This window comes from Haliotis rubra, unplaced genomic scaffold, assembly GCF_003918875.1.
Source record: "Haliotis rubra isolate DU_JTF1 unplaced genomic scaffold, ASM391887v1 Scf55, whole genome shotgun sequence".
NCBI lineage: Eukaryota > Metazoa > Mollusca > Gastropoda > Lepetellida > Haliotidae > Haliotis > Haliotis rubra.
Window position 1 is genome coordinate 468,432 of NW_025767246.1, and position 144,179 is coordinate 612,610.

The 144,179-nt window shown below is 41.0% G+C and overlaps 2 protein-coding genes and 2 long non-coding RNA genes across 4 annotated transcripts; 1 reads left to right on the forward strand and 3 right to left on the reverse strand.

Moving 5' to 3' along the window:
- Positions 1–28,501: 28,501 nt before the first annotated feature.
- LOC124253737 (PDZ domain-containing protein GIPC1-like) lies at positions 28,502–75,428 on the reverse strand. The gene is made up of 5 exons (XM_046687560.1): positions 74,655–75,428; positions 47,171–47,540; positions 33,539–33,639; positions 32,920–33,001; positions 28,502–31,038 (listed from the first exon to the last, which is right to left on the reverse strand). Exons 1-5 carry the CDS (start codon positions 74,931–74,933, stop codon positions 30,851–30,853), a joined length of 1,020 nt encoding a protein of 339 aa, XP_046543516.1. The 5' UTR covers positions 74,934–75,428; the 3' UTR covers positions 28,502–30,850.
- A 3,625-nt stretch (positions 75,429–79,053) lies between these two features.
- LOC124253673 lies at positions 79,054–99,062 on the reverse strand. The gene is made up of 14 exons (XM_046687489.1): positions 98,943–99,062; positions 97,135–97,324; positions 96,625–96,698; positions 95,359–95,448; positions 94,400–94,609; positions 93,201–93,316; positions 92,826–92,946; positions 91,522–91,747; positions 86,137–86,201; positions 84,362–84,496; positions 83,717–83,962; positions 83,243–83,349; positions 82,382–82,520; positions 79,054–81,386 (listed from the first exon to the last, which is right to left on the reverse strand). The coding sequence occupies exons 1-14, from the start codon at positions 99,013–99,015 to the stop codon at positions 81,238–81,240; spliced, it is 1,941 nt and encodes a 646-aa protein (XP_046543445.1). The 5' UTR covers positions 99,016–99,062; the 3' UTR covers positions 79,054–81,237.
- Positions 99,063–122,731: 23,669 nt separating this feature from the next.
- On the forward strand, positions 122,732–130,895 carry LOC124253692. The gene is made up of 3 exons (XR_006892261.1): positions 122,732–122,842; positions 129,200–129,258; positions 130,836–130,895. It is a non-coding gene; the product is annotated as an uncharacterized LOC124253692 (long non-coding RNA).
- Positions 130,896–131,140: 245 nt separating this feature from the next.
- Positions 131,141–131,280, reverse strand: LOC124253731. Its single transcript, XR_006892270.1, has 2 exons — positions 131,222–131,280; positions 131,141–131,179 (listed from the first exon to the last, which is right to left on the reverse strand). It is a non-coding gene; the product is annotated as an uncharacterized LOC124253731 (long non-coding RNA).
- Positions 131,281–144,179: the final 12,899 nt, after the last annotated feature.

Here is a 144,179-nt window from a genome sequence, read left to right on the forward strand (position 1 = left end):
TACAGTTCATGAGGAAACTCGGATTTATGCATTTAATCGAAAAAGCATCTTGTGTACATTATTATATCAGTGGTGTATGTTTGAAATCAGCGCGCTCAGGATACAAACAAAATGGCGGTATACATTTTACAAAACGTTGTATAAACTAGTATTGGCAGTTGTAAGGAACATATTTTCCTGTGCATACGCGTTGCTGTTGGTTGCGATCGTTGATACTGGCGCTGCAAGGAGTCTTGGCGCCGTCACTGTTCAGTAATATATATGCACGGCGCTTCCTACTGACTCTTTTTCGATGTGGGAAGTTTGCGTCTAGCGCTATAAGACTTTGGTCAGCCATTACTGTGATAGAACACTTGCAATTTGACGTTTTTTCATTTGACGTTTCTATCATACTTTACCATTTACAATGCACTGGTATTATTTTTTTCATGAATCATTTTGTTTCATTTGAATTAAGCTGAATTGGTGTATGCGCACGTTAATAAACTAGGGTCTTTGCTGATCATTAAGACTCTCGAATCACGGTATACCCCTCCATATTGTGTGTACAAGAGGGATCCACTTTCAAGGCTTCATACTAATATATGCCTTCTAAAACCACAGGCATCGCAAAGTATAGATTTCCGTATGTAACAGAGCCATATAAAATCGAATCCGTGATCTTCAGCAACGCATGCTTGTCGTAAGAGGCGACTGACGGGATCGGGTGGTCCGGCTGGCTGACTTCGCTGACACATGACTTATCGTATCCCAATTGCGTAGACTAATGCTCATGCTGTTAATCACTGGATTGTCTGGTCCAGACTCGATTATTTACAGACCGCCGCCATATAGCTGGAATATTGCTGAATGCAGCATTAAACAACAAACCAACGGACCAACAATATAAAATCGTATCATATATTTATTTCCTTATGAAAATTTTTGGTTCTTTACAGCGTAGTGTATATACACGTACACACACACACGCATGCACGCACGAACGCAAACTATACTGCTCAAGGGAAATTAAGGAACACTCGATGTCATCGCAGATTAATAACAGTTATGTGAAAGATTTGGGTGTCCTTTAACTTCTGTTGAGTAATGTATCAAAATGACATTTTCGGTAAGTATTTCGTGGCAAATTAATGTTTCCTCTTCTAACTTCTCGACCATCTGAAAGAACATGCAGGTTTTCTGTGAAAACATTTTCAGCGGGTCTCTTGGTGTTATTGAACCTCAACGAACGTACAAAAAAATATTATGGAAATATATAGGGATGCTTGTGTTTTCTGTTCAAGTTGTATGTACGTATCTTACCCTATCACATATGCAAGTCCAGAAGAAGCGGTTTGGTTGTTGAAGCCGACGAACAGATCAAAGGAATGGTCATTCAGAGCTCCAGATAAGATTTAGCTCATGTGGGTACTGTACCCACTGTATTTTTGGGGAGTGGGTATTATGAATGTTGAGTGGGTATTTCATTTTCCGTTACCCCTGCTTTCAAATATGTGCGTATTTCAGTCATTTTACTCACCTAAGTATTACGTCATTGAGTAAGTTTACTAAGCAGGTATGTTCTGCCTTATGTCATACCTAATCAAAACCAACTTAAATATAATGGAAATGATTTCATAAAAAATCACTCATCCTATACTGACAGTACAACACTTGTCCTATACTAACAGCACAACTTTTAACACTTGTCCTATACTAACAGTACAACTTGATAGCAATCGATGTCTTTTTCATTACGCAAGCGATTTTTATAAATATATTCCGTACGCATTTGTTTTAAACTTTTTGCGTATCTAACATTTTAAATGCGTAATTACTACGCAACAATTATTTTTCAATGCGTAATTGGAAATTTTCTATGCTTATTTTACCCGGATACGCAGCTTATCTGGGCCTCTGCCGGTCATGGTTAGTTTTAATACAATCATAACATAATCCGGACCTTTTAGTCTTATACGAAAGGGCGGTGGTGATGCCTTGTCGTTTAAGCGTTCGCTTGTCACGTGGAAGATTTGGGTTCGATTCCCCAACATGGGTGCAATGTGTGAAGTCTGTTTCAGGTGTTCCCCGCCGTGATGTTGCTGGAATATTACTAAAAGTGGCGTAAAACGCAACTCATTCACTCACTCGTATACTGACTGACTGACTGAGTTTAGTTTTACGCCGCTTTTAGCAATATTCCAGCAATATCACGGCGGGGGACACCAGAAATGGGCTTAACACATTGTGCCCATGTGGGGAATCGAACACGGGTCTTCGGCGTGACGAGCCAACGCTTTAACCACTAGGCTACCCCACCGCCCCCTCACTCATATACGATCCCTCTCTGAGTCAATATGTGCTGGCCCATCCATACCAGGTCGTATCACGTGATCGTTTTAACCAGCCAATCAGTGTCAAGTACAGCAGAATTGTCGGTACTTATGTGTAAAGCACTCAGACTTGCATATCTGATTTCCGACTGCAAAAGGTTACAATGAGCTACTATGAACTGATATATTTATTCTTAGTATCTCAACTCAAAACGAAATTCTATAGGAGAAGAATTTGTGTTATATTTTGTGAACGTTAAAAATCCTAATCGCAGTAGTAAAGAACTGAAACCGAAAAGTTTACATTTGATTGGCTGAACACTCGCGCCTGTTTCATATACATTCAATCGGTTCGCCTGGCTTCCCATGGGATATTGGACCGCCTCCGTGGTGCAGTGGTTAGAGCGTCCGCACGGAGAGCGGAAGGTCGCGGTTTCGATCCCCGACCGCGTATACCAAAAGACGTTAAAATATGGCACTTGTTGGTCCCTGCCTGCCGCTCGGCATTAATGGGTACAACAAGGACTGGTCGGCTCGGAGTCAGTATAATGTGTCTGAGTGGGGTATTCATGCTTCACTGCGGCATGGTATCTCAGTGGGCTAGCACTATAAAACCAGCTTAAGTCTGGGCTAGTACAAGCAGCCGCACATACACATACACGCGCATGCACGTCGTCATATGAGCGAAATATTCTCAAGCACGACGTTAAACCCAATTTCACCTCACCTCACCTCCCATGGGATATTGCTGAGTGCGGCGTAAAACTAAACTTGCTCACTCACTCATCCATGCCATCAGTTATCTTTATTTAGATTAAACGATGTGAGTTTAATTAGATTCGTCAAGTTGCTGAACACCATTTCAAGCTAAGATCTTCACGGAGCATTAGTGAGAGAGTGTTTAACTACAGAATCACCAATATTCAATCAATCAATCTTTATTCGGTACATAAAAGGTCACAGGCCTATAGTCCATTTATATACACAATATTTACAACTGAGCAGCAGAAATGCATATGCCAAATATTTACAGATTCTGTAATTCAATAGTATTTTCATTTGTTAATCATATAGTGACCAGCATTCAAGCGATATCAAGGCAGTCTCAAAACAACGGAATCTGAGCCAGGACCGGTGACCGAAAGCATGACAAACAAAACTTCCTGCAGATATAAGAACCCGATCACCGGATTTCATTTTTTACCGATTCTTGCGACAAGCATATATATTACTTGGCCAATTTCAACCAAGAATTATCGCAGGGACATTGGTTCCTGGCTTCGGAATGATTCTATAGGATTAGTGGTTCTTTAAACTTGCTGACTGGCATACAGAGTCTGAGGATATTGGTAGATGTTCTCAGTGCCGGGGACGGCTAATCCACGCATACAATTTAGGTGGCGAGATCGTGGTGTTCTGCAAGGTTTGAGACTGGGAGGTCGGTGCACGGAACATATATATCTGGATGATATCAGTAGATCAGAGGGAAGGATTATTTGTCTGTGGGTAGACGGTGCGTGCTTCTCACTGGGGTCGAGAAGAGGGGTAATTTTGTGTAGGTGATACATCAGCTGTCCGGGCAGTGACAGGCCCACGACTGTTTAGTGTCGACCTTTTATTTAAACATAATATGCAGGAATAATGTGTTTGTCGCACTCAGCTGATTATAGAAATAATATGTTAATTAAATGAGATAAAAATATTTTTGTTAAAGTAAATTTTAGTAACAGTAGCAGTAGTGGTGGTGGTGGTGGTAGTAGTAGTAGTAGTAGTGAAGTAGTAGTAGTAGCAGTAGTAGTAGTAGTAGTAGTAGTAGTAGTAGTAGTAGTAGTAGTAGCAGTAGTGAAGTAGTAGTAGTAGCAGTAGCAGTAGCAGTAGGTGGTGGTGGTGGTGTTTGCGGTAGTAGTAGTAGTGATAGTAGTAGTGGTGGTGGTGGTAGTAGTAGTAGTGATAGTAGTGGTGGTGGTGGTAGTAGTAGTAGTGATAGTAGTGGTGGTGGTGGTGGTAGAGGTAGTAGTAGGTAGTAGTAGCAGTAGTAGTGATAGAAGTAGTGGTGGTGGTGGTAGTAGAGGGAGTAGTAGTTTTATTGATGCTGGTAGTAGTAGTAGTAGTAGTAGTAGTAGCAGTAGTAGTAGTAGTAGTAGTAGTACAGTAGTAGTAGCAGTAGTAGTAGTAGTAGTAGTAGCACATTATATTCACTGTGACCACTGAAGTACCTGCTGCCACACAATGACCTGGGTTAGAGTCGGTCGTCACCACTCCATGCTTGTTACCGATGACCCGGGATCCCGCTGTCAGACACGGTGACTAGGTAGCGAGGGTCTGGCTTCAAATAGAAAGTTGTGACTGAGTGAGTGTGAATCGAAAACGGGTCTTCACCGTGACGAGCAAACGCATTAAGCACTAGGCTACCCAACAGACCCTACAAACAAAATAATGGGACTTACATCAGATTTTCTGTGACTGTCAATTGATCTGTACTATTTGTATGGCATCTGTTAACATCGGTGATAAGCCAGGCACTGCATTTTATTAAATTGTTTACTTGATGATTGTGTCATACTGACCCAACCTTCCATTTAATGTAAACTGTTTTTATCACACGCCCCAAATATATATAACAGTTTTTTCATCACCCTCCCCAAATACGTGTAACTTGAGGACTGTGTTATACTGACCCCAACCTTCCATTTTATATAACATGTTTTCAACACTCTCCCCAAATCCACGTAACATTTTTTCATCATCCCTTCCATACAAATGTACCAGTGTTTCTTCAGACGCCCCAAATACGTGAAACATGCTTTCAGCACTTGCTCCAAATACATGTAACATTGTACACTGTAGAAAGTGACCAGTTCCTTCGGTAACCTTCGTGTTTGCAGTAAACTGACGTCATTCACTTTCCAATAATGTAAAAAAACCTGCGACTTTAGTCGAGATCTCGTTCAGGCCCTTGCTCATTCTGAGAGCACAAATACTAAGGTTGCTAAGGTTCTGAAGGATTTTTAGTAATCTGTTTATCAAGGTCACCTAACCATCGAGCCTTTAACATCAATCTGAGTTAGTTTCAGCTTCGTGTTATCGATTTCTCAACAATATTTCTAAAATCCAATTTCTTACTCTCAGCGGTAGTCTGATTTATGTTCTATATGCCAAACAAGCTGTCCTCGAATATGTACGTGAAATAGCAGTCTATGTAAACACAGAAGAAGCTTCAAGGTTCTACAGTTGCTGATTCCAAGACCCGGCGTTCTGAAGGAGCGGACAGAAAACAGGAAAGTCCTCCACTGGTACCGTCCGGCCAGCACCGTCTGTAAGGGGCTGGGTCTACTTGTCACACACAGATAAGTGAACGTCGGACGCTAAATACCGTATATCTTAATCAATGTCTCATTAACTGGAAATGTTTGTATCAATAGATCCCGAAGCGCATAAAATATGGCGTAACTAGATCTTCGATTAGCTGTCTCCGTGTGAGCGAGGCGGTGTCGAATCGATATAGGGTAATGGATGAATTTCTACTTTTGCGCTTTTTTTGGTGTTAAGTGAAACAACAAGCAACCTTATTTCCTGTAACATAGTTTTCCCCTCCCAGTGACGTATGCACCGCCAGGGGTCGCTCAGTATCAACAATGGATAACACCTGTATCGCGATGCCACTTTCCTTTACTATGGTGAGGGTGTTAATATCCGGTAAGCCGATGGAGTGTCCATTATTGACCACAGTAGTGGGCAGTGATGGAGGGGCAGCTTCCCCAGGGTGACTGAGGGTACACAGGAATCTTCCTCTGATGGTTAGTCAATGGTGGGAGAAGTGGTACTTGTGTAGAACTGTGGCTGCTATATATTTCATAGGCTTTTTAGTCACTTGGTGAATAAGGGGCGGTGGGGTAGCCTAGTGGTTTAAGCGTTCGCTCGTCACGCCGAAGATCCGGGTTTGATTCCCCCAGAGGGTACAATTTGTGAAGCCCATTTCTTGTGACCCCGCCGTGATGTTGCTGGAATATTGCTAAAAGCGGCGTAAAACTAAACTCACTCACTCTTGGTGAATTAATTCGCCCACAGATGGATTGGACCTGTTGAGGACATTGGACCAAAGACGGATGGATTACGTTTACTCTAGTCTGTCTAGAACCGCATTATTTTACCTTCTACCCTTTCTCGGGTGGCGGGGTAGATTAGTGATTAATGCGTTTGCTCGTCAAAGACCCGGGTTCGATTCCCCACATTTCACAATGTCTGAAGCCCATTTCCGGTGTCGCCCGCTGTGATATTGCTAGACTATTGCCAAAAGCGGCGTAAAACCATACTCAATAAAGACAGTCTAGATTTCCCCAGGTTCTCACCATATATACCAAGCATCTTCAGACTATATATATGTCAAGAGACTAAGCGTCGATCAATGTTTATTCCAGTTGCCCAACTGCGAGGTTTTGTTGAAGACAGTCTAGCAAATACATACAAGTCTTATAGTGTACACTGTACACTCAGTTAAAGACGGTTGTAACCAGTAACTTATAGTCGTACAAGGACAGCTAGTTTCGGTCGAATACCGTCAAAGATGGATGGGACCTTTGTTACAGACAACCCAAGATGCTTAGGTCCCATTAACCGAAAACGCCTTGGTAATGCTACTTACGGTCGAGCAATTAACATGGCTACGTGTAAAATACCGTCCACAGACGCCTGTGTCAGGTTGACTGAAGTCGACCAAAGTAGCAAAGGTCATGTTGAATCCAGAAAAAATGATGGCTATGTAAGTTTTAGTGAACAAGTTTTAGTAAGTGTGTGCAATCCTGAACACAACCGGCCCTGAAGAGAACAACCCTGGACCTAAAACATCGCCCGCCTTCAGGGCACGCCCTGACGACCTGTCTTCCACCCAGGGCAAGCAATGGAGACTGGTCATTATACACGGACAACTAATTACATAAAGGTTACAGAGACATTGTGAACTGTCAAACAGGCAGACTTTAAATTATAGAGTCGCCCAAGACGAGCCCCACTTCCACCATTGATCACTCTTGCATTGCTGTAGATCACGCTGATGTCGCTTCTACTCGCCCTGGAACATTAATCACGCAATCATGATTAGATTAAGTCTGGATAGATTACACTCGTGGCTCTGGAGATGGGCGGAGTGATACTGTCTATCGGAGGCTGACTTTATGACTGATTGGGTATTTACTGAAGTAATGTCAGGAAAACACGTAAACTACCATTTCCATATTGCCTCCCGGTGACAGCAGTGGACATGCGCAATGCACATGCGTGATCTGTAACCGGAAGTCATCACAGCAGCCATACCTCTTCATATCTAAGGAACGCTTCCGTGGTGTAGTGGATAATGCGCTTGCAAGAACAGCGGAGGGTCGGGATTCTAGTCCTGTGTGCGTAATATCGGATGACGTTAAAAGGTGGTATTTGTAATTGCTCTGTCTTACGCTCGGCATTAATAGGCTAAACCAAGGCTTAACGGCGAGTCGGCTCGGACTATTGTGTGTAATTGGGGGTAGCGAAGGTTCGAAGGTTTTTATTTTCTCAACTTCCAACAACGGTGGTACATGAGTGAACTGGAAAAATATTCTATACACATATACACCAAGATGGCATCGGAGAGATATAATTGAGGCAGGATAATGTACAATACAATATACATGTACATACATATTCATATATACAAGGGTGTCATTAGAGAATGATACAAACATTTAATTACATGTATTTATATCTAAACTTCTATTGATACATTTAATAAATTTTGACAAGTCTTTAATGTATTTAGCTTACAAAGTAATCTTTTGAGTGTATAAAGGTTGGGCCAGTTATTGACGTACTGAGGTATGTACAGCTGCCGCTGTTGGTGAAGAGTTTGGCACCTGAAAAGATAGTGAAACTCATCACCAACAGCGGGTGAGTTACATAATTTACATAAACGATCATTTCTTGGAGTATTTGTCCACCGGCCAGTTTCAACGGGTAGATAATGGTTACGAGTTCTAAATTTAAGAATAGGCATGTAAATTGATTTTGGCATATAAAGGTACGGTTCAAAAGATAAATCCTGTTCATAATATTTGTTATAAAACCCCTTGGAACTTTGTTCGACGGACCTTCTCCAATTTTGTAAATTTTGGTCCTTGAGTATCTGTTCTACTGTTGAGGCTAGCCACGTGGTGGTGCAAGTGGAAGGGTTATCATATATTTCGTTTAACCAGCAATCATTAAGAATTTTTTTTACAAATGAAAACCATCTCAGTCGATGTAACATATCTGGGACATTAACTTGAATATAATTGTACAGTTTACTGGAGATTTTCAAAGTACTAGTACAAGTAGCCATGATAACCTTGGACATGATGTCTCAATGGGTTAGCACTGGTAACCGTCCGCATACTGTGTCTAAGTGGGGTAGCCATGATAACCTTGGACATGATGTCTCAATGGGCTAGCACCGGTAAAAGTCGGTATACTGTGTCTAAGTGGGGTAGCCATGTTACACTTGGACACGATGTCTCAATGGGCTAGCACCGGTAAAAGTCGGTATACTGTGTCTAAGTGGGGTAGCCATGTTACACTTGGACACGAAGTCTCAGCCGGCTAGTACCGGTAAAAGTCGGTATACTGTGTCTAAGTGGGGTAGCCATGTTACACTTGGACATGAAGTCTCAGCCGGCTAGTACCGGTAAAAGTCGGTATACTGTGTCTAAGTGGGGTAGCCATGTTACACTTGGACATGAAGTCTCAGCCGGCTAGTACCGGTAACCGTCCGCATACTGTGTCTAAGTTGGGTAGCCATGTTAACCTTGGACATGATGTCTCAATGGGTAAGCACCGGTAACCGTCCGTATACTGTTTCTAAGTGGGGTAGCCATGTTACACTTGGACATGAAGTCTCAGCCGGCTAGTACCGGTAAAAGTCGGTATACTGTGTCTAAGTGGGGTAGCCGTGTTACACTTGGACATGAAGTCTCAGCCGGCTAGTACCGGTGGGCCACCAACGGGTATCAATGGGCTACCAACTGTAAAAGTCGGAAAACTGCGTCCAAGTGTGGTACCTATGTTACACTTGGACATGCTGTCTCAATGGGCTAGCAAATAGTCCGGGGCAGTAGCTACACACACATGCGCGCGTAGGTGCACGTCGGTATTATAACGGACATGATTTCCGAGTCCCCTTATTGGATTCGAACCACGGGCCTTCTGTTCCAAGGTCGGACGCCGTGTCCACATTACCAAAGAGGTGAATCCCATCAGCAAATAAGTATGTCAACGTTTGAATTTCCTCACTCTATACTATACCATATAACTGAAGTAATATTCAACGGGTCATGGAACACTATTTCATCCAACCAAACCTCGTCTTAATGCTGGGCCGGACAATCCATTGATCAACAGCTACTGATCAAAGTTCAAGCCATTGTTCAAGATAAACTTGAAACTTCTGCCAAGTGACTTTGCAACATCGCTTGATTCTAAACCCACTGAGTTTGATCAAATAAGGTGGCACTTGATAAATGACATTTATCTAACCGAGACATTTCCTGTCAACGTTACGCCATATTTATTTCATTCTCTATTGACAGCGTACACTAGAGGACTTTTAGCGGATGATCAATGGTTTTAATGTAGACTGTCCAGATTCCAGGACAAATATTCTTGCGGGGAAAATGTCAAGTGTCAAATACCATTTAAGCACATTAGGAATTCGGTTGGCTATATTCTGTGGGAATTATATGATATATAGAAAAGATAACGGTAGTTGTAGAGTTTGCCTCACCTGGTACCGTGTTTAGAATTGACATATTTATTCAAGTAAGTGGGTGGGTGGGTGGGTGAGTGAGTGAGTGAGTGGGTGAGTTTTGGGCGAGTAGGTGGTTGCAGGCGTAAGTAAGTGAGTGAGTGAGTGGGTGGGTGGGTGCAGGCATACGTGAGTGAGTGGCTGGGTGGGTGAGTAGGAGGGTGGCTGGGTGGTTGCCGCATGCCTGAGTGAGTGAGTGAGTTTGGTTTATGCCTCGTCACTTTCATGTTTGAAAGAAAGATGAAGTTAAGTCTCCCTGATACGGCTACCGCTTTAATGAAACCCACCACGGATGGTGGCAAACCTAGAATTACTCAAGGTGAAAGTAGGATTTGAACCATGATAACAGGTATCAGGCTCCACATGACCCAGCCTCGCTGCCCAGGTTCCGCCATGGACAGTGTTTTGTCGTCCAGAACATCGAAGCCTGCCAAGGTAGCAAATTGAAAATCTCGGTTTTTAAGATAATGAGACTTTGAGTACCATCTGACGTCATCACAGAGAGACATGAAAAGGTTTAGTGACAGACGATGACGTGCTTTTTTCAATTCACGCGAAATGGTCTTTTTAAACCGATAAAATCAAGTAAAATCAGGAGTTTCAAAATGTTTTTTTCGTTAAGTTCGCATGTCGTTATATTTCAATTTAGTAACAATGTGAAATGCTACCACAAAAACTATGGATAAAGGATAATTATATTTCCCCCAGCACTTTGGCTACATTCTGGAACTGTAATTACATGTTACATAATCGGTTGCTTGGTTACCTACGGCGTGTGTGAAATTAACGGTTTTGAGTTTTCCGCTTTGTGGTTAATGCCTGTATTGGGAGGTGACGACGGGCATTGATGCAGCCAAAGTGTACATTCGCACGTACAACGATGCCGTTGTGCAGTGGTGTTGAAGATGAAGGCGAAAGAATACACCGACTCTGCATTGATCGGGATTCACCTGGGACACGTTGTACATCCCACAAGGGACGTGTAAAAACCTTTTTAAACACATTTAAAGCCCCGGGCTGCAATCCAGCCTAGGAGCTTGTGCGGGAGATTTTGTAACGGGTCTGATCAAAGGTGAAAGTCCTTTCAACAAGGTAATGTGGTAGGGATGTAAACTGAGATACAATAATGCAGTAATACAGTGAAACCACTCTTTTGATGGAGATGTTTACAGTATGTAACAACACCGACTACAGCAATGTTACAGCTATATAACAACATACATCACGTCATCATAATCAGTATCTGCCGCGATGATGATGATGGTGATGATGATGATGATGATGATGATGATGATGATGATGATGATGATGGTGATCATTATCATCATCATCATGAGGAGGAGGAGCGGCGGCGGCGATGATGGTGATGAGCATGGTGATGATGATGAGGAGGATCGGCGATGATGATGATGATGGTGGTGGTGATGCTGCTGCTGCTGATGATGGTGATGATGATGATGATGATGATGATGATGATGGTGATGATGATGATGATGATGCAGGATGATGATGATGATGATGCATCACCTGACACATTCGCATCACCTGACTAATGCATGTGTAGCTACCATAACCTAACAGTACACACTAATGTGGACAAACATCTCATATTTCCTGCATTGTCAAGTTGTGTGGCTGACCACTGGCTGTTCGCCTCCCGTCAAACAACCCCCGCCTCCTCCCCGAGTATGTGGGGGCATCAGTCTACATACGTACATGAATCCACTCCTAATGGAATCCATTTTAATTCCTTCACCTCCGACGGGATAGAGTGTCTCACCTTCACACAAGCAGCGCCACGAGGGATCATGGTTGGAATATCGGTTTGTAAACAAAATTTCTATATTCGGAATACGTTAAAGGTAAAAATGGTAATTGTTTGTAGTAGTGGCATCACAGCGGTGGAGGCAGTGGGTTAGGTGAGTGAGTGAGTGAGTTTAGTTTTACAGCATTTTTAGCAATATCCAGCAATACCACGGAGGGTGACACCAGAAATAGGCTTCACACATTAATTGTGCCCATGTGGGGAATCCAACCCGGGTCTGCAGCGTGACGAGCGAACGCTTTAACCACTAGGCTATCCCACCGCCCCCAGTGGTTGGCCTTGTAGCTGCAGCGTTCGCTTGTAAAACTATATATCTGAGTTCGAATTCTAACTTTGGTACTCTGTGTTACTCTTTAAATTAATAATACACCGAACTCAGACCAGTTACTGATGGACAAGTCATATTAGTCAAATTTGTGACAAGTAACACGCATTTAATTATGAAAGCGAACCCGGGCATACGGCGTGACGAGCAAAAGCCTTTGTCACTTGGCCTCCTCGCAGCCTTAGTCAAAATAGGAGAGCGCTGTAAACTATTGTATGCTAACAGCATTAAGCTACTACTCGTATACAAAACCGATTGTCTTGGGTATTACGCCAAAAGCTCTCAGCTGCAACCGTTATGTGTTTCTTTGCAAGCATTGGTAAAATTCGATAGAGTAACGCTTCCTGCAACGGGTGTGTACAATTAACTGAATCACAAGAGTTCTTGCGGGATCGTCGTGCTCAACAGAGCGTTACGGAATCTGTATTGACAGTGATTCTTCCTGTTCCACATACGATGTGACAGAATTCATCCCAGCTTGGTGTTCCAAGAGAAAACCATCGCCATCGATATTACATTCATTGAATCTGAATATATGCCCATAGACCAAAGTCAGCCTTTTGCAAAATGTTTCTGTTGAAATGCATTCAACTACCAAGGCTTCCGATGGCCATGTTGGTGTCTGGGGGGTGAAGGCAAACACAACTACAATGTGGATCCCCGCACCCCCGGGGATGTGATGAAGGTCGGTCGATAGCGCGTGCTGTATTCCCAAAGGAAAAGCGTCTGGAGATTTGAGGTCTCGGGAGACAATCCCCCCATAATGCTGGAAATCCCAAGGGAGAAGGTCATTTCTAGGTCTGTTTAATGTTAGCCAAGGGATTCATTCATCGACAGCTAATGCACACGGCATTAAATGGAGTTTAAATATGATGCATTGTATTTAACATTTGCTTGAAATGTTGCATCTAAACGAACGCCACTGGATGATCTAAAGACTAAAAAGACCCATCCCGTTACACATGCGAGACTATGGCTTGCCGTTTTCACATTTATTAAGAAATTAAAGATATCTTCAATAATTATAAAGATATCTGTATTCTATTTAAAGATTCCAAAAATGATTTAAAGATATCGGTAAGTAATTGAAAATATCTTAATTAATTTCTGTTTTTCAACCAGAATTACTGATATCTCAAAATGTTATAGAGATATCAAGGGCATGTTTCGTGATATCTCTAAATGAATTTAAGATATCAATAAAACAATTACGATAGTGCACATTATTGTATTAGAAATTAATTCAAAATATCTTGAATCCAATTCATGATTTCCGCAATTCTTTTCAATTCTTTTTATTTTTTTAATACGTTTCATCATATCGTTAATTTCTATTTTTCCTTAATATTATGACTTTTATTGCAGAGATCAATGATTATCAATTCAGTTCAAGATATCTTCAATTCAAGATGTCTCTATTTTCATTCAAGATATCTTTAAAACAATATAAGATACCAGTATTTCGTAATACATGTAAATACGACTTGCCATAGGAGAGAGCGCGAGAAATGAGGAGAGGGGGGCGGGTTGAGAGAGAGTCCCTTTATTGTACACATAATTATGATGTGATAAACTCCATCTGGAGTAAGAGATCTTGCGGTAAGTTGATGGATGAGTCTGTACACATAGCACCGCGTGTTAAGGAAACCAGTTGAGAGCCAACATCTGCTGCTGACAGATCGCCAGAGTGACGACATGGGTCTTCCCAGCCGCCTGTGGCTCGGTAGCTTTCTCCACATTCACGTGTTGAATGAAATGGCATGGTGACCATGCCTACTGTAACCGCCTGTGGTCTGCGTTCGTGATATGACATGATCCTCCTACCTACATCCACCTGTAGGATGTGTTCGTGACAACCACCTGTAGGATGTGCTCGTGACAACCACCTGTAGGATGTGCTCGTGACATTCGCCTGTAGGATGATCGTGACATCCACCTGTAGGGTGTGTTCGTGACATCCACATGTAGGATGTGTTCCTGACGTCCACCTGTAGGATGTGTTCGTGACATCCACCTGTAGGATGTGTGCGTGACATCCGTCTGTAGGGTGTGTTCATGACATCCACCTGTAGGCTGTGTTCGTGACATCCACCTGTAGGATGTGTTCGTGACATCCACCTGTAGGATGTGTGCGTGACATCCACCTGTAGGATGTGTTCGTGACATCCACCTGTAGAATGTGTTCGTGACATCCACCTGTAGGGTGTGTTCGTGACATCCACCTGTAGGATGTGTTCGTGACATCCACCTGTAGAATGATGTGTTCGTGACATCCACCTGTAGGGTGTGTTCGTCACATCCACCTGTAGGGTGTGTTCGTGACATCCACCTGTAGGATGTGTTCGTGACATCCACCTGTAGGATGTGTTCGTGACATCCACCTGTAGGATGTGTTCGTGACATCCGCCTGTAGGATGTGTTCGTGACATCCGCCTGTAGGATGTGTTCGTGACATCCACCTGTAGAATGTGTTCGTGACATCCACCTGTAGAATGTGTTCGTGAAAACCACATGTAGGATGTGTTCGTGACAACCACATGTAGGATGTGTTCGTGACATCCACCTGTAGAATGTGTTTGTGACAACCACCTGTAGAATGTGTTCGTGACAACCACATGTAGGATGTGTTCCTGACATCCACCTGTAAGATGTGTCCCTGACGTCCACCTGTAAGATGTGTTAGTGGCATCCACCTGTAGAATGTGTTCGTGACATCCACCTGTGGGATGTGTTCGTGACATCCACCTGTAGGATGTGTTCGTGACATCCACCTGTAGGGTGTGTTCGTGACATCCACCTGTAGGATGTGTTCGTGACATCCACCTGTAGGATGTGTTCGTGACATCCACCTGTAGGATGTGTTCGTGACATCCACCTGTAGGGTGTGATCGTGACATCCACCTGTAGGGTGTGTTCGTGACATCCACCTGTAGGATGTGTTCGTGACATCCACCTGTAGGATGTGTTCGTGACATCCAACTGTAGGGTGTGTTCGTGACATCCACCTGTAGAATGTGTTCGTGACATCCACCTGGAGGATGTGTTCTGTGTTCGTGACATCCACCTGTAGGATGTGTTCGTGACATCCACCTGTAGGGTGTGATCGTGACATCCACCTGTAGGGTGTGTTCGTGACATCCACCTGTAGGATGTGTTCGTGACATCCACCTGTAGGATGTGTTCGTGACATCCACCTGTAGGATGTGTTCGTGACATCCAACCTGTAGGGTGTGTTCGTGACATCCACCTGTAGAATGTGTTCGTGACATCCACCTGTAGGATGTGTTCGTGACTGTAGGATTCACCTGTAGGATGTGTTCGTGACATCCACCTGTAGGGTGTGATCGTGACATCCACCTGTAGGGTGTGTTCGTGACATCCACCTGTAGGATGTGTTCGTGACATCCACCTGTAGGATGTGTTCGTGACATCCACCTGTAGGGTGTGTTCGTGACATCCACCTGTAGGATGTGTTCGTGACATCCACCTGTAGGATGTGTTCGTGACATCCACCTGTAGGATGTGTTCGTGACATCCACCTGTAGGATGTGTTCTGTGTTCGTGACATCCACCTGTAGGATGTGTTCGTGACATCCACCTGTAGGATGTGTTCGTGACATCCACCTGTAGGATGTGTTCGTGACATCCACCTGTAGGATGTGTTCGTGACATCCACCTGTAGGATGTGTTCGTGACATCCACCTGGAGGATGTGCTGTGTTCGTGACATCCACCTGTAGGATGTGTTCGTGACATCCACCTGTAGGGTGTGTTCGTGACATCCACCTGTAGGATGTGTTCGTGACATCCACCTGTAGGATGTGTTCGTGACATCCACCTGTAGGATGTGTTCGTGACATCCACCTGTAGGATGTGTTCGTGACATCCACCTGTAGGATGTGTTCGGCACATGCCAAGGTCGTCATAACTACATCCACCTGTACGCAGCGCACATGACGTGGCATGGTTGCCCTTCCAACAGCCCATGTATCTCTGTGTCAAGGTGGGCGACATGTACATAACACTGCTTCATTATGCCAACGACATTGTCTTTTCTTGACTGTGCGCGTGTGCTGCATGCGGGGACAAGCTGTTTCAAGTGGCGTCTCATAATTAACACGAAGAAAACTCAAGCATATGCAGTTGGGGAATAACTCTTTACCTTGTAAATACATTACTGGTGAGGACACACTGGACTATTAAAGTCCTCGGTTTGTGATTTGATGTTCATCTCGACACGAAATAAGAGACATTACTAAGGAGACACGTCTACTTAGAGACACGTGGGGTACTTGTGGTACCTGGATGGATACTGGCGTAATAGTGAGGGTGGGGTACTTGACGTACCTGGACGGAGGATAGTGAGGGAAGGGGTACTTGATGTACCTGGACGGAGGATAGTGAGGGAAGGGGTACTTGACGTACCTGGATGGAGGATAGTGAGTGGTGGGGTACTTGAAGTATCTGTAGGGATAGTGAGGGTGGGGTAACGTATCCGTAGGGATTGACGTACCTGGATGGAGGATAGTGAGGGTGGTGACGTACCTGGACGGAGGTTATGAGGGTAGGGGGGACATACCTGGAGTGAGGGTGGGGCACTTGACGTACCTGGACGGAGAATAGTGAGGGCAGGGGTACTTGACGTATCTGGATAGAGGATAGTGAGGGAATCTGTAGGGGTGGGGTACTTGATGTACCTGGACGGAGGATAGTGAGTGGTGGGGTAATTGACGTACCTGGATGGAGGATAGTGAGTGGTGGGGTACTTGAAGTATCTGTAGGGATAGTGAGTGGTGGGGCACTTGACGTACCTGGACGGAGGATAGTGAGGGCTGGGGTACTTGACGTATCTGTAGGGATATTGAGGGAAGGGGTACTTGATGTACCTGGACGGAGGATAGTGAGGGATGGGGTACTTGACGTACCTGGACGGAGGATAGTGAGGGCAGGGGTACTTGACGTATCTGTAGGGATAGTGAGGGTGGGGTACTTGACGTATCTGTAGGGATATTGAGGGAAGGGGTACTTGATGTACCTGGACGGAGGATAGTGAGGGAAGGGGTACTTGACGTACCTGGACGGAGGATAGTGAGGGTGGGGTACTTGACGTATCTGTAGGGATAGTGAGGGTGGGGTACTTGACGTATCTGGTAAGGATATTGAGGGAAGGGGTACTTGATGTACCTGGACGGAGGATAGTGAGGGAAGGGGTACTTGACGTACCTGGACGGAGGATAGTGAGGGAGGGGTACCTGGAGTACCAGACCGAGCCAAGTGTTGATCTAATCTGTTGGGTTTCATTTATTTTTTCATAACACAAAATAAGTAGAAACATCCATGGACATGCATTTTCTTCGACAGACTGAATATCGTTTGTGACATGGCCTTCAATAAAATGACGCCATAAGATGCCCAAAGCATTCTTCAACACCTTTCAAATAGGTCAGAACAAATGCCAACATTAATTCTTGCCTTGGCAAACAGAAGACAAGATCACGTAGTATAAAACCTATTAACAAAGGCTCAAGGATCACTGGAGATAATGAGTGCAGACAACGGCCCTCAATACCGACATTCTATTACATTCAGGTGCTTCTTGTCCGGAAACAAGATGGAGATGGCTCCAGGAGGCCACCGCTCGAGGCATCTAGACAGGACATTATGCCCCTCCCCGGAAAACCTGACAGGGGGCGCCAGTGGAGAGCTTTTGAATCTTTACTCACCCAGGGGAATATATTTTTCTCAAGCAGCGAGTGGTAAGATTACTTTCCATGACGCATCGTCGGCTCGTACGTGGATTGGAATCATGGGTGGTTGGTTTGTAGTTTAACGCCACACCCAGTAATAGTCCAGTTATATGGCGGCGGTCTGTAAGTAATCGAGTCTGGACCAGACAATCCAGTGATCAGAATCATGAGCATCAGGAATGGCGTTAATGGTTTTATTAACTGTTACCTTGTCAGAGATAATCATTTCTGAACATCGGTGAAGTCTCACGTCATCACCGTATGGATGCTGAATAAGGCCTCGACTTCATCCTGGTCCGTATTCTATATGATCCTTCCTGTGATTTGACTAAGGTACAGAAGCTCACCTTTATACGGCGATAAAGAGTTTAAATGGTTATCGTGGACTGGACGTGCCGAATCAAAACAACTACATTTTGTAAGCGTGGTGTTTCTGCGAAAGGCATTTACAAAGTGCACAAACGTTGTTGTTGTTGTTGTTGTTGTTGTTGTTGTTGTTTAAACGTAACGTCGCCCTCCCCTTTATTCCAGCTATATGTACTGGCAATATGTACATAGTCGAGTCTGGTCCAGACAATGCTGTGATTTACATCATGAATATCGATCTAAGCAGTTGGGAAACGATGACATGTGTCAACAAAGTCGCCGAGCCTGAACCCCCGATCCCCTTAGCCGCCTCTTATAACAAGCATGAGTGGCTGAAGATCAATTCTTACCTGGTTCTTCAAAACGCATTTTATAGACAAAGAACTTAGTTAAGCACCTCCTGACATATCTCACGATTAGAATGAGCCCCGATCTTAACCCTTTGGATCATATCTGGGTCATGATTGGTCGGCGTGTGCAATAAATGGATCCTCCTGTACAGAACCTGGCCCAATTGGAAGCTGCTTTACACGAGGAATGGCGTAGAATGCCCCTTCATAGGATCAGGAGGCTGACGGGGGGTATGAGGAGGAGAGTGCTGGCTGTCATACAGTCACATGGAGGTTACACTCGACATTGACCTTGAATCGTGTAAGACACGCAAAATGATTTTTTGAATGTTCACATTCACCAATAAATTCAACATTAAACATTCCACGGCCATATGGTTTTGTATTAAAATCAGTGGGTGTTTTTTTTAATGAGCAATTATCATCATAAAATCAACATGGATTCCAATCATTTTGTCATTTTGTATGAGTCAAAGGATCATACGGGTCAGAGAAACTCACGTTTTTCTATCGTGGTCACCACGAAAGGTTTTATGTACGTGTTGAAAAGGTATCATTGTAAAAATACAGGGGTTGCATAATTAAGTTCTTTGTTTAACAAAGTAGTCCATTTCTGCCGCCCCCGCCGTGATATTGCTGGAATATTGCTAAAAGCGGCGTAAAACCAAACTCAGTCAGTTCTTTGTGTAACTATAGTTCTTGAAGTAAATTGTATTCATTACAATCGGTACAGTCTTTATTTTACAGGCTTTAATACAGTCTATGGTACAATCTTGACGTGGCACCAGGGATGCACAATGTCGGTGCTATCATGATAACAGAGCTTCTCTAAACGTACACAGGTGTAAACCACATATGCTATTGTGGCCGGGTTGATTTTATTTTTCTGGTTTGTAAATATTTTAGCAACATCTTTTCATTTGTCTGGTTTCTGTATTAGCCAGTGCCTGTTTCAAGCTCTATCACTGGAGCAGTAACAATAGATTTACCCAATTACTTACATAACCACCACCTTCACAATAGCCACGTTCACTCCAATGGCAAGCGCAATGCTTTGTCTGCCCTTTTTGTATTTCCTTATTATGTAAGTCGACTTACCTACAGTTTAATTTGGTGTCATCAAGCAGTTGTTCACATACTGCCTTTCTTAAAGGTCGGCTGTCCCATATAATTTGCTCATCAAATAGTTTTGCAATTCCTGGGGACCAAGCTGCTGAAGATTTCTATGTATATCAGGTTAGTTTGTTTTGGCTCATACATGTATATATGTATTTGTAGATATGTCTGTAGATATATAGTTGTATATGAATTAGATGCATTGAGGTAACGCATTGATAAGATGTATTTCTCGGTTAACTCACAAATGAACTTTGAAAGGGGCATAAGTTATAAACCAGTCGCCTAGTGGTTAAAGCGTTCGCTCGTCACGCCGAAGATCCGGGTTCGATTCCCCACATGGGCATAATGTGTGAAGCTAATTTCTGGTGTCCCTCGTCGTGATATTGCTGGAATATTGCTAAAGCGGCGTAAAACCATATTCACTCACAAAACTAGTCGTTCATAATGTGTATACAAATATAATTATATGTGTATATAGTTTATAATTTGTCTTTATTCATGAAGTAATGTCATTAATTGTAAACTAAAATCAACAAATTATAATATGTGACTGCAGTATGATGAAGACTGAAGGATTACATATGGGAAAATTATTGTATACGATCATTTATTAATGCCCATTTCCAGTTGTTTACGCTAGGTCATTGTTTACCATTTGTAGGATAAGACAGTTACATCTGTGGCTAAGTACTGACCTATATGTAGCTACAGGCTGGAAAGTTAGGTGGCCCGTGAAGATCAGGGTAGGAAATAATCTTCAGTAACCCATGCTTGTAGTATAGGCGACTACCAAGATCGAGTGGTCAGGCTCGCTGACTTGGTTTACACATGTCATTGTATCCCAATTGCAAAGATCGATGCTCATGCTGTTGATCATTGGATTGTCTGCTTCAGACTCTAGTATTTACAGACCGCCGCCAAATGCACAAACGCCCTTTATAGGGGAGACACATCTATCATTAATGTTTCGACATGAAACACGATGTCTTTTTGTGAGGACGTGTCGGGGATACTTCGTATCCATTCAAAGCCTAGTGGTTAAAGCGTTCCTTCGACACTCCGAAGACCCGGGTTCGATTCCCATATGGGTACAATGTGAGAGGCCCATAGTGTTGGAATATTGGAAAAGTGGCGCAAAACTATACTCGCTCACAGTTCTTGCTTCGTCACACAGTATGGAATTTATGGAATCGAACGTGGACATTCGTTAAAGTCTGTCAGCTATTTCATATCGCGGTATCAGCGCTAAATAGGCTCGTAGAAGTTACCTCCCCTGTTTAGTTCCCGTCTTGTAGTAGACTGGTACCCTGACCTTCGCTCCTAAACGGGTGCCCACGGCGATGGGCGCAAGCCCTCTGGGGCAGGCAAACCAGTCTAGACAGCACCGCCTGCGGTGCATTAATTGATATGGGCATATATAGTATGACCAGAAATTATTGAGAATTTTAGGAATATGTTTAATTGGATTTCTAGTATAAACAACCTTGACCAGCTAGCAAGTGCTTGGTTTCAATCAAGAGAGACAACACCGTTAATCCTTTTTCATTAATTTGTGAAGAGTTATCCCCCTTTGTTTACTTGCTAGCAGACGACATTTTCAGTGATCCTCAGTATGGATGATTTAGAGAAGAGGAAGTTGATTTTAGAGTATTATAGCAAGGACATCAGATCAGCTAACGTGATTTCAAGTAGAACAGGCATCCCTTTGTCCACTGTTTATCGTGTTTTGAAAAATATTGCAAATGGATATGGCATTGAGCACCAGGGAGGCGCAGGTAGGCCCAGAAAATTGATTGTCGGTGACAGGAGGCGGCTTGGTATTCTTGTTTCTAAAAACAAACGAAGGAGTTTAGAAAACTTAAGGCTGGATATGATTGATAGAGGAACTGTGGCTGTCTGTAAGGAGACAATTAGAACTCAGCTGCATGCAATGGGTTGGCAGAAAAGTCGAGGAATTCCATCACCGATCATAAAACCTGAACAAAAGGAGCGAAGGTTGAACTGGTGCTTACAGCATAGAAGTTTGAACTGGGACAATGTGATTTTCACAGATGAAAGTTCTGTGTGGCTGTTTCCTAATACACTGGAATTCTGGACCAAACAAACTGAAAAACCTTTGTATCAGCGCCCAAAGTACAGTCCGAAATTTAACGTGTGGGGTGGCATATCTGTGTTAGGGGCAACGCCCCTCTGTGTATTTGAAGGGAATATGAACAGTGAGCGGTACACAGATATTCTCGAGGGGCATTTACTTCCATCTGCTCACGTGTTCTATGGAAATTGTTGGATTTTCCAGCAGGACAACGGCCCAAAACATCGATCAAAGCATTCACGGGCCTGGAACCGGACCCAAAATATGACATTATTAGATTGGCCAAGTTATAGCCCTGACCTAAATCCAATGGAAAATGTTTGGGGACTTATGAAGGAAAGTGTCAATAAGAAAAATCTGACAAATATTGCTGAAATGAAAGAAGAGGTGGTCCGATATTGGGACAACATGGACCACGACTTTCTAACTTCTTTGATCAGTAGTATGCCCCGCCGCATTGAAGCCTGCATTGCTGCCCATGGTGACTTGACAAAATACTAACTGTTCACCTGTCTTTGAATCTGGAGTTATGTTCTGCTAATATTCACATTTAATACGTGAGTAATGAGTGAAAAAAAAAAATTACAGTCTTAAATTCTCAATAATTTCTGTTTGCACTGTACATTGCTCGTCTTTTCATGAAAATCACAACCGGAATCGCAAAATAGAACATTGGAAGACCACATATAACTTTAGCTGTGCTTAATTCGTTTGCTCTATATAAGTTTAAACAAATTTTGAAAAGATTATCTTCGAGAGATAATTGATAAAACCTTATTAGTCATGGCGGCATTTAAGGAAAACAGTTGTCACGGCACAAAGGTGTGCATTGTATGCATTAATATGAAATAATTGTTACTTAAAGTACCGGTAGATGAGATTAAATATTTTATGAACCGTCTTCATAGATCCTGAATACGGCTCTTCGCGGCGTTAAACTGTTACACACAAATTATTTTCAAATGGATTTTCTATTGATCATAAAGTTCCGTGAAGATCCGGGATAGTTTCCAGCAGCAAATGCCTGTCGACGGAGCAACTAATGGCATCGAGCTGTCAGACTCACGAACTTGGTTCATGCGTGTGATCCTAGATCAGATGCGTTGATCGATGCTCATGGCGCCAGTCACTGGATCGGCTGGTCCAGAGTATTTACAGTCATATATTTACAGGAATGTTCCTGTGTGCTGTGTGCAAACAAATAAAAACATATATAACACTATTATTATAAATATTATATATAGTTTAATACTACTGCATGTACATACATATCGTCTTTACACGAAGTCCTCATGATCTCTTTCAACGTGTCCTCCCTCGACATGAAACAGGTGAGGTGAAATTGGATTTAACGTCGTGCTTGAGAATATTTCGCTCATATGACGACGTGCATGCGCGTGTGTGTGTATGTGCGGCTGCTTGTACTACCCCAGACTTAAGCTGGTTTTATAGTGCTAGCCCACTGAGATACCATGCCGCAGTGAAGCATGGATACCCCACTCAGACACATTATACTGACTCCGAGCCGACCAGTCCTTGTTGTACCCATTAATGCCGAGCGCCAGGCAGGGACCAACAAGTACCATATTTGAACGTCTTTTGGTATGACGCAGTCGGGAATCGAACCCGCGACCTTCCGCTCTCCGGGCGGACGCTCTAACCACTACACCACATCGTGATCGCGAGGTGGTTGAAACGTTCGCATGTTGTGCTCAAGAACAGGTTCCTACAAGCGTGTATCTGAATTAAAACTTAAGTCTCTAAATATATATAATTTTGATGGAAACAAACAATACCAGTCAAATTGCCCCAGGTTTGGTCAAATTGCCCCAGCTAAAAAATGACCAGCAAATCAAATCGCTCCGGATTGATAAAAACTACGCATTTATGACATATTTAAGCATTTTGAATAAATTGGGGCATTTTGGCTACCCCCTGGATGATGCAGGTCAGGGACTGTGAGACAGACTGACGTGTATTGCGTGAACCCTTGATTGTGCAGGATTAATGCTAAAGCTTTGGGAGAGGGGGTTAAAATTTGGATAACTCGTGCCCAATCCATTTTATTTTTGAATAAAATATGTTAAAAACAGCGGCATAACACCCATCTCGCTTATTTGATGCACACCTTAATAAATTCGCATCAGCTGTAGACAAATTGTTGTGCAATCCAGTTGTGCGAGTGGATTTGTGGTATACCCCTTTACTTTACCTTCACTCGTCACACTATTTATAAGCCTAAGAAATACTTCCGAGTGGACCCCATGGCACAATTACAACTATGTACTTCTCTCCCTGTGACTCAAAGCAGGTTACTAATTGTGCTCAAATTGAATATGGACGTACTTGAGAGCCAGGGTGGAGGCCATGTAATTTCTCATTCGAAATTGGAATGGGATTCAAACCATGGAACTGTTCCGAGGTGCATGCTTTGGCTATGACCGGTTATCAAACTGACAATGCAAGGATTTCATGGGCCGTACCTTCCTCTCATCAGTTGGGATCAGTGGGCCAGTAGTTCAGTTTCAGTTCCACCAGAGAGATCCAGTTTTAACAGTTTCAGCTTCTCCATGCCAACAATTTCAACTTCAGCATGCCGACAAATTCAGCAGGTCGGCTGTTTCAGCTTCAGCATGCAGACAGTTTCAACCTCAAAGTTCCAGTTTCACATGGCCGAGTGTTCCAGCTTCACTAACCCGATAGTTCCAGCTTCACCAGGCCAACAGTTCCAGTTTCACCAGGCTGACAGTTCTAGCTTCACCATGCCGACAGTTCCAGTTTCACCATGACAGTTCCAGCTTCACCATGCCGACAGTTCTAGCTTCACCATGATGACAGTTCCAGTTACACCATGCCAACATTTCCAGTTTCATCTTCACACTTCCAGCTTCACCAGGCCAACCAACAGCTTCACCATCCAGTTCAGCTTCACCATGACACAGTTCCAGCTTCACCATGCCAACAGTTCTAGCTTCACCATGATGACAGTTCCAGTTTCACCATGCCGACATTTCCAGTTTCATCATGACAGTTCCAGCTTCACCATGCCGACAGTTCCAGCTTCACCATGCTGACAGTTCCAGCTTCACCATGCCAACAGTTCCAGTTTCACCATGACAGTTCCAGCTTCACCATGACACTTCCAGCTTTCCAGGCCAACAGTACCAGCTTCACCATGCCGACAGTTCCAGTTTCCGACACTTCCAGCTTCACCACCACTTCCAGCTTCACCAGGACAGTACTAGCTTCACCATGCCGACAGTGTCAGCTTCACCATGCCGACAGTTCCAGCTTCACCATGCCAACAGTGTCAGCTTCACCATGCCGACACTTCCAGCTTCACCATGCCAACAGTACTAGCTTCACCATGCCGACAGTGTCAGTTTCACCAGGCCGACACTTCCAGCTTCACCATGCCTACACTTCCAGCTTCACCATGCCAACAGTACTAGCTTCACCATGCCGACAGTGTCAGCTTCACCATGCCGACACTTCCAGCTTCACCAGGGTAGTACTAGCTTCACCATGCCGACACTCCAGCTTCACCAGGCCAACAAGTACTAGCTTCACCCAGGCAGTTTAAGCATCCACATGCTGAGTAATTTACCAAGCCAGCAGTTTCACCAGGGTATTAGACCCTCATGACCTGCACAAACAGACCCCAACAAAAAGCTCACCTCAACTTTCAGTCTAAGTGAGGGACACAAAAACTAAGAATAGCAAAATTGTGAATGTGTGATGAAAACTTTATTGTCCAACATGGAGAACAGACCAAGCATATTGTCAAATCACACAATATACATATACAATCTACTTTGGTTTTCCTAACAGACATATCAAATATTCAATAAGGCATGCTTTTCTGGACTACAGTCAGTGACTTTCCCAGTTAACGAGACAAACTTCAACAGATGCTTAACATTACAGTATTTACCAACAACTGAAAACAAAATAAATCACTCTCTAACATCTACCAGATAATAAAAATATATCTGTGACCAAACATCCCCACTTGTCACCTAACAGTCAATTTGACACATAACTATTTCCTCAACAGCTCTGGATCCTCTATCATCATAGAAATTACTAACTTCTTGTTAAAAATAATGAAAAATATTTACCAATACTCAACAAAGGGATCATGTATATTTTAGGGTACATTTTTATTGTGAATATCACAAATATATACCTAAAAATATTCCTGATCCCTATTTTGGTTCATAATAAATGGCCACAGCAGACCAGTCACATAAAAGTAACTCATCTATTGACTAACAGCAAACCTACTTTTAAAATAAGATTCCTTTGACCTGAAAATAAATAATGCTTTAAGAAACTAACACAGAGCATTAGTTTTAAGAAACTTAAGCACCTGTACATAAAATGGCAAACCGCAACAAAAACAAAATTCTTTAGATCATATCATATCCCCTATTTGTTTTGTATTTCAAAATTGTATAACACATGACATTTGGTCAAGGCAAGGTCCAGCATTTGTATCAAAGTACAAAACACTGAGGAAAATACTCAAGCATCCAAATAGGAAGATAATCACCATTTTCAAAGCACCAGAACGTAATCTGATGGGGATTGTATGACTGCTTCATCAGACAAATATACCAAAATAGTTACCAGATATGAACAAACACATCTTTTGTTACTTTAGGTCGAGGAATGTTATGCATGGTTTTTTTTTTTTTTTTTTTTAAAGAATCAAAATTCTCTTGTAACAAATCTTGAGCCAGACCAATGAAACTATATTCAGAGTTACCTGTCCAAGTCATGGAGGACAAGTTATCTGCCCTTGTCACAGAAGCAATTCCATTGAAAATTTGGAGTAACCGCTGACAGGAGATAAGATGTTTCTCTGTCCTTTAAATGTATTTTTGTTTTTATTTAAAATGAACTCTCCTACATATTCACTTTTCTTACATAATACAAGTGTATGCATGAGTTTCTGGCAGGTCATTGAGACAAAATAAAATATTTCACTGAGTATTTGTATAATATTTATTATCCTCAGTTCTGATTAGAATGTGTACTTCTCATGCCTGGCTTTCCATATTTGGGATTGTATGCTTTCCCTATTTTTAATGAAGTCCTGTGGATATATGTCTCTTTTCATTAGATAAACATTACACACACAATATATTGGGAAATTTCTTCCACAGTTAACATTTGTGAATTATACCATCAGTAAAATATACACACAATTTATAAACATAAATAAAACAATGCGTAAGATTTCTAATTTGTTATAACATTGGATGTGAAACATATAAAAAGACATATATTTTGAAAAATTTCATGATAAACTCTTCTCTCAATTATGAGGTGAACAACTGGTATTATTCACTCTTGGAGTACTGTCAAATGTTTTGAATTCATACCCACAAGCAAAAGGCAAATACCAATTCCATAGAAAGCGAAAATCAAAAGAATAAAAATTGTGAGACAACTGATTTTGTAGAATGTGACAATCTCAGAACTTGTGACAGAATTACTATGTATGTAACCTTTATATTTACTGGAAACATCAACTAAAACACATTCCAGTTTCCTAGATGCAATACACAAGAATTATATACAGAACCTAGAGGAATAGACAGATTTAGAAATTATGCTGTTATCAACATGTGGCTTTGTGCAGAGACAGACACAGTGGAAACTCAGGAAAAACCATCACGAGAATACATTGGCCGATACAGTTACCTCATCGTGGTTTATGAAACATTGGCGGGCAAAATTTGAGTTTAATGTGGTCAAACGCGATGAGTTTCTCAATGGGATGTTTCATTTCGATCAGGTGTCCATTCCACAAAGCAATCATAGTGCCATGGTTATTGAACCTGTTTACTTTGACTGTTTACTTTGATAATTAACTGTTACTGCATTATGATCGCTTTGTGGAGGACGCCCAATATGTTTCTTTTCTAGAGTACAACTTGGAAAAGTGATCAACTATCCATTCAGTGATGCGTTGAACTAGTCATTTTATATTATTGGTGTAGATAGGGTTACTTAACATTTGGGAAGTGTGTGTGATGTGGAGGATGACTTTGAATGATGTAGATGCAGACATAATTTTCAGGGCTTGGACTCAAAGATAGAAGTAACAGGATCGCTGTTAACAAGCTTTGTTAACAAGCCTTGTTAACAGAGGAAGATTACATCATAAATAGTGGACAGTATGTTCCTCCATCTGTGAATTCAAGTTACGTTCACAACAGACGACTGGTCCCTCATCACACTGAAGGTCAAGGATGGATTCCCAAACAAGCAAACTGTAAAAATCATTTACCATGTCCTGCGTTGTGGCATGGAATGTCAACTGCTTATAAACTCGGAGCAGAGATTACCACTGCCTGATACTGACTGACTGACTTTGGTTTTATTCTGCTTTTAGCAATATTCCAGCAACATCATGGCGGGGGACACCAGAAATGGGCTTCACACATTGTGCCCATGTGGGGATTCGAACCCGGGTCTTCGGCGTGACGAGACAACGCTTTAACCATTAGGCTACCCCACCGCCCGCCTGATACTGAAGCAATGTGAAAAGAAGACATGACAAGATCCCTGCCAAGCAGAACGACCGGGATGCCTCTCACGGATTTGTTGGCTAAATACAGCAACTTCTCCACGGTACTGTTCAGTGTTCAAGGTCGATGGAGGAACATAGTGTATACGAACCCGTATCAGCAATGTGAATCAGGGTATTATTTTAGATAGACTATTTGTTACCATGGACAAACTGACGAAAGTGAAACCTGCTCCCTTCACCAGTTCCATGGCAACCGTTACCACAAAAAGTGCAAAAATGGTTAAACATACATAAAATATATATTACATGGATTACATATTTGTGTAATAACATATTTCGATGACTCGACATTTATTGTGTACATTGGTTCCTAACTTTGGCAGAACAGTATTCAAGATAAAATGTTCGGAATGATGTCGATGGTGCCTGGAACTCGGACCAAATTGAGTGACCATTATTCATCAACTGGCACTTTTATATGGAATCCACTGATTGATGCTGGAAACAGAACAACTGAACGTGGTAATGGAAACAACTCATACTGGCTGGAATTACACGATTTTAACGAATGATTTGAAATGACATTTCTCAAAAATGCCATTTTAAGGCAGGCACAAAATTGTAATTGCATCACTATTATTGCCTGAAAAGAAGTAAAAGAATTTGAAAAGGTACTATATGAATATAACACTGTATGAAAATACACATTAGGATTTTTAAAATCAAATAAATAGTCAACAAGTGTAGTTTATTTGTTCAATGAGCATGACTCAAAGTGCACTTGGGGTTGTGATCTGTATAGATGCAGCTAGCGTAGAGACCATATATACACAAACAATGCTAGGCATGGTAGCGTGCGTCGTCGTCGTCAGGGGCGATCGGATGTCTATATACAATACTCTCCAGCTAGTCTGAAACATTGTCTCATGGACGTCTTGATAGAACTAACATTACATACTCACTACAGTCTGACGGAATATTGTCAAATGCCATATCAGCAACTTTGGTTTTCTGGTTGTCATGGTAACATGGTTAACACGGATAAAACTGGGAGATGAAAACACACCACAGCATCCTGCATGGCAAAGGGATAGAACTCTAGAAAGAGTGCTAGCTGCCATCTTGTCAAGCTGAATGACCCAATATTTCAGGACAAAACTGAATAAATCTGCCCATGTTAGGTCCACAACAGACCAACACCACCCATGAAACAATGCGATACTTTCCGCTATTTTGAAAGACAATCATAATGAACCATTTATTCCTGCAAGCATGATCTTATTTGCCGCTTGTGGTACTCCATTGTACTAAAATGATTCTTGAATTAGAATACACGAGAAGACCTCCCCATTATGTCTAACATTAGCCAACCAGGGACAGACGTCGTAAAGAATACTTCAACTTAACAAGCATTGGATCATACAGATTATATACACTTTGTAATAAATAGCCAGGAAGGGTTATCCTCCTTGGCAGGTCAATGGCTGCATTGTGTCAAGGTCAGTTTGCCTCGGGTCTCGGGGTGCAGTTATTATGTTAGAGATGAAGCTGGTAGGGAATATCATACAGGCACCTTGCAGGTCACATAAATATATGCACATTTAACATATGCAGTTGTTACCTATGGGGCTTCCATAGAAAATATATACTTGATGTTTATCAAAAAGGGTGGGGCAGTATGACTGTTTAACCAGTAAATCTCTTTTTGGATACGTATCACGATATGTTTCAATGTCGGCAATTGGTGGCATGTGTCAGATTTACTAATTTATCATTAAATGAACTTTGCAAATACCTCTGAAATGTTGATGTGATTCCAAAGTAATTTGCTTCTTGAGGAGATCGTAGTTTGTTTAGAGTGACCTCCCTTGGATTCATTCTCATAATTCTGTACATTTCTACCAACCATGTTCAGCAATCCCACTGGGTTCTTTCCACGTTGAAAACTGTTAACATGTGGAAGCACTTACACCTTAAACTGAAGGAAAAATTTGTTTCCTCTTATTTCCTGATAAACATAATTTTCTGACATATAAATTGGAATTTATCAAAGATATCATGATACGTATCACAATACAGCCTTGTGTTTAGCAACATTTTGTGACACGATTCAGATGTGACACATTTCAGATTTTCAATACCCAGGGTTAATCATTGTGTTTGGGACTGTAAGTGAGACAAATGATGGAAAACCCTAATATGCTAACAAATCCTCGATATATTGTACATTCGTGTGAATGTGACTGACAACGCCTTTGTGGACGCAAAGAATATATTGTTGCCCGACGGCTGCATCACCACAGGTATAGCAAATGCTAGATATAAAAGAGCATTATAATCCTAATGCGCTCTGTGGTGGGTGGTGATTTAAAACTGTTCATTAAATTCTTTCGCCGCTGACTTCAGACGTCCTTGCTTAGCATCTGATATAGCTCCCCACAGGTCGAAGATGAAATCATCAGTAAATCCAAACTCTTTAAACTCCGATTCGTCTACGTTCATGGCGAAGGTGCTGGGGTTGTCGCAGGCTTTACCCATATCCCATACGCTCTGAGCTGAAACAGAGAAAGGCATTATTTAGCATCTCTATTTAATAAACTGTTTCATGCATGAGACGTATTTCCACTAAAGGTGCATCAAAACAACTTTTACTAAGAACAGTCTATGTGAAAGTTATGTTCTATTCAGCTTTTCAATATTCCAGCAATATCACAGCAGGGGACACCAGAAATGGGCATCGCACATTGTACCCATGTGGGGAATCAAACTCGGGTCTTTGACATGACAAACGCTTTAAGCACTAGGCTTAGAATAAAGAGAGCATGTTGGGTTGAACATTATTCAAGTAACATCGCATCATGTCAGCATATTACGGAAGGGTACCTGGGACTGATTATTGTTGATACACCACATGTGAAAAGTCTGTGATGTTGGCATTGACGTGATGTTGTCGTACATATGACGATGGAAGTGCTTCGTCAGAAGTACAGGGGTGGAAATAACTTTAAAATTGCTAGTGTACTCCGGCACATGTAAAATCACTTGCCCTGATAATTTTTCTACTATACCGGCCATTTTCTTGTTGATGTTTTAAATAAACAACATAATTAACATTGGAATATCAACTGGAAACCGGTACAGTGTGATATACAAATTTGCTTGCCAGACAGAAAAAAACACTGGACTCGGGCGTCGGGCAATGGGTTATTTCCACCCCTGAAGTATGCAAGATAGAGCTCTGTATCGTGGCTTAAGTGGCGAGACAATATATCCCAATACCAGTTTAAAAAGGCGAGTCGACATATCATGAAAGTATTGGCAAGGAACTTGCGAGACAATTATCATCACGATACAATGGTGGTGATACGATTTGTATTCTGATAGTTTACAATTTCTAATGACAGAACACATATGATAGATAAAGTGACTGACCTATATACAACAGAACTTGTGTTACATTCACATACACTTAAAGCTGTTCATCTAATAAAGTTTCAGCATTTAATGCTTAAGAAAGTACAGTCAAACATTTTCAGTATACCTTGATCTAACATTTAAGTTTGAAACTGAAGTTTCCCTTCGGAGGTTGTGTTTCTGCAACAATGCTTTCACAAACAATTCAATGTAATTTATATCAGAATCACTGAAAAAAACTCTTAAGTATGCTTTCTAAATTTTATCTTCTCTTTGTTCTCTTTCTTAACAAAGCTAAGACATCGTTCACAGTTGGTAATAAATGGTGTTACTTTTCAGACAACTAAAACATATTTCAGCTACTTGAAGACAAGTATTCTACAGTTCACAGAGTTTGAAAAATGTTCACACTCTTTCCCTTACACACCAACTCTTTCGTTCAAGTAACCAAGACTGACTGACTGAGTTTTAGTTTTACGCCGCTTTTAGCAATATCACAGCGGGGGACACCAGAACATGTAACAAAGATAGCAGACACAAACAAATTAGCTTGGTTCAATTAGTTTTTAAAATTCAAAGGATTTCAAAGAGACTCCCTTCCTATTTCTAATGCAACACTCCTTACCTCTTTACCTATATCGTCTCTTGTGGTGATACATCGATGTATCATGGACCCTCGCGATATAAATATCCTGATATATTGCCTAAATGTGTTTTGTATCGATGCACTCATATCACGTAGTTGACGATGCAAACATCGATACTATCGATGAATCGTTACACCACTAATGCAAGGTGACTTTTTATATTTGACAACTGGATGTCACCATCTTGTTCACAACGACCTTGAATCTCTGTGGAGTGCTTCTTGGGGCATCTTGCAAGTGTCTTAACATGTTGGATTGACTTGAGGCCCTGTTACAATCGTGAATGTCTGTACATCTCGATGTGAGTAGGTAGAAAATACCCTGTTTATTTAATGTTAGGTCTCACATGGGCCCTGCAGATGACGAAGTACTTACAAAGATCAGTGTCGTTGATGCCCATGTACGACTCTAGAAGATTGTTGATCTTGTCCACGGCAACGCTGCCCACATCATCATCCTGAAACAGCATCGTCATCAAGTGTTACGAACATCACAATTTATCCTGCCACCAATGCCTATCTTTGTGTTTTGCATTTCAAGCTCAGTTTCAGAGAAAGCTGTTAATAAAACGTGTTGAACAGTCTGCAATTTCAATACAGCAGTTTTCAATGGTTCCGGAATATTTTGTTGGGTCTTGAGAGCTTAAAAATGCAAAGGGCTTAAAGCAGGGAGAGATTCTTCCTAACATCCTCATGATAAAATAATGCAAACATATTCCAAATGAAAACAGCAATTCATTACTTTTTCCAGTTTGGAATGATATATATTCAAGCAGTCAAATATATTATTTTTTCAAAAACTTTCAGGACCATTGAGAGATGGGAAAAAGAAGAAATACAACTCAAAGCTTTGTCATATGACAGGTACATGCTGGTTCTTGAAAGAAATTTGAAAAAAAACGTAATACCTAAAACATAATTTGCCTAACATATGGTCATCTACAATGCATCTGGACTTCATTTTTGTTGGTCTTGGAGTCTAATGCTTGACTTACCTCCTCCACAGTTGCAGGCCCATTGGCACGGAGTCTCAGAGTTTGCTTCCCTGAGCCAAAATCGGCCTTCTTCTTGCCTCCTGATGAAGCTCCTATATGGGCTGGAAAGAGGAAAATACAACATTTATACAACACTGTATACATTCAGCAACATTTCATATACGAGTACAACCAGGACATCCACTTGCTGTATATAGAGCCTTGTATGTTTTCCTGGAGGGTTTCCAAATTTTATGCCATAAATTTCAGTGTACAGTAAACGACAGTAAAGGGACCACTGATTTTAGCTTGTTATAACTGTAGCTCATTCTACGCATTTCTACACAAATACACAGCAAGAAGCCTGGACAACACAACCCCAGTTTATTACATCCATCAGTTGTTTTGATTGACTGTTGTTAAAAGCCTCACTCAGCACTATTCTGTCTACATGGCTTCAGTCAGTAATTAATTGAGTCTGGACCAGACAATCCAGTGATCAACAGCATGATCATTGATCTACGCAATTGGGATACAGTGACATGTGTCAACCAAGTCAGCGAGCCTGACCACCCGACCCCGATAGGCGCCTCTTACGACAAGCACTGAAGACCAATTCTCGGAACCACTGACATACCGGTATAACATAGTTATACATAGTTTACTGTAGCTGAAAAAAAAAAAAAATTGACTACACTTCTAACAACTTATAACCATAGTCTGTTATACATATTTCAACACAAAAGATACAGCAAGTGGCTCGGATAAAAAATACAGTTTGTTAAATCCATCAGTTTGTTAGAAGCATGTTTGTCATTGACTGTATTTCTAGAAATGAATAAAACACAAAAAATGTAGGTCACCGGATCAATGAAATAGATCTGAAAAACGATTGTTGAAGTAAATATTTTACTACGTATTATACACAATTTCTTTTGTGATAAACATCTCATGTTGGTTGGTCTCTTAAACCAGCTAAACCAACAAAAAAAACCTCACACTGAAAATAACATTAAACATCCAGAATGCTCTTTCAGACTGTCTGACCAGTAAACATGACCTGGAAATGTGCCAACCACGCTGGCGGAGCCTTTTAATGTTTTAAAGAGTAGCACCGATTACAGGCTACACATTAATGAGTGCAAGAATGAGAGGGGTTTGATACTCTTTTGAACAGTAGTTGATTTCTGTCATTTGTTCAGCTTAATCATGGAAGAAAGCAGAAAGAAAACAAACAACATCAGGAACTCTGACTATTAAATCACAAATTATCATTCACAATAGGTATTGATAATATTATTCAGGCATTCTGTTCTCTTGGGGCGAGCCTATTGGGGACTTTTACATGAGAAAGTACATTTTTCAAACTAAATTTGCTTGATCTGCTGTTTCAGGTGAATTCTGTTTTATACCTGTCAGTGCACTGCCAAAAGACTAACACTTAGTCTCTGAATATATTTTATTTTGATAGTAACAAACAAACCCATTTAAATTGAAAAGGAGCCCCAGGGAGACCAGAGATTCAGAGACTAATAACATCTGCATTGAGGCTACACGTGCTGGGGTCATTATCAATTAGAAGTCACATCATACAACCATCAGATAACAGTATAAATGACAGGCATATTTATTGGCCCTCCTGTTAAGCCTTGTCCTATCTCCATGGAGTCTGACCAGAGTGCTGCTGTCACCACCTCATGTGGTCCAGACAAGTCCCTCTGCTGCTTCACAGTTAGTCTGTCTGTATCTTTTCACAAATGTTAATTTTCATTTAATTATTGTTTTTTAAAAGAAATTGATTTATTTGATAAATTCTGATTAATGTGTTTTGTAAATAGATATATTTTAAATATTGGTAATTCAGATTAGTAACTTAGATTGTTAGTGGCTGTACCTTCAGAGGGGGTTATGTACTGTAAAATTGTCCTCCTGAGAGGGTACGTAAGTCCCAAAACTTTCAAAGTAAAATGTAAATTTACCATATTTTTGTTCTTTTAACTGCCGGCTAAAGTTTCCTACATTCGCCAGCGGCTGAAGGGATGGTGCAAATCCAGCTAGGGTCCATGCAAGTAGCAAAAGTAATGTAAGTCCCCATGGTTCCTAGTATGGTGATCTACCTTCAGTAGTTGGCGATCTATAGCCAGTATTTTATACTGTATTGTCTTCTTTAATTGGAATGTTTTAGTTTTGTTGCTAGTTTTATATTCATATCTGTGATTCTCTAGTATTTTTACTGTCCATCGTTGACAGATATTAATCTTCAAAATGTTTGCACTTTTTATTGTATAAATTGTTTTCGTCAAGGCTGAGGTATTGCCGATGTGACGTTTAATATTAACTCACTCACTCACTCACTGTCTCACAGTCCCTGAACCACATTATTTTCCCTACTGCCTAGCCCTCTCTGCAGTGCTAAAGTCCTAAATAAAGCAAGTCTAGATTTCCTCAGGTTCAGGTTCTGAATCTCTGGTCTCCCTGGGGCTCCTTTTCAATTTAAATGGGCTTGTTTGTTACTATTGAACTTATTTATATTCAGAGACTAAGCATTACCCTACCTAACAGTTTACAGTTTGGAAACTTGCAGCCCACAATGTCACTTGGAGACTATTCTGAACCTGAGGAAATCTAGACTTGCTTTATTTACGGCTTTAGCACTGCAGAGAGAGCTAGGCAGTAGGGAAACTAATAAAGTTAAGGGACTGCGAGACAAACTATGCCGAAAGTGTGTAACCATTGTAACATAAAAAAACAGAAACTCATAAAAATGATGCAAACTTCTAATTAATAAGCAAGATGTAGCGTCATTTACCAGCATCAATCATAAGAGCTAGGTTCATGTATGTGAGTGAGTGAGTGAATATGGTTTTACGCCGCTTTTAGCAATACTCCAGCAACATCACGGCGGGGGACACCAGAAATAGGCTTCACACTTTGTACCCATGTGGGGAATCGAACCCGGGCCTTGTCGTGACGAGCGAACGCTTTAACCACTAGGCTACCCCACCACCCAGGTTCATGTATGTGTTATGTGTAAGGTGATATAGATGTAGAAAACTATAGCGAGTGAGTTGGGTTTTACCCAGTTTTTAGCAATATTCCAGCAAATTTCACGGCTGGGGACACCACAAATGGGCTTCATATATTGTACCCATCAAACCCGGGTCTTCAGCCTCGTTAACGCCTTAACCACTAGGCAACCCCACCTACTCCGTAGAAAACAATACATTAGGAAATAATTCAAAGATATCTTTACTATTGGGTATTTGAATTTATGCAAATAATGAAATTATTTCAGCATATTTTAAATATGCATTTAACTGGAGCTCTGGATAACCTAGCTGCAGATTTCTACTTATTTCATAAATGCTTGAATAACTGTGTATGGGTTTAATTTTCACATTCCCAAGATCATGGCATTTATTTGGAAAACACCTTTATTTGCAGCAGCGTTTATGCTTGGCAGTGACGTGTTAACATCTATTTCAATACTGTTTCTTCTTGATCTTATCCTGGAATGATCTTAAAAGGAAGATTATGTAATCTTTTTTTTGAAAGAACATTTGACCAGGCAGTTATTCAAGACAGGTGCTCATTTCTTTCAGTGAATCAGAATTTGTTCAAGCTGTTCATACAAATGTGACATTTATTCAAGCATTTAAGATAATTGGGTTGAATGTTGGTTTTGAAAGTAGAGAAAGACTTCACCAGGGGAAGTAACTCTGTGTTGACTAAGCATTGAAGAAAAGATGTAAAGGATTAAATACTGTCATGACTTGCAGTGTTACTAAAATTATTGTCTATATATGATACACATACATTCTCCCAAACTTATTTATTATGTTTAAATATACGCAATTTCGTTGATTAAAAGTATTTTTGGTGCAATTAACGCAATGCAGCAAAAACTTTCATGTGCAATTCTCATAAACTGGATCCCCCCAAAATATATTTCAATCTTATATCCCAAATTTTTAATTTGTGACTGACGACAATATTACCAGGAGACATTAAACATACGATTGGAATGTATAATACAACATCCATTGAATAAATAACTCCATTCACTGACAAAAACATCTCCGGCATTCTCCAATTAACAATCTTGTTTTCTTTACCCTCGTTCAACAGAAAACAGCTCCTCTCCACATGACAAACATGTCAGCGAGAATAGCCCAGCCTCAGTAGCCCCGAAATAGTAGAATAGCTTGCCCTGCTTCAGTGACTGTGTACATTAATTCCCGTGTAGACTCAACAGAGATGTAAACACTGTGCTTAAACACACCTTTACTTCTCTGTCAATAAAAGCTGGGACAATCTCTACCCTCGTACTGCTGCTGTGGGAATTATTTGCCAGCCGACTATAGCTTTTATTACATACTGATGAATATCCCTGAGCTTCAACAATCCAGAAAGATTATATTACAATATAATTGGCAATACCTTGTGCTTTAGTTGTAATTTGAACATATATGGTTAAAAAATGTGACAGCACAATAATAGGAAATTTTAAATTGAACATAAAATGTATAACGTTTGATTATTCATGCTGGACATAATTTTAATCTTTTAATGCAGTTATATGAAACTGAAACTGTCATGTCAATGAATATGTCCTGAAAAGCGTTAGTTTCATTGTCCCTATTGCATGGAAAGTCATGTTTACTATTCATTTCTTAGTCAACCAGAACACAACAAAATAATCATACATATCACAAAATAGACAAACAGCCAATTTTTAAGAAGGCCGCTTAATTATAGCCTTAAAAAAATCAGGTGTTTGTCATCTAGGTTTTAGTCATTAATTAAACTTTTGGAGTAGTTGAGAACAGAGGTGAGGTGAAATTGGGTTTAACATCGTGCTTGAGAATATTTCACTCATATGACGACGTGCATGCGTGTGTATGTGCGGCTGCTTGTACTAGCCCAGACTGAAGCTGGTTTTATAGTGCTAGCCCACTGAGATACCAAGCTGCAGTGAAGCATGAATACCCCACTCAGACACATTATACTGACTCCGAGCCGACCAGTCCTTGTTGTACCCATTAATGCCGAGTGCCAGGCAGGGACCAACAAGTACCATATTTTAACGTCTTTTGGTATGTCGCGATCAGGGATTGACCCCGCAACCTTCCACTCTCCGGGCGGACGCTCTAACCACTACACCACGGAGGCAGTCAGTTGAGAACAGAGCAGAACCAACAACATATGAAGGTGAGGGTCATTATTTACAAATCTCCATTATATATATGAACTGCAGTCTCAACCAACCAAAAAAACACAAAGAGCCCTTCCCACATCTCATTAAGATGATTCAACCCTATCACAGTGGCCTTAAATCAGGGGGTAACAGGTTGTTTATACATTTCTGAGCCCCAAGGTTTGGGTGTCTTATTCACCATGCAATAACATCTGGGTGTCCTAGGAACACTGTAATAGTTCTTGGTGTTGGAGCAACTCTCTGTAATAACATCTGGGTGTCTTAGCAACTCACTGTAATAACATTTCTGGGTGCAACTCAACTGACTTAGTAAACGGGTTTTCCTAAAGAATTTCTATTGAACATTTTAGTGTTCCAACTCTTTTCTTTCACTGATTATGTTTTCTGTCATACAACTTGTAATAACATACAGGGTGTCAATTTTCTTTGAATTAATGCACTGTCATTCACTGATCATGATCAGACCAGAAAATATCAGATCAGACCAGAAATATCAGATATATCTACACGCCTTCATTAGTTTCATTCATTCGTGTTTACTATTTTGCATCCAGTAGGACTAATATTAATTGTCTACTCTTAAGTTTCCTGATAATGAGATGTCATATTTGGTGTCTAGTTACACTATGAAGCATCAAGGTTTGACAAGTTACACAAACTGGTGGTTGATAGCATGAGACACAATTGATACAACCAATTTATACAACCTTTGTACAATCCCACACAATCGGGCAGCTACCAACCCAGGGATAGAATACAACCTTTGTACAATCCCAAATCCAGCACCAACCCAAGAATACAACCTTTGTACAATCCACACAATCGGGCAGCTACCAACCCAGGGATAGAATACAACCTTTGTAAAATCCCACACAATTGGGCAGCTACCAACCCAGGGATAGAATACAACCTTTGTACAATCCCACACAATCGGGCAGCTACCAACCCAGGGATAGAATACAACCTCAAAAGTGTACATGCCCAAACTGTGACACCATATTGAAAACCTCACCTAATGAATATCAAAAACCTTTCAAGTCGTTAGGATACCTTTAACATGAATAAAACTCACATGGGCTAACAGGCGAATGGGTTAACTTCCTAGCAACCACTCCAACGTCAACTCCTATCACACACAGGTACTCAGGTTATCCATTCTGGAAGAATGTGAGGGAGGGTTATCTCCGAGTACCCCGATCACAATGCCCCCCACCTTAACCCAGATAAAGGAAGAACAGGTAAGGACAAACACACCAGACGGAGATGGACGACGTAATTTGGGACAATCATGAGGATCAGACACAGTGACGTATGTTGACTCGGCGAGTTCCATGGAGGTGTATTTTGGGCGGCGGGCCAGTCACACACTCACGTCTTACACCACACGTTATGCCACCATACCAAAACAGTAACACGCATACAATGCAACAATGTGTGAGTCACAGTCGACCTCACAAGACCTTGCTACCCATTTGTACACCTGCCTTGTCCTGTGTGTTGCTTCAGGTTCACAATAGGTAAAAAGTTTCCATGGCATGTTTCAGTCAATGTTTAAGTCAGCAAGGGGAATGTTCTCTTGGGCCATCTAGGTCATGAACAATTTATCATTCATTGTCCTTCAGTTGCTTGGTAGGCAGACACTGACTTTCTTTACACCTGACCTTCGAAAACGTATTCCATTGACGTGAAGAGGACAGAACATTCACGTGTGGCTCATACACTTGTCACGACGACTGGAGACAGTAATTGGTTATAAGAAGATTGGGAGCTTTTACGCCTTAGGAGTTGGTCTGCTCTCAGCAATATTCCAGCTATATTGACTGCTGTTTGTTGATAATCAAGTCTGGACCAGACAATACAGTGATTATGAACATCAATCTATACAACAGGTACACAGTGAATCAACCACGTGAGTGATCACAAACACCCGATTCTGTTAGCAACACTTGACACAAGCATCAACTTCAAAAGACAAGTTCCAATCCACTTCTACACAGGTGTGACCCCTCTTTATATCTTTTATATTCATATAATGGGCAAGCTCAATGTTTCATATGATTAATATTTTGTCATAGTGCTGACCATTCAAGAATAATGGTCGCAACTGACAGGTCCTGGTGCATTCATAACTACTCGTCCCTTTCCGTAACCTGAAAGAAGACTCGTACCCCTCTCGTAGCCATGTCCGGGGGAAATATTCCCAATCAGAAAGCGCGTATGTAGAGAAGAAATTGGGTCAAAATAGTCGAAATAATTTTCATTTTGGCTTTCATAATTTTTTTCCCCAGACACTTTAAGTATATTTGAATTATTGCAAACGTAGTCATCCTGGGTTTCCTGAATTTCTATAACTACGATATATTAACATTATGGCTTAGGAAAGTATTTAAGTATGTTAAACATACCTTTTGAGGTCATTTCCTTGGCGTGAATGCCATGTTTGTTTTCCAACTAAACTAGAGTTACATGCCCTTGAAAATAGTTCGGCAACTAGACTTTCTTTCTCTCTGCGCTTTTGCGCTCAGACAGAGTCAAGTTCAGTGACAGGGGTACGAGTCTTCTTTCAGGATACAGAAAGGGACGAGTAGTTACTAATGGTCCTGGTGCAGCTAAGGGACATAAGAGCATGCATGACCAAAATACATTTCAGTACATTCTGCATTTTATCCTCTAATGTCTCAACATCCATGTTACAAAGAATCACATTTTTATGGCTAAAGAAGCGACACATGGTGTGTTTCCAAAACATTTGTAAGAGACTCTACACAGTCATCACAAGAGAAAAAAATCATTGTAACGTCCATTTGAGAGCCAAGTTAATAGCGTTAATAAATTCGGGACAAGAGTCACATGGTCTTTCCCAGGCCAGACTCCCAAAGTCACATGACATTTCCCAGGTTAGATTTTGAAATTCAAGTTAGGTCTCCCAAAATAAAAGCAAGATTTCCCAATTAAAATCCTTCGAAATGAAAGACTTCTGAATTCAAGTCAGACTCCCAAACTCAAAGCTTCCAGTTACAAAATAATGCCAAGAATATCATGCCAGACCACATCATAGCAGAAACAAGTACGTGTCAAACACTGTCCAGGACATTGATTTCTGCAGACAAATGAGATCCAGTCATGCTATGTATAGATCTGTATAGCATCTGTACATTTAGCATTATGTACCTAATAATAATCACTAACTATTGTCAACTACAAGGAGATGCTAATCTACTGATGAGCTTGCTGTGATTATTCTCCAGGTATTGTAGCATACAGTTATGTCGGTTGACAAGTCTGTCATTCTCCGTTGTTAGAGTGGGTGACACCAACGTCATTTGACATCAGATCTGGAAGCCCTGCTTCCGACAACAGCGGTATGTCACACAATGAGCCTTCACAGGTTAATCCAAGAGCTCCAGAAAAATACTGGAATTATATTTTTACCTCATGTTGTACAAAAAAAAATAAAACATCACTGGATACACAATAGATAAAAATCACACCATGCACTCCCCATGATAACTCTCCATGTTAATATCTCAGGACAAATCCACAGGAGGTTTGCTCCCAATTCTGGGCCACCTCCTTCCACACCGAATAAAAAGAATGATAATCAGACGCCAGCTTTCTCGAACGATTCGTCTTCATTTTTTTACCAATTTAATTTGAAAATTCTATTTTTAACAAATTGAGACCCACACAGGACACAAAAATGCCTCGGATGCTACTCCCTCTCGGTGAAGATTCCACACACCTCACAGACAACAGGATGTATAAAACATCCACAAAAAAGATAACATTGCAGTCCTTATTACACCGGGGATGGTCAGTTAAGATTGTTTCTGAGGAAAACAAAACGACACATTGGAATCCTTTGCTCGGTCATATCGAGAATTTAGAAGCCTATAAGTATGACTTGGCACAACCTCTGTCCTCAAATCTTCATCCAGAGTTATCATACATGGAGTAATCTCATGTAATCTGAGATCTGATTTACAAAAGAATGCCCCATCAACACTATTACCACTTTCTTCAAACCTTGATAAATCATGCAATAGAAGCTTACATAATGAGATTTTCTTCAATAAACAATACTCTCCTTGTCTCAACAAATTCCTTTTCTTTTGTTGAGATGAAAGCAGTTGACAGTATGCTACTATTGACGGGGTAACACCTCCTTAAAACCCTTCACTGATCCCTATTTATTTGAAATCCAGGACGACAAAGGGCACGGTGCATGCGTGATGCAAGGGAACCAACAGAAATCAATTAAGTCTCCTACCTAGCTGTTAATATTGATGTGCAATTATCTTTCCTTCTCATTTCCATATCTGTAATATCCTTCTTAGTATACTCCGCGATCATATGGCATTGATCCCGATCTGCTGTCGTGAGTCGCAATGCATCAAGCATTGTCACATCCATATTGTCAACATCGCTGGCTCATGATACAGTTTATAAAGTCATCCATAATCCTTCATGACAATACGTGCAGCTATACGACAGCCGCCTGAGGAGTCATTCAATACTTGGATCCACCATCCATCACTTCATGTCTAAACCTGTTCACCTTGCACAGAATTGATAGTATATTTTTTCAACACATTCACCTGAGTTACAAATGATTAACCTTGGTATCTACAAAAACACAGAGTTTATCAGATAAGTTTGTTATCTTGGCATATCAGTACAGGGAACCTCTACATCACCTGAGTTGCTATGGCAACATATTGGCAGGTGTGTCATCTCAGGATGTACCTTGCCGGCATGCAGCCATGTTGTAGCTTCAGATGCTATTCTCCTGACAATCCCACACCACCGAGATGCCGAGTCTTACAATGTAGCATGGCTATGACGAGATGAGTAGGGTGACTTTGATGACCTGCATTAAGACTGGCTAGGCCTGAACAAAATAATTACTTTGTTCTTTGGATTGTTTTGGAACTGGTGGTATTTGTCAATGTAAATAAAAGAGATCATTAAATATCATATTGATGTTTCTCTCAACACTCAACAACATATTAACACTACATTAACCCATAGGAAAAATGTTCTTGCTTATTTTCAATGGACACTTGAGGCTGACGCAGGATTCTAATTTCCCAGGAATTTTGTAGCTGAGCATTGAAAGGTGTCATTATCAAATTGCTTACAACATCCCTGACAATTTATTTCTATTTTAAATGATTCAATGCACTGTGTCAATTGTGGGCTTATTTTGTATTAGTAGGGTAGGGTCATTAAATAATCTAGTCAGAGTGGCTGTTTTAATCTGCGAAAATGATATTCATTTTCTTCAACAATCAATTACGGATTCTCTGAAAGATGATGATGATGATGATGATGATGATGATGCTCCTAATGCTTAATGGTGAAGGAAATGTAACAAACAACAGACACATTCTGTATAACCCACACAACCATGACGAGCAGCTCATGCAGGATTAACTGTCTGATTGTGTTCAAGAACTTCTCACAACACTTGGAGATTAATTTCCCAGTTGGAATGTTTTCAAATAATGAACACATTCGACCATTTCAAATCACATATGTCAACACATGTTCGTCACAGATCTACCATCTTCCTGTGTATCAACAAAACCTATTTTTATCTTTATTAAGCAAAATGGATAAGATATATGTTTATCATTTTGAACCTGTTTATATGAGCCGAGGATCAATAAAAGATCATGATTAGTTCATTACATGGTTGGTTATACCATCACACTGGTTCACTGAAGTCAACACAATCTCTCTCGGGCATTTTAAACCTTCATTGTGTCATCTCCATTACAATGCAGAAATTGGTTTCAGAACAACACCAGCAAGAAGGCAAAGTCATCGATATCCCTCGTAAAGGTTAATAGTTGTCATGAATAAATAAATGAAACTTAACACTAAACTTCACACATGATCGAAAAGCCATAGTTCCCATCTAGAACTATTCATGTACCAAGTTTGATGAAGAAGAATTGCATAGTTTTGCAATGCCTGTTCCAGACACAACATTTTGATAGTGAAGAGATGGTGTCATGCATGGATGGTGCCAATTTTAAAGCCTCAGCAAAACTGGATTACAATTCCCTAACAAATCCTCAACACACTTTTGTTTCAATTTTTAATATCCCACACCACATGAATAATCATTAACTGTAAATCTTGAAATTAAACAAGACAATTTGAATTAATTTTAATCTCACCCAAAACTAAAAATGCAACTCATATTAATGCCAAATTACCCCCACAGCAGATGAATTCCTTAGAGAAAATGACATCACTATTTTCAATTTTTTCATACACAAAGTTTGTTCATCACCTGCGGTAAGCCAGTGGCGGCCATCTTGCCATCAGTCAATTTTGATCCATAAATGCAACATTCAACCGAGGCAAACAAAGACCACACGTTCGTATTAATTTCAAGTTTTACAGTACATAAATCACAGAAAGGACACAGTGTCTTTGCTTTGGAATTTTTTGACTAGAAGTGCATTGAACTCTACAACCAGACACAGATACAGCGAGATACAGTACAACAAGAAGCTGAGAGGCACGAGCTACTCGACAGACACCACTCAAACTGTATTTACCCAGATTGGCTGAACCAAAGAGCACGATGGAAAAGAAAGCAAACAAATTTGACAGTTAGCAATGGGATGCTCAATAATAAGGCCACAGCAACTAAATTAGGAACATTGTCAAACTTAAAAAAACATTATAAATCATAAATGACAAGAGCAGATACTTCACCAAAACTTTGCAATTAGTGATTAGAAAATACAAATAATGTTAAACTGAGTGAAGAACTGAAAATGGCATTTTGAGAAATGACACAATCAGAAAGTTGTCTCCTTCAAAAAACAAAATATCTTATTTCTTGTTACTGATTTAAATTGAAGATAATGGTAAATGTGTTGTGTAACAGATGCTGTTTTCTATGAAACAGTTGGGAATTATTGTAAAGTAACTCTCTACATAAACAAGGTGAAGGTCATTGTTCAATGAGACAAGCCATAGGAAGGTTTTATTTGAGGCAGGAGGGCAAAGTTTTGATGCAGTTTTCTGATCCAACATGTCAAATAAAACAGATGTGTCAGCTGTGATGCAAGACAATTCCAGCTGATTACTAATGTAAAAGAAAAATAGCTCTGGCAGAAAATAAAACTGACCTGCTGATACAACAGAATATTGTCTTCGAAGAAAATTGACAATTTACTCTTATAGTTTTGAGAACACAGTAAGTTGGTTCAGAAATATTTCCTAGATTCCAGATACATCCCAGACAATCTACAGAGACAAGTCTTCTTAACAAATGAAGTTATTTTGCTTCAACACCTCTGAAAATAGCTGTATACTACATGCATGGACCGATACCCCTCTAAAAGTGTCACGTGCAATATGCAGAATCAAAGTTATGTGTCTGAGTGAGTGTGTTGGGTTTTATGTGGCTTTGAAGAGTATACCAGCTTTTGTTGGTGAAAAACGGCTAGCAGTGATACGGCTACCAGTTTGGTTCAACCAAAAATAATGTGTACGATGCTAAGGCCAGACCAGTTTTATTTCTTGTTATATGGAGTTTTGTCCTCAGAAAACCTAAAGGCAGGAGGAAAAAAATAAAATAAATAAAATCACCAGTCAAAGTAATATTCCTTCTAAATATTAAAAGTATTCTGTGGCAATTTATGAAGTGTATATGGGCAAAAAACAATAAGAAAAACCTTTTCTTGTAAGTTTACATTTTTGGGTGATAAAACATTAGGGTTTATTTTTTGAGCGGGGAAAAGTAATTCTTATTTGTTTTCTTATTCTTGACAAAAATACAACAGGGGCATCAGTAAAACAAGAAATAAAATTGGTCTGGCCTAACCTAGAAACACAACTGGGACCGACCGGGATTCAAAAACTGATCTCTAACGGCAAGTCTGCAGCACCTGAGATGAGAGTGTGTGAGTGAGTTTATTTTTGCTTTGAGCAATATTCCAGCAATATCACTTTGAGCAATATTCAGAAATGACCTTTACACATTGCACCCATGTGGGGAATGAAACCAGGGTCTTTGGCGTAATGAGCGAATGCTTTAACCCACTTGGCTACCCTACTGCCCCCTCTAATTCACAATTCCATATATCACAATAAGATAAGTCAAATACCTTTGATATTGCCACCAATTCAATAGTGAAGAATAGTGCAGTTTTTCAACATTCTATTATTTTAACAGCACTGAAAACAAAGGTATGGTGGCAGGGGATTACAGGTAATTATTCAATCAAATGAAGAATTTACCGTGGGCCCCGCTGCACAAAGCTCTCATAGCACTACGACTATCGTAAGTCAATGTTACAGTGTAGGAGGTACGAATGCTACGAGAAACGTTATGAGATCTTAGGCTTACGAGAGCTTTGTGAAACGGGGCCCAGGATAATAAAGGATGTGCTGTAACATCTACTTACAGAAGCCTGACATCTCTGGCTGCACCACCCTCAGCGTGAACGTCGTTCCTTTTGGGATCTCCTTGAGCATCTTCGCGACTTCGTAATGTCGGCATCCCACAAGACTTTTGCCATCAAGCTTCTCGATATGATCTCCTACAGCGATCAGCGGTACACTATCCATGATGCTCCCTTCCTTGATCCTCTTAATGAAGGCATAGCCAGCACCGTTATCTGTTATAGTCAGTCCAAGGGCATCCTCAGATTTCGTGACATCCACTTCCTTTGGCCGACCTTTTATGTGGGCAAATATGAAGTCGTCTAGGCCTATTTGCCCTCCTAATAACTTAGTCATATCTATCTTGTGTGTATTTAATGTGCAGAATAAAATCTGAAAAATAAAAATAGAGAATTAGGTTTAAATGGAAATCAACATCTACAGAACAGAATGGCTCAGTGAAGAGTCAATGCAGTGCTATAAATTTCTGAGGAATTGAGAATTAAACACGTTATCATGCATACAATAGGTACTTATAGTTCTGTTGGGTATTCGAAATATTTCACTCCTTTCAGTAGTTGTAACCAAACAGTGCCATTTCTTAAATAAATTTGCTTTTATATACTGCTTCAGGTGATAATTTTTCCCTTTTTCCCGACCAGAGAATTCTAGTATTCTACTAATCAGTAGGTGGACATAGAGATAGCAGCTTTCTGTACTATTGGTTACGGTAACAGCATACATGTGTAAAGTAATTGTCTACACAATGAGGCAATGATATGTACAGGTGAAATAGCTGTAGGTTAAACTGATCAATATTAGAGCAATCTAATGATGCTGACTGATGATAAATACAACATATGATCTAACCATCTGATAAAGATTCATCCCCAGGGGAGATAACTAGTATGTAAAGGGAGATAACTGGAAATGCAACAGCATGATGTAACACTTGGCTAGTCTTCAGATATGCCACATTGTGACCTCTCTGGGTCTTGTTTCAAGCTGCTTAATGTTAATAGTCTTGTCTGGTTATTCAGAAGGTGAGGTGAGGTGAAAGTGGGGTTAACGTTGTGCTTGAGAATATTTCGCTCATATGACGACGTGCATGCGTGTGTATGGGTATGTGCGGCTGCTTGTACTAGCCCAGACTGAAGCTGGTTTTATAGTGCTAGCCCACTGAGATACCATGTCGCAGTGAAGCATGAATACCCCACTCAGACGCATTATACTGACTCCGAGCCGACCAGTCCTTGTACCCATTAATGCCAAGCGCCAGGCAGGGACCAACAAGTACCATATTTTAACGTCTTTTGGTATGACGCGGTCGGAGATCGAACCCGCGATCTTCCGCTCTCCGGGCGGTTATTCAGAATGCTTGAAGCAATTACTTAATGCACAGTAATAAAGCATACGACTTTAAGGGAAACTTGTTTATTGCATAGAGTGACGTTTCAGTGCAGATTCTCACAATTGTTATCCATACAGTTGTATGTTTCATGAAACAGTTAATGCACAATGTCAAGTGAATGGCAATATCAATGTCCACTCTACATATCACATGAGAGAGTGAGGGAGTGAGTAAGGTTTTATGCCGCTTTTAGCAATAATCCAGCAATATCACGGCAGGGGACACCAGAAATGGACTTCACTCATTGTACCCATGTGGGGTATTGAACCCGGGCCTTTGGCGTGACGAGCCAACGCTTTAACCACTAGGCTACTCCACCACCCCACATTTCACCCGAGACCCGTGAAGGTCCGGGTTAGAATTGATCTTCAGTAACCCATGCTTGTCGTAAGAGGCGACTGACGGGATCGAGTGGCCAGGCTCGCTGACTGGGTTACCACATGTCATCGTATCCCAATTGCGTACATCGATGTTCATGCTGTTGATTCCTGGATTGTCTGGTCCAGACTCGATTATTTACAGACCGCCGCCATATAGCTGGACCATCGCTCAGTGCGGAATAAAACTAAACTCACTCACATATCACCTGAACATACCCATTAAAAAAAAAAAATGTATATATATTGCTGCCTATACTTAGAAGAAGCCATATCCTTGTTGTTAAAGCAACCCTGTACAGTTTGAGCGGCAAACAAACAACCTGTGTGTGCTCAACCACCCAGCTAGCCGTATAACAAGGGCCAATCCCTGCCTACTCAATGTCAAAACTTGATCTACATCTACAGAACTGCAAATAAGGAAGCAAATAAGTGTAACACGTCCTCACAGATAGTTCCCAGCTACCTGTCACTCCAAGTGACGTTTTTCTGCATGTACTAATGGACTTTGACAACTGGCATTCAAGAACTACACACTGCCTCAACTGCTTGGGGTGTCCAAGTCATAAAAGGCGTCATGATTCATCAAACTGCATTTCTCGGCTCACTAAAAACCCATTCTTTGGGTTTGATTCCTGGTTACCCTGAAAATGTTTGTTTCTCTGTCAGCACCACATCCATTCTCATGGGTTTCCCCAAATTCTAAATTTCTAAGTCAACACTTCAGAGCCTACACTCCCTGTAATGCTGTTCAAAGAGGCATCAAACCCAAGTCACCAATCAGTGAGTAATATTTAAAAGTTGTGCAGTTTATTAGTGACAGGGCAGTTTATCTGTGATGTCGGAGGTCCGCCCAAAATGATGGAGGCCTCGACCCTTACAACTTTGGAGAGAACCCTGAGATCGTGCAGGGTGCCATCAAACCGTAATCCAAGCAAACTTGGATTCTGGCACAGCAAAGGGAAGCAACTCTTAACAGTAAATTAGCGCACCTTTGTAACAAGCAAATACTAATAAATCCTAGCATACAGGAGAGGAAGTGAGGTGAGGTGAGGTGAGGTGAGGTGGGGTGAAATTGGGTTTAACGTCGTGCTTGAGAATATTTCGCTCATATGACGACATGCATGCGTGTGTATGTGTATGTGCGGCTGCTTGTACTAGCCCAGACTGAAGCTGGTTTTATAGTGCTAGCCCACTGAGATACCATGCCACAGTGAAGCATGAATACCCCACTCAGACACATTATACTGACTCCGAGCTGACCAGTACTTGTTGTACCCATTAATGCCAGACAGGGACCAACAAGTACCATATTTTAACGTCTTTTGGTATGACGCGGTCGGGGATCGAACCCGCGACCTTCCGCTCTCCAGGCGGACGCTCTAACCACTACACCACGGAGGCGGTCCAGGAGAGGAAGTAAAATTCCTAGATAGAATGTGAAAAGCAGTCAAGGCAGTTGCTCTTTTGTCGCAAGGCCAAGGACAAGTCTTCATATTGTTCATACTCAAGTTCAACTAAATTCACTGTTCATAAACACCAAGAACAAATCCCTAGTTTTCCTCAACGTCCCATCAACATCTGGGTATAGAGATACCCGCTGACACGACATACAGGAATCAAGGAAGGGGCGTCTATCAGAACACGATACTAATGTAACTGATCTCAGAGCTTGTGTGGCAAGACAACCACCAGAGAGAGGAGTATGTATTTCCTGTGTTTATTGAGGTGAGGTGAGGTGAAATTGGGTTTAACGTCGTGCTTGAGAATATTTCGCTCATATGACGACATGCATGCATGTGTATGTGTATGTGCGGCTGCTTGTACTAGCCCAGACTGAAGCTGGTTTTATAGTGCTAGCCCACTGAGATACCATGCCGCAGTGAAGCATGAATATCCCACTCAGACACATTATACTGACTCCGAGCCGACCAGTCCTTGTTGTACCCATTAATGCCGAGTGCCAGGCAGGGACCAACAAGTACCATATTTTAACGTCTTTTGGTATGACGCTGTCGGGGATCGAACCCGCGACCTTCCGCTCTCCGGGCGGACGCTCTAACCACTACACCACGGAGGCGGTCCAGGAAAGGAAGTAAAATTCCTAGATAGAATGTGAAAAGCAGTCAAGGCAGTTGCTTTTGTCGCAAGGCCAAGGACAAGCCTTCATATTGTTCATACTCAAGTACAACTAAATTCACTGTTCATAAACACCAAGAAAAAATTCCTAGTTTTCCTCAACGTCCCATCAACATCTGGGTATAGAGATACCCGCAGACACGACATACAGGAATCAAGGAAGGGACGTCTATCAGAACACGATACTAATGTAACTGAGCTCACAGCTTGTGAGGCAAGACAACCACCAGAGAGAGGAGTATATATTTCCTGTGTTTATTGAATGGTGAAGGCAACATATAAATTAATTAAACAATTTCCCAGGACAGGATGATTGTCAACAAAAAAAAGTTGCAGCCATCATCACATTTCATCGACCCAAACTAATGGCAACAGCCTGCATATTTTGTGTCAAACTAAATGTATTTTGTATGTTTTGGGACCATTATGCTAAACAAAGGTAAAGCTGATTGGATGTCTGGTGGTCCTTGGACATTTGTGGAGGTCCTTGGACATTTGTGGTGGTCCATGGACATTTTTGGTGGTCCATGGACATTTGTGGTGGTCCTTGGACATTTGTGGTGGTCCATGGACATTTGTGGTCCTTGGACATTTGTGGTGGTCCATGGACATTTGTGGTGGTCCTTGGACATTTGTGGCGGTCCATGGACATTTGTGGTGGTCCTTGGACATTTGTGGTGGTCCTTGGACATTTGTGGTGGTCCTTGGACATTTGTGGTGGTTCTTAACTTGCTATCAAACACTTCATCACCATCACCATCATCATCATCATCTACTAATATTTGTATAACGCCAAAATCCAGCTCATCATCATCATCATCATCATCATCATCATCATCATCATCTACTAATATTTGTATAACGCCAAAATCCAGCTCATCATCATCATCATCATCATCATCATCATCATCATCATCATCATCATCATCTACTAATATTTGTATAACGCCAAAATCCAGCTCATCATCATCATCATCATCATCATCATCATCATCATCATCATCATCATCATCTACTAATATTTGTTTTACGCCAATATCCAGCTCAGCTGCTCAAAGGCGTTTTGTTTTTCCCTTGATCATTGGATGTCAATCTCAACAACATATCATATTTTCAATCTCAACTCCCTGGGCATCATACAACTCGTGCAGCCTCTAGGCGCACCAAGTTAGTGTGGCTTTCCCATCCTTACGAGGTACCCATTCACAGCTGGGTGGACTTGCATATATATTATGATCAGTTTGCAGCAAAAACCCAGTTCACTACTTAACATGGAATTCCAATGAACTACGAAATGAATATAATACAGTAACCAACTTAGACATTAATGGACGACATAACTGACTTAGAAATAAATATGCATCAGCAAGGATTTTCAACCAGACATTCGGGCAGCTTTCTGCAATTGTCACTAGCCCAATTTAAAAGTCACTTGCAATTGTCTAGCAGGCAGGATGAGCTAATTTGAACATTGGGAAGAAGGTAGATAAGAGCGTTACCATTTATTCCAGATGTGTAACTTGGGTGGTGGGGTAGCCTAGAGTTCGTTCGTCACTAGTGCTGGTATTGGCATACAACCTGATACATATTGATACTAAAATTATAGTCACGACGATATATTGCCAAGGTATTGTGCACTGAAACTGCGATACGATACGAATCCCGATATAAGGGTGGCGATACGATACATATCATGATAATAAATCTTTAATTTAACACAACTGTAAAACACCTTAAGATCAAAACAAAACCATTTTAAAGTATTTCGACAAATTCTGCCAGCATTTGTCGATGTTCATTCGGAAACGAGATAATTAAGTTTACACGGACTTTGTGAATGTTAATAACATTCGAGCGCTATGTCTGACACAATTCTTGACACAAGAATTTCCCAGAAAACGTGTACTTATGAAGGGAAAATAAGTTAGCAAATATTTTAATCATCAAACAAAAGTAAGTCTTTTTTCTTGACAGATATATCGCGATTCGGCAATATTCAAAGTTAAACATCGATGTATTGTGGCCCATTTGAAGTATCGTATCGGGATATACGACAATGTAAAACTTTGTATCCATTCAATGTATGGGCGGCCCATGAATTGATGCATCGATGCATACCGATGAATTGTCACACCACTATTCGTCACGCCAAAGGCCCAAGTTCGATTCCCCACATGGGTACAATGTGTGGAGCCCATTTCTGATGCCCTCGCAGTGATATTGCTGGAATATTGCTAAAAGCGACGTAAAACTAAACTCAGTCAGATGTGTAACTCGTCTCAAGCTCCATACAGTAATCCTGCAATTATATCATGGCAGACTGCACATAGTCTTGACGAGGCAAACCAGGGACTGAAAACATGAGCACCGATCCACCCAACTTGGGAATAAGCTCGGTTTAAGGTACGTGATTCAACACCATGCCCATGTTGACATAAAGCCAAGTTGCACTAAACATAATCAGGTTCCACCCTGGTCCCATAAATTTATCAAAATTTATCAGTTAATGACGTAGTACTGTGAAGCTCAACTGGAACATGAGCTCATTATCTTGCAGTACCAACTGTCTCATGACATCATGACGTAACTAAGACAGCATGACAAATTACACCTAACCCTGGGATCAGTGATATAGTACAGTAAATATAATGTAGTGGTGCCCAGTGTATTGACAGATCATGATGTGTGGATAAGTAATGGTGGTCAAAATTTGAATTTTGCATGCAGTTGCACCTTTCAATAATAGCTGGGGCATTCATGTTTTATACAGGTAAATAGAAACCAAACAATGACAAGTAATTTTACAGTGCTAGCACACTGAGATACAGTATAACATAGATACGCCTGGGGTGGTGGGGTAGCCTAGTGGTTTGCATTTGCTTGTCATGCCGAAGGCCTGGGTTCGATTCCCTACATGGGCACAATTTGTGAAGCCCATATCTGGTGTCCCCTGACGTCTTATTGCTGGAATATTGCTAAAACCAGGGTAAAACCCAACTAACTCACTCATAAATACCCCACTTAGACACAGAAAACTGTCTCTGAGCTAAATACTTCTATTTTGTTCCTTTATGTGAAACAAGTTCCATCTTTTAACATCTGATGCAATAGGTGAAGGAACACAGACCCAACATACTTTTGGCAAATGCTGTATCCACTAACTGACAGAAGCTGAATACACAGAGCAGAACGAGAAATATATTTCCAAAATACCATATTGTGGAAAGGCAAACAGTGGACGCTGACTGGAGCTGGTCGTCAGCTGTCACTGTCAGTCAGGTCACTCTAAACATCAACAGTCACACAATCAACACACACACCACACACTCAACAAAGACTCCTGTATTGTGGGCTCCAACTTCCTCATTCCACGAGACAAAGCCACCCACACAGTCATGTTGCAACCATGTTAAACCTGAACGTAGCCATTGTGGCCAGGATTACACCTTCAGGTTATGAATATGTAAAGTAATAAAAATTAGTCAAATGTAAATAATTCATTGCAAACATTTACACGAGTCAAACAATGTAAATTCCTCACTACTACAGCTGCCGTGAGTGAGTGAGTTTAGTTGTACGGCGTACTCAGCAATATTCCAGCTATATTATGGCGGTCTGTAAATAATTGAGTCTGGACCAGACGATCCAGTGATCAACAGCATGAACATTGATCTGTGCAATTGGGAACCGATGACATATGTGAACCAAGTCAGCGAGCCTGACCACCTGATCCCCGTTAGTCGCCTCTTACGACAAGCAAGCGGTACTGAAGGCCAATATTCTAACCCAGACCTTCATGGGTCACTACAGCTGGGGAAGTAGTAACAGTAAAGTAGCAATCGAAAATCAACAGTCTCCATCATGTCCATGGGGCACATAGGTTCACCAGCAGGTCCAATAGCAGTAACTAGTTCATCCAAAAAACCTACATGTCTTCCATCTGCAGCTGATCCAGCTAGAGTGATAGAGTGAGTATGGTTTTACGCCGCTTTTAGCTATATTCCATCAATATCACGGCAGGGTGCTTCACACATTGTACCCTTTGGGAATAAAACCTGGGTCTTCAGCATGACGAGCTACCGTTAAATGCGCTAGGCTACCCCACAGCCCCCAATCCTGCAAGATGAGTCCAGGATTGTTGGCAGCTATCTGGTTCTTAACATGACCCTAGGGAGATATGATTAGATATTCTACAGGTTTGGGTATTTTGTCTGTCTGTTTTAAGGGTCTAGGGGAGATATGATTAGATATTCTACAGGGTTGGGTATTTTGTCTGTCTGTTTCAGGGTCTACTTCAATGCTGGGATGATGAAGGGGCTGAGAGGTGGATGTGATGGTTTGTAACTTAAAGTTCTTGGGAAAAACACCTCAAGTTTTATATGACCCACCCACATATAATCCTAATGAAACAAAAGGGACCATAGTACTGATGAATCATGTTCATTGCTGTGTCATGTAGAAAGGATTCATAGATATTTAATCACAGAAAGTGAAATGTGACCATCAATATTTATACTGCCCTAAATCTCTTTCAGTATGTATATATCTGGTACATTAATGACAATTTCCTTTTGGCAATATTGATTGTCTACCTTTGGGTACAGAGGAAATCCTGAACACATTCTTCCCTTATTGTCAAGAAGACTGTTTCTCACCTGCATCAGCAGGCATCTTATTGTAAAGTACTTGAGAGAGATTGATCTGTGTCATAATTTCTAACCATGCAATGTGAATGACAGATTGCTTGTTTTTAATTTGGTGCTATATTATTTTCTGTTTGTAAATAATAATGAAATGAATAAATATGTTTTTTAAAAACTCAATTAAACTTTGTACTTAAAATGTGTATGAATACAGATTTGGTCTTGTAGCTATATGGCTGACATAATGCCCATGCGACGTAAAACCCAACTCATTCAACACAATCAATCTATTCTTCCTATCAGTAAATATATCATTCATCGTCAATCAGTTTTTGTTTCAGTCACAAAATGGACTGATCCATTTACCACTGAAGAGTAATCAGACAGCCCAGAGACATGAGACAGTCTAGTATCTGTGAAGGTCACCCAGGTATTTGTGAAGGTCACCAGGGCAGTTCCTCATCCTACACCCATATGAGAACTGGGGCTGGGAGCATCTCTCATCAGGACCTGGCTGCTTGCCCACACCTGAAGTTACATGCCTTGTTGATCGGGCCAAATTGAAGGAAGTGGTTGACCCTCATTGGGCACAACCTGCAACAGTTGACTCTGACACGACGAACACACAAACACCCTGTCTTCCCTCACGACCATGTTGACAGTCACCAACAAAGTCCACAGGCACCCACAGGTCAAACTGCAGTTTCCAACCTGTCAGTTCAATATGCAGCATAATACTACTTATCTTTGATTGTAATGATGGCACATTTCACTGACAACCCAAAGGTTTCAGCTTAGTTCATTTTTCAGGATACTGACTTGACTGCAAGCCAATATATCTTGACGATTTTATTCAAAGACAATAGTGTGAAAAGAATATCCAATCAAATGATCACAAAATCATCCCAATGTCTTCTGCAAATTATAGCCAGCAAAACTGCTTATGTTTAGAGATTGTACTTGTAAAAAAAGCTGCTAATGTGTCAGGCGCTGAGCAATATCGAATACTATTCAATTGACAACATCTTCAGCAATCTGTCACAAAAGTCCTCACCTGGATGCTTCATAAATTACAATGACAGTGTTATTTACCTTACCATTAAAAGGATTTACATTCATCTGAATATCAGATTCATCTCAAGTATGACCCTGCCTTGATTTAAACCAACTTTAAACCATGTCTTGAACCCAACTCACTCCTTGACACAGGAAAACATTTAATCACTTTGGAATATAGTACAAATGGTTTTTGCCTGCATATGGAGTTGACAGTACACCAATTAGTTTTGCTGAATTAAATCCACTGAAACAAACACCTGTGTCTGAAAGAATTGTCCTGCAACTTTCATTCTTTTCAAATTGTTTAAAATGCATAACCACTGTCATACCACTAACATTAGGTGGTGGTGGTGGTGGAATTGGGTTTAACGTCGTGCTTGAGAATATTTCACTCATATGACGACGTGCATGCGTGTGTATGTGTATGTGCGGCTGCTTGTACTAGCCTAGACTTAGGCTGGTTTTATAGTGCTAGCCCACTGAGATACCATGCCGCAGTGATGCATGAATACCCTACTCAGACACATTATACTGATTCCGAGCCGACCAGTCCTTGTTGTACCCATTAATGCCGAGCGCCAGGCAGGGACCAACAAGTACCATATTTTAACATCTTTTGGTATGGCGGGGTCGGGGATCAAACCCGCAACCTTCCACACACCGGGCGGACGCTCTAACCACTACACCACGGAGGTGGTCACTAACATTAGGTAGCATTAGTACAGGGGGCGAGCTAAAGCAACATGAGCTCCACATGATATTGTAAATGGAGGTAAATATCCTACTAAAAATTGATTAGAGAAGCAATGGCATCCCTTTACCAACATCTGTCTCCTCCCGTTAACCAGAACAGACAAGAGGCCAGATCCATGGTAACGAGTATTATCATTTATCCAGGCCATTAAATGATTACAGATAGACAGATGACAATCTGGGGACACACATCTATCTACCTATCTTCTGGGGCACACACCTATCTGTCTGTCTGTCATTATACATATCTATCTACACATCTATCTATGTATCTTCTGGCGCACACATCTATGTATCTTCTGGGGCACACATCTATCTATCTTCTGGGGCACACATCTATCTATCTATCTATCATTATACATATATATAAATCAATTCAGCAAGAGAATATTACAAACACATGATCCAACTGGAAAGGAATAATACCAAGTTATGCTCCAACTGGCACACAGGTCAATCATACCATGATATGCTCTAACTGGCACACAGATATGCTCTACTAACGTACTGTGAAAATAGAAAAACACAGGTCAATCCATACCATGATATGCTCCAACTGCACACAGGTAGACACAATTGGCTCAACTGGCACACAGGTGAAATGCAACGTGCTGCCCACAGGCACAAGGGGTCATCTCAAAGATATTTTATGTTTTGTCAAGTGTATTGAATATGTCTCCACTTGATTATCTTATCTTAGCTAATATTTCAGTTCCCAAGCCCGACCCCAACCACCGTCTGCGACACCCGTCTTGGTTTTGCTTTTAGAGACGACCCCTCCTACCTGTTTCTTTTTATAGTGATAGTGAGACGCCATGGTAGCTACATCCTCAATAGCTTCAGTATTGAAGTTATTATTTTTATGTCTGCGATTGTTTATAATGAAGCTAAGTCTCATTTCAAAATGATCATTTAAAAGTGTCCTTTGTAATACAATATCATCGCACACTAATTTGCATAAAGCCATGGTCTGTTCTGAATAAAGTCGCACTGGACTTAGAAAAAAACGCATTGCTCATTTCTGCACTAATATCTCCTCAGTAAAATCTTTCTTTTACGGTTCCTATCTCCACTCCCTAGTTTATCAGATATTTCACACTTTCACATGTTAACTACCTAAATTGTAGATACAAATGTGAAAAAATAACATTTTTTCTATTTCCGACAGTACTGTAATATACTACCCATCAAAGTTTAGACTCACTAGTGTAAATGTAGCCAACTTACTTGTCCACTGTTCTAAACTAGCTTTTGCAAAATATTCCATACTGTTTAAAGGTACTGTTTAGTTATTGAACTGGTATTGTAAAACATATTCAGTAACATTGAAAAAGATTATTGTCAGGATCAGGGTGGTTAGGCTCTGTGATTGGCGAATGGTTAACAAAACATGCCAAATCGGTTCCCATGCACGAATTTGTAGATCGATGCTCATGCTGTTGCCATATAGCTGGAATATTGCTGAGTTGGTGGATAAAATCTTCTAAACTCACTACACTGAGTAAATCATGCCAATTTATGCTGTAACTGGCACACAGGTCAATCATACCATGATATGCTCTAACTGGTACACTGGTAACTCATACCATGATATGCTCCAACCAACACCGAGGTAAATCATACCAATTTTAGCTCTTAACTGGTACACAACTAGGACTCATTATACCCTTCTAGGATACTGACCCACTTTCAAGGGTAACACATAACGCGAGCTGAGGTAGCTGAACCAGTTATATACCAAGCACAGTACACAATAATGACAGCACATCCCTGTTTGTGTAAGAAAATGAATTTTTATCAGCACTTATACCTGGTTATTGCGTCCGTGACAAAACACAGGCATGACACGATTAGAGACCTCTCACAAGGCTATTGTCAAGAGCAACATGTGTCACCTCAAAGACAAATATCCTTCTATCATAGAATGAGCTAAAATAAAATAATACCTGTACCTCAGGTAACAAGGTCCCCATGATATAAGGGTTACCATGGTTATTGGGCAGTTTCTAGTCTGTCTCACAGTCCCTGAACCACATTATTTTCCCTACTGCCAATCCCTCTCTGCAGTGCTAAAGCCCTAAATAAAGCAAGTCTAGATTTCCCCAGGTTCTGAATCTCTGGTCTCCCTGGGGCTCCTTTTCATTTTAAATGGGCTTGTTTGTTACTATCAAAATTATATATAATCAGAGGCTAAGCATTAGTCTAGGCAGTTTCATACTTTAGAATAATACTTTATGAAAAAATAGAAACAATATTTTGTAAAATAATGATTAACAAGGATGACCTGTTCAGAACAGTTGCTATGTTTCTCAAATATGTACGTCTAAGTAGTTGTGGCGACAGTGGAAAAAGCAGTTCTTTGCAAATGAAATATATATTTCTTGACAACTGTTTCCTGATGTGATGAAAACATTCAAGTTACATGCAAATCACACACTAGGGTTGTCAGATTACCAGAAATGCAAGTATCCTTGTATTTGGCCTTAGGGTGACATTGTCCATGAGTGAGTGATTGACATGCAGGATGACAGTAGTGAATGGACAATGGTAAAGTCATGTCCATCACCTGCTGACACTACCAATATGGAGCTCAACACTCTTGGTTTACAACTGCCCTGGGCTCTTGTTACATACTGATCCCAGGTTAAGTCCCTGTCTTATACCCCTTAAGCCAAATGACACACACAATAACCTAACATAGATTTGAGTGAGTATGGGTTTAAGGTGCTTTTAGCAACTTTCCAGCCAAATGGCAGGGACACCAGAAATAGCTGTCACTCATTGTGCCCATGTGGGGAATTGAAACCCGGTCTTCAGTTGATGAGTGAATACGTTAAAAACTTGGCTATCCCACTGTCTCACATTAAGTGAGTGAGTATGATTTTACGCCGCTTTTAGCAATATTCCAGCAATATCACGGCAGGGGACACCAGAAATAGGCTTCACACATTGTGCCCATGTGGGAATTAGAACCCGGGTCTTCAGCGGGGACGAGCGGACGCTTTAACCACTAGGCTACCCCACCGCCCCTCACCCTAAGTAGTGACTTAATCTCAGGCATCTTGTTTGACTGACATGGTCTGAATAATTACTCTGAACGTGACATGCTTGTAGCTATTTCTGAATGACATTTGTCACTGAACTCCAGGAAGCTGTCCATTATGTACTTCCACACTGCCGACAGAAGTATTCTAGATACATCACATTAGTATGTACATTTGCAAGACTTGGCTGACACTCCAGAGGTTGAAATTATGAGTGGCTTTCAGGCTGTTATACCACAGGGGACATCAGAAATAGGTTTCACATACTGCACTAGGTGGAAATTGCACTCAGGTTTATCACATAATTAGCAAACGCTTAATGCAAGCCTAGTGGTTGGCTATCCTACATTGCTTGGTCAATATGACCTCACAACCTGGCGACTCCATGAGGCTTGCATTACGCATTTAGAACATGCATTGTCAGAAACTGTAAAATTCAAACTCTTATTTATACAGGCTTGCACCCAGTGCATTAGTGGTGTTCCGATTAATTGAAATAATCGAAGATTGGTCGCAGTGGCCAAACGACCAAGCAATCGATCACATTTGCTCATAATCGAACAAAAACGATTTTGGAACCGCTGTAATAGAGTTTGAAATACTTGATGATAGAACATATCTAGGACGTTGTCAGGGCCTGAAAACATGTCTATTTCTAAGAAAATTCACTTCACTTTCTGAAAAGTCATGACTGAATATTTCTTGAAGAATCTGGGAAGTTTATGTTACACTGGAACTGAATCATTTTACACTGGATGTGAAATTTGAGAAACCAAATGTTTTTTCTTTATACTTATCTGCAACTACAACCTGAATAGGAAAATCTAAAAAATTACGCGAACCAATTTCGATGATTGGTCGTTGGTATTGAACCAATCATCAATTGTGAGATTTCAACCAATTCCCAACACTACAGTACATGTTAAAATTTTGCTGTTCAATGAGCATAGACTTCAGCTGGAAAATAGAATGAGGAGGAACTGGCTTGGAACAATGGCTCTGAAATCTACATGGACAGTGATTGAAATACTCTTTCTGTTCAAAAGATCTTATCAGACCAGAACATTAATGTTCTAAATCATCAAAAAGAAAAATCAAGGATCATATATATTTGCATTTATAGCATCAAGTGCAACCTGCTTTTGTCAGGTGCAACAAGGCTATGACTAAGATTGCACAGGGTGCAAGCAGGTTTCATTTCCCTAAAGCCCTGCTTCACAATGACAGATGACAAGTCACAAGGCAGACCACAATCCAATTGTCACCTGTAACGTGTTATTTCTAATAACACTCATCCAGGTCTCCTGCCTGCTTCTATCAAGTCCATATTGAAGAGTGTTACCAATAATCAATATCAACTCTTATCACAAATTGACCACCTTAGTCCAACCCTAACCATCCACCTGAGGCATCACCTGCTGACACCTTTCTCACAGGTAATTACTAATTACTAGCCTTCACAAAAACATCCCTGGCAGGTGACTACTCCCAGTGCATCCCTATTAACAGCTCCGGCTTCGTGATTGTGTTGCTGGTGTTTCTTGTGTTAGTATAATGGCTGTTACTGCCACCACATTAACCCTTACCCATTGTGACAGGGAACGCCTCCAATTGTACTCTGACCACAGAATTACCTCCTTCATGCAGTAAGAACAATAACACAACACAAATACAATCTCCAGTATCACTGGAGTGAACAATTATAGTTTTATGCTTCGTTTAATATTCCAGCAATATTACAGCGGGGCACACCAGAAATGAGCTTCACATATCTGTAAGTGAAATAAACTCCCCAGAAATTTGACGTACAGATTTTAACTTCTTTAACTTTTCAGTGTGACATCTTGTACAGATGCTGGTACTTATACTGAGCAAGTGGTTCTAGTATCTGTACCTGAACTTTGCCACGACAGGATCAAGAAGCTGAATCCATATGTCAGCCTTGCCTTCTCTGTATTACAGGTGTGGGCAGAAGAGGTACATCTACACATCCTAACTATCAAATCAGGCTGGATGTAGCTGTTAGGAAAATAGCAGGTGCATTGTTATCATAAAATGTTAGAAACGGGCAATGGATACAAGTGTTTGATACAAGTGTCACAGACACGTGTCGGATACAAGTGTCACATACACGTGTCGGATACAAGTGTCGGATACAAGTATCTGACATACGTCACAGATACAAGTGTCAGATACACGTGTCGGATACAAGTATCTGACATACGTCACAGATACAAGTGTCAGATACAAGTGTCGGATACAAGTATCAGATACAAGCATCAAATACAAGAGTCAGGTACAAGAGTCAGACAAACGAAACTTATTTGCCAAGTTGAAATGAACCTCACAAAGTTATAACCACTTATCAGATACCTGACACCTTCAGCATGATAATCTGCAAGACTTCCGATCTTGTAAAAAGTAAACATCACTCAGCCAGCAATTCTCGCATATGCAATTATATACACTGACTGACTGAGTTTAGTTTAACGCCGCTTTTAGCAATATTCCAGCAATATCACGGCGGGGGACACCAGAAATGGGCTTAAAACATTGTGCCCATGTGGGGAATCGAACCCGGGTCTTCGGCGTGACGAGCCAACGCTTTAGCGACTAGGCTACCCCACCGCCCCGCAATTATATACAAATGATAATATATTTAGCATGCTTCCAAAAGCACTGCCACCCCCTACCCCTTCCCACTTCTTCTGAATTGGTAAAGGATTAATTCAAGCAACTCGATTATGTTTAAGCATGAATATATCCCAATGAATATATTTCCTAAACCTGAATCACAATATATCATGCATGGACATGTAACACACTTTCAGGTGCAAAGCAATAAAACTGCTTATCAAATCCTGCCTTCAATACACTGTCCATCTCCGATAGGTACAGCTTTCTCACATCATACATGTTAACTCTTGCTTTGCGGAGTTGCATCCCCTAATTGCACCAGGATTCGGACAGTGAGAACGGAACTAAGTTCTGAACTTGGATAGGTCCATACCATGCTCATGGGTTTCGCATAATGAAAAACTTTGGTGTCAGAAAAACTGGGATACTGACCATTCCTGCAATTAAATCCTTGCCACCTGTGTTGGGTTTATCAACATGAGGCAGACATAGCGGGAATTTACTAGAATAATATTTTAAAAGCCATAAACTCATTCACACGCATTTGCCTGGTTGAGAATATATCTGAAGCTACAATTAATGTCACAGTAACCTTTTACTTTGTACAGAGGTCCTAATCTTTTGATTTGGGCAGGTGTTAAGAGGTTCACATATACAAAAACATTTTTATCATCATTAATTTATCAAATTAATGATATATTAAATTAATGATTTTTTTCAAAATTCGCAAGTTATATTTTTTCAGTTTCCAAATTCATCAAGTATACAACAGTGACTATATGTCCTGGTGGAGGACTGTAGTTTCTACCTTGTATACAAATCAATGAAATATTAACATTAACATCCATAGGGCTTGTGGTACTTTTGAATCCTGGGTTAACTTGACTTTCAAACAATGGTTTACATGCTGTAATAATGTTGTTATTGAGTCATGGAAACTGCTAATATTGCAGTGTATACAATGTCATCCTTCCAGTTCTAACTTTGTTATTGGACAGTCTTATTCAATAGCTAGAGTGGCCCCCTTCCCTGGACAATACACACAGTATCAATGTTGTACAATATTATCATCCTTCTGTAGCTATCAATACACATTTGATCTTCATTTTACAAATTGTTCGCCATCTAAAACCAAACACATATGTAATAACAACAGAAAGGTTTTATACGAAGTTAGTGTGCCACATTGGATAATCAAAATTTTGTAACTTTCGGACGTGAAATCTATGGGCCATGTGTTTAGGTCCATAAAAAATGAGTCTTGTTTCTAACAAGTTTTTTAAGTTACTGCATATGCTGTGTAAGAAGGCAGTATTATTTTCCATAGTTGAAAAACCATTCAGTATCTTTCTAATAAAAAAACGTAGATTGATTCTCAATTAAAAAGCAAGCCCCATGGAGATCGTAGCGTAATGTTAATTCCACAGTCAGCAACATTCCAGTAATATTCCAGACATAAGACAGAAGTTTGTCAATAATTGAATCTGGACGACATAATCCAGTGATCAATATCATGAGCAATAATTCATGCCTTTGGAGTACAATGACAAGCAATGTAAAGCATTTTGCAGTAGAAAGTGTAAAGCTTGGGTTAGACTCCCTTGAAAAGTTTGCTGGGCACAAAACAAAATTCAACCAAATGTTGAATTGCCAATGTATAATGATGTTGCTGCACATCATTGACTTTGGTCATGAACTTGACCAGTGAAGATCTGGATTAGAATTGATCTTCAGTTACCTATGCTCATCGTTAAAGGTGACTAACAGGATCGGGTGGACAGGCTCGCTGACTTGGTTGACACGTCATCATATGCCAATTGCAAGATCGATGCTCATGATGTTGATCACTGGATTGTCTGGTCCAGACTTGATCATTTACAGACCGCCGCCATATAGCTGGAATATTGCTGAGTTTAAGTTACGCCACACTCAACAATATTCCAGGTATATAGCAGCGGTCTGTAATTGTTTCTGAATAAATATTGTAGTTTCGATGAGTAAACACTTCCCTGGATTTGTAAATTCCTCAAATGTACACTGAATGGCAGCATCATGACACTGCAAGGTAACCGTGGCGATTACACACTAACTAGTTCATGTTGAGGATAAATGCAAGTCTTACATGTACAAATATACACTGCTTATGGGTAATAGGATTGGACAAGAATATACGACAAGCCCATTCGCCACAATCTGGTGCTATATTTGTGTGTGGGACATTGGCGGTCCACCCATCCCTATAATGTGCTTACAGCAGGATGAGGTTAAGACCATCTGTACACATGCAGGCAGTTCAACACCATGTCCTAAACCACTGCCTGTCTTAGGGTGGCCAAGTATTAGAGCTGTGACGATATATCATAGTATCGATAATCGTGATACTTTATCTGACGATAAATATATCGATACTTTTGTTCGTATTGTGATATGAATCGTTGACCTTAATATTGTTAATGTTCACTAGAAATTGACGGTTATGTAAAAATGTACACTGTTACTTGCTATCAAAATATACTTTTTTAAAGAAAATAACAAAAGATAGCATATCGTGATATGCATCGAATCGAATCGTATCGTTCCAAGATATCGCGATACGTATCGTATCGTGACATTTCCGTATCGTCACACCTCTACCAAGTATGCCTTCATTTGACTCTGTCCATGACCATCATTTGGCAACAAGTGCCACTGATTGAAATACAAGGATTTTTATCATGCTGGTGAAAGTCTCGATGATCCTCTAAGTGAACATGACGAATGGTAAGCCAAACCAGTGATCGACAGCATGAGCATGATGGGATATCAGACGAAGACATCATTTGTCAAATCTCACTCATATGATTCCTGGAATCTGAGTGAGTGAGTGAGTTTAGTTTTACGCCGCTTTTAGCAATATTCAGCAATATCAGGGCTGGGGGGACACCAGAAATGGGCTTCATACATTGTACCCATGTGGGCAATCAAACCCGGGTCTTCGGCGTGACGAGTGAACGCTTTAACCACTAGGCTATCCCACCGCCCCTCCTAGAATCTGAACTGAAATAGGCTGCTCAATATGTGAACTGCAGCAAGATACTGTCAGTCCTACATCGGTACCCCTACATCACCGAAGGCAGAAATAGGATAGCCCGCTAGGGACAAGACATACATGACTGACCAAATGAGCCTCTATGTACCCCCAGGAGGAAGATGGAGGAAGTTGAACACTGCACACACGTCACAAATTGAACAGCACTGCTCACTGAGGGTAAGCGGAAGGGTGACAAGCTTGACTCATGGGCGTTTCTAATGCTCTGGTCATGCGCCTCACTGAAGCATGTATAGATACTATGTGGTGACTCCTAAGGTTTGAAATTTGACCCTACATTGAATGGTACCCAGCAGGTTGAGATGATAATGCGACTGGAAACCCAGCACTTCATATGGCAGCATAGTCGGTACTCTCCCCAGGGAGCGGAGAATGAAATCTGAGTGCACTCTAATCCAACAGCGATGTTTATCATGCGGCTGCATGAACATCACATGGTAAATGGAGCCTGCATCACTAATGGAGTTCACATTATAACAATGGTCGAAACAGACGTCGGCCTGTAGGCCTGAGGCTGACAGATTTATTCATGGGCTGATGGAGTTTAAATTTTCAGAAGGCCCTTATGGCCTCTAGCTTATTCCAAGCTGTAAACATGGTAAATGGATCATAACACGAAGATTGCTTGAAACACACTGCCCAGCTTCAAGGATCATTAATCAGTCATCAGGGCTCCAGCTAATTTTTCAACATCAGGAGTACGTACTCCTTATTTTTTCAATATAGGAGTATTGGAAAACCTTAAGAGTACATTTAGAGTACTGAATGGAAATTAATGGAGTATCAGTAATCTTCTGTTTCGTGTCATACATGCACCACAACATTGCTACTCTTGTGTAAACAGGTCAATAAACAATAAAACAATACTTTTTCCGATAAATACATATAAATAGTCTGTAAATGATTCTAAGACTGTAGGGGCGGTGGGGTAGCCTAGTGGTTAAAGCGTTGGCTCTTCACGTCGAAGGCCCGGGTTCGATTCCCCACATGGGCACAATGTGTTAAGCCCATTTCTGGTGTCCCCCGCCGTGATATTGCTGGAATATTGCTAAAAGCGGCGTAAAACTAAACTCAGTCAGTCTAAGACTGTACATCATTGCTGTGGTGCGTATCTGCTACGTTTTCTAAATTATTTCCTACCGTATCGTGCATATATTTTAGCCGTACATACGCCAATACGGCCCTTATCTGCAGCCCTGTCAGTCATGCTGACCAGGAACAAAGACATGAAGAGGAAAATGCACTCTATGAAGTGCAGTAGGTATCACAGTACTTCATGTTGATACAAGAACTGCACTGCTGTAAAGCATGTAAATATTATCTTAGGTACCCAATATGCCTCGTGTTCTTTCCCAGTATCCCAATTGCGTAGATCGATGCTCATGATGCTGATCACTGGATTGTCTGGTCCAGACCGAATATATGCAGACCGCCGCCATATAGCTGGAATATTGCTGAACCAAACATAAGGCCCATTTCATGATTGAAAAATGTGGCATTTCCTGCAAATATATCTTATATTGGAAAACTATGTCTCTTCAGCTAAAATGTTTGGGCCTTCCAGGGGTTGAAATAACCCATTGCCCGACGTCCCAGTCCTGTGTTTTTTCTGTTGGGCAAGCAAATTTGTATATCACGCTGTCCAGTTGACTTTCTAATGTTAATTATGTTGTTTATTTGAAAATCAACAAAAAAATTGGCCGGTATAGAGGAAAAATTATTAGGGCAGGGGATTTTGCATGTGCCACTGTACCGGAGTACACGAGCAATTTTAAAGTTATTTCCACCCCTGCCTTCAGTTTTGTAATATGCTGACACTGAACACGAATGGAACAGTTTGTTATTCAGGAGAACCCCCCTAAACACCATACCCTTCTCGTAGTCATCACTGTACAGCACCAATGTCCCACAGCAACTAAACCAAACCCTCTTACATTGTAGCCACATGTGTGACTGACAGTTAGCATGTAGTGGAAGTCGACACAGACTTCGCTCCGAACTGGGACAACAGCTGGCTTAATGCCTACAGCTCCATTATGCTCACTCGGGGTATTACAATGATAGACCTTTACCCTCATAAATGTGTACATGATCTAGCCGGCTAAATTTACACTAAGCCTTTCATACACGATTTAAATGAATGGGTTTTATGTTTGCTCGGTGAGTTGAAGATGGGAAGAGGAATTTCATGCTTATCCATCTTAGTTGGCAATGGGGTGAAATAATTCAATTTTTGTCTTTCAGACTTTTAGTTGAGGCCTGATAATCAATAAACAAATATATACCTCGGGGTGACAGAGTTCATGTGTATTGGTCTTCGTTGCAGATGGAGTGAGATACACATGCATCTACCTTGGAGATAGACACATATACAGTTGAATATTTTGCAAATGGGGAAGATAATTAAACATACATGTACCCATGTGAGATGGGGTGGGATAATTCAAAACACATGAATCTACCTGTGTGATGGGGGCCAAAGACTTCAATACACAGGTATCTACCTGTGTGATAGGGGCCAGAGAATTCAATACACAGGTATCTACCTGTGTGATGGGTTTGGATAATTCAATACATCTTAACACATTGGAGACACAATAATTGTACAAGTTTTCCCCCCAGGGTGAGATACATTTACATAAACCATTCTACCCACACAAAACCACACAACAATAAAAATAAAATCATGACAATCAGAAACTGTCCAGGTAACCATGGTTGATGTTGCTCCTGCTATATATGACCCGTTCAACTCACGTCACTTACATAACAACAAGGAATGCAGGTCTACAGGATACAAGATTGTCATATTTTGATCACGAGTTTGGAATCTACACTAAATGCTATCTTCAGTAACAACAAACAAGGTGGAAAAACAAAGTATGAAGAATCCAAAAAACTAGTTAACAGGCAAAAGAGTAGACATTTTCTCGTTAAGCCAAAGGACATGAAAGCGATAAGAAAAACATTAGATTAAACACTCATCAATCATAACCTGCTTGAAGATATTTTTAGGAAATAACATCCTGACTGCATATGTTCTACCTCAAGGGCTGTTTTACACAAAAATTCTGTTTAAATGACTAGAAATTGTTTTCAGAAATCTTCTACTTTACAAGACAGTCAGTGGATCTCAGTCAGGGACAACAAGAGTTGTTTCCCCTCCCTTGCAATCTTCACTTTAATACTGCAGTGTCTTGTGTAGAAGTTCTCAATATGGGTGATCATAACTACACGTCACTTCCGATGACATTTAACATTATTGTTTACTGGACTGAATCAAGATGACGTCATATAGACATGGAAAATATGCACCAGGAATATTTTAAATGATTCTCCTATGAAACTTAGTTTTGCTTTAAGGAATGTTTTTTTTGCAGCTATACGACAACAGTCTGTAAATAAATGAATCTGAACAAGACAATCCAGTGATTGACATCATGAGCACCTATATCCACAACAGGGATAACAGACCATGCATTGGGCGAGTTTGTGACCTGAACAACCGATTCTGTTTGTCATCTCTTACAACAAGTAGTCAAGCATGGGTTGCTGAAGACCAGAAATTGCTGCAAATATCAAAAACTAAGTATGCTGTTTCACCTGCTTTTTAGTTTTATAAAAGGCTTATTGTTAACAACGCACAAATTGGACACCAGCCAACAACCTCAGGATGCTCACATCTCCAACACTGCTGTAATCTTATGAACCTGTGCAGCAGGCAGCAGTATAGAAGTCTATATCTAGATCTACTTGCTGATTTGAAAATATGCAGATACAATGACCTACATACAGACTTAAAGGTTATACATAGATCTAAACATCTGGAGTCCATGGGGCTCCAGAAGTAGTGAGTGAGTGAGTAAGTTTAGTTTTACGCCACTTTTAGCAATATTCCAGCAATATCAAGGCATGGTGCACCAGATGTTTAGGTTATCAGGCTGATGACAGGTTATAACTTACATGTTTCATTAGGTTTGAAAAAACATCAGTGATCAAACCTACAAGAACTGAGGATTTCAATGTTAGTTTACTGAAAATCAACAACTGATACGTACTTTGTATTTCTTAAACCAATTATCATTATCACCAGTGAGCGAGCGATTATGATTTTACACCACTTTTTGGAATATTTCAGCAATATCGCGGAAAGGTCATCAAAAATGGGCTTCACATATTTTACCCATGTAGGGAATCCAACTCAGGTCTTCCGCATGACGAACCAATGCTTTAACCACAAGGCTACCCCACCGACCCTTGTTATCACCAACTTAGGATGTAAACTCAGAATGAAGACACACTGCTACTTTGCAGTTTGAACTTCCAGCCTCAACTGGTTGTCTGTGATATAACTCCTCACCAACTTATTCCACCAACACCTCATATCCCACCCCCTACACACATACACATACTAAGCATCTATTTATGGTGCAAAATGTTTCATGCCAAATGGAAAGTAATTCACCAACTTTAATTTTCTAAGAACCAAATTCTAAACTCCTTGTTCAGAAGCCCAGAAGTGAAGCTGGACATATTCCAATCATGTCTACCATGTCGCATATGTTTAGTATTCAGCATACCGGCAGCGATCATGACATGACTACATGCTGGTGTCAAGTACTACACACTGATTCTGCTGATAAAACTATCTGATGATCAGAAACCAGGGGTGGAAATAACCCATTGCCCGACACCCGAGTCCAGTGTTTTTTTCTGTTGGGCAAGCAAATTTGTATATCACACTGTACCGGTGTCCAGTTGACTTTCCAATGTTAATATTAATAATAATGTTGTTTATTTTAAAAAATCAACAAGGTATAGGCCGGTATAGTGGAAAAATTATCAGGGCAGGTGATTTTACATGTGCCACTGTTCCGGAGTACACTAGCAATTTTAAAGTTATTTCCACCCCTGAGAAACTGCAGGGTGAGTGAGTGAGTGAGCGAGTAAGGTAGCGGGCAGTCAAAGCTTCATGCTGCATCAAGAGTTTACAGCTATGTCCCTAGTTCAATCTGAGGGCCACGTAAAAATAGTCCCAAATTTCTTTTACTTGTAGTGAGTGAGTTTTAATTTTAACCCACTTTGGCAATATTTCAGCAATATCATGGCGGGGACACCAGAAATGGGCTTCACACATTGTGCCCTATAAGGGAAAGTAGCCAGGTTTTCGGTGTGACGAGGTGAGGTGAGGTGAAATTGGGTTTAACGTCGTGCTGGAGAATATTTCGCTCATATGACGACGTGCATGCGTGTGTATGTGTATGTGCGGCTGCTTGTACTAGCCCAAACTTAAGCTGGTTTTATAGTGCTAGCCCACTGAGATACCATGCCGCAGTGGAGCATGAATACCCAACTCAGACACATTATACTGACTCTGAGCCGACCAGTCCTTGTTGTACCCATTAATGCCGAGCGCCAGACAGGGACCAACAAGTACCATATTTTAACGTCTTTTGGTATGATGCGGTCGGGGATCGAACCCACGACCTTCTGCTCTCCGTTCGGACACTCTAACCACTACACCACGGAGGCGGTTTCGGTGTGACGAGCGATCGCTTTAAAAACTAGGGTGACCCTGCTTGTTGTCAGTGGCCATTGAATTAGATGGCCATGACTAAATTTGACTTGGTTAACTGTGTGTGATTTAACTCCACTAGAAAGATGTTGTTCTTTGTATCAACCAGTTGTTTCTCTTGCCTGGAGTACCTTGCCTGGATTACCTTGCCTGGATTACCTTGCCCGGAGTAACTTGCCTGGATTACCTTGCCAGGATTACCATGCTGTGATATTGCTCAAAGCAGAGTAAACCAAAACTCACTCACTTAATCACTCTTGCCTAGGTTCAGTTATATGAACGCTGTTCTGATTTTTCAAGAATTTAGTTTAGTGTGGTGTATAATAAAACAAGGTGATGATCATGCTAAGAGTATTGCCCACACTGAGCAAATGGACTTTTACACTGTAATCAGCACTACTACTGTATTATCAGTTACAATGACTCCCCACCCAGACCAAACTTGGTGACCTTCCTTGATTGCTATCTTGACCTCAGTGATTCACATAACACCATTATCTGCCATTGTATCCACCCAATACCCAAGTTATCTTCATCCAGAGAAAGGTCAATGATGAACTCAGCCCAGACTGTCCATATTCCTATCAGCTACTTATGCATGCGTGAGTTTGGTACAACTCCACTTTCAATAGTATTTCTGCAATATTGGAGCTATTTGTTACGAGGGAGGAGTGCAGAGAAAGGGACAGCCAGGTGTTCAAGAACGGATGGAGACGGCACAACACAGGTTAATGAATAAATTACTTTGTCTGTGTGCTTCTCGAACACCTGGCTGTCCCTTTCTCTGCACTCCTCCCTCGTAACAAACAGTAAACTGTGTCATTTTAATGATAGTTTGTTAAACAACTTTATTTTATTTAGGACAAAAATTCTGCAAAAACCTCACAGAGTTGGTATGATGTTTTGATTATGATCAGCGTTTCACTGAGTATTTTATGTTTATTAGTTTTCGAGTTAGATTGCAATTCATCGGTCGGCTTTTGAGCCAAACGGACTATAGTCAGCCTCAGTTGGGAGGAAAGCCAAAAGGGACATTCACCACTTTGGTGAAACCCATCAACATGGGCCTGGCACAGACAAACCAACAAACATCTGAGGCAAATCGAAGTCAAGTTGATGCTCATGACATTGATCACTGGATTGTCGGGTCCAGACACGACTATTTACAGACTGGCATCATATAGCTGGAATATTGACGGATGCAGCGTTAAACAACAAACTGACAAGCAAATGAGATTCAAACTCAGGATCATGGATGCCTGGTATGATCAAGGGACACAACTCTGCACAGCAGCTTATGACACTCCAGGTGACTGGGGCAGCCAATCTTGTTATTGTTCATACTGAACACATTGGGCTAAAACACACTTTCAGGTGACGGACAGGTCAATCGTAGAGTTAATTTTCACTTGTAAACCGTGATAAAATACTATGGATTCTATCAAGCTGTATGCAATATTAGCAACAGAAAAGCAACCAGGGCTTTCGTGATTTTAGTGGGTGGAGTACCAGAGACTAAAACAAGCATTTTCCTGTTAATCTCCCTATAACTCTCATAATTGGTCAGAAAAAGGAAGGGAAAACATTTTGATGCATATTTGTGCATATTAAATATCCTAAAGCTTATGGTACAACAAAGACAGTGAAAGGTATCAGGACATTTATTGGATGAAGGGTCGATAATGACCACTACAATATATCCAAAAAAGAGCTGGAAATGATCGAGAACTGCTGGGTCCTTTAAGCATGTTGAGCATAGTTTTACAGTATGGAATCTACAGATCAATAAATGATAAACATTGATTAACATTTTGAGCAACACGAGAGAGTGAGTTTTACACAGCATTAGGCAATGTTCATGCACGGGCATGTTCATACATAGACTTTAGGCATTTGACCCATGTGGGCAATCAAACCCAGACTGTAGGCATTACTAGCAAACACAGCACCCACTGGGCTACCCCATAGCCCAAATACAGTTACAAGGACCTTGTGACTTGAAAATTTACTCCTATATGAGACCATTTTTACTGTCATACATTGTTTAAGTTTTATGGACACATGTGACAAGACTCCGTAGGACTGGAGGAGAAATGAATTATCTTCCCTACAAATTCAGTATGCACCTGTTCAACACTTACTATCCCTGTGTCGATATCATCTATTAACAGGTAAAAACACTGTAATCACCTCTGATTATAAGTTGTATTTTTCCCATTTGTGATAATAAAATCCACACAAAGCCTTGAAGTAGTGAGTAAGAAATCTACCTGGATGAATTCAGTCTACCTGTGCTTGTAGATTTCTCACCTGGCCTTTTACTTTTATACAGTCAAAATATGATACTTAGAGATCAACACCTGCATAAATCATTTAAGGTACTGATGTAACGAGATGAACCTGGATTATGTGCTACCTTGTTACCTGGATTGTCTGATAAATACACACCTGTTGAGTTATATTATACATCAAGGAAATTGGTACCTGAGGTTACAGTGTGCTAGGAAGTGTACGAACATCATCAACATATATATTTATATATATAGTGTCACCATATCCACCCAAGACAATGACACACCTTTACCTGTCACCTGAATTTAACCTGTCTACAAATCATCAGCTTTCAAGTTCACACATGGCATATACTCACTCTGACCATCAACTTATACATATACACTACAATCAAGGCACGTTAAAATAATTTCACCGGTACCTACCTGTGTTGACTATAATCACCGACAGTGTATACATAAAGATATATACACCAGGTATTTTACTTACTTCCGACACCGGCATCTCATAACATTCTGCTATCTTCCCGTACAGTTCTTTCACATTGGTAAATCCCTGTATGATTCCAGTAGGCGATCCCTGCGCTAGCTGACAGTGAAACACGAGTTTGGGCCTAGGTTGAGGTTGTGCAGGGGAGTTGTCCTTCGCCACTTTACCTCCTCCATTTGTTTCGGGACTACCCGCAGGGCGGGGCGGTTCATCGGTCGGAGATTGTTGATTTTGTGTCAAATTCTCCTTACTTTTGTTTTTCTTACCAAATATAGGCATTTCTGACAGTCTTTTGTGAACCTAAACTCCGATATTTGTCTGTGTCTCCTCGATCCCGTTCTGTTGTCGTAGATATTGTCGTCACCTATCCTCGCTTCAAGAATATGGCCGACCTGAGGTAAGACGGAAGTTACGTATGTCGATCACCGTAGGGCGGGGCTAGAGCTATAATAAACTCAGGTGCGCCAACACAATCACGCTCTTTTCAAAATCACCTACCCACCCGCTGGGGTATGCCTGTCCTTGGTTAATTAAGGCAAATTCACCTGCCAGGTACGGCAATTATCAACTTTCAGTATGTGACACTGAAGTCGAATCACTTTCCAATGTCATTCAAGTCAGTGTATTTGATTGGCTAGTCTTCAACATTATATGCGGTATGTACAAGACATTTCAACGTGGTGAAATCAATTGAAAATAATACCGGCGTTTTAGAAAAAAGTCAGTTGTGTGTCAAATTATCTCCACTCACACTTAAGTATGAATCACGATGTATCTGTCCGTGACGTAGAATAAATATGTATATTTTCTTCCGCGTTAGCATATTTCAGAAACTAACCAATGAACATCGCCGTTACAAATGCGACAGGTGCCCGGTGATAGTGTACCTGTGTGTATGTAACTACACCTTGGTTTGTTTCCCAAATGCCAAGGTGCATTTCGCATGCCAGGCTGTCGGTTGCACACCTTTCTCCTCACAGGACGGCGCGCACGGAATAGAGTACCAGCGCTATTCAGCTAAATTAAACCTTATTCAAAGTTTAATCGGTCGAAAACTAAATAAAATCCAACAAGAAGAAAGCTTTCTATTTTTCTACCCTGCAGGTGTCAAATTTTCAATTCCTGAATTTTAAATACGGCATTTGACGTCACAGACGCTGAATTTAGCTGAAAGAAACTCGTCTCTTGTCGTATTTTTAAGAATTGGGAAGCTTTTTGAGCAATTTTAGAAAGATTAAGCTGGTCGATCAGTCTTTAGAAAATAACTGAACCTTTTGCAAATAGCAAGTGCTTCTTGAATTTGAACGTAGACCTCCTGTTCGGGACATCATTATAGAAATGAATCCGTGGCATTAGAGCATGCATATTATGCGAAAGTAAATTTCTAACGGTTAGAGTATTTCCGACGTACAGGAAGGAGCTGGGATTTGTGAGGTCGCCACCAACAGTTTCACGACAAATAGAAATCGAGCTGTGTAGTAGGCAACAGAAAATGTCCAGACATCTCAAAGAAATTCGCCCAGACAGCGGTTACGTTCGTTTCCTCAGTGAGGCTGGCTGAATTTCTGCCGACACATGTTTTCTTTTTTTAAATGACGCCTTTTTTAAAAGCATGTATACCATGTGTGTTTGTTGTTTAATTCAGGAACATTCCAGTTATATGACGACGATCTGTGAATAATCGATTCTGCTGCAGACAGAGGGTTGATATTATGAGCAACGACACGCTATTGGTGTACCATGACACGCAACTTATAAAACACCCTTAAATGTGAGTGACCATCCGATCCATTAAGCGGACAACTTATTCTAACCTGATTTTGTTTTTTGGTTTTTGTATATTCGGACTCAGCAGTGTTCCAGCAATAAGGCAGCGGTCTGTAATTAATCGAGTCTAGATCAGACAATCCAGTGATCAACAGCATCGACCATCGATCTACACAATTGGGATACAATGACATGTCAGCGAGCCTGACCACCCGATACCGTTAGTCGCCTTTACGACAAGTATATGGTATAGTGAAGAGTGAAGACCAATTCTAACGCGGATTTTCACGTTTTTTTAAGAAACCTTTGGCGGTAATTATCTCTTTATAATATGATGTCATTATTGAATTCATGGATTTTTTTGTTTGACGCACTCAGCAATATTCCAGCTCTATGGCGACGGTCTGTAAATAATCGAGTCTGGATAAGACAATCCTGTGATCAACAGCATAAGCATTGACCTATAGGCAAATGGGACACGATGACATGTGTCAACAAAGACAGCGAGCCTGACCACCTGATCCCGTTAGTCGCCTCTTATGACAAGCATGGGTTACTGAAGATCAATTCTAACGCGGATCTTCATGGGTCATCAGAAACCGTGTATGAAAGTAATTATTCAGATGGACAGTATCACACATATGAAGTGAGTGAGTAAGTATGGGTTTTTTCACCGATTTTAAGCAATATTCCAGCAATATCACGGCGGCAGACACTAGAAATAGGCTTCACACATTGTACCCATGTGGGGAATCAAACCCGGGTCTTCGCCATGAATAGTAAAGGCTTTTAACCACTACGGGTTCGACTCCTAGTATAGGTACAATGTGTGAAGCCCATTTCTGGTGTCCCCCGACGTGATATTGCTGGAATATTGCTAAAAAGGCCGTAAAACCACACACTCACTAGCTTAATGAGAAAAAGGTATTGCATCCCTGTCTGAAGCTTGAAAGGTGTTCCTACTTGGCAACCTGATTTGCATGTTGATCAGATCGTGATACTACAATCGTTGGAGTGGTTTGTCGTGATGATAACAGAACCACGTATATGATAAATACAAATGGACATACCTCGTAAGTGCTCACGTCAACAAAGGGGCGGTGTGGTAGCCTAGTGGTTAAAGCGTTGGCTCGTCACGCCGAAGACCCGGGCTCGATTCCCCACATGGGCACAATGTGTGAAGCCCATTTCTGGTGTCCCCCGCCGTGATATGGCTGGAATATTGCTAAAAGCGGCGTAAAACTAAACTCACTCACTCACGTCAACAATCATGGAGATACGGAGTAAAGTCCCTTTAAATAACGCAGACTTACCAACAATGCTGGTGCTAACAAACCCGGAAACAAATCAGGGCCAATCTGGGATTCGAATCCATGCTCGTTGATTTCTGGTACTCAGTTTTGAGCAGCAGATTATGACGCCTTATTTGCTTCAACACCAAAAACCAGTAGAAACCTTGTTTCTAGTTTGCTTTGAGAATGGTTTAACCCCGTTTAAGTTCCAATTTTCCAATTCTATCGTCTCTGTTTAGCGTCAGTTTAGCGTATGGGAAAAGGAAAGGTCAAGTTGACATAATTAACTATCATTACAGTATAATTTCTACGACGTACAGTTTTTGGAGATCATTCGGTAGAGCTGGCAATATAGTCATTTCTTAAAACTGAAATGCTACTTATAGATAACACAGTTGGGTCAATTATACTGAGCACAGGGTTATGGTCACAATAAACAGCTTTTCGCCAGATGCTCTGCGAGTGAGGGAGTGAGTACGCCGCTTTTAGCAAAATGTCAGCAATATCACGGCGAAATGGGTGAGGTGAGTTTTAACGTTGCGTTATTGCGCTTCCATTACAGCGACTTGCTTACATGTGTGCGTGCGCATGCGAGTCCGCACTGAAGCGGGTTTTACAGCGCTAGTCTACCGAAATAGCCGCAGTTGAAGCTCGTCTACCCAACCTTCTCACACACACACACACTGTACTGCAGTATCCTGATTCCGAGTCGCCCACTCCTGGTCTAATTAATGTCGTTCGTCAGACATACATAACGTCTATTGGTCTGACGTTTCCGGGGATCGAACCACCGACTTTTGATATTCATGACAAACACTGTACTTCAGCACCACGCAAGGTGGCCGGTACTGCCTGAATTTCCTTTCGTGAATTTGAGACCGGTTCGAAAGAGATCAAATCCTGTTCTGTTCTCAGTGAATTTTTACCATAGTTACTGAGACGCTTAGCTCCAAATTATCTGATTAGAAACAACCTCCAGTAATAACAGCATAACAGCTGAAACCCACGGAAACATCCGGGTTTCACCATCAGTGTCGAAGCTACACGGGAACCAGGCTGGTGTTCAGTGGCATTTGCAAAGTTTCTCAGGGAATAGAAGTTGCCTGGAGGAAGGGAGATAACCCAGGATAATCGACATTGTGAAAGAACTTCAAGCCAACATTTACATTCACAATTGGGGGAAAGGAAACTTGAAAAGGTAAAAATGACCCAAAGAAATATACTATTAAAAAAAGTTGAGAATCACCTATAATATTATTTGAAATATGGAAGAATAAGGTGATGTTCAACTTTTTTCAGTGGATGATCAAATTGTTTAAATAAATCACAAAACCAAACAGTTCTTTGATTTACATTTTATTACAAATAACTGATTAACTGGCATATAAAATGTTATTCATAGAAAAATACTTCTAAAACAGATCAACATTACCATCACGGCCACAGATGTTCCTTGATACAGTTCTTATGCAGAGAAAGAATGATTTAAAAAAACACTAACATTAAAAAGAGCAGAGGTATATCATTCCCCTTTTCATGCACAGAGATATCCTGGTAGAACAAAGAAAACATGTTTAAATCCAAGGACTCAGATCGAACTGATTAGCTGCAAAAAATAATATATTTCTATTTCCAACATCCAAAAAATGTAGTGAGTTTTGTTTTCCTTTTCAAGAAACACATCTACTGGGTATATTTTTTTGCTTCATTGTGAAGTGACTGATATTCAACAAACCAAAGATACAACACCCTAGAGGTGGTACAGTGGCAGTACCACCATGTAGAGGGGTGTTTCATTAACATTTCAACACATTCACACAAGCAATCACAAGATATATTACACATTCTTATGCCAGAACATCCATGCCACCATCAATCATTGAAAGGAGTAAATAACATACTATTTGTCCATTACGGAGTCTAAGACTGACTGACTGAGTTTAGTTTTACGCCGCTTTTAGCAATATTCCAGCAACATCACGGCAGGGACACCATATGACTTAAGAATATACACAAAAGAAATAGATGTGGTATAAATGACTGAGTCAGTTACTTTCCTTTTTACTTAATTTGAATTTTTTTTGTTTAAATGTGATGAATTATTTAAAGTTTAAATGAGAAAACTTGTCTATAAATGCCAATGTTCAATGATTTGTTTGTGATATAATTTTAAGTAGGTACAAAATATGGAAAAACACAAAAGAACTGACTAAAGAGTGAAAAACACATGAGAATTTCACTGCGAAATCGTAGCTGTATCAATAACAAGTGGATAATGTTGGATAGTACAAGCAAAACAATTATCTATGACTTTACCGTTCAATGAATGAATCCTCACTCTTGCTGAATTTTCATTGCTTCACAGAATCATTGTAAACTAGTATTACAATCAATGTAAAGCAGTATTACATCACTGCACACTATTGCAATCAATGTAAAGCAGTATTAAAACCATCATTATTGTAGTATCATAATCATTGTATAAAAACGTTTTTGAGATATGTAATAAATCGATATAAAATCAATGTTTTTTGTATTTGATCTATAAAACAATACCATATTTACAGTATTTACATATATTTACAGTTTTAATCAGGAAGTGGCAGAGTTAGCCGGAGCCGACTGTTGCCATATGATATATGTACAAATGAACAACCTACATCAACTGGCATAACACCAACATAATGAAAACTTTAATGATTGAGCTACTCATAAGAACATCCATATCTTTTCCCAAAGTGAACTAATTCTTGAAAATACTTTTGTCAGCAAGACCTGAGCCTTGTAACTTACTAGAGCCCAAAATGAACTTACATTCCAAAAAGTATACACCAGTATTAAAATGTATTTCTTTATTAATTCAGACTAAGATTTAGAGTATTAGCACTTGTCAAAGATAAAGGAAATCATACATTTTCAAGGTTTGAGATGATTTCATTTGACGTGGGTTGAATTTTAATTGTCAAACACATTTTTAAACATTGAATTCATCCTGTAAGGCATCTTGTAACCAAGGTAACTGCATCCCATCTGGATCTTATATTTGTCAGCACATTATTCAAACTATATTACATCAATATCTAACAGTGTATTTCCCTCCAGCCTCATGTACCATTGTAAGACACTTTGATTTCTTTCAACAGGACAAAATTGTGAAAATACCTGCTTTCATTCAGGAAACTTTTCTAGTTTTCCTAAATGACACTATTGCTCTGTATCAAAATTTTAAATCTGCCATAATCAAGAATTTGAGTCTGAGACATCTTGACTCTGATACCATGCGGATAACAAGTATTCAATATCCTTGAGAATGGTTTTAAGAATACCCAAGTGGTATTCTGTGAAAGATTTCTGCCAACATCAAGAAAACCTTTCAGAACACCCAAATTAGATCAATTGGGTACACGAAGCAAGCAACTGTTGTAAACAAGGTCATCAGTTACATATGAAGGTTAATGACAATTCCTGGACAAAAAGTAATTGCATAGTAATTGTCAAATGAAGGAACTGTTGCCATCTTATTGTTATGTCCTCTGTAGCAAGGTGAGAGTCAGGACAGAGATGAAGAGAGAGAATTTAAGTGATGGATAGGTGGCGCTGCTCAACACGTAGATGACCGTCGGCTTCCTGTAGGGGTCAATGCCGGGGTCAAACCTCTGTGGGCAGTCGTCATCTGGAAACAAGTAATGACAAGCATGATATTAAGTCTGGTATGTTGTTTGTTTGTTTATGGTTTGACAATGCACTTAGCAATATTCCAGCTTTTTGACAGAGGTTTGTAACTAATTGAATCTGGACCAGACAATCCAGTGATTGACATTATGAGCATCAGTCTAAGCAAATTTGGATATGATGACCTGCATCAAGCAAAGCAGCAAACCTGACCACTTGATTCTGTTTTGCGAGGTACAACATGCATGGGTTTCTGATGATCAAGTCTGACAGATTTCTACTGGTCATGATATTTAGCACAGATTCAGTGTTTGCATTGAACATATTGAACATAGTGAGTGAGTGAGTGAGTGAGTTTAGTTTTACGCGGCACTCAGCAATATTCCAGCTATATGGCAGCAGTCTGTAAATAATCAAGTCTGGACTAGACACTCCAGTGATCAACAGCATGGACATCGATCTGCGTAAAGGGGAACCGATGACATGAACATTGTAAAGCTTTGACTGACGGATGTTGGCTAGCTAAGCCTGACAATAACAGGGTATAACCTTCCTATTTATACATATGCTTTACACCATTCTAAAAGCTGATTGGTCAGTTGAAGCAATGAGAGCCACATTACCTAATCAAGAAATTTATTGTCATGTATTGTTCATGCTGTCCCTGACTGAAGGGTTTTAGTATTAATCAGACCAGTGAGTACCGATGTCATTTAGTATCGATCTCCAATGATTATCAGTTCTAAATACTGATGGCAGTTGGGACTTTGGTATCAATGAGTTATGAGTGAGTGAGTGAGTTGGGTTTTACGTCACTTTTAGCAATATTCAAGCAATATCACGGCGGGGGAGACCATAAAAAGGCTTCACACATTGTGCCCATGTGGGGATTCGAACCTGGGTCGTCAGTGTGACGAGCCGACGCTTTAACCATTAGGCTACCCCACTGCCCCCAATGAGTTATAAAGTGCTCATGGCAGCTATTGCGGTACTCACAGAGTCTCTCGTTCTCATAGAGCTCCATGCTGAGGCCAGTCCCCTCCAGCTGGTAACTGCTGGCTTTCTGGTCTCTCGGACAGCGGGCAGTCTGGGCTCGGGACATCACAATATCTGTCCAGCTCAGTCTCTCATACACCTGAAGAGTCAATGCGTCCAATATAACACAAGAAATGTCACGGATTTATTGCAGATTGAAACTAACATTATTTTACCCCTGTGAAACAATGACTGTTTATGTCCCCAATTACAAATTGTACATGATGAGGTGAGGTGAAATTGGGTTTAACTTCGTGCTTAAGAATATTTCGCTCATATAACGACGTGCATGCATGTGTATGTGTATGTGCGGCTGCTTGTACTAGCCCAGACTGAAGCTGGTTTTATAGGGCTAGCCCACTGAGAAACCATGCCGCAGTGAAGCATATATACCCCACTCAGACACATTATACTGACTCCGAGCTGACCAGTCTTTGTTGTACCCATTAATGCAGAGCGCCAGATAGGGACCAACAAGTACCATATTTTAACGTCTTTTGGTATGACGCGATCGGGGATTGAACCCGCGACCTTCCGCTCTCCGGGCGGACGCTCTAACCACTACACCACGGAGGCGGTCAAATTGTACATGATAAGTTCAAGGACATAATTGTTCTTTATCTTAATGATCATTCACCACAGGGGTTCAACAAGTGTTAATCCATTTACCAGTAATCTAGCTTTGATTCATTATCCAATGAAATATCTATATTTTGCATTATGTTAAAAAAATTTATGACAAAACAACTAATGAACATCAGAGACAAACTGGAATACACTACACTGTTGAGGACCCAGAAGTTCATGATGGAGTGTGCTTACCCAGCAACGGAACTCTGAAATGGCATCCTCCTCGTCGTAGGTGATGAGGTAGGACTTCATGTCTTCCATCCAGAAGCCCACACAGGTCAGGATGTGGTCGGCCTCATCTGCACAACACAGGAAGGATGCACAACATCAGCTAAAACTGCATAAGATCGGCATCAACCTGCACAACATCAGCATCAACCTGCACAACATTCAACAACTGCAGGAACTTCACCAAAGGTCATCCACCAAATGACAGAGTGACTTAACAAGCTAACTCTATTCTCCACATGGCCGTTCCCCCACTGACAGAGTGATTCAACAAGTGCAGGATATTCCCAAAAGGTCACCTTTCTAATGACAGAGTGACTTAATATGCTAACTCTATTCTCCACACGGCCGTTCCCCCCACTGACAGCGTGATTCAACAAGTGCAGGATATTCCCAAAAGGTCACCCTTCTAATGACAGGGCAGATTAACAAGCTCACCGTATTCTCCAATTGGTCGTCCTCGGTAGTCAACAGACTCGCAATACTCCGCATCCACCTCGATCTTAGACTTGTCCTGGCTGCAGGATTTGAACTCGGACACCGTGATCCGGCAGTCGACCTGGACACGTGGTCGGTCAGTCACGCCGCGGATCCTGGTGGCGTACTTCTCCATCCAGTGCATGGCGTTTTGGACGAACCTGTAGCGGCCAGCAATTGGACAGGCCACAGGGGAGGGTGGATTCACTGAAACATAGTCTTAAGTCAGCCGGGATGCTATGGTTTGGTTGTTGTTTAACGCTGCACTCAGCACTATTCCAGTTATATGGTGGCGGTCTGTAAATAATCGGGTCTGGGTCCCGTTCCTCAAAGCGATCGTAGTGCTAAGATGATCGTAACTCCCATACTTTAACATAGACTTACGACTGTTGTAGCACTACAATCGCTTTGAGGAACAGGCCCCTGGACCAGACAATCCAGTGTTGGTTTGTTGGTTGTTTAAAGCGCTGCACTCAGCAATATTTTTTAAGATTGGGGGGTCAAATCTGTCAACATAAAGATAAACTAGGAAGCCCCTAGAACATATGCAGTAATCAAGTTATTTTATCAAATGTGTGAAAGAAAGTCAGTGATGTTGTTACTCACAGATGAGAACCTCATACTTCCAGTCTGTGTCATCTCGGTTGAAGGTGAAGGACATCCAACTGCACGCCTCTCGGAACTTCTGTTCCAGGTAGTTGGGATTTGCCATCTCATCTTTTGTTAACCGGGACGGTTTTCCTGTTGAAGTGGAGAATGAGTGAGTGAGTTAATTTTTGTGCGGCTTTTAGCAATATTCCAGCAATATCACAGTGTGGGACACCAGAAATGGGCTTCACACATTGTACCCATGTGGGGAATCGAACGCGTTAACCACTAGGCCACCCCACCGCCCCGTTCAAGTGGAGAGAGATCAGGTCAGCAGGGATGGACATAACTTCAAAATTGCTAGTGTACTCTGGTACAGTGGCCCATGTAAAATCCCTTGCCCTGAAAATTTTTCCACTATACCGGCCGTTTTCTTGTTGATTTTTTAAATAAACAACATAATTAATATTGGAATATCAACTGGACACCGGTACAGTGTGATATAAAAATTTGCTTGCCCGACAGATAAAAACACTGGACTCGGGTGTCGGGTAATGGGTTATTTCCACCCCTGGGTCAGACTTGTGTGGTCAAAGTCTACAGCATTAGTACTAGGAAACCTTTGACTCCAAATCTTAAAATCACAGACAACTTTATATATGCTGACATTGATTTATATATATCCTTCAAAGCTTATATATGGCACCAGTGGTCATCAAATGACACTAAACCTTCTCAGAAATGAGGACAAACAGAATATTTAAACAATATCATGACATTTGTCCCAGTTTGCCTGCCAAAGGTGTTTGGTTTGGATTCCTAAACAGATATAACGATACCGTAATAGTCATTGTGCTGGTCTGTAATTCATCATGAACTCTAATTACTGCTAAGCATGTTACAATGGTAACTGACATCCACCCATCACTGTAGATACTGTAAACGTATTATATTTCGCGCAGGTTTTATTTTCGCGCAAAACATTTTAGCGCGAAAATTTATACACCGCGAATAAACCTGTCATTCATTCAGTCTAGCCACGCTCGCTCCTGAGTTGTTACCATAACACATCAAGTTTGAAGACAGAAATCTACGGGAATCTTAAAATGACGACTGATAGTAGCATAAAGAATCATACTTAACTGTCGCTGTAATGTATTGCCCAAAACATGATTAAATAATGAGCCAAATCCCATCGACGAATTAGCGAAAACAGCAATATGTGTTGTGGCTGCCATGGAAATTGGTCACATGACAGATGGTTTGATACAAAACAGATTACCATGAAACGACTCGGAAAGAAATAATACAGCAGTATTTTATTTATTCATTAAGATTTTATTTACCAGTACATCATGAAGCTTAATAGTCACTTAACACTCAATCATCTCATTCACAACAACCCGGCTTGTTTGAAATCACAAAGAGCTTCATATACAGTAGAAGTTAATTCGTCAGATCGTCAGAATTTGGAACATAAGACTGATGTGTTGTTCATCTCTTCCGTGAGTAAACGGATTACTGTGTACTAGTATATCGCACAGATAGGGATTTCCTGTGAGTAAGCAATAAACGCCGCCTGACAGGTTAAGCCACTCTGTTTGTTTTCACTGCTATTAGTGGCGGCCAAAGAGACAGCTGGCAGTTCCTGCAATTACTGATTGCGCGAATAATTGACCGCACGATGTAGTCTAAACTGTCAATTCCACGAAAATTGCACCACGCGAAAATAAGTACGTTTACATTTCCATTTCCTACGACTCACTGATGTTAAGCATCGCTAATTCACTTACCCACACGGTAGCGCACGATGCCGTGGTGACGAGGGAGAATGTCGTAACAGACAAAGTCCACCTCACTGAAGGCAAAAGATACAGATGTCAAACAAACATTGCATGGGTCTGCCAAGTTTGAAACTTTGAAGATACATGGTACACTAACTGAGTAAAGAGATTCTTTATACAGTCAATGAATATTACGCTGCCTAGCTGTGAAAGGTATTAGAGCTCGGATAGGAAACTTGGGGAGTGAAACAATTCAACAGAAACCTGACACCGGTCATATTGTACACAACTCCATAACCCTGTGGTTACCCTCAAATACCTCTACTGTACCTAACTCTATGTTTATATTGTACACAACTCCATAACCCTGTGGTTACCCTCAAATACCTCTACTGTACCTAACTCTATGTTTATATTGTACACAACTCCATAATCCTATGGTTACCCTCAAATACCTCTACTCTACCTAACTCCATGTTTATATTGTACACAACCCCATAACCCTGTGGTTACCCTCAAATAACTCTACTGCACATAACTCCAGGTTTATACTTACATATCTCCATAACCCTGTGGTTACCCTCAAATAACTCTACTGTATCTAACTCCAGGTTTATATTGTACACAACTCCATAACCCTGTGGTTACCCTCAAATAACTCTACTGCACATAACTCCAGGTTTATACTTTACATATCTCCATAACCCTGTGGTTACCCTCAAATACCTCTACTGTACCTAACTCCATGTTTATATTGTACACAACTCCATAATCCTATGGTTACCCTCAAATACCTCTACTGTACCTAACTCCATGTTTATATTGTACACAACTCCATAATCCTATGGTTACCCTCAAATACCTCTACTGCACATAACTCCATGTTTATATTGTACACAACTCCATAACCCTGTGGTTACCCTCAAATACCTCTACTGTACCTAACTCTATGTTTATATTGTACACAACTCCATAATCCTATGGTTACCCTCAAATACCTCTACTGTACCTAACTCTATGTTTATATTGTACACAACTCCATAACCCTGTGGTTACCCTCAAATAACTCTACTGTACCTAACTCCAGGTTAAATTGTACACAACCCCATAACCCTGTGGTTACCCTCAAATAACTCTACTGCACATAACTCCAGGTTTATACTTGCATATCTCCATAACCCTGTGGTTACCCTCAAATACCTCTACTGTACCTAACTCCATGTTTATATTGTACACAACTCCATAACCCTGTGGTTACCCTCAAATAACTCTACTGCACATAACTCCAGGTTTATACTTTACAGATCTCCATAACCCTGTGGTTACCCTCAAATACCTCTACTGTACCTAACTCCATGTTTATATTGTACACAACTCCATAACCCTGTGGCTACCCTCAAATACCTCTACTGCACATAACTCTATGTTTATATTGTACACAACTCCATAACCCTGTGGTTACCCTCAAATACCTCTACTGTACCTAACTCCATGTTTATATTGTACACAACTCCATAACCCTGTGGTTACCCTCAAATAACTCTACTGCACATAACTCCAGGTTTATACTTACATATCTCCATAACCCTGTGGTTACCCTCAAATACCTCTACTGTACCTAACTCCATGTTTATATTGTACACAACTCCATAACCCTGTGGTTACCCTCAAATACCTCTACTGTACCTAACTCTATGTTTATATTGTACACAACTCCATAATCCTATGGTTACCCTCAAATACCTCTACTCTACCTAACTCCATGTTTATATTGTACACAACCCCATAACCCTGTGGTTACCCTCAAATAACTCTACTGCACATAACTCCAGGTTTATACTTACATATCTCCATAACCCTGTGGTTACCCTCAAATAACTCTACTGTATCTAACTCCAGGTTTATATTGTACACAACTCCATAACCCTGTGGTTACCCTCAAATAACTCTCTACTGCACATAACTCCAGGTTTATACTTTACATATCTCCATAACCCTGTGGTTACCCTCAAATACCTCTACTGTACCTAACTCCATGTTTATATTGTACACAACTCCATAATCCTATGGTTACCCTCAAATACCTCTACTGTACCTAACTCCATGTTTATATTGTACACAACTCCATAATCCTATGGTTACCCTCAAATACCTCTACTGCACATAACTCCATGTTTATATTGTACACAACTCCATAACCCTGTGGTTACCCTCAAATACCTCTACTGTACCTAACTCTATGTTTATATTGTACACAACTCCATAATCCTATGGTTACCCTCAAATACCTCTACTGTACCTAACTCTATGTTTATATTGTACACAACTCCATAACCCTGTGGTTACCCTCAAATAACTCTACTGTACCTAACTCCAGGTTAAATTGTACACAACCCCATAACCCTGTGGTTACCCTCAAATAACTCTACTGCACATAACTCCAGGTTTATACTTGCATATCTCCATAACCCTGTGGTTACCCTCAAATACCTCTACTGTACCTAACTCCATGTTTATATTGTACACAACTCCATAACCCTGTGGTTACCCTCAAATAACTCTACTGCACATAACTCCAGGTTTATACTTTACAGATCTCCATAACCCTGTGGTTACCCTCAAATACCTCTACTGTACCTAACTCCATGTTTATATTGTACACAACTCCATAACCCTGTGGCTACCCTCAAATACCTCTACTGCACATAACTCTATGTTTATATTGTACACAACTCCATAACCCTGTGGTTACCCTCAAATACCTCTACTGTACCTAACTCCATGTTTATATTGTACACAACTCCATAACCCTGTGGTTACCCTCAAATAACTCTACTGCACATAACTCCAGGTTTATACTTACATATCTCCATAACCCTGTGGTTACCCTCAAATACCTCTACTGTACCTAACTCCATGTTTATATTGTACACAACTCCATAACCCTGTGGTTACCCTCAAATAACTCTACTGTACCTAACTCCAGGTTAAATTGTACACAACCCCATAACCCTGTGGTTACCCTCAAATAACTCTACTGCACATAACTCCAGGTTTATACTTGCATATCTCCATAACCCTGTGGTTACCCTCAAATACCTCTACTGCACATAACTCCAGGTTTATACTTTACAGATCTCCATAACCCTGTGGTTACCCTCAAATACCTCTACTGTACCTAACTCCATGTTTATATTGTACACAACTCCATAACCCTGTGGTTACCCTCAAATAACTCTACTGCACATAACTCCAGGTTTATACTTACATATCTCCATAACCCTGTGGTTACCCTCAAATACCTCTACTGTACCTAACTCCATGTTTATATTGTACACAACTCCATAACCCTGTGGTTACCCTCAAATAACTCTACTGTACCTAACTCCAGGTTAAATTGTACACAACCCCATAACCCTGTGGTTACCCTCAAATAACTCTACTGCACATAACTCCAGGTTTATACTTGCATATCTCCATAACCCTGTGGTTACCCTCAAATACCTCTACTGCACATAACTCCAGGTTTATACTTTACAGATCTCCATAACCCTGTGGTTACCCTCAAATACCTCTACTGTACCTAACTCCATGTTTATATTGTACACAACTCCATAACCCTGTGGCTACCCTCAAATACCTCTACTGTACCTAACTCCATGTTTATATTGTACACAACTCCATAACCCTGTGGTTACCCTCAAATAACTCTACTGCACATAACTCCAGGTTTATACTTTACAGATCTCCATAACCCTGTGGTTACCCTCAAATACCTCTACTGTACCTAACTCCATGTTTATATTGTACACAACTCCATAACCCTGTGGCTACCCTCAAATACCTCTACTGCACATAACTCTATGTTTATATTGTACACAACTCCATAACCCTGTGGTTACCCTCAAATACCTCTACTGTACCTAACTCCATGTTTATATTGTACACAACTCCATAACCCTGTGGTTACCCTCAAATAACTCTACTGCACATAACTCCAGGTTTATACTTACATATCTCCATAACCCTGTGGTTACCCTCAAATACCTCTACTGTACCTAACTCCATGTTTATATTGTACACAACTCCATAACCCTGTGGTTACCCTCAAATAACTCTACTGCACATAACTCCAGGTTTATACTTTACAGATCTCCATAACCCTGTGGTTACCCTCAAATACCTCTACTGTACCTAACTCCATGTTTATATTGTACACAACTCCATAACCCTGTGGCTACCCTCAAATACCTCTACTGCACATAACTCTATGTTTATATTGTACACAACTCCATAACCCTGTGGTTACCCTCAAATACCTCTACTGTACCTAACTCCATGTTTATATTGTACACAACTCCATAACCCTGTGGTTACCCTCAAATACCTCTACTGTACCTAACTCCATGTTTATATTGTACATATCTCCATAACCCTGTGGTTACCCTCAAATACCTCTACTGTACCTAACTCCATGTTTATATTGTACACAACTCCATAACCCTGTGGTTACCCTCAAATACCTCTACTCTACCTAACTCTATGTTTATATTGTACACAACTCCATAACCCTGTGGTTACCCTCAAATAACTCTACTGCACATAACTCCAGGTTTATATTGTACACAACTCCATAACCCTGTGGTTACCCTCAAATACCTCTACTGTACCTAACTCCATGTTTATATTGTACATATCTCCATAACCCTGTGGTTACCCTCAAATACCTCTACTGTACCTAACTCCATGTTTATATTGTACACAACTCCATAACCCTGTGGTTACCCTCAAATAACTCTACTGCACATAACTCCAGGTTTATATTGTACACAACTCCATAACCCTGTGGTTACCCTCAAATACCTCTACTCTACCTAACTCTATGTTTATATTGTACACAACTCCATAACCCTGTGGTTACCCTCAAATAACTCTACTGCACATAACTCCATGTTTATATTGTACACAACTCCATAACCCTGTGGTTACCCTCAAATACCTCTACTCTACCTAACTCCATGTTTATATTGTACACAACTCCATAACCCTGTGGTTACCCTCAAATACCTCTACTCTACCTAACTCCATGTTTATATTGTACACAACTCCATAACCCTGTGGTTACCCTCAAATACCTCTACTCTACCTAACTCCATGTTTATATTGTACATATCTCCATAACCCTGTGGCTATACTGTACATAACTCCATGGTTAGACCATACATAACTTATCAATAAAATTCTTATACTAGGTGAATTACAAAACAAAAATCAGCGAAACTATCACCGGTTTAAGATTTGACAGTGTCCCACAGTCAGGCTCAGCAAGGTAATATTCCGATGTTATATTCTGAACACTGACTTAACCAAAACCAATATTTCTAATGAGCATACCATTTCCCGACGATGACCTTGGTCATGAGGAACCGGGTTCCAAGCGTCTGTTGGCATGACAGATACGTCTCCTCAAACTCAAACTCATTCTTGCGGGTCATGTAGTAGACGTGTGTGTCGTTGACGGTGACATCAGAACGGAACTGAAGTCCCTGTGTGAACCACAGTCCTGAGATGTTTCTGGGGAGGTTGCACTGTGATGTCATGTACTGTGTCTGAGGCGGGACTGGAAAGAAGGTACATCATATAGGTCATAAGGGCTGGAAGACAGAGCTCCAGATAAGATTTAGCTCATGTGGGTACTGTACCCACTGTATTTTTTGGGAGTGGGTATTATGAATGTTGAGTGGGTATTTCATTTTCCGTTACCCACTGCTTTCAAATATGTGCGTATTTCAGTCATATTACTCACCTAAGTATTATGTCATTGAGTAAGTTTACTAAGCAGGTATGTTCTGCCTCATGTCATACCTAATCAAAACCAAGTTAAATATAATGGAAATGATTTCATAAAAAATCACTCATCCTATACTGACAGTACAACACTAGTCCTATACTAACAGTACAACTTGATAGCAACCGATGTTTTTTTCGTTATGCAAGCGATTTTCATAAATATATTCCGTACGCATTTGTTTTAAACTTTTTGCGTATCTAACATTTTAAATGCGTAATTGGTACACCACAATTATTTTTCAGTGCGTAATTGGACATTTTCTATGCGGATTTTACCCGGATACGCAGCTTATCTGGGCCTCTGGGAAGATTCACTGTAGGACCCAGTATTCGAACTCATAGCCGACCAGGAGGCCCAGCGCCGGTTGTTATTGTATCGGGCCGGCTGTTTCAGATATTTGCAGGCCCTTGTGGCTTTCAGTAAATTATCTGTCAATGTTTTTTTCAACTGGAATCTTTCCCATAATTTGTTTTCTTTATTAATGTTAGGCAATCATACATGATCAATCATGTTACAAATACCAGACAGTTTCACGTCCAAGTATTTCAGCACTTTGCATAGGAATGTCAACACCAGTCTTTCACAAATAAAACGTTTCTCCATGTCATAGGCTTCGCTAATTGATTTTGCAGAAACCGTGTACAATGTAGTCGATTTTGTTTTTATCGGTTTGACTTTAACAAAATGGACCTGCAGATTTCATTCAGGGCCTGCGGATTTTAAAGCCTGCAGGCGGCAGCAGGCCCTGATGACCAACTGACAAATTAAAGTATTGCAAACATGGGTAGGACCCCCATATGTCTATCAGAAATGGGACATTGCACGTTGTACTAAGAGATTCACTCACTTCTTCTTAGCACCAGCCTGACGGGGCCGTCGTAGATGCTGTTGAGCTTGCTGCAGTCGGCAAAACGGGACATCACCCATCTGATTGTATTGTCGGCTGACTTCTGGTTCTTCAAGGTCATCTGAAGGAGATGGAAATACCCTGAATTTTCCATTAATGTACAAAAGGCGAGATGACAGTTTGCCTCATCAAGCTAGTCCTTCAATAGGACAATACATTACCTGTCCAAAGTGGTTGCATCAATAACACAATTGGGAATGTTTACACTCTGGAAATGTTATTGTCAACGGATGTGGATTTGGGGTAGAATATCCATCTCTGATAATATGTAGATACATCCCTGTGTTCAAGACAGGTTTTAAGTTAAGCACTTACCAAGCACTTAAATCTCTCTCTTCGGTCCTTCTCAACTGTGTCAGCGATGGCGGCGAAGGTGTAACCGGTGTTCCCAATCATAGCGAACCAGCTCCCCATACATTGGTACCGGACAGCTGAAACCAATAGGTCACACTCGTCAATGGAAACATAGACATTCTTCTTGGCGACTGAATTGTGTTTAAAGCTGTCTCTACTCCTCTTAACAAAAACATGACACACAACCGAAATTTTGTCTACTCTATCACTGGCATCAGCTTCATTTAATCAGCTTCTTTATTCAACATATTACCAAATAGATCCCTAGACAAATTTCAGAGCTATATGTGAATCATCTTTTAAACAGGTATGAGTGCCCCATACTAACACCAAATATATACGTAACATCTGTATTATGCTGTACATCCAGTAAATATTGTAAAATATGCTCAGTCTCTAAACATAAAGTTATAGTTGCAATATGCATTGTCAAAATGTACGCTCCCAGTGAACATATTACAGAAAATCAGCTGGGCATAAAAGACAAGCAAACAAAAAACAACCCAAAAAACAAAATGCATTCAGGCACTGTAATAAGTTCTTCAATGTCTCTAACATAGCTTTTAGGGACCGTTCAAAATTTATTATTCATCCCCCACCCCCCCTCTCCCCCAACGATGAAAATTAAGATTGAAAACTCATATGACAGAATGAGGTATTATCATTGACCACAGACCGTTCATAATTTATTATTCATCTCCTACCCCCCACCTCTCCCCCCACGATGAAAATTAAGATTGAAAACTCATATGACAGAATGAGGTGTTATCATTGACATAACAATGGTGTGATGTTTCGGTTTCAATGGTGCAGGTTTCTGAGAAGAATATGTAAACACCGGATGATGTACACTCAGCTGACAGGTGTATGCATAATCCAACAAACGTGTGTGAGTGAGTTTATTTTTACGCCACACTCAGCAATATTCCAGCTATATATGGCAGCAGTCTGTAAATAAGTTTGGACCAGACAGTCCAGTGATCAACAGCATGAGCATCGATCTGCGCAATTGGGAACCGATGACATGTGTCAACCAAATCAGCGAGCCTGACCACCCGATCCCGTTAGACGCCTCTTACGACAAGCATGGGTTAGTGAAGATCAATTCTAACCCCGGACCTTCACGGGTTACTCCAACAAAAGAAAACTGAAAGACTCACTCTGTGAGAAGGATGTGGACACCGCTCTACACTTGTCGTAGTACATTAGGAACACCTCGTTGTCCACGTAGGCGGAACCAGGGTCCTGACAGGCCTGGATGGTGCTGCCGGGTGTGTCACAGATACCGCCACCGCCCCAGTTGACTTCGTATGTGAACTGGAAGACACCCTCCCATGTGTCGATACAGTTGACGGTTTGGATAGTCATTCCTGCAGAAAAAAATAAAGTGTTACAGACAGGGGAGACAATCAGGCTGTGAGTCCAGGTCATTATCCTGTGGGTGAAGGTCATCAAGGGGGACAACCTGGCAGTGTCTGGATTGTGATCCAGGACTGACTGACTGAGTTTGGTTTTACGCCGCTTTTAGCAATATTCCAGCAATATCGCGGCGGGGGACACCAGACATGGGCTTCACTCATTGTACCCATGTGGGGATTCGAACCCGGGTCTTCGGCGTGACGAGCCAACGCTTTAACTACTAGACTACCCCACCGCCCCTTTGTCAGAATATACACAAAGTTAAGTCTTTAATCATGGGCTGCTCCCAAAGTACGTTCAGGACGAGTTTTGTTGGTAACCCACTCACAACTCATGTGAAATGTGTTGATTTCTGTCAGATTCACTCATATTTCCCTATATTAACAATGTTACAGCTACATGTCCGTGGTCTGTAAACAACCGAGACTGGACCAGACAATCCAGTGATCAACAGCATGAGCATCAATCTACAAAATTAGGATACAATGACATGTGTCAACCAAGTCAGCGAGCCTGACCACTCGATCCCTTTAGTCGCCTCTTACGACAAGCATGGGTTACTGAAGATCAGTTCTTATCCGGATCTTCACTGGTCAAGTTCATGACCAAAGCCAATGATGTGCAGCAACATCATTACACATTGGCAGGACTATGTACAGGAGATTAAAATACTCAAATTTGGCAATTCACAAATACTCACTGAACATAGTGATGACTTGGTCCACGGCAGGGAGCTGTCTGATGCCTGTGCACATGTTTTCAAAACCATTGTCACTTGTGAAACAGTCACCTGCAAGAAACAGATTGTATCATTTAATTCATTGCTGTTGTATCATTGAAAATCAATGTTGTATCATTGTAGTAGTATCACTTATATCATTGTTGTACTGCTGTTGTAAAATTGGTAAATCAATGTTGCATCGTTGTTGTACCGAGCTTGTATCATTGTTAAATTAATGCTGCATTATTGTTGTATCATTGTTGTATTATTACTGCATTATTGTTGTAGTGGTTATATCACGGTTGTATCATTGTTAAATCAATGTTCCATTTTTTGTTGTATTGCTGTTGTATTATTGTTGCATCATTGTTGTATTGCTGTTATATCATGGTTGTATCATTGTTGTATTATTGTTGCACCATTGTTGTATTGTTGTTGTATTATTGTTGTATTGCTGTTATATCACAGTTGTATCATTGCTAAATCAATGTTGTATCATTGTTGTATTGCTGTTGTATAATTGTTAAATCAATGTTGTATCATTGTTGTATTGCTGTTGTATCATGTGTATCATTGTAGTTTTTAGACTGCTTTTGCATCATTGTTCATGAATTTATCTAATTAAGCGCAACTGGTCTCAAGTAAATACACAATTGAAATGAAAACTAGCTTCATGTATGACTTTCCACATGGTGTGAGAGATAACTTGAATTACAATCAGTGAATGCTCAGAGTAAGCGATTTGCTTTATTCTGTGTCAGCATGCCCAGGGGAGTTGTGTTCATAATATTAACCACTGTTTGCTCCAGACTTGACATAGCATGTACATCCTCTTTGACATTTCAGAGAAATACAGCTAAGAGCTTTAACCAAAGCCCAAACGAAAATAAAATAATTCACTTATCAGTTATAAAACAAATATACATAAGTTTTCAAATTCAGATTTACAAAGTCTCAACTTGTCTTGTAATATTATAATAAATCATGGTAAATGAGACTACTGTTGTGTCTTCTGTTTTGGTAGAAATTGTTTATTGTGTTTTTTTCAATATTTTACCTCAGGTTTTATTTAAAGCAATACAGTATTTTGTATTCTATTTCAGGATCAATGACACAATATAATCTTCAAAATCTGAAGGCTATTGAAACCAACAGTGCTACATTTCAAAACATAAAAAAGTTGCTTCATTCAGTCAGATTCAACAATATCAAACATGGCGCTAGAGACAACAAATTGGTTCTTACTCTGTCGGTACTGAAGAATGTTCTTTGTTCTGTACAATATATCCACACACACGAGGCACAAGCTGTTCTGATTACTGAAATACAAATAAAGCATGTTAGTTAGGTTAATATTCATAGGCTACCAAACCTATACAAAAGTGAGTGAGTTTTACGCCGCTTTTTGCAATATTCCAGCAATATCCCGACAAGGGACACCATTAACCATGTTAATCGGCTTCACACATTGTACCCATGTGGCAATTGAACCCGGGTCTTCGGGGTGACGAGTAAACTCTTAACCACAAGGCCACCCCACCGTTCCCCTACAAAACAGTGTATCTGTTAAGTAAGGCTGCAACGAATATACTACGAGGTGAATGCGATATATTTTATAAATATGGTATCTATCAAAGGTTATCGATTCTACACTAATGAAAAGTAAGAGTGAGTGAGTAAGGTTTTACGTTGTTTTTGGCAGCATACCAGCAATATCATGACAGGGACCGATGAAAAGAGGAAATGGCTACATACGTGTTGGGTCTCCTCAGGAGCATGGTGGCGTTGGTGCCCTCTAGCTTGAAGGTGTTGTTATGGATGTAGAGGTCCGAGCAGGTCATCTCTCCCCACTTCTGTTCGTTGACCACCGTCGTGATATCACGTCCGGCTTCCATGGAGTACCAGTCCCCCTTGAATATGGATGGAATGACACATTGTGTTGACGCTGGAGCAGAAACAACATTGTATTGTGAGTGGGTTTGGTTCACAGGGAATCATGTCAATGAAAAGTCAAACTCATTAATACTGTGTGAATTTGCGTTCATTCTCAAGACAATTCTACATTTGATGAGGCATTCTCCTAATTAAACATCCAATGTTGTTTAATTTCATCCCACTCTCCCAGCAAGGCGTTTTTCCAGCTATATGATGGCAGTCTGTAATCAAGTCTGGACCAGACAAGCTTGTGATTGACAAGAGCATTGATCAAAGCAACTTGGAAATGAAGACATGTGTCAACCAAGTCAGTGAGTCTGACTATCCAATCCAGGGCCCCGTTCCTCAAAGCGATCGTAGCGCTACGACAGTCGTAAGTCTATGTTAAAGTATGGGAGTTACGATCACCTTAGCGCTACGATCGCTTTGAGGAACGGGGCCCTGATAGCAACTTCTTACGACAAGCATGGGTTGCTGATGACTAATCCAGATGTTCTCAGGTCAGTTCGGTATTTACACATTTCTCTACTAATCTTTGTATTTCAATTTTGAAATCCCAATGTACCAATAGTAAACTGTTTTGTCTTTTTCAATGAGGCCAAGCTACAAAGAGGATGAGTGAAAAAAGGCAATCACTAAATCCTTATGGGGTCACCCATACATGAAAATAAGGCTTAGTTCTGAGTTATCAGCTATCCCACTAAAGCTATCTATAACTAAATATCAAATGTTTAGGATGTAATTTGGGGGAAACCTTAGCATTCTGATCAGTATAACAGGTTTTGAGTTGCCAGGAAGTTTGGCTGCAGCCAATCAGTATCAAAGTAAATAATGAAGTGCTCATCATTAGGAAAACGAGCACATTTTATTTATGATTGTGCTAATTGTCCTCTCGTTAGCTGGTCATAAAATGTTATCTAATTGGATTAAAATGTTAGTCTTGCTAAGCATCATTCTGACAATGCAAGGTTGATGTTCAACTTCTTATCTGGTGCTTATTGAAATTGACAGAAATTGACTGTTAGTACGCCCTTAGTTTATAATAACTGAGTAATTCTGAGTTAACAAACAGATGTGTCATTAACACAAATCATTTGTGGAAAGACAGCAAAAATAAAGCTTGAATTTAGGGAGAGCTTAGTGACTTTTAACATGTTTAAATCCCATCACTTGTAGCATTATCTTTATGGTTTAAAAGACTCTGCACAAGCTGTTTCTCATAGATTAGCAGTTCCTTAGAGATCCTGCTCCAACAACTATCAGTTGGTTCCCGAAAATGGAGGGTAAACCATGTAACAGTCTCCTCACAATCACGAGGTTTCAAGTCGTTGGGTCTTGTTGAAACTGACAAACGCGTTTCATTAATAATGATCAAATCAGGGTGTGTAATCAAACAAAATAGACATTTGCTGATTTGACTTATATCCTGGAGCTCTTTCCTTGGTAACGAACCCTCTGGTCGTAAAAAATTTGGAAATTTTGAGAGGGCAAAACATTTTAGAGAATCAAACCAGAATCCGGAAATGCCTGTACATACGAAATATCTGACATAATTCGAGACATCAAACGCGATGTGCGATATTTACCTGTCAAAAAGGTAATACGTGGTTAATGAAAAGTAATTTTACCTGATTGTATGCAGAACAAACCAATTAGGACAACTATAAAACAAGAGGTGCCCGACCACTTCAACAGCGCCATTTCGGTCGCTTAAAATGGCTGCTGAATGAGGTCAGATGAAAACGAGGCAGGTGTGTCACAGGTAAATTGTCACCTGTAATCAATCACGGATTTCATTGCATAAGAAAGGGCTTAGATTGGTTTGATAAATGTGTAAATGTATATTTATATAATAATAAGTATTATTTGTTCATATATTTGTGAATGACAGCACAACTTGACTTGCATTCCTCAGGTGTGACTCATTTTACGACACAAGGGAGGTAATCAAGGTGTGTCAACCATAAACGAAGTTTCCGTTTACCGGACAAGCACATTTTCACTGAATCAAAACGCGCGTATAAGGCAGGGTGGTGCTTACTGTGTATGAATTTACTTTACAGAATTTCGTTGTTTAAATTTTAAACAACATTATAAAATCGATTTCTTTATCACAAATTATAACTTAGATACAAGAATAAGTAAACAAGCAAATCTTCTATATGCCTCACAAGAACCTCAACCAAATCTTCGCCCGTGAATGTTGTATTCGTTATTTAATTATGATAGAAAACAATAACAGTGTTGATAATTTTTGCATCAATATTTGGCCAATGATTCATATGTACAATTCACCAGCTGATCGTTCTGTGAATAGCCCTTAAGTCATCATACTGGAGTTGGCCGCAAGGAGTTGCTTCCCTTTGACCAGCAACAACGAACCTCTACACGGCTTCTGAGTTGAATTAAGACGGCTGCATTTTGTCACACATGGAAGTGTTGTCAGTTACAGTACGCGAACTTTGAATAAAGACAGTTCCTGAAAATGTCTGTTTGTAAATGTGCGTAATGATGTCCTAGAATAACATTGCTGTAAACAGTTTTCAAAACTGGAATTATACCAACGGTTCATACATTTCTTGAGCAGCTAGGTAAGCCCACGCATGCAAATATATTCGGTTGTAGAATACTCACACTATCAACCACTGGTTTGCTGGACACAGGCCAGGTAATCCGCACCTGTCGTCGATGCAGGTGTGCTGCATGCAGTGGATGTCGATTCAAACGCCATGTGAAGACAAATCAACGCAGCCTGGAGTGTTGCTTATCAGAGATGGCCGTTAAAAACGTTCCACCGACAACTGCGGATTTAAGCAGTCAAGAGGACCGCCTGTTAACCCAACACAGAAGACTTTATATTCTAGCAGTACAGATGCACGTGTCCTTACTCAACACATGTAATTGTCAAAACACACAAAACAGATGAATATGTATTCACGTAATACAGATTCGTGTCTATTCACGTTATATGCAGATTTATGTCTATTAACGCAATACATATTCAGGTCTGTTCACGCAATATATATTAATCTCTAGTCACGCAATACAGGTTCATGTCTATTCACGTTATACAGATTTATGTCTATTCACGCAATACAGGTTCATGTCTATTCACGCAATACAGGTTCATGTCCCTTCACGTAATACAGGTTGTTATCTTACCGTCATGTAAAATACTTTAATTGCATTGGTCAATGACGGTTTAACAAGTTTCCGTGTGACAACTGGAAAAAATATTACCCGCTGCCACGGTAACCGCCAAGCTCTCCGCCGAGAAGCTGAAGCGCTAACACTCGTATGACGTCATAATATGACGCATGCCGTGCCCGGAGTTCGAAAACCGTTTGATCAGCTGCTTTTGTGTTTACTTTGTACAGATTTATTTTACCGACTTTCACTGCTTTATTTAAGCTATTTTATACATTGAGTGGTTTGCACACTCAGCTTAAACATAATTAACAATTTTTATAGCAGTTTTATGCTTGTCAGAATATGTTTCACTGATGTTAAAAATCCAGTCGAGAGGCAGACGCCATTTTAATTGCATGTCATAGTCGGTAGCGATCTTTAACATAAAATATTAATGATATTTTGTTACATTCAACATGGCGGTAAGATAAATATGTTGTTTCCTTTCCCTCGGGTAATACGGTCTGATGTACGCCTCTTTGTAGCAGTGTCATCCCTCGCCTACCGGCGAGGAGACGTACATCAGACCGTATTACGCTCGAGAGAAGCATACAACTTATAATGTCTCTTCACGTTATACAGATTTATGTCTATTCACGTTATGCAGATGTATGTCTCTTCACGTAATACAGGTTCATGTCTATTCACGTTATACAGATTTATGTCTATTCACCTTATACAGGTTCATGCCTCTTCACGTTATACAGATTTATGTCTATTCACGTTATACAGATTCATGTCTATTCACGTTATACAGGTTCATGTCTATTCACGTTATACTGATTTATGTCTATTCACGTTATACAGATTCATGTCTATTCACGTTATACAGGTTCATGTCTATTCACGTTATACAGATTCATTTCTATTGACGTTATACAGGTTCATGTCTCTTCACGTTATACAGGTTCATGTCCCTTCACGTTACACAGACTTATGTCTATTCAAGTTATACAGATTCATATCTATTCACGTTATACAGATTCATGTCTATTGACGTTATACAGGTTAGAGCGTCCGACCGGACAGCGGAAGGTCGCGGGTTCGATCCCCGGCCGCGTCATACCAAAAGACGTTAAAATATGGTACTTGTTGGTCCCTGCCTGGCGCTCGGCATTAATGGGTACAACAAGGACTGGTCGGCTCGGAGTCAGTATAATGTGTCTGAGTGGGGTAATCATGCTTACATATACCTCAGTGAGCTAGCACTATAAAACCAGCTAAAGTCTGGGCTAGTACAAGCAGCCACGCATACACACACACATGCACGTCGTCATATGAGCGAAATAATCTTAAGCACGACGTTAAACCCCATTTCACCTCACCTCACCTCACGTTATACACACACTCATGTCTATTTACGCAATACAAATTCATGTCCATTCACGTTATACAGATTCATGTCTATTCACGTTATACAGATTCATGTCTATTAACGTATTATTCAGATTTATGTCTATTCACGTATAATACAAATTCATGTCTATTCACGTTATACAGATTCATGTCTATTCACGTTATACAGATTCATGTCTATTAACGTATTATTCAGATTTATGTCTATTCACGTTATACAGATTCATGTCTATTCACGTATTATTCAGATTTATGTCTATTGACGTAATACAGATTCATATGTCTATTCACGCAATACATATTCATCTCTAGTCACAAAATACGTATTCATGGCTATTCACGTTATATAGATTCATTTCTATATATACAATATGTTTGTTCACGCAATACAACCGACTATTCGTGTAATCCAGATACGTATCTAGTCCCGAAACACAGATAACACTCTATACGAGCATCTCAAGAGGAGAGAGAGAGAGAGAGAGAGAGAGAGAGAGAGTAGCGTATCTCCTTAAGTGTTTTAAAAAAGGGGAGAGAGAGAGAGAGAGAGAGAGAGAGAGAGAGAGAGAGAGAGAGAGAGAGAGAGAGAGAGAGAGAGAGAGAGAGAGAGAGAGAGAGAGAGAGAGAGAGAGAGAGGAGGGGAGAGAGAGAGAGAGAGAGGGAGAGAGGGAGGGAGAGAGAGAGAGAGAGAGAGAGAGAGAGAGAGAGAGAGAGAGAGAGAGAGAGAGATTGATTGATTGATTGATTGATTGTAATGGTTTTGTGCCAGTCAATCAGGTATGGTTAGATATGGGTAAGATAGTGAAAAGATTCAGTTCAGGAGAATGCTACGATTCAAGCGGTTTATTCGGTGGTTATTCGGATCACCTATTTCCAACGACTGCTGGTCGCTCTCTCGCTGAAACGTGACGTTCCGGGTTAGAATAGATATTCAGCAACCCATACTTGTCGTAAGAGGCGACTAACGGGATCGGGTGGTCAGACTTGCTGGCTTAGTTGACACATGTTATCGTATCCCAGCTGCGTAGATCGATGCTCATGCTGTTGATCATTGGATTGTCTGGTCCAGACTCGATCGCGATTATTTACAGACCGCCACTGGAATATTGTCGACAAACAATATACCAACCAACGTACTCTCACTAAAAGTCAACAAGCTTGTAAGGTTTAATTGGCACCCCCACAAACCGCAACCTGCAGAATGTGTCGTTGAGAGACTCATGAAACGTAAATCATAGCCCTAAAACCTAAAAACGTAAAGATAGAAGAACAAAAGAAAAAACCCCCGAAAAGAACACAAGAAAAACAAAACAAAAAACCGAAACAAAGCACAAAAAAACGCAATTTGTGTGCATCATCTTAATTGAAACACATCGTGCTTATGCTTTTTATGAGAGGATATCATTTCCCAACCATGTGATACCTTTCATAATGAAGTTATGAACGTCCATCATTGCACGTGCATGCACATGCACAAACATGCATCGGGGTATTTACCAGACCAACCTGACCAGATGCTACTTTCCTCGGACATATTTAATGGCTTTGATTAAAACACAACAATGTCGTATTCGATTACCAAGCTATATGAACAACTGGCGTTTGCTAATTAGGGTAATGCGACAAGCTCTGATTATACCAGCTGTTAGCTGGCTGATGGTGTAGAAAAAAAAGCATGACCACAGTGCTCCATGATAGTGACTGCTTTTATGGAATCTTTAAGTTATCCAATTCTGTGAAAGATTTATCGTCATGCATTTTCATGTGGGTCGTCATAAACAAAAGCCTGTATGGATTCATATACATCGTATGATTTTATTACTTTGCGTTTAGGTATATTGCGATCCTGGATCATAAAGAAGGGATGAAGATGAATATGTCATTATGAAAAATAATAAGAAAATCATGAAATACAAACGTATGGACGGAGTACGGTATGCCCCTATTATGCCTGGGGCAGTAAAAGCAAACTAAAAAGGTTAATATGAGCATAGTTTATGAGTTCTAACTTATGCTTGCAGTTTCCATGACGACCTCTGACCCGCGGCTAAGGAATCAAACTGTCAATATACAGACGCTATTTTGGGGTAAATGTATCTCCCAGGGTTGAAGCCCAAGGGGAGACAATCTACATAGTTAAGAGAATATGGCCGTTTGACAAATGCGGTCTTCATTGCCACCGTTAATAAATATTATCATAGCTTCATATCTATGACATAAAGAGCATGGGAGGTGGCAGTCGGGACAAATGATGCTGTATTTATCACCCACCAACATTCATAGGCAATCTCAGAGTAATCATGGGCTGCTTGGAATTCTGTCCGAGTCGCCATTGCTACAGCTCCTTGTGGGGGAGAGCGTGAGGTTGAAGGAAAAAATTCGCGTTTGTTTTCTATGGCTTATGTTTTATGTATTTTCGGATTGGAAGGTATATGTACTTTATCAACAAGCTCAACTGAAAAGAAATATGACATCAAAAACGGCCTCATTCATTAATTTCCTCGTCTGGTCGTTGGGGCGGTGGGGGAGATTCTTGAGCGTACGCTCGTCACGTCGAATCGACCCAGGTTCGATTCCCCACATGGGTACAATGTGTGAAGCCCAATTCTGTTGTTCCCCGCCGTGATATTGCTGGAATATTGCCAAATGCGGCGTAAAACTAAATCACTCACCCGCTGGTGAGTGTTGACGTGTATAGGGCAATATGGCAGCCATGAGACCTATCCTACTGTCCACGGTTCATTGACAAAACGTAGACAAACGAGGTTTTCTGAAGTGAAATTACTGTCTTCGTTTCAGGATAGGCACAACTAAGTGACGAGCGAGTGATCACTGCGTATCTACACTTAGGGACTGACAAATAACATTGATCACAGGGGCATTATGCACACTCTCAATTGGAGTGCATGGAAAATGAATAAATAAAATACAATGAATTTTCAGATACAATAATATTCATAAATTTGCCAATAATCCTCAAAGCACTAGAAACTGTATTTCATATGTATCCATCTTTTCGATAGTTTGATGTATTATATTATCTCATTTTCTAATTTCATATTGTTAGCACTGACTTACATGATATACATCGAGTTAAATTCAAGTTTCAGCAATTCAGACAAGTGGTCTTTATATACTGGCCACATAAAGAAACTGTGCACACAGAAAATATATAGATAGACAGACAGTGTCTTTATACATAAATAAAGGTGTGAACATAGCAAGTATTGGAGACAATCAAACGCTCATGCACGTGCAAGGCGACGTGACGTCATTGATGGTGGCCTATGGACTTGCACTGTGTTACTGCACGTGCAGCCTGTGCAGCTGCACACAACATGTGAAACTCAGAAATTGCTGTCACTGTCTAAAGGTTGATCTTTGGTCATTCAAACGTTCACAAATTCACATGGGAATTCACATGCACATCATGCCAAAATTAACATCTGCTCAACGTCACGAAACCATTGGAATGGTTCGAGCAGGAATGAGCCAACAACATGTGGCAGCACATTTCCAATGCCATCGCAACACGATATCTGCATTGGTCAGTTGTTATGGAAATAGTAATGACGTCGCTGACCAACCACGTTTTGGGCGTCCCCGAGTAACGACGCCAAGACAGGACAGATGGATTCGGGTGAATAATGTCAGACACAGGTTCCAGACGGCAGTGACCACGTCCCAAACCATTCCCCAGGCCTTCAATGCTCATTTGGTAGCCTATATGCGTCCTCGATGCACTGCTGTGCTTCACGCGCATGATGGTCATACCCGTTATTGACTTTGTGACTTCGTGTGACCCCCTACTCAATTTTGAACTTCTGACGTCATCGTTACGGATATTGTTCATGTTCTTTTGACATGTTGTTGCGGCCCTATACTTCAGCTTATAAAGTTTCTACATCATTTCGTCTTTTCTGTGTTGTATTCCAATTCTGAAGGAATTTTCTGTGTGCACAGTTTCTTTATGTGGCTAGTATAGTTAATTTCACTTTTGACCCGGTTCGTAAGATTGGCCTAAATGAGCAGAGCCGGGCGTCAATGCTGAGTGAGTATGGTTTTACGTCGCTTTCAGCAATATTCCAGCAACATCACGATGGGGAAACCAGAAATGGGCTTCAAACGTTGTACCCATGAGGGGAATTGAACCCGGGTCTTCAGCGTGACGAACGAACTTTTTAACCACGAGGCTACCCCACTGCCCTAACTTCTGACTTGAACCATATACAACAGTGGTTGTTTAACAACAGGTAGCCTTAAATACGGAGAGTTCTTCGTTAGACATTAGCTTGTTTCTCCAATATAGGTCTAGACAAGGTTAATGTCGTGTAAGAAGTAGACTGGCGTTGACATGTTTAAACAAGCTAATTGTTGTTTCGGCCTACAACAGATGACGTTGATTGTATAACGAAGGAAAAACGACGCTTGCTTCTAAAATGACTTGACACGTGCCAGACTGTGTATAGGGATGTCCAGTAGCTTCTGAAACTGATGGCGGCAGTGGTTATAGAAGTCGGTGGTCAAGCTCCAGGAATAGGCTGAGACTATGGTCAATAGGCAGGACAGCCGGCTTGAACAGATGGGTGCAAATGTCATAAACACGTTTCGAACTGGTCATTTGATTCATTGACAGTGAGGTGTGGTCAGTATCGAACACAGATATTGACTTTTTATATTAAATTTTATTATTTCCCAAGGGGCAATGTTTCGTGAACTTTTGTCACGAGACGTTATCGGCTACTTTAGCCAATCAAATAGACTTAGGACCGAATGCCCCGTTCGCTTCCAAAATAGGTGGCCAATCAGCAGTCAAAGAACAGGGGTTCTTCTCAAATGCAGAAGCGAGGCTTTCAGAAATTGTGACGAATATACATAATAAACCAAAATACGCTCTACTTACGACCTTCGTGTTTGTGTCTAAAGCCGCTTTTACATGCACACATTTACTTACAGGAGTACATTTACTTTTATCTTACCTCACACATAAATGTCGCTTTCTGATTGGCTGAGCGCTCTTCTAATATTTTCAATGTACCCCGCTTACAAGCGAGTAACATTTCAATGTACCCCGCTGTAAATGGCAACTCATTTGCTACTTCGTGTTAGTAATTCTTTATCTCGAATTACATTGAATCACGTATGATGTACGGAAATTGCCGATTTTTTGCGAATGCAAATCGATGGAATGGAGATAACTCTAAATCTGTTTTTCTTATCAGCAAAATCTAGCGATGGCTACAAAAAGTTTTGTACCCGTGCTTCACACAATTCAAAATTAACATTAAGGTGTTCGGTAAGATAAATACGTTGTTCACTGGTCCCTCGGGACCCATGGGTTGATGTACCCTCGATGTTTGTTTATAAACAAACATCGAGGGTACATCAACCCATGCCCGCTCGTAACCAGTGAACAACTTATAATGTAAGTAACTTCACTTACGGTAAGCAAATTGACCATGTAAACGTCACAAAACGAATTTACTCAAGTAAGTATTTATACTCCTGGAGTAAATTTACACCTGCTCCGGAGGTAAAGTAAAAGTATATTTACTCCTGGAGCAAATTGACCTGGTAAATGACACTTTTGATTTACTCCTGTAAGTAAATGAATTGCATCATATCTTCAAATGTACTATTATTCCATTATGATTATGTTTTATCAATGTTTCATCAAAAGACATAAGTTTCCTTGGAATTGATATGTTGTCATAATCCGTCTTTGTTGCTTTTTTCAATTTCTTTTTGTACGACCATGTTACATGATATGGATGTTACTTCATTTATGCTAGGGTTACACTATGTTCCCGGCGGCCACGGCAGCCCCGTTTCACCGAAACGTAGTGCGCCGTGGGATTTTTGGCAACTTTTCCCTACAAAGTAAAGTTTTATTCGGTCCTGCTAATTTTTCTCACGGTTTATCACAGTATCTGTGATGGGCCGTTGGGATATACGGGTTGCTGAGTCCCGGAAGCTCAAAGACGCACTACGGCTCGGCCCGCAGTCCACTACGGATGCCAATACGTTTCCTCCCGGCCTGTCGCTTTCTGATGGGTTCCGTCCCGTTTCTCACGTTTTAATCAAGGTTTTGACACGTTTTGCGCGTTCTGTCAAGACGTTGTACGGGTGAATGTCAGCTTTGGAGCACGGCTGTGCCCACGGTATAAAAATAAGGCCACCCAAGCAATAGCAGCCATTGTATCCACAGAGCCAAGAGCAGCATGAACGTCCAAGATTTTGGGTTTGTATGTTTGCAGGGGGCATACGTCGAGTCCTTGCGTCAGCAAGAAGGACATGAACGTCCGACAGCGACAGCTGCAGAGAGGGAATGCCAGAGAAAGCAACAGCTGCAGAGAGGGAATGCCAGAGAAAGCAACGTGCCGCATCTCGCTGGCCCTGTAAACCGTCACACCTCTGGATGCGTCAAAAAGGGAACGGGACGAATCGGCTACCATACAACCTAGCTTGCCGTGAGAACCGCTACGAAATGGGCATCAAGGGTGAAACAACCGTGACAAACGCCAAACAAACGTGGCCGAACGTTACAAAACTTAAAAGGACCGTGAGATGCCGGGGAATACACATGCCTCCCGCCCCACTACGGACCGTGGCGTCACGTTTTGTTACGGCCTACTACGTGGTGTCACGTTTTGTTGCGTTCCCTCCGTTTTACTACAGCCCACTAGGTTTCTCATTAGTACCGTGACTGCTAGGGCTGCGCAATATAACCGGTTTACCGGTATTTACCAGTTTAGACATGAAAAAAATACGTATTGCGATACGCTGATCGAAAACCGGTATTTTGACCTGCATTCGGAAAACTTCGTAACACTCGGAAATTTTCGGATATTTCCGTGTTTTAAGTTGTTGCTTTCCTTGTTTCATTTGTGCCAAAGATTATTTACATTTTTATATGGTCATGATTAAAAGTTTTTATTAAAGCATAGTGATTTTGTTGTGTTTTTGCTTTATAAATCAAGCATTAACTCGATTATAAGTAGTTTTTTGTTATAAAACCCTCTTGCAATACAAAAGATACGTTACCCTCCTACCTTTATAAATTACTGAAAAACTATCAAAGATATGTTAGAAGGTTTTAGTTTCCAAGAAAGCTTAACAACACAGCTTTATGCAAATTACGAAAAACAATTCTCAAATGCATTCATATTTAGGTGAAATGCATCTTTTTCAGAAGAGTTAAATTGTCCTATATTCGTCCATGCAGAAATAAACCAATAATAGTGATTTTGATGTCCAAAAGAAAGGTTGAAATAAAATTCTGCTTTGGGACAATGATAAACCATTTAAAGTCACCATTTTTCAACTACAATAACAAAAACAACTGTTGTAGAGTGTGTAAAATCGTAAAATAATCATTCATATGATTTCAGTCTTTTAAATCATTTTCTGCTGATTTGCATTAGTGAAAACAAGTAAAACGTGTCTTCGATATTGTGAAAAAATGTTTAGGAATATCTAAAATTATCTTTGTTAATATTTTTGCTTGCAAAGTAACAATTTTCCATTTTCTGTTTGCACATAACAATATCAATCGCCAAAACGCAGCAATATTAAAGCAGTATTTACATCCATTTCACATGTGGAATGATTCTATAGGGTATAAAGTGAGCCTAGAATACATGATCTGATACACAAGTACGAGAAATATGCCACGATTAACAGCTTGAAGAGGAAGAACCATTGGGATGGTGCAGATTGGGTCAACATATAATGCTGTTGCCAACGCCCTCGGATGCCACCGTATCACGGTTATAAGACTTATTTAGGGCTTCAGACAGACTGAAGTCATCGTACGCATCAGACCAGCTGAAGATAGGGACGTCCGTCGCAGGAGGGTAACGCCAGCTGAAGATTGGTACCTCCGTCATTATATCACAATATGAAGGAGAGTAACTAGTGACTTCTTTGGCAGTTTAAAAGTGTAGCATTCACGGCAATCACGGACTGCCATATTGTCTCACGTCCACATTTCACGACGTTTTTCAGCGAAACAAAGGCTGCCGTGGCCGCCGGGAACATGGTGTCGCAGCATAAGTCAGTTTCGCAGTATCATGTTCATTTAAAGAACATTTTATCTCAATTGTTCAAATTGTCTTTTCCTTTCCTGTAAATAGCCATTTCTTCCATGTAGTTTGTAACAGCCCTGTGGATTGTACATATTGTTTGAAAACTATCGACCGCCATAAGAGTTATGATACATATCTATCACGTTTCATGCCTAAAATATCGCACATCAGTACGTAATAGTCGATTATATGCCATATCCGTGCCTACCCGTGAAGGTCCCTGTAAGAATATTGGCCTTCAGTAACCCATGTTTGTCGTAAGAGGCGACTAACGGGATCGGGTGGTCAGGCTCACTGACTTGGTTGGCACATGTCATCGGTTCCCAGTTGCGCAGATCGATGCTCATGCTGTTGATCACTGGATTGTCTGGTCCGGACTCGATTATTTACAGACTTTTTACATGGTACGATCTGTAGTAAAGAACTTGTAGCATGCGATCAGTCTTGACAAATTGGGTATGTTCTAATTTTCGCGACACATCGTAAGCTACTTCAAATCGTTACGACAAAGGAATTTACACGTTTCGGTATTGAACTGATTCAGGTCACTGCTACAAGTCCTCACTCTAATGAGGGTCACAGTTCAGCTAACGTTTCTTTAGTCATTCGAAAATTCTCTACCTACTGGTCATCATCAAAGGTCTGTCCACCAGGTTCTTGAACGGGTCTTTTTCCAATCATTCTTGTCCTTTGTTAGACCTAGCACAAGTCCTGTAGTTAACGAATACTGCAGATCTCCTGTGCGTTTTAAAATCACAGCCTATTCATTTCGTGTCTGAACATTAAATGACCACATTTAAACTTCTTCAAAACCAGACGTCCGGGTGGTATGCAAATCAGATATACTCCTATTGGTTAAATATCCATGTGAACAGAAAATAAATATACTTTTACTCCTGTAAGTTAATTTACTCCATAAGTAAATGTACTTACAGGAGTAAATGTGTGCATGTAAAAGAGGTTTAAGGCCTCGAACAACAACGGCAGTTCACCTTAAAGGAATGCTGAAGTATAGGTTTTACAATGTTCTCTTCGGAATAAACGGAACAACGAGTTAATGAATATCCTGGAATACTGAGTGAAGTGTACATGGACATCTTGGGCGATCCTATACTGTCATCACAATGTTCCCTATTCTAACAGTCACGGCCATGATACTATACTGTCAACACAATGATCCCTATTCTAAATTTGACGGCCATGATATTCTACTGTCAAAACAAATTTCCCTGTTCTAAATTTCACGACCATGATACTATACTCTCAACACAATACTCCCTGTTCTAACCGTCACGTCCATGATCCTTTACTGTCAACACAATGTTCCCTGTTCTAACCGTCACGGCCATGATCCTACACTGTCAACACAATGTTCCCTGTTCTAACCGTCACGGCCATGATCCTTTACTGTCAACACAATGTTCCCTGTTCTAACCGTCACGTCCATGATCCTTTACTGTCAACACAATTCTCCTTATTCTAACCGTCACGGCCATGATACTACACTGTCAACACAATGATCCCTATTCTAAATTTGACGGCCATGATACTCTACTGTCAACACAATGCTCCCTGTTCTAAACGTCACGGCCATGATCCTATACTGTCAACACAATGCTCCCTGTTCTAATCGTCACGGCCATGATCCTTTACTGTCAACACAATGCTCCCTGTTCTAACCGTCACGGCCATGATCCTTTACTGTCAACACAATGCTCCCTGTTCTAACCGTCACGGCCATGATCCTTTACTGTCAACACAATGTTCCCTGTTCTAACCGTCACGTCCATGATCCTTTACTGTCAACACAATGTTCCCTGTTCTAACCGTCACGGCCATGATCCTTTGCTGTCAACACAATGTTCCCTGTTCTAACCGTCACGGCCATGATCCTTTACTGTCAACACAATGTTCCCTGTTCTAACCGTCACGGCCATGATCCTTTACTGTCAACACATTCTCCTTATTCTAACTGTCACGGCCACGATCCTATACTGTCACGGCCAAGATCCTATGCTGTCACGGCCACGATCCTTTACTGTCACGGCCACGATCCTATGCTGTCACGGCCACGATCCTATACTGTCACGGCCACGATCCTATGCTGTCACGGCCACGATCCTATGCTGTCACGGCCATGATCCTATACTGTCACGGCCACGATTCTATACTGTCACGGCCACGATCCTATACTGTCACGGCCACGATCCTATACTGTCACGGCCACGATTCTATACTGTCACGGCCACGATCCTATACTGTCACGGCCACGATCCTATGCTGTCACGGCCATGATCCTATACTGTCACGACCACGATTCTATACTGTCACGGCCACGATCCTATACTGTCACGGCCACGATCCTATACTGTCACGGCCACGACCCTATACTGTCACGTCAATGTTCCTACTACTAATTGCCACAGCCAAGTTCTCTTCACTAATTCTTGCGACCTGTCAAAAGAATGTTCCCCATGCTGGGGAACACGACAAATTCGCTACTCTAACACACAGAGCGATGTTTACATGACTTTAAAACCGGACAAGTTGATTGACCTTTCACTCCATCAGTTGTCAAACACTCAATCAGAGTGGAGAGAGTTACACAGTGCACGAGTCCCGCAAGATTGTTCCAACAAGTACCGTATGCCACCAAACACGCTCTTGATGGGGAGGTGTGTTGATAACGGTTTATTTCCTAGCACACACTTATCCCACACAGAACAGAACTTGTTCCAGATTTTAACGATGCTCATTACAGCAGATTGGTCGTGTCTATCTGGGATTGCAATGGTTGTGGGAAGGACGCCACCGTGTACTAATTGCTTGTTCAATCTCTGAGTAGAAAAGGCTACGAGAAATTCAGACATTTTCGTCAATTATGAGCTAGAATCGCAACTCACGGTTTAAAGGTATTGATTTGACCTCTGCAAGCGAGGACATATACAAATTGTTGTGTGTTGGAAGTAGCTAAACGAGATGCCCTGACATTTCTTCTTGCTGTTTAGAATCTCATTTAACAACTTAGAAACTTAATTACGATATTTTTTTTCCAAAAGGCCTGTCTTCTTGTCTTCATTGATAGTCAACAGTCATTTGCGTTAAGGATTCGATTTACAAGACCGACATCAATACATGTATAAAGTGATTAAAACTGTCACCCCCAACACCGGGGTAGGCCCGACTCAGAATGCTCTTAGGGGACAGTTGTCACAGTTACTTCGATTATTTGCATAAAGGTATTAGCATCAACTTCAAAGATAAAATCGCCACGTTTTTGTGAGTGGAAAAAACTTAAATGGCGAATAGTGAGCATCAATTTCTTTTAATTTATATCTGGAATATATACATGCTGGTGCAAATGTCTGTTAATTGTTGATCATTGTCAGTTGTTGCGTTCAAGATTTACGAAACTGATTTTTTAGATAACGTTTAGTATTTATCCACAGGCTTATTACGTGCAAGATGTTTAAGAAAACCCGACTTGTTTTTATTTGACTATAGCTGGTATTATATTTGTACAATAATCCTATCTCGTGTGAACATATACATATATGTACAGCGTTCGAAATTAACGTCGGTCCTTAGGCCCGAAGTCGCTTGAAAACCACCCGGACCTACAGCTTTTGTTTTCTTCAGGTCCTTATGGCCGACAGCTTTTTCATCCCCAATAACTGACATATCCCCGTCTGAACATTCTGATTCAGACTTTTCAGAAGACTTGGATCTTGACATGGATGTGGATTTTGATGTAAATAAAGACTCGTCAGTCACTAGAGTTAAATCAAATGCTTAAATAATACACTTTTGTTTGCTGGGAATTACTTACATTATATTATTATTACAGTATATTGTAGCTAAAAATATATGGCCTACACATTCTGATCAGGACCAACAACTTTTTATGGTTCAAGGTCCCGATCCACAAAACGTTCGTAGCGCTACGACATTCGTAAACCTATGATAAACTATAGAGTTACGACAGGTCGTAACGTTACGAACGCTTTGTGGATCGGGACCCTGGGTCCTTAGGGCCTGCAGTTTAAGGGCAAACACTGTATGTGTATACTCTTAAATAAGATACGATTGGGCGGCAGTCTGTAAACAATCGAGTCTGAACCAGACAATCCAGTGACTGATACCATAGAGCATTGAGCTACGTATTGGGAAAAGATTACATGCATCAACCACCTCAGCGAGCCTGATCACGCGATCTGGTTAATCATGATCACAGGTTTCTGGCGTGCCCAAGGGACGTAACTCTGCAAAGGAAACTGCAGAGACGTACAAAACTGGGCAAATCGTACCTAAAGAGGTTGTGTGGGCAGTGGGGTAGCCTAGTGGTTAAAGCTTTCGGTTGTCACGCTGTGGAATTCGATTCCCCGTATGGGTACAATATGTGAAGCCCATTTCTGGTGTCCCCGCCGTGATATTACTGGGATATTGATAATAGCGGCGGAAAACTAAACTCACTCACTCACTAAAGGGGTTGTGGAAAGGTTCTGGACTATTTTACAAGACAACAGTGTACAAACAGCGTTCCTCAGTCAACAGTTGTCTGGGTCTAACTGTTGTCAACCAGGCTGTGTGTTCTTCACGAAGCATTAGCTGTTAGCCTCCTCAGATTAAACTGTATAACAAGGGAAGTCTCACTGTAGAACTAAGCACCTGTCTGATGAGACATTGAACAAAGGCCTTCAACGGAAGATTCAAAGATTGGCTTTTTCAACTGGCAGTTCCATTGAGTAGGAATTGATTATGTGCCATTCAAACAAACCTTCTTTCTCGTGTGATTCTCTGAAAGGTGTTTTTGACTCTGTTCCCCATGGTGGCTAATTGTGTGCTAGACGATTCTTTGTATACACACAACTTCTTGCAACTTCCTGTTATGCCGTCATTACGGCGTTACACCTCTTTGATGTGACGCACGCGTAGTCATCAAGCGGACAACGATAGCGCCGAGATAAGACGCAGCCCTACAAACATTCTATTGATTGTCCTCGCGCGTTTCCGTCAAATAACTAATTACTAATCCCCCTCGTACTCTTTGGAGGACTTATTAAGCTATAATGATTCTCCACTAATAATATTTGTCTTACCTCTGAAGACATTCGTACTGATGTATTCACGTGGAAAGGTAATATATTGATGAATGTTGGACAGATTCAGCGCTCCGAATGATATTGTGACTATCGGAACAGCCTGGGGAATTTTATTGTATGAAGAAGCTTCTCGACCGAGAACAATATTGCTTGTTATTCATACAAAAGCCTACATGTTAAACTAACGATTATTAAAAAATGAAACATGTCGAAACAGCCATAGAAGATATATAATCAGTTCTGGGCCGAGGGCAAACATTACCATCATCTTATCATTGGACGTTTGTAAATATTTGATGGCTTCTCCCAGCAGGGCCATTAAATGGAGATATTAAACAATTGTTAATGTCAACGTTGATTTGAAGTGTGGGTGAAAGTCGCTCGCCTAGTTATCAGATTAGTGGGCGCCTATTTCCTGCTGGTTCTGAGCTCTGCTTGGCACGACCGGGAGATGTCGGAGGGCAAACAGCCTTCCTTTGGTGCCAGGGGCGTAACAGACATCGCCACAAACAGTTTACAAACAGACTTGATAGAGTAAGAAGTCCCTGTCCAAACACGGCCAGAATATCGAACACAGCTATTGTACCACGCTCTCTGTCTCGCGCCTATCCAAATGGTGCCTATTAAGTGTTTGAAGCAAAATAAATTGTGAACAAAAGCGGTCATGGCGGAAAGAAAGAGGAGCAGGAGGCTCAGCTGCCTACGGCCTCTTGCGTCTGGGAAAAGACAGGGCAAATATTTGCCCAACAGAGGCTAGTTTTGGGCAGGCAAATTACTTGTTTCATAGTAGCCTCCGTGACAATGGAAGGCACCAACTGCTGCAGTCGTAATAACCAGGATCTGATTAAGTCTAGATGTGTCTGTTGAGTCATTCATTGAGAGGAAGGATCGGGAAGCAGGGAATGATGGATGGCGACTTCTGTTCATGTGTACCCACCAGCTAATCAGGTGAGCCACCTCTACAACGAGGCTTTCAAGTGGCAGGGCATTCCGCCACATCAGCGCTCTTCCCTACAATCTCTCTACCCTCCTGCACAACCTGTAGGAATTGTGCTACATCAATAATGGACGGCCTGCCAGCCTTGACTACATATTGATAGCTCTCATCCAAGCCAGCCGAGGCAGATTTATGGTCGTCGGGAACGCCGCGATGATGGATCATACCCCAAACTGCTTCAACACTGTATTGGAGACAAACGAGAAGCTTATCAGGGCACGGGCTTCCGCTATGTACAGATCATTTACTCCTTGTGTAGTTTGGTCATTGGGCGGACATGTCAGAGGTTGACGATGCGTCTGTATTTATCACATATATGTCAATTCAGGGGATTTTAACATCGATCCGCCATTGACGCCTTGCAGCGTCGTCGTTGCCGCTACGGCACCGGAAGTGAGCATGGAAAAACCCTTTCTTACCACTATCAAGTTCTGGCACCAACGAACTCTCGGATGTGCTGGATGTCAATAATAATGTCTGCTTTATCTTCTAATAAAGGATTTTTTGCCTACAATGATGTATGATCGCTCAATGCAGACCGTAATGAGAGGTGTCAGACACGCTGGTTCAATGGCTTGGCGTTCGTATAACGACCTGATATGCTGGCAGAATTTCAGCACTTTCCATAGGAACAGGTGGTCATCAACCTAGATGATCCCCAGTACACACATGTTATGTAATTGAGGAGTGATTACCTGTTTTAATATAATGAGTGGGTGTTGTGTGGTGTTGTGGAGTGACGTGGGGTGACATGAGGTGACGTGGGGTGACGAGGGGTGACGTGAGGTGACGTAGGGTGGAAGATATCAGTCTGGGAAGTTTCGTTCCAGAAGGGAGTTTTGTTTAGTAACTGTTTGAAAATACGCAATGTTTTCTTTTTTTCTCAGCTATACTTTAACTATAGAATATCTGCAAATGTTTGTGAGGCAGAAACAAAATTAGGCTTCGACGATTAATCTTTTGTTTCCATGCTTCTGAATTAGTTTACGAAAGGATCATATTGGAATCACAGTGAGTGAGTGATTTAGTGAGTGAGTGCCTGAGTGAATGAAATAGTACACATATTTTACCATGGGGGAAACGAACCCGGGTCTTTGGTGTAACGAGCGAACGCTTCAACCACTAGGCTACCCCACCGTCCGTTTATGATTACATGGTGTGTTGATAGGAAATCTCTTACAAACGTATTTATTAATTTAAACTATATCGTGTTTCTCATCCTTTTGTCCTGAAAAAAACAGTGACCTGTATAATTAACAACGACATTTTGCAAATGCACGTGCAGCTCGTGACCTTATAGCGATCGGACAAAAACATTAGCACACCTTTCACTCTGTGTTTAATGACGGCGCAGATCAATTTACACATTATTGGTGATAGGCTTAACTGGGAATGTTCCTTGGTTTTCGCCTGTTCACGTGGGGGGATTGTTGATAGCTGGATGCAGCCACAATTCACTCTGATGGAGCCCCAGCACGCCCTTGAGTGCCGTACCCCGAATGTGCATACATCTATGTATTTTAGCTTAACTGTGATTGAACAATTCAACAGTCCGAGAAAAAAGACACTAATTTTTTTCGACTCGTGTACATTCTGCGTGTCAGGTGCGTGGAGAGGGGGCTGTTGAATGTGCCTTGAGAGTGCCTGTGCCTCTACGCCGCTAATAAGGAGATTGACGGCAACGCGCAGCTCTAATGGGGGCAGTAATGGGGTTGCTTATATACGTCGCGTGGTGGCGCTGAGGGACAGAGAGGCCAATGCTTGGGGGTGAGGAGGGAGGAGACATGTAGAGGGTGAGGAGAGGTGTGGGGTGAGGAGAGTCGTGTGGGGGATAATTTGGATAGGAGGAACAGAGATTGATTTGATATGTGATGAGGGAAAATTGGTAGGCGTTACCAGTCGACCATTCAGATGGGGGTGGGGATTTGTGGGTCGCGGTTGGGGTGGAGAGGGGTGGATGTGAGTGAGTGTGAGTGTGTGTGTTTGTGAGAGAGAGAGAGAGAGAGAGAGAGAGAGAGAGAGAGAGAGAGAGAGAGAGAGAGAGAGAGAGAGAGATTTGTGTCAAAGAGAATATTGTCAGCATCTAACTGTCCATTGTTTGAAGGGTATTGCCAAATAATTGTTTTTACCTCACATCATATTAAGTTTCATAACACCAAGCATTCAAGGGTATTTTAGGTATATATTTTGCACACAACATAGGTTTTCATCATGATATAATATCATTAAATACCCATTCTTGTTTATGATATATTTTCGCCGCTTGCAGGAAATAGTGAGTGAGTGAGTTTAGTTTTACGCCGCACTCAGCAATATTCCAGCTATATGACGGCGGTCTATAAATAATCGAGTCTGGACCAGACAATCCAGTGATCAACAACATGAGCATCGATCTACGCAATTGGGAATCGATGATATGTGTCAACCAAGTCAGCGAGCACCACCCGATCTCGTTAGTCGCCTTTTAGGACAAGCATGGGTTACTAAAGATCAATATTCGAAGCCGGATCTACACGGGTCCTTTCAGGAATATATTATTCAAATCTCAACAATAGTATAATGCGGAACAAAAGAAATGGATGCATACATTGTATCTTTAGGGGTTCGAACACGGACCTGTGGCTTGACAGAACGAACACTTTAACTACTAGCCTACTCCATCAGCTTGTCTTATATTATCCACGACGTATCTTAGGACGTGATGGGTCTTATGCATTGTGTACAGTTTAACCTCGATAGTCGAAACCCTGTTTATGAGGACCAACCCGATATAACAATGTTCGGGTCGTCAGTGCGTCAGTACTACAAAACCAAGATCCGTTAACTCATTACGGTTGTTTAATCCGACACGTGAACGATAAAGGGATTACAGACAAGTTGAACCACTGACCCTAAAATCTTGTAAGGGAAGGTTTTAGTTTAGAAGCATAGTGACTATCATGAAATACTATCCCCAGCACATACCTAGGTGGATTATTTTGATGTAATTCTGACTGTGTATATTATAACACGATAGCTCCTACTCAGGCAATTGTGGCACTGCTTGCGATGAGGCGAAGCAAGTGTCACGTCTAGCCAACAATTGAGAACACCGAACGTCTGTCTCGACTTAGAATCCACGTTTCTACATTTTCTCAGACAAAAAGATTTGAATGTGGACGAGACAATCCAGTGATCAACAGCATGAACATCGATCTGCGCAGTTTGGATATGATGACATGTGTACATCAACCAAGCCAGCGAGCCTGACCACCCCATCCCGTTAGTCGCCTCTTACAATTCTAACCCAGATGTTCAGGGGTTGGACGTTGGACTGAAACTGGTAGTTAGGTGGCCGAAGCGGTATTCGCCGCATGCCCACCCAGTTCGATTTCTTTCATGGATGCAAAGCGTGGAACACATTCTGAGGGTGACCACCCCTCAACAACAAACACACCCACACCACACACACATTCCCCACACACACACACACCCACATTCCCCGTTGAATTCCATATTCCGTAATAAATACCATCATGTCTAGCTTTGAGACTCATTACTTATCTGACTATGACCCAGGTTCGATTCCCCACATGGGTATAATGTGTGAAGCCCATTTCTGATGTACCTCGATGTGATATTGTTGGAATATTGCTAATAGCGGCGTAAAATCTTAGTCACTCACTCATTCATTGTTCAACCGAATCCTGAATACAAGCTTAATTCAAATCTCAAAGGCACTGAGATGGTGAACAGATGTCAAAATCGTTGAAGTCCCTTTGGAAATGACAAAATGATTAGCATGTACTTGAAGGTTTGAACTGAAATTACTGAATATATACTTATGCCAATAATGGTTGTCACCCCCTTCAATTTTTTTAATTTGAGAGGGTGTGTGCGGTGGGGTAGTGAGGTGTGTGTAGGGTTGGGGTGGGGAGGGGGTTGACAACCATTATTGGCATGAGTATATATCGACATAGTATATGATCTAAAGTAAAATCCGTGAAGGTCCGGGTTAGAATGAGCCATCAGTAACCCATGCTTGTCGTAAGAGGCGACTAACGGGATCGGGTTGTCAGGCTCGCTGACTTGGTTGACACATGTCAGCGCTTCCCAATTGCACAGATCGATGCTCATGCTATTGATCACTGGATTGTCTGGTCCAGACTCAGCTATATGCAGACTACCACCATATAGCTGGAATCTTGCGGTGGCGTTAAACAAACAACAACAACATTATGATTATTTACACACCCCCGTCATATAGCTGGAATATTGCTGAGTGCGGCGTAAAACTAAACTCACTCACTCACTCTAAAGTAGAAAGATTAAGATAGATTATTCCATTTACAGTATTTCTGAAACAAACATATATTTCTAAAAATGGTGAAACTGAGTACCAACTACGATTCTATTGCCGCAGAACATGGCATCGGTCAAATGGAATTCCCTCCCTGATGAACTTAAGCTGTCTCCAACCCTTGAAAACTTTAAGTGTCATCTCAAAACCTTTCTTTACAAAAAGTTCTATGGACTTCAATAATGCCTTATTGATTGTTAGCGCTATGAGCATACCTGGTGTGGAGTTTGGCGCTGTATAAATGGACACATTATTATTATTAATACCCTAATTTAGACGCCGAAGTCAGCGCTCTGAAAGCTTGGTTGGTTGGTGTGTTGTTTAACGTTACACTCAGCAATATTCCAGCTAAATGGCGTCGATCTGTAAATATTCGAGTGTGGACCAGACAATCCAGTGATCAACAGCATGAGCATCGATCTACGCAAATGGGATACGATGACATGTGTCAACCAAGCCAGCGAGCCTGACCACCCAATGTACATAAGATAGATTTCATCATGAACTTAAGGAAACGGCATAGAGTAAAAAACACTTCGACCTCCAGTCACTTTATTTCAGACCAAACATCTTTATTGAAGAAGGATCGTTGCCAAGTGCGACAAGCATGGGTTACTGAAGACCAATTCTAACCCGGGTTCATCGTGGGTACGTTCTGAAAGGGGGTTGGTAGCCTCATCGCTGGTACAAGTACCTTATCCCTGCGGTCGTGATGTGGCTGGCATAGTGCCAAAAGCGGCGTAAAACGCTACTCATTCACTAATGTTCTATCTAGGGAGGAAATGAATTGTCCAGATATTTCCGATATCTTTGACAACACTTACATTTTTCTAAACCTAAAGTGACAACACCTTTGATGCTATCTGTATGATATAATAATTATTTAATTTCATCACGTATTTATTTAATTCAACTTTTAAGCATAAGAAAAATGCCTTTTCCCCAGAGTCCGATAAATTGTTAGGGAGGTTTTTAGAAGAGCCTTGATATGAGCAACCTTGGAATAGGGTGTATGTGCACAAGGCACCATTTTCATCTCTAGAGAGCCCCGTAATTGAACCGATTTACCTTTGGTTCGTGGACAAAGAGACTTTAGAACCACGTTCGCGATCTTAGATTATTTGAACAGCAGGGTTAATTTCAAAAATTTCAAACACGGCAGTTTTATGCATCCATGAAACACTTCGAGAGAAATCCATGGCAACGTTTTAGCTGAGAGGCGCTCAGACCGCAGCGGTGAATCATACGGTCGGAATCGAATGTTTTGATTTCAAAGTTATACATTAGCGTTTCCTGTAGCTATTGGTTCTTGAAAGATACTGGGTAATCTTCACAGTGTATTTGACCAGCTGTATTATTTCTAGACACTTTTATTATTTTTTATTTTTCATGACATAATGTATATTTAGAATATGTATGAGATTGATTTTATGACTTGAACGCCATTCGTGAATAGTTTTAATGACTTGAATAATACAAATGATAATTTTGTAATAAAACTGAGAGTGAATTACAGTTCTGAATAACCAGTGCTGTGTTTGAACAAGAATAGAGTTGTTAAGTGCTTGTACCTACTGTCACGCTGGAGGGGGTAGGGCCGCCGGAGGGGGTAGGGACGGCCCTTTTAGTGGGTTATTCTAGTTCTCTCTACCCATAATTACCTTCTCAGCTCGCAGGACGCGAGAATGTTATCAGTCCGATGGAGGTAAAACAATTAGACGTAGCCTGAAAGCTTTTAAACAATGTTTCTGTCACATTATTGACAATTTTCATACAGTTATGACATTAAGCGAGAAGATCCCTGAGAGCTTAGGACGAGATGGATGGATTAAGATACATTCGGTGTGGAGAGGTGGGGAAGTGGATGACGTGAAGCAACGTCTTCATCGTCAACTTGGGAGTTGTCACTTCAGTAACGCTCCTGTGCATTTTGTTACGCTGTGTTGTGATGGTGAAATATCATTACATCATCACGTGTAGGCGGACATCCTTAGATCATCACGTGTAGGGAAGTCATCATTGGGTCATCGCGTGCGAGTTAAATATTCTTAGTACATTACGTGTAGATCTAACACTATTAGGACATCACGTGTAGGGTAAAATACCATTTGCACATCGCTTGTAGGATAAACAATATGGGGACATAACGTGTTGGTTAAACACGATAAGTCCATCACGAGTAAGTGAACCACTATAAAGTCATCGCCTGTACGTTAAACAATATGAGGACTTCACGAGGAGGTTAATAAGTATAAAAACCCAACGTATACGTTAAACAATATGAGAACATCATGTGTAGGTTAACGACATAAGGACATCACGTTCCGCCATTAGAACGTCAGTTTTGGCGAAATGTCTTTAAAGCTTAGCAAGATGAGTTTCCAGTCTAAATCCGACGACCATAAAATACATAATAAATTTTGACATAGGCAAACGAGTGGATGACAGCATGATCAAGGTAAGACGGGGTTCGATGATACATAGTTGTATTAGAAACTGTCCACCCGATCCCCGTTAGGTCAGTCCTGAAACAAGCATGAGGTGAGGTGAGGTGAAATTGGGTTTAACGTCGTGCTTGAGAATATTTCGCTCATATGACGACGTGCATGCGTGTGTATGTGTATGTGCGGCTGCTTGTACTAGCCCAGACTTAAGCTGGTTTTATAGTGCTAGCCCACTGAGATACCATGCCGCAGTGGAGCATGAATACCCCACTCAGACACATTATACTGATTCCGAGCCGTCCAGTCCTTGTTGTTCCCATTAATGCCGAGCGCCAGGCAAGGACCAACAAGTACCATATTTTAACGTCTTTTGGTATGACGCGGTCGGGGATCGAACCCGCCACCTTCCGCTCTCCGGGCGGACTCTCTAACCACTACACCACGGAGGCGGTCTAAACAAGCATGAAATACGTGGGAAAACTGACCCGCAATTAATATTCCCACCGGAGTTGCATGTGGAATTATGATGAAGAATGGCGACCAAGTGAGTGGGTTTGGTTAATGCTGCTTCCAACAGTCTGTCTGATGTATCGAGGCGTGTTACCTTGATGCGACAGGAAAACCCCCAAACCATTTGTGACACTCACAAGTGCATGGTGCTTGCGGACCCTGAAAAAGGAGCGTCCCGGGCTCCAACCAACGTCCATACATTACTGGCTACTTACTTAATGGACGCATAACGAAATTCCAGCACCTTTTGAGGTGTGTGTGTGTTGTGTGTGTTTGACGTGTCTGAATGAGGTACCTGATGTGGTGTGTGTGTGTGTGTGAGAGAGAGAGAGATATGTGTGTGTGAGAGAGAAAGATGTGTGTATTAGAGATGTATGTGTGTGTGAGAGGTGTGTGGATTGTGTATGGTGTATGGATTGTGTGTAGTGTGTGGATTGTGTGTAGTGTGTGGATTGTGTGTAGTGTGTGGATTGTGTGTAGTGTTTGGATTGTGTGTGGTGTTTGGATTGTGTATGGTGTGTAGTGTGTGGATTGTGTGTAGTGTGTGGATTGTGTGGATTGTGTGTAGTGTTTGGATTGTGTGTGGTGTTTGGATTGTGTATGGTGTGTAGTGTGTGGATTGTGTGTAGTGTGTTGATTCTGTGTAGTGTGTGTAGTGTGTGTGGTGTTTGGATTGTGTATGGTGTGGATTGTGTATGGTGTGTAGTGTGTGGATTGTGTATGGTGTATAGTGTGGATTCGGTGTAGTGTGTGGATTGTGTATGGTGTGTAGTTTGTGGATTGTGTATGGTGTGTAGTGTGGATTGTGTATGGTGTGTAGTGTGTATGGTGTGTAGTGTGTGGATTGTGTATGGTGTGTAGTGTGTGTATGGTGTATAGTGTGTGGATTGTGTAGTGTGTGGATTGTGTATGGTGTGTAGTGTGTGGATTGTGTATGGTGTGAGAGGTGCGTGGATTGTGTATGGTGTGTAGTGTGTGGATTGTGTATGGCGTATAGTGTATGGATTGTGTATGGTGTGTAGTGTGTGGATTGTGTATGGTGTGTAGTGTGTGGATTGTGTATGGTGTGTATTGTGTATGGTGTGAGAGGTGGGTGGATTGTGTATGGTGTGTAGTGTGTGGATTGTGTATGGTGTGTAGTGTGTGGATTGTGTTTGTTGTGTAGTGTGTGGAGTTTGTATGGCGTATAGTGTGTGGATTGTGTATGGCGTATAGTGTGTGGATTGTGTTTGGCGTGTAGTGTGTGGATTGTGTATGGTGTGTAGTGTGTGGATTGTGTATGTTGGGTAGTGTGTGGATTGTGTATGTTGGGTAGTTGTGGATTGTGTATGGTGTGAGAGGTGCGTGGATTGTGTATGGTGTGGGTGTAGTGTGAGTATGGTGTGAGTGTAGTGTGTGGATTGTGTTTGGCGTGTAGTGTGTGGATTGTGTATTGTGTAAGTGAGGTGTGTGGGTTGTGTGTGGTGGTGTGCTTTGTGTAGTGTGTAGATTATGTGTAGTGTGAGTGAGGTGTGTGGATTGTGTGTGGTTTGCGGTGTATAGTGTGTGGATTGTATATGGTGAGTGTGTGATGTCAGTGAGGTGTGTGGATTGTGTGTAGTGTGTGGTGGTTCTTTGTGTAGTGTGTAGATTATGTGTGGTGTGAGTGAGGTGTGTGGATTGTGTGTGGTGTGCGGTGTATAGTGTGTGGATTGTATAAGGTGGGTGTGTGGTGTCAGTAAGGTGTGTGGATTGTGAATGGCGTATAGTGTGCTGCTGATGTGTGGTGTAATGTTCAGAAAGTTCGGTGCATGTTGCATGGTGCAGGGTGTATGAGAGAAATGAGAGGACACACTCCCTGCATAATCGACCCTGTCATTTTTGTCTCCATCATCAGGTCTCCCATCGCCGTCCGATAACTGCTGGTCGATCCGTAATTACAACAATATCGGCATTTATGATGTTTTATGACACTCAAAATAAAATGTCAATATTGCATGAGTAGCGGTAGGAACAATGATTTCCGGGTTGCATTGCCACGCTCAATCAGCTCGAAGACCAACACAGGTCCCGTCACTCCAGGCGGGGACCTGTCAGGCAGCACTATCTAACATCGACGATACAAAGCCTTTCGGCAAATATTGGTCTTGAAAATCATTTCAGATTAAAGGGTGAATCCAGTGATTAAATAATTATCGTCATCTGAAAGATTGAATGGGACTCAAGCGAAAGGTCATCACCAGCTGGCTCTGCAATACGTGGCTGATTGGTCGCTTGTGGGAACGCTATTGATAGTCACCATGTTAAGATGTATAAGTTATTTACGTTAAATCCCGTCGTAAGGTCTTGAATGAACGTTCAACCACTGAGTAGCATTTACGACCTGTAAGAGTCCTTATTCCGATTCAGAGCTTCGGAGAGCATCCTTGTTTTTACTGAAGTTGAATATGTTTACGCCGCTTTTAGCAACATTCCAGCAACATCACGGCGGGGGACACCAGAAATGGGCTTCACACATTGTACCCATGTGGGGAATCGAACTTGGGTCTTCAGCATGACGAGCCAACGTTTTAACCACTGGGCTACCCCACCGCCTGAAGGTAAGGTCATGACCTACTCACATAGGGAAGTGCGAATACCGTCTCATCTAAATTAGATTTCTTCAAATGTAATTTGAGACCCAGCATATCGGCAGATCTGATCTCAAGTTTCAGGTTCCATGGTAGGGACTGAAAGTATATACAATGTGTCATGAGACAAGGCATATCATTCAAATTTTTTGGACGTCCACAGCCAGAGGAAGATCAAACATAGGTTCAACTATCTCTTTACGTCCAAAATATCAACTGTTAAATCTGAACTGCTTTCCACATTGGAAGTGTATCCAGCAAGGTTCATCCAGAGAAGAAATGGTTGACACCCCGTCCTCTCCAATAAAGATTACAGAAGAAGGAAGGGGTTTGACACCCCGAAAAAGACAACACAGAGGACGTATGGATTTGATGCCTCCTTTTTTTCTAGGATGGCAAGGAGGAAGAGTTGGTCTGATACTCCTCTCTCTTGAGAGGAAGAAAGCAAGCAGGAATTGTGGGTCTGACACTCTTGTCTCTTGAGACCAAGATAACATAGAAGAAGACTTGACCTGCCACCTTTCTCCTTATATAAAAACGATTAGGAATGTTTTTGAATATCCTTACAGCATTATTCAGAAAGTGATCATACGAAATTGAGGGTTACACACATTTTGCCACGTATGTTTTGGCAAAATTCAGACAATGCTATTTAAGTATTGAGACACAGTGGGCGATTCGAGTGGGAAGGAATTGGCCCCTTGCCGTACAATATAATTTAACACCATCATCTCAATTAGAGTTGACTAGAAAAATAGGTATTTTCAGCCGCAGTAAGTAAAGACGTGTGATTAACACACATTGTTGGGAAGGTAGCGCGACATCCGGAAAACTTATCATTATCCTGCTCGACAATGTAAGTGTCCATAAGGAGGCTTACATATATAGACTTGAGACTTGGTGGGTCTGACAACACTAACAGTCTGTCTGATGACTTAATGTCCCCCTAGTAGCCTTGTCGTCTCCTCTTTGAGCAAACCATCATGACACAGGATATTAATCACTGCTTGTCGTTCCAGACGTCGTCACAAGACTGTCATTACAACGCAAAATGAACAATTACACTCTCAGATTGGCCGTCAGACGAACGGGGGGTGCTTTCATGTAGTTCTTATATATTCATAACAGGATCCGTTCTTTAAATGCGGCTTATTTCGTGAACATAAACTTCCGATTTCATTTTGAGATGGTCCCTGGCGTCGTGTTAAACGTCTCCTTTTCGCACCAGCCGTGCATTAGCTTCTGAGACATCCTGATAACCGATATATCGCGTGATAGATGATTTGTCGCCGGGGATATTGTGTATGAGGAAAAATAATGACCATTTTTAAACATTAAATGACAACTGTTTGTTGGAGTTGTATAGACATTTTAGCAAAAACACATTTGAAGGGCAAATACGGGTATGCAGATGGGAAGGAATTTCCCCTAAACGATTCATGTTTTATGTAGAATAATTCAAATTTACGGCGACGTTGTTAAGGATTTTGAATCAGATTACAGGGATAATTAAAGAATGCATGAAGGTTCATTCCTGCGTTGGACAATTTATCACTTCTCTTTCGGGCTGAGGCAGATTGTTCAGCGCCTTCTCGTGTGATTTGAGCATTTAAGGACGCCTTATTTCATCAATACGCAACAAGAATTATGTCCTGTTTGGCCTTTCATATTTTGTTCTGATTTGGTTGTATGGCTTCGTTTAGATGTCTTTGACCGCCTCTGTGAGTTGCATTCAAAGCAATAGTCGATATTTTCAATTACGTGGCGTAGAAATTAAGTTTTGACATGCAACACAGATTCAAAGAGCGAGGAGAAAGGACGTTATTTTTAAAAAACGAGTTCAAAACGAGGAAGAAGTGAGGCCCGAAAAAGGACTGTGTTATCGCTTGCATGGATGGTGTCTTAAGTCGGGATTAAGGGAAAGACACTTTGAAGGCTTGAGCTCCGATCAGTTAGGCTTTCATCCTGTGAGATCGGGCGAGGATACGGCTTGGTAGATTAATTAGAATATGTTGACGGGGATGCAAGGGTGAAGAAAGATGACACTGGTAGGCTTCTAACGCCGAACATCACCAGGTGCTTCAGAGACCATGCCTCAAAGCCTTCATCTGCTGGAAGAATTCCAGGTCAATTGCGTTATTTACGAGCTCGATATCAGATTTTCTGGCTGGTGAACAGATGTCAAAATCGGTAGAGTCCCTTTGGAGATGACAAAATAATTAGCATGTACTCCCAAATGTCTGCTGGAGTTGAATCCCAGCCATCATAGAACTCAACACTTCCTCTGTATCAAAAGACGGCCACCATCGGTGATCCGGGTCTGCAATTATTTGATGCGTTTGATGAATTCTGACGGCCGATGACATGCGGCTGATGCAGGTGACTAGGGCCAACCACTGCAGGATATAGGACGAGCCAACGAAATAGTCGACTTCCTCCGCTGAGAAAGAACTTCTCGAAAAGACGCACTCTTCAGATCGGAGGACCGTGTTTTGAGAAGGATAACCCGGACCCTCTTCCGCTATTCTTCCACTGGCGCGGAGTGCAAGACAGTTTTTACCACTTACAATGCCATTCACAGGCCAAAATAATTCATAATTACCAGATAGAATGTCCGACAAACCCTGGCTAATTTCATGGGCAAAGTACTACGGAAATGACAGGGTTTTTTTGTTGATGAGAGAAACAGTGGTCTCTTTCTCAGACAAGGGAATCAATACCCTTACAATCAGCCCCAAAGAAAACTCATCTTTCAGGAAAATAACAGATTTATTTGTTCTCGGAGCTCATCCTCTGTCCCTCCAACCCCCTAACAACACTAAACGGAGCCCGTCCTTTGCAAACATTAAGAAGGCGATTATAGGATTTTTAATGTGACCTTGATTTGTGTTTTGTCTGATCCATTATGTTTTTTTCTATCTTGCCTCTATGATATTAATCCATCTGGTAATCGACGGCACTGAAATTAAACAAAAATAATATTAACCTGTGTTTTGTAATGAATGTATTTGTTTTTCTATTCCATATAATATGCATGTAGAATGAATCTATGTTTCATTAGCTAACACTTGCGGTTACCATGGAGAATGGCAAGTTAATATTTTGTCTTGTCAAAATAGGTTCGTATTTATTAATTCCTTTGAACACAGCAGTCCAAATGATGAACATGTTTTTGGTAAACCCATTGACGTCATTCGATTGTGAAAAAGTGTTACTTTTTGTATTCTTTTACGTTGTTTTACATGTTTACAGATTTCTGAAAAGTGGATTCAGGGCTTGATCCATTTGATGTCATCATGTCATCCCTCAAGGTAGTCCGATTTAACGGATTTCGTATTTAGATAAAGTAAATAAATCGAACGCAGGTTGTCATAGCAACATGGTCCGTATTGTCGTAAGTCAATTCAAAAGTTAATTCTAACGACTTCAGAAACAGACCCAGGGTCGGACAATGTAGGTTTGAATTGCGTGAAACAGAGGACGTGATATTTATGGAGCTTATATATCACAGCAAATACAGTTTTTTTGTGAAGTAATTACGATAAAATGTTGCCCCGACTTACATGTGGAGTAAAGGAAAGGTTTAAAGCTATCCTGTAGGACTGACGTACGATCACAATGCATGTTGGGTAATCGTACGTCATCGTCCTGAGACGAAGCCATCTGACGAACTCTTCCCCCATTATGTAACTACAACAGTGAATGTTCAACCCTAAACCTTACTTTGAATATATTCTCCTGCTATTTTCCACTTACAATCACCCTAAATACATTACTTTGCCACATCGTGTGACAAACCTGGGGAGGATACGATTTGACAGGATGACAAATCTCCAACAACACGAAATCCCAGGATAATTCATGGCGTCGAACGTATCTGCCTCCCAACGCAAGATGTCAGGGTCTAACAGAAGCTTTTTGTGGTAAATGCAAATTTCAGAAAACCGGACACCCTAAGACAGCATAAAAGCTTAGGGTTATCAGGCACCGTGGAGTATAAGATTTAGACGGCAAGGTTTGGATTAAACTGTCATAAATGAAGCTCCACCGTTAACGTTGCGACGTGAGAGTATACGCATTTGATGGAACAGCCTAATGGTCGAAAGTGTAGGGATAACTTGGTATTCAAATCGGCAAAGCGGGATGGTGGAATTTGATGATGAGGTTTAAAACTTTTTTCTGAAAGGATGTAAACTATTCAGTCCTATGTAAGCTGATAATTTTTACAGTTATCAAAGATTGAAACAGCGGTCGTTTTGGTAAGAGATCCCAATTTGGTGTTAAATTGTCATTTAATATACTGTGAAGTAAAGCCGTGTGAATCTCTTCATTTTCAGACATTTCCTCTTCAAGCTGTTATACACTTGTATGCTTTTGGGGGATTATGCCATATCTTTGTTACATGTCTATTTCAAAGTTGAAACTCTTATGAAACTAAATATGTTTACAATTTGATATAAATTACAGCAAAGTAATTAATTACAATGGAATAGTTACACAACAGAGCGGCAGTACAAAAGTGATCATAGTATCCATTCCGGCTAGGCTTCCCAAATACGCATAGGCTTGGCATCCGTCATGAAAAAAGTTATCTTCACAGGCTGCTTGAATTGATGTAAACAGGCATGCGCTTGAACATTTATATATGAAAAAGCTTCTAGGAAATTCCAGAACACCCCTGGCCTCCAAAGCGCCAAATATAGCAACTTGAATAACACTGCCCTCTACCGAATCTTAACAGAAACAATGTAATATAACTTAAATATTGTTTTACAAATATTACACTCAGCCTGCCATATAACAAGACAAACCTTTTTAAGAACATAAACTATCCATGCTTTCATAAACTGCTGTTACTTTTTGAAGTAATCAATTACGATTGTTTCAGATTGAATGCGTAATCATTTATGGAACACACTTAAAGCCTTTTGCTGGACAAGATGACGCCTCTGGAATAAAAGTAGTTTTAGTATTTTGGTGTTAAATTGTCGTTTAATATACAACGGGAATGAGCTTCGAGAATCTCTTCATGTTCAGAAACTGACTTCACAAACTGTTATAGACTTGCATGTATTTTTAGGGAAAGTTCGTTTAAGGGTTGTTGTTGTTAGACGCTGCTCTAAAAATATAATCTTCATGATGAAGGTATGAAAGTACGATGAACATAGAGACTTTACTGGGTTTCATCTTCTTTTTATTGTTTGGTACAACATTTCAGGGCTTGTTCTGGCCCTGTCATCAGCTAGAACGGACATTTCAGGGCTTGTGCTGGACCCATCATCAGGTAGAACTGACATTTCAGGGCTTGTTCTGGCCCCATCATCAGGTAGAACGGACATTTCAGGGCTTGTTCTGGCCCCATCGTCAGGTAGAACGGACATTTCAGGGCTTGTTCTGCCCCATCATCAGCTAGAAAGGACATTTCAGGGCTTGTTCTGGCCCCATCATCAGGTAGAACTGACATTTCAGGGCTTGTTCTGGTCCCATCATCAGCTAGAACTGACATTTCAAGGCTTGTTCTGGCCCAATCATCAGCTAGAACTGACATTTCAGGGCTTGTTCTGGCCCCATCATCAGCTAGAACTGACATTTCAGGGCTTGTTCTGGCCCCATCATCAGGTAGAACTGACATTTCAGGGCTTGTTCTGGCCCCATCATCAGCTAGAACTGACATTTCAGGGCTCGTTCTGGCCCCATCATCAGCTAGAACTGACATTTCAGGGGCCCTAAAACGTTGTACCAAACAATAAAAAGAAGATGAAACCCAGAAAAGTCTCTATGTTCATCAAATAGCATCTTCTAAAATGCCAATCAAACATCTGGTATGAAAGTAGTTAAGTCTTAACCAGTGATTGATATTAAGAGCAAATCCCTGGATGATTGGACGCAAGCAGGAAAGCCATACAGCTGACCATCCTATCCATTATATCGGTCCTTATGACAAACATATTTTACAATGGACCCATTCTGAACCGCGTATCAACGAGAACAATGATTCCTGTGTGCCAGTTCTAAGGGCGTTTGTTTGTTTGTTGTTTTACGCCGCACTCAGCAATATTCCAGCCAAATGGCGGCGGTCTGTAAATAATCGAGTCTGGACCAGACAATCCAGTGATCAACAGCATGAGCATCGATCCACACAATCGGGATACGATGACATGTGTTAACCAAGCCAGCGAGCCTAACCACCCAATGTACATAAGATAGATTTCATCATGAACTTAAGGAAACGGCATAGAGTAAAAAACACTTCGACCTCCAGTCACTTTATTTCAGACCAAACATCTTTATTGAAGAAGGATCGTTGCCAAGTGCGAAAAGGAATCACTTTATTTCAGACTAAATATATCTATTCAAGAAGGATCATTACCCACAGTGAACAGGAATCAGATAATTTCAGGCCAAAGGAGGATCGTTACCCACGGCGAAAAGGAATCACTTAATTTCAAACCAGAGAAGGAACCACAAAGAAGCACCTTACCGTAAATGTAATATCTTTGTGAAAGTAGGATCATTACCCACCGCGAAAACCAATCACTTTATATTAGACCCATTATCTTTTTAAAAGAAGGATCGTTTCCCATTGGAAAAAACATTATCTTATTACAGATCTAGTTTTCTTCGAGAAAAATTACCGTTACCAACTACGTAAAGGAATAACCTTATCTTAGATCTAATGACTATCTCCGTGGTGTAGTGGTTAGAGCGTCCGCCCGGAGTGCGGAAGGTCGCGGGTTCGATCCCCGACCACGTCATACCAAAAGACGTTAAAATATTGCACTTGTTGGTCCCTGCCTGGCGCTCGGCATTAATGGGTACAACAAGGACTGGTCGGCTCGGAGTCAGTATAATGTGTCTGAGTGGGGTATTCATGCTTCACTGCGGCATGGTATCTCAGTGGACTAGCACTATAAAACCAGCTTCAGTCTAGGCTAGTACAAGCAGCCGCACATACACGTACACACGCCTGCACGTCGTCATATGAGCGAAATATTCTCAAGCACGACGTTAAACCCAATTCCACCACCACCACCTAATGACTATAAAAGAAGGATCATTACCTAATAAAGAACAACCAACGTCAACTTCAATATCTAACGTCAACGGATTACGTGTATCTAGATCTATAAGCAACGATAATCCATCCTTCTTAATGAAGTCTAACTGTTAGTTCGAACCCCACTGGCATAAACAAACCAACATGTCGACGACGTCAAGGAAACAGTTGCTTCACGCACACTGCCAATTACGGTCTTCATGTGTCCAAACCACCTTGATGCCAACTGTTGGTTCTGGTAGCCCCAGAACGCTACGGTACCTCTATTGCGTCTTCTGTCCAAAGCAGTAGGTCCTGACCCCCTCTGGCGCCTGTAGTGTTACATTGATTTGCTGTCAAAGTCCGCCACATCTGTCCCAGCATCGATTGCCTCCTCCCTACGGTGTCCCTGGGGATGTCTAATTGTGTAACCCACGTCGAGATCTCTAAGTGCCCACATTTTCTTCACAAATCTGGCAGAAAAGGCCTCAATTAGTTGTAGTGGTTTTCATGTGTGTATCGAAGGAGCAGTTGGCGTCAGTTATTTACTAAATCACCTGACAATTTACACACGGCATCAAGACGTTCTGTGAGGACCTCAGCAGAGACAGCATCAACATGTCCAACGAGATGCAACATCGTCAAAGGTTCACATTGTAGTTATTTTTCAGAACATATCTCACAATTGTACAACGGGGAGGTATGCATACGTTATATACTATTTTTTGGTTTTCTCATGTAGTAATTTGGACACGATAGTGCTATAAACCTACTCTAACGGTTTAAACCCTTTTTTGTCTCAATCAAATACTAATAATATAAAAAATACAACAAATATGATCTGTTAAAGAGGATATGGAGAAGGGACATTCATTTACCCATTTATTTATTAACCAGTTTTAATTATCAGAAAATATTTTTAAAACAATCAAAGATTTACTGTTTGTTTTGAGAGATTTTATCATTCAGGATCAAAGCCCCGAGCACAAGGAAAGAGATAATTTAAAACAACACCCATTTAAGCTTTCAGGAATTCTCAACGTGGCATTAATCATATTCCTTTGAATTATCGTTATGATTTATTCATATCATATTTCGCTTCCATTAAGTGCACTTAAATCATCAGACTAAGTTGTGGCAAGACGGGGAGACTCGGTGGGGGACACCGTGGGGAGGGTAGGCTAACGGCAGTGTTGGAATGGCCTCTGTTCGGAGGGTAACATGCGACAGTGTCGTAATCACGATATACAGACCCGACTGTACAAAGTGACCAGATTCTGCCCTATCGTGATGGTTAGTGTAAATGACATGTCCGTTTCAATTGGTCAACTGAGACCAAACTCCGACGCCGTTAACTGATGTTAGGGAGGCGAGGTGAGAGACGGTCTCCGTAAATGGATGTAATCTGATCAAAGATGCTTTTTCCCAGCATGACTCATGCTCAAATTCGTCAACATTGCCAATCTTGGGATCAGAAGGCATGTTCCATTGGTTTCACACGTAATCAGGCGTTAGACACCAGTGTCCAACAGTCCATCAACCAGTGTCGGAGGCGACACGCGGCCCCTGCCGGTGCTCGGAAATAAGGTCAATGCCACCACCGCTTCCACTACATCATACTGCGGGATAAAATCTCAGATGAGATAACTCATAAGATTGGTTGTATTACTTGAAAAAGACCTTATTTGAATTATTTTGCAATAAAGTCTTCTGCTGGTGAATCTATCACCGGGGTATTATCATAAAGAAAATTTCCCGGTGGGATACTGAAGGGATTTGAGAATGCGTGTGCATAATGGTTGTTCAATACACATTTAGCTACAAGCGATCAATGCCAGCAGAAGCATCGCAACAATCACATTTTTCCTCTGCATGGCGCGTTTTGCGGATTCCCTGTCAGAAATATAAAGGGGTCAAATTAGGATGCCGTGTAGAGCATCTTATTGATATAAGAAGGTCCTTTTATCATTGTCTCATACTATCTGTATCAGGTTGCATCGATAGTGCTGAGATGTTATCAAAGAAAGATGAAAGGCAAGCATTAAAAGCACTTTTCATCGACTATTTCCATTAGCCCTGATGAATAATGCGCCGTGTGTTGCATGTAAGACGGTTCCAGTAGTCAATTCCGCAAACGCTTCAATTAGTTTTCAAATAGTGAACTTTAGGTTTAAAAAAACCTATTCAATCTGAAACTAGATGATTAAATGTAGCGATAAAGTATAGGAATCTCTTTCATGCTGTCAGAGTAGATGTGGACAATCTTTATTTGACCGAACGTTTAACATGTACACACGGGTCTGATGTAGCGAGGGTTAGAGAGTATTACGGTTCTGTAATGCGTTTATTACTTGTCCTTGGAACTTCAGGTTACGTCGAGAGCTAAAGTAAGTACAAATACAAAAGGACAAAATAATTTGTACTCGCCTGAGAATCAAAGATATCGGCTATAAACGTTTTATTTCTTTATCACAAACTATGAAACCATAAACCCTTTTAATTCGGACGGAACCGCTAAAACGAACCGTCCGGATTAACAGGTTGTCGGATTAATAAATGTTTGCTATTTGTAGCTCTGTTCCTTCAGAATGCAGACACGACCGGTATACATGGTTTCCGTTTTAACGGGGTCTGGATAATAGGCTCTGTCCGTGGACATATATTTTTTTGAATATTTGGACGTCTAAAATTTGCGTCAGTGGGTTTATACCTTACCAAAGGAATAGATTACGCCAGGCTTTAACTCTAAGGGACGACATTGTGAAACGCTTGCCTTTCACGCATAATTTTCACGTAAAAGGCTCATAGTCCCAGTTGACAAATTTGCATTTCACGGAATTCAGGTAAAGACCTGGCCTAAATAGGGTTTGTTAAGTCCTACTAGAATTGCTAAATTTTAAAGTTAGGGGAAGATTGTTCCATAACAGCACCTAAAGTACCCTCTTATTCATGCGCGTTTAGCGTCACATCTCTACTTAATGTTGTTTTAAGTCAAAACCTGCATGTCTTAAAAGAAAGAAATCTAACTGTTAATTTACATGAATATTTTTTCAGTTTTATTATTTTGTTTTCCGAAAGTTTGGCAATTCATCTGAGCCCGAATGCTTGATTTACACATAAGGGAGCCAACATCACGGCCATTAGTTCCTTCTTGTTTCAATGACAAATTATATTTTTCTTTGCGCTTATCAGTAAAGTGAAGCCCAAATTGCCTGTGCTAATACTACGTGGGCATCCTTTGCTCTATGACCTTGAACAGCAGGTGTCGTAACAATGCACTTGGGCGCGATGTGCCGTCATTGGCCATGGTGTCACATTCTCTCAATGACCTTGTGACTTGTTGTATTAGAAAATGATACCAGCTGCCGTATGACCAGGGTCGTAGCTACCATTATAAGATAACCAGGGGCTTAGACATGATTATTGCTAAAAAGGTTGGGCAAGCCCTCAAATTCTATCTGAATATAAAGCTTTGCAACCTATCGGGTTTACACGAACAAAAACCGTTTGCTACGCGCCTGATGACAGTGAGAGAGGTTGCTAGATTGACCATGAGATCAGATAATATATGACTGTGAGATACGTTTCTGTATGACTGTGAGATAAGTTTCTGTATGAATGTGAGATAAGTTTCTGTATGACTGTGAGATAAGTTTCTGTATGACTGTGAGACAGGTTGATATATGACCTTGAGATAAGTTACTATTAAACCCTTGCGATAAGTGGCTATATGACCATGAAACCTGTTCCTGGCCGTGAGACAAGTTGCTATATGACCGTGAGATAAGTTACTATTTAACCTTGCGATAAGTGGCTATATGACCATGAAACCTGTTCCTGGCCGTGAGACAAGTTGCTATATGACCGTGAGATAAGTTACTATTAAACCTTGCGATAAGTGGCTATATGACCATGAAACCTGTTCCTGGCCGTGAGACAAGTTGCTATATGACCGTGAGATAAGTTACTATTAAACCTTGCGATAAGTGGCTATATGACCATGAAACCTGTTCCTGGCCGTGAGACAAGTTGCTATATGACCGTGAGATAAGTTACTATTAAACCTTGCGATAAGTGGCTACATGACCATGAAACCTGTTCCTGGCCGTGAGACAGGTTGCTAAAATGACCGTGATTTTGGTTGCTAAAATGACCGTAAGACTAGATACTATATGACCGCGAGACGGCTTTCTGAGGCTAGTTGTTACATAATTATTGTTACATGCGGTTACAAAAAAGTAGGACCACTTGTCACATGACCTTGAAATTACATACGATTTGAGGATCATCTCGTTGTGCTTGGGTGATTGTTGACGGCATTTTTAGATTTGCATTAGTACTGCAAGTTTCTTATGCAGTCTTTACAGACCAACATCCGTACCTGTAGATCTCCTCCATCAGATTCGTAGAGACTTTAAGGAGTAAGGGGGTATTATTAATGAGGATATTCAGTTATGAAGTCTGGAAGCATACTAACGTGTTGATTCTGGATGCATTTTGGATGAAACGAATAGAATCGTTTATGATTAACATGTTGTTGTTTGTTCGCCAACGTCTTTCTTTACAATGACGTTGCAGTGCTGCAGCCATTTTGACTATTGATATATTAATAAACCATTGATGTATTGACAGAGATAAATCAATCAATGGCTACAATCCTATGTATAGGGAGCCATGAAGGAATTACTAAGTGACAGCGAGAGAATATGTATTTCAAATATCGCGGTTCCAAAATTTGGACATCATGATGCCTTCAAGATTCTGTAGAACTATATACACCGTGTTTATGTTATATTCATCTAAATACCAAATAGCAAGATTGTGCTAAACGACAAGTTGCTAACATTATTAACACCCTTTTGTTTTTAGCCGTGTTCGTGGTCAAAGGGCAATCTCAGCTATCGTGAGAGACGCCGCTGAGTCATGGTTCTGTAATGCCATGTAGTCCCCGTAATGTCCCCCGTCTTTGGAAACGTCGCCGACAATTTGTATTTCACTCATCGCAGGATTCATAATTAATTTTTCTGTAGAATATTCAATTATGAAATGATATGGACATCATTTGAAGTCTGAGATTTGCATGGTGCCACTAATACGATCAGCGATCTGTGCTATTCCGCGCTGCTGGTCGGGTAATCGGACGTTGGCGGAATGTTGCACAGCATCAGACTCAACTGTTGACGGCGTCAGCTGCAGAACAACTTTATTACATGCTCTTATTTTCAATAACTGTCACATCTCATTTTCATACAACGAACTAGGGTTTAAGCTGTAGGGAGAGGGATATCCCAATATTTGCGGACCACGTTCCCTTTGTTCCCGAAGTGTTCTTTATTGGAATTTTAGTTCTCAAAACATCGAACTCACAAACTCTCAGAAAAGTGGAAAAAGAGAAGAAAAGATGAATTATGAGGATGAATAAAACTGAAACTGACTGCGTGGCGTAAATAATATAATAAATATGTTTCTTTCAAAGTATATTTACCGTTGTAAATTTAAATGTAATTTGACTGAACTATCACTGCGTGATTTTATACGATGATCACGTTACTGAGGATATAAAAAATAATGATCTGCAGTTTGGACGATAACTGAAGACAAGTCTGTCGGTTACGTTCGTCTAAAATCAACAACTAATAGCAAAACAAACTGTAATTACAGTTACTGAGTGTAAGCCAGAATGGCGTTAATTTGGTTGCCAAAACACCCACATGATCTACACCATGTGTTTGCGGGGCATGTAATTGATGACTATCACATGTTTGGTTAACGGTTTCGTATTTGTTGCAAAGGGAACCGTTTGATCTTGGGTGTCAATGTCGACCCCCACACGGTCCTCGCTTCCCAACTCCGTCACTTTAGCGAGGCCCACTGCCCAATTCTGTTGCCTTCTCTAAACAATTGAGTCAAACGTCCTACATGTTTCAATTTAGGTCCTGATTGTACACGGAAAGACATCAATCTAAGGCTAGAAACTCTATCAAATCGCATGATATAGCTGTTTTGCTTGTTAATTTAATCACCTCCCGCACACGTAACGAATTAGGAGGAGATATTTTTTCTTGGCGTATTGATTTTGTTGAGTGAAGTTGCCAAGAATCCTTCCGCAGGTCCTGGGCCTTATGTAACGTAGAAATACACGGCACACTGGTCCATGTCGTAGACATGAGAAAAAAATGGAAAAATACCGATTCTTGAAAGAATGTTGATTTTACTGAAATGATTGTGTCGTCAGAAAAATAAATCTTTGTTTTTAATCATTTAGCGCAGCTACTGGAATGCGGGTTTCATGCAAGAGGATGTCTTGCCTTTACGGAGTGAAATTAAGCGGGTTAACAGAGTGGGTTGTAATGGACTTGTTCGAAGATTGGAGCCATAGTGTCGGTGAGTTCACGTGGAGTGGTGAGGAAGAACGGTTTTACGCTGCTTTTAGCAACATTCCAGCAATAACGTCGCGGCGGACACCAGAAATGGGTTTCACACATTGTACCCATGTGGGAATAGAACCCGGGTCTTCGGCGTGACGAGAGAACACTTTAACCACTAGGCTACCCCACCGCCCCCAACATGGAGTAAATAATTGACGTTACACAAGTGATGATATATCATGTCCGGGATCTATGCTTTAGTTGTTCCAGCTTCTGGAGGGTAGTTCGGTCATCGCTTCATCCCATTAAATGAGATGTCCAAGGCATATAAGAAATATCTGTTGGCAGGAAATGTGACTGAGTGAATATTGTTTTGCGACGCATTTGTCGATACTGTAACCATATCAGCGACCTGACAGAAAACAATTCCGGGGAGGGGGAAAAGTGGTTGACTACTTTCAGAGTCAAATCACGCTAATTGAACACTTTCATCTCGTTCGCCTAATTACAAGCGAACTTAAACTTAAAATGGTTGATAATCAGATCAATTGTAAGGGTTGGGGGTAGGGGTGCAGATCTATTTAATCCATGGGCGTGTCTGCTGTGTCACAGGGTTAATTTGCATTCTAGGTAAGACTGTATTGATCCCCAACAACCAATGCTTGTCGTGCAGGGTGACCTGACCAGGTCATTGGGTTCATTGCACGTTGTCGTATTTCATTTCCCTGGATCGATGCTCATGATATCCATCACTTTCAATTCACTAATATATTATTATTATTATTATTATTATTATTATTATTATTATTATTATTATAATAGGATATTTATATAGCACACATATCCACGCAACTAGTACATGCTCAAGGCGCTGGCATTTTCCCCCTCAATCATTGGATGTCAATCTCAACGGCACATCGTATTATCAATCTCAACTCCCTGGGGAGTATACAACTCTTGCAGCCACCAGGCGCACCGAGTTATTGTGGCTTTCTCATCCTAACGAGGTACCCATTCACAGCTGGGTGGACTGGGACACATAGTCACAGCACTTTGTCCAACTTCACTGCACGTTGCTGTACCCGCAACTAGGTGTTTGCACGTATTGTAGAATGTGGCCACCATCTGGTCATATACCAACGGATTCGTGGGTTCTTTTAAGTGCACAGGGTTGTGTACTGTACACTAGGGGTTGTGACAACACGGAAAGGGTCTGCACACAAAGTTGACTCCAAGGTTTTTTACACCCGGTCACAGGTGGGCGCGATCCCGGCACCTCAACCTCGCTGGATCAGTAGCCTGGCGCCTTAGCCAGTTCGCCCACCGCGAAATGGCTTTCCCGGAGACAAAAGTGTCTCTACATTGATATGATAGGTAAATTCTTGGTGAGGATGACGCATGGACAGGGTCACTGCCAGATTATGATATGTAAGACGATGGTCACGTAAACTAGTGACACTAGATCTAATATGGATTCCCCATATATTCTCTGGGATGAGCCAACTGACTGTACAGGTGAGCCGAGTGTCATGACCTATTAATCCAGTAATGTGCTTATAGTGAAGATTACTCTGACAACTGTACAGTCCAAATTAAGGGGTCCCTGTCGTAATTCCTACATCATGTATGTGTGGGGCCAGCATACCTGAAAAGTCTCTGGTTGGAGCAGGCGTATTTCTCCATCCTAGAGTACTGTTTTTGTGCATAGTAACTGAATTGTGGCTTTATTTCACAAAAGCGGTCAGCGTTGGCTTATGGCTATAACTTTCTACATTAAGGTTGTGTTTAGATCTGATAAGCTGGAGGATATAGTGTAGTCATGTTAGTAATTCCCGGATGGTGCCTACTCTAACTTAATAATAACATACATTACATTACATTTCATAACCAATAGGGAAGGAAGATGACGTCATGTGCTACCCCAAATGTCAAGGACATTATCCCTTGGGGACCATCCACGAAGTAATGGTTTTCAAACAAACTTGATAACATTTAGGCGTCGTTGTGAAACAAACAACTCTCTCGCCATTTTTAAATCATGAATTATCTCCCCTTCGGAAGAGATACGCCGTAACTACCGTAGCTGGTTAGTCATTGTTAAAATTTACATGAGAGAATACAACCATGTTGACAATATTGCAGTTGTCTGTTTACGTATATAATCATGCAGAGTGTGGTGGTGAAGGCGTTTATTCGTTACTTAAGTGAGTTGGCTCGGTTTTACTCCGATTTAAATAGTGTTCAGGACAAATCACGTCGTTGCAGCTTAAAGGGGTACCGGGTAGGCAGGCTCTGTGTGATACAGGTCTAAGACGTTCACCACCTTCGTGAAACCAACACGAGATATTGTACTGCCAAAGAATTCGTCAGAAGTTACCGGGAATCAAGCCCACGATCGTAGGTTTCTGGCAAAGGGGCGCAACTCCGCACAGCGAATTGCGGTGCTTTTGACAGTTCGGTCTTTGTTGAGACCTTGTCACTGGAAGGACGGGTTCTATCCACCGTGTAGATTTACAGTAGACGCGGTTGTTGGTGCTGCAGTCTTACCACTGACGGTGGAACCATGATTCTAAAACGTCAGATGTTGATAAAGACACCTCTTTACTCAGAACCCTGTGCTCTGGACACCGCTTTTCTGGTGATAACTGTCGGGAATATGCACACACACACACACACACACACACACACACACACACACACACACACACACACACACACACACACACACACACACACACACACACACACACACACACACACACACACACACACACACACACACACACACACACACACACATATATATATAGATAGATAATAGATAGATAATAGATAATTAAATAGATAATTGTACACACCCTTCCTGTGAAGATCCGGATGAGAATATGTTTTCAGCAACCCATGCTTGTGGTAAGAGACGACTAACGGGGTCGGGTGGTCAGGCTCACTGACTTGGTTGACACGTCATCGTCGTATCCCAGGGATGTCAATCACTAGATTGTCTGGCCCAGAGTCAATTATCTGCATAGCGATGTTTGGAAAATAGCTGAGCGCGGAGTTAAACAAAAAACAAACATACAAAAAAACCACCTATAATCTGAAGATCTAGTTTAGAATTGGTCTCCAACAGTCGATGCCTGTCGTAAGGGGTGACTGAAGGCATAGGATACCTATGCTAGCTAAATTGGCTCAAGCATGTCATTGTATAAACAATTGTATAGGGCTATGCTCATGATGTATGTCAAGAGATTTTTCTGGTACAGGCTCGAATATTTATAGCTATTTGATTCTGCCTTGTCACAAACATTGTGCAAGTGTTTCCAAAACACCAGATATTGTACCCAATTACAACATTGCTAGCGAAATATTTATGGTTTTAATGGAAATAGTCCCAAAACACCAGGTGTGTACTTTGTTATGAACGTCAGTATATGTGGCCATTGCTGAGTGTAATACAATAATAAGCGTCAAACAAACATACACACATATGATTAGATAATCCGTATATTTGTTAATCCGGGATACACTGTCAACAATTATGATGTCTAGATTAACGAAATTTCCACACAAAACCATTATTGTGTATGCCTACTCACGATTTCTAATAACCTTCAAAGTCACCCTTCATCAAGGTTATTTTGCGACCACAACCAAACCCCAAACCTCAACCCCACTTCCCAACCCCCACAATGTCACAACTGGTTGCAACCAGTTCCCATCTTCCAACCTGTTATCATATTACTTGCTTAACGCGCATATCGTCAAACCTGTGTGAATATTACGAGATGATGGCCTCAAAATAACATTTGATATTTACATTTAGGATAAATTTGTTGACTTCAATCGTGTTTGGAGAAGCCCTCAAATTGCACTTAAGCCACATCAGAAGAGGGTTGATGGTAACACTGAAGATGCTGTTGCTGCGGACTCGAGCAAAACTGCCCCATCTCAATCCGCTGTGATGACGCCAGTGTCCTGAGGCGGTGTTACTGCTTCGTTGAAGCCCATGCTTATTAGATCCGGGACTAATTTACTCGAGGCTAGGACCCAATCAATCGGCTGATCAGGCTTCTCGCACTGCGTGCGTCATAACCAGAGAGGGGATATTGCACTTTTAATTGTCTTTTTTTCATAACTTCATGCAGTGCCAAGATGGCGAAAGGGCAAAATATGTGACGTTGAAAAGATGGTTTAATTCACATTTTTAAACCCATTTTAATGAGCAGGAACAATCCACAGCCCAACAACGATACAATTTTTTTTTCTAAAACTATGACTGTACATATTTAAAAATCAGTTTGCCATCCTGATGTGAAGTTATATCGATTTTAATTTAATACATTGTATTTGACTAAATATTTCAGACACTTTTCAAAGGCAGAGGCATTGCACCAGACTATTCGACTTTACGATAAGTTCTTTACGATAAGTTCTACACTTGTTATACACGGTCTAGAAGAGCTTTTTTCTAAAACTGAGCTATTTTTGGACGCTGCTCGCATTATGCAGATTAGAAATGATAAATCCACGCCATTATTTATCTTCAAAGACAGTGTAGTCTCTACGGAATGGAATAATTTCAGTTTCAAAAGACCAAGTCTGTTTTGAACTTGAAAATGATACTACATCACAGTAACAGCAGCTGTGTAGAATAAATCCGAACTGAATGTTTCAAAAATTTGAATTCAGTGGACTTCATATACATGCAATCAAGATAAGTACCTCAGACCCTCGTTGGAATTCACCTGACAAGGAGATGACTCTGGCTCATCAACCGCATCAGGAGGGGATGAACATCCCCACACAAACATAAGTAACCCATACAAAC

Excerpts from the sequence above, each read along its gene's own strand:
- LOC124253737 (XM_046687560.1), bottom strand. The coding sequence starts at position 74,933 with ATGCCTATATTTGGTAAGAAAAACAAAAGTAAGGAGAATTTGACACAA. Across the intron at positions 33,640-47,170 it reads GCCAGAGATGTCAGGCTTCT|CCCATATAGGAGCTTCATCA; the intron begins GTAAGTAGATGT and ends TCCTCTTTCCAG. Across the intron at positions 33,002-33,538 it reads GGCCTGCAACTGTGGAGGAG|GATGATGATGTGGGCAGCGT; the intron begins GTAAGTCAAGCA and ends ATGCTGTTTCAG.
- LOC124253673 (XM_046687489.1), bottom strand. The coding sequence starts at position 99,015 with ATGGCGCTGTTGAAGTGGTCGGGCACCTCTTGTTTTATAGTTGTCCTA. Across the intron at positions 97,325-98,942 it reads TTTGTTCTGCATACAATCAG|CGTCAACACAATGTGTCATT; the intron begins GTAAAATTACTT and ends TTTCTGCTCCAG. Across the intron at positions 83,963-84,361 it reads GAAGTATGAGGTTCTCATCT|TGAATCCACCCTCCCCTGTG; the intron begins GTGAGTAACAAC and ends ACTATGTTTCAG.